Source organism: Sturnira hondurensis, unplaced genomic scaffold (genome assembly GCF_014824575.4).
Source record: "Sturnira hondurensis isolate 20B ecotype Veracruz unplaced genomic scaffold, ASM1482457v3 Scaffold0012927, whole genome shotgun sequence".
In the NCBI taxonomy this organism is placed as follows: domain Eukaryota; kingdom Metazoa; phylum Chordata; class Mammalia; order Chiroptera; family Phyllostomidae; genus Sturnira; species Sturnira hondurensis.
This window is the reverse complement of record NW_028085558.1, coordinates 1-113,310: the sequence shown is the minus strand read 5'-3', so window position 1 is coordinate 113,310 and position 113,310 is coordinate 1. Positions and strand designations below refer to the sequence as shown.

Below are 113,310 nucleotides of genomic sequence, written 5' to 3'. Positions count from 1 at the left end.
GTCCCCTACCCAGACCCATTTCCTTTGCACTTACCAGGCATACATAAGCAGCTGGCACCTCGTGTGGGTGTGCAGAGAATTTCCCAGCAATTGGGAAACCCTCTAGTCCAAATCCTGAGGGGTCAGCCTGCCATAGGCAGCTAGGGTCTCACCAGAGTTGCCACTACTGTTACTGTAACTGAACATCACGGGGTCCCACTGCCTACCACCCACAGGCAAACTCCAAAGGCAGAGAGAGGTCTGGTGAAAAAGGAAAGAGGTCATTTATTCAAGAAACCACACAGTTTTGGAAGAACGGCAGGCTTCTGTGTCAGAACAATTTCCTCTAAAACACCCAAAGAAAAACTGTACCACCTTTTACCAAATTAGTTCAAGGCTTCACTTGGAATTCCTTCTCCCATTTAAAAATACCATTGTTTGAGCCCTGGCTGGTGTGGTTCAGTGGATTGAATGCCAGCCTGCAAACCAAAGGCTCTCTGGCTCGATTCCCAGGCCGGGGTACATGCCTGGGTTGCAGGCCAGGTCCCCAGTAGGGGGAGTGCGAGAGGCAAACATACATTGATGTTTCTCTCCCTCTCTTTCTCCTTCTCTTCCCTTCTCTAAACTAAATAAAATCTTTAAAAGATAAAAAAAATAATAAAAAATACCATCCTAAAAGGAAACACAGGTGGCTACAGCATGACCATCCAGGTGGTTTAGACAGTTCTCAGTTGCAGGCTGGCTTCAGGCATCTTTCTGGAGTCTGTGTGCACCAGTGTCCTACTGGCTCCTACTCACTGAGTGCTGTCCTTTTTACTTCTTGCTACCCATTGGCCCACCACCTGTGTCCTATCCTTTGGGCCACTGGCTCACTAGTGCATCCATGTGCCCAGCTGAGTAGGACTGTGTAGTGTCAGTCACCTAAGCCCCTCTAGAACACTCAAAGAAAAATAACCCTGCCACACTCTGCCAGGCCAGACCAATCCTAGGCTGTGCTCAGAGTTCCTTTTCCCACATAAAATACTGTCTTTTTGGAAATGCAGGTGGCTACAGCATGATCATGTAGGAATCCTTGAGAAAGAGAGAGAGCCAGCCTCTGTCTGACTTTTGTTTAAATCTGGGTCATAATTCTATGCACACTGAGGCATTTAGCTCAGCCAGTTCTGTCCTAGACTGTTTATGATTGCTTCAGGCAACCTCCACCTGTGGCCTCTCCTGAGTCTTCCTCTGTAATCTGATCATATCTCTCTTTATCTTAATGATTCCAGAGCCTTGGTATGAGCATTGATAATCAGCTGGCCTCAGAGCACACCAAGTGCTTGGCCTGACTGTCACATTCTGTATTTTCTAAGAAACTTGGTAGAAAACCTTGATTTCCTAAGATTCCAGTTTTAATAGCAATGGGAAGTTATGGACAGGATCAAGATTAATCACAAATCAAATATCTCCCCTAAAATCCCAAGGATGCATTCCTTCCTTCCCCTCTGCAGCATGCTCATCATCTTCCCCTCTGCAGGATGACAGTTCCCCCTTCCCCAATTCACTCCTGCCATGGAGTACATGATAGACATCCCTCAGGGAGTGGCTGAGGAAGGGTAGGGGATGTGGGAGTGGGAAGCTGTGAGCTGTGGGCAAAAATAATGATTCCTATATTGCTTTGAAGTGTTCATAGGGTCTCAATGGAATTCCTGGGATCCCAGGAGCATCTGGCCTCTCAGGTTTAAAAGGTAAGGAGTATTTTCTTTTTTTAATGTGTTTTTCCAGCTCGAGGTGAATTTCTAGCAGTCCAGGGCTCTCCTGGGGCATAGTGTTAGGGGGAGACTCTGTGTTTAGGGGAAAGTGAGTTGATTTATGTTTCCCTTTTGGCCAAGCCCCCTTTGCAGTCTTTGTTCCTCAAAGACTGAAGCAAACAGTGGTTCAACTCCCCTGCCTTCCACATCAGCAGTAGAGGGGAACCTTGGCTCTGTATGGTCTCTTCCCCTGCTGAACCCAGCCCACTGAGTAGGAAAAATCGCCATCCCTGCTGTCATCATCGTTCCATTCTGGTGATGTTTTAGGGCCCTTTCCATTATCTTTTCTGCCCATACTAGGTCCTAGTAATGTATTTCCTAACAAAGATATATTACCTGTAGCAGCACATCCTGCCAATAGCTGGGTAGCACTTAAGCCTTTTGTTGGTGATTGGTCAAATGTTACCCAATAGGTAATTTTGCCAAAGAACTCCTCTGGCCATACTAAATCTAGAAACATTTTTGCCTTCAAAAAATCTCCTTGTGACAAAATGAGCTATATGTTCTCCTGACTGTTTGAACAATGTTTCGATATCCACAGGAGATCAAGGCCAGACACTTGGACTTCCTGGCAGACCAGGACCTAAGGGACAACCTGGGGAACCTGGCTTGCACACTAAGGTTCTACTTTTGGGGTCACTCAGAACAAGTTTATTTACTTTTCTTTTTTTAAATTTCTTTATTGTTGTTCAATTACAGTTGTCCTCATTTTTTGCCCATTTCTCTCCCTACTCACCCACTCTCCCACATTCAATCCTCCTCCACCAATGTCTTTCTCCATTGGTCCTTTATACATGTGCTTTGACTTGACACGTGCCTTTCTACTCCCTGTTATCAACACCCTCCTCCCCTCTGGTCACTGTTAGTTTGTTCTTTATTTCCATGTGTCTGGTTCTATTTTGCTCACTTGTTTGTTTCATAGATTGCGTTCCACTTATAGGTGAGATCATGTGGTGTTTGTCTTTCACTGCCTGACTTATTTCACTTAGCAATATACTCTTCAGTTCCATCCATGCTGTCACAAAGTGTAGGGGCTCCTTCTTTCTTTCTGCTGCATAGTATTCTATTGTGTAAATATACCATAGTTTTTTTTTTTATCCACTCATTTACTGATGGGCACTTAGGCTGTTTCCAGGATGTAGCTATTGTATATAATGCTGCTATGAACATAGGGATACATAAGTTCTCTTGAATTGTTGTTCCAGGATTCTTAGTGTATATTCCCAGCAGTGGAATTACTGGGTCAAAAGGCAGTTCCATTTTTAATTTTTTGAGGAATTTCCATACTGTTTTCCACAGTGGCTGTACCAATCTACATTCCCACCAACAGGGCACAAGTGTCCCCTTTTCTCCACGCCCTTGTCAGCAATTGCTGTTTGTTGCACTTGAAAAACAATAAAAATGTTAAAAATTATAACTATCTTAAAAAAAGATGGTCTTTCTGACTGACGTGAAGTGGTATCTCATTGTAGTTTTACTTTGCATCTCTCTGGTAGCTGGCGATGTTGAGCATTCCTTCATTTGTCTATGAGCCCTCTGTATGTCCTCCTTGGAGAAGTGTCTGTTCAGGTCCTTTGCCCATTATTTAGTTGGGTTGTTTGTCTTTCTGGTGTTGAGTCATATGTGTTCTTTATATATGTATTTTGGACATTAATCCTTTGTCTATGTATCATTGGCAAATACTTCTCCCGCACAGTCAATTCCCTTTTCATTTTGATGATGGTTTCTTTAGCCATGCAGAAACTTTTTAACTCAATGAAGTCCTGTTTGTTTATTTTCACTTTACTTCCCTTGCCCACGTACCAAAAATATTGCTACATGGAATATGTGAAATTTTTCTGCCTTTGTTTTCTGTTAGGACTTTTATGGTATCACAACTTACATTTAAGTATTTTATCCATTTTGAGTTTATTCTGATGAATGCTGTAAGTTGTTTGTCTAGTTGAAATTTTTTGCATGTACCTGTTCATTACTCCCATCACCATTTATTAAAAAAGATATTTGTACTCTATTGTATGCTTGCACCCCTTTGTGAAATATTGACTATAAAGACATGCATTCATTTCTGGGCTCTCTATTCTGTTTCAGTGATCTATGTGTCTGTTCTTATGCCAGCACCAGACTGTTTTGATTACAGTGGTCTAGTACTATGATTTAGTGTCAGGTATTGTGATCCTTCCAACTTTGTTCTTCTTTCTCAAGATTGCTGTGAATTTGTTTTTTTTTTCTTCTTCCATATAAATTTTTGAAGTATTTGTTCTAGATCTGTGAACTATGCTATTGGTATTTTAATAGGAATTGAGTTGAAGCTATAGATTGTTTTGGGTAGTATGGACATTTTAATAATGTTAATTCTTCCAACCCATTAACACGGTACATGCATCCATTTATTTGTATCTGCCTCAATTTGTTTCTTCATTGTTCTGTAGCTTTTTGAGTACAGGTTTTTTACATCCTTGGTGTGGCTTTTATGTGTTTTTTCATCAAAAGTTCTATCTATGTATTCAATGGGTGCACTAAAATAAATCTGTTAGCAGTTGAATTTTTTGCTTTGAACATATTATAATATAAATCATTCTACAAACAGAATACTTGTAAAGCAGTGTTAAAATCTGAGCAAACAAATATTCTGTGTCTACTCTAGTATATGACTATTCTCTTTGGCCAAAGAAGGGGGAGAGATTTAGTACGGAGAAATTTGTTCTCTGGCCTTAATTAAACATACATTCAGCTAATATCATGAATTACCTATGCACATATTTACCAGTTGTCCTAGAAGATCTAGAAGTTAGCTTTATAAGATATCAGGAGGCACAGTGCCCTGGGCACCTCCATTCTGACCCAGCATGTGTCTATTCTGACTAGTTGGAGACTCTGCCCCATTTCAATCTGTAACTTTTTCTGAACAACAACATCAGATATAACTGGCTAACTTAATGAAATTTGCAAAAGGAATAATAGATTTAAAAACACTTTAGGAAACTGCAATACCAGGTGCTTCAGTCATGCCTTTTTTTTCCTGATTAGGACAAAATCTAAAATACTTCCATTGCCAGGGAGATTGGGGAGCTAGAACTTTTCAAAGCTCTATCCCAATTAAATGCAGCACCTGCTAGGATGGGGGAGTCTTTGAACCCTGTCAGCTACTTCATCTGCTGGCTGCCAAAGAAGAATGAAGGGAGAAGAGCCCTCTGTTGGTGTCTGCTGGTCTGGCAACTCCCTAACCGATTCCGTTTTCTGCGTAAATGTCTGTTTTTCCTGAGAGAGCCTGGCCCTCTGCTGGGCACACAAAGTCCATGCAACTCTTTTTATTTGTTCTTCACAGGTTTTCCAGGTCTCCAGGGCCCTGCTGGTCCCCCTGGTGCCTCAGGCCTCTCTTTGCTGTCAGTCATAGAAGGACAGCCTGGAGACTCTGGGAGACCCGGCCTAGATGGAAAACAAGGTAAAGACAGGAAGCCCAAAAGGGAGCTGGCCCATACCTTTTGTCTGAAGTTTGGGGAGGTCCCATATACAGTCCAGCCCCATCTCTATGGTTGTAAATGCATGGGCCTGCTTGGCCTCACATCCCTCACCCAGCCAGGACATGGATGGGAACAGGCTTCATTTTGCTAAAAAAGGTTTGGGAAGGTCTGGGCACTGGGACCCCACAGAAGGCAAAATAACATTCTCTGCCATGGGGATGGGCTTTGGCTTCCTATCAATCCCAAGGCTTTCAACAGTGGCCACTTCCTGCTTACCTGCCCTTACTTATCTCTCTTCCCATCTCATCCCTAGACCATCCAGGGCCCCTAGGGCCCCCAGGTACCCCTGAGCCATCCTCTGATCAAGGTGACCCTGGAGAGCCTAGCTTCCCTGGAATTCCTGGCCCTAAAGGGCCCAAAGGACACCAAGGAATTCCAGTTTTCTCTGGCCTCCCTGGAGAGCTAGGACTAAAAGATATGACTTCTTGCTTGGCAGGCTTCTGGGCTCTTTCCCATTCTACAATCAGACATGACTCCTTCCTGTAGCCTTGTGACGAGAGGCCAGTTGATAGTGCTCTTCCCACCCTCATCTCAGCCTACTCTGTACTCTCCACCAGCAGCACCACCACACCAGGCCCTGACTTACTTTCCTTTGGAATTTGCCAGGCATGAGAGGTGAGCCTGGCTTCATGGGGACTCTAGGCAAGGTTGGGCCACCTGGAGACCCAGGATTACCTGGGATGAAGGGGAAGGCAGGCCCAAGAGATGAATTGAGAGCATGTGCTGGAATGGTTCAAGGGCGGGGTTTGGAGGGGGGTCACATTCCCTCAGGAGTCACTACACACCACTCCAAGAAAGTCTAGAGGCCTGAAACAGCTCAATTAAGCAACTCTAGGGATGCAGTTTAGGGACACTTCTGCCTCCATCAGCTCCTAGGACTGAAAACCACTGCTACTTTGCCACCATTCATCTCTCCACTGGTCTAGCCATTCTGCATCAGTGGGTATTGTATTTGTACTCAGTTCACTATTCACCCATTTGCTCAATCCAGAAATTAAGAACCGTCTTTCTCATCCTTTACCACCACCTCTGTTACTCACAAACATCCAGTCCATTAGCAAGCTCTGAGGATTGTATCTCCTAAATGTGCCTTGTATCCATTCATCTCTTATCACCTCCACCACTACTCCAGGTCTCCACCAGGAGACCAAGCCAGGTCTCCACCAGGACTCCACCAGGTCCAAGCCATCAATGTTCTCCAGATGAATCACTGCAGTGACCTGCTAACTGGTCTCCCTGCTTTTGTTGTGTACCTTTCCCAACAGTCACTTCTCCACACTGTGGTGACAGAGACCTTAGAAAAACTTAAATCATCTACTGGCTTTCCATGGCATACAAATTAACTATGTCCACAAACCCCTATCTAATGCTTCCCTCCCTTTTCAGGTCACTGTGCTGTTGCTACACTAGCCTGTTATCTAAAAACACCTGGCCACAGGGTCTTTGCACATGCTACTTCTACTTCCTGGATTACTCTTGCACCACCACCACTCCCAGCTCTTTTTAATGCTTCAATGGATACAACTTAAATGTTACTGCTTATAAGATGCTACTTATCACTCTCTCTAAAGCAAGTTCTCTACCTCATAACTCCCTGTCCTGCCTGCCATTGCCACTTCACTGTTTCTTTCATTTGTAGCACTTCTCACAATTTGCAGTAAAATTAGTATTTGTCAAGTTACACATTGTTCATTTTTACCACCATACCATAATGTCCATAAACATTTTACTCACTGCTCTATCCCCTAATCTTAAGCAGTAGGAACTTGAGAAATAGTTATTCAGTAAATTAGTAAGCAAATTGGCTTTAATAGTAAACCAGCTACCTAGGTGTGGGGTTCTAGGCTGTGATACCAACTGAACCTCTGGGATTGGAGGTGTCCCTTCACCCTCCTTCGCACTGTGCTCTTATCAGTGAGTGAGTAAACCAATCATCCTAGCCCCCAGCCAAGTCTCAGACTACCAAACTTACAACAAACATTTAGTGACTTGCCCACCATATACTAGGCCCTGAGAAAACAAGATAAATACAACTTAGGTCCTGCCCTCAAGGAGCTACCAGTCCACTGGGTAGGTTGATGGGTAAAGGGGACATTGGGTAGTATTCAGTTGGGGCTGTGAGGACAAAGAGGAAGGAGAGACAGCTGGTGATTATGAGGCAGAAAGGAAGGCTTCTAGGCACCAACCCTGGCTGCCTCCTTGGCATTTGCCTGACATTTTCACACACCCCCACCTGCCCAAAGGCTTTCTGGCCCCCAAGGTGCTCCTGGCCAAACATCAATTGCAGAGAACACTCTGACTCTTCCTGGACCCATGGGTCTACTGGGCATTGATGGCATCCCTGGTCTCATGGGAGATCCTGGAGTTCAAGGCCCTGTAGGCCTACAAGGTAAGGATGGTGCCTGAGAAAGGGAAGCTGAGATATCCTGGTTGAGAGGCTGAATAATCTGGCTGGGAAGTCCAGCTCCAAGGGAGTGCCTTCCTCAAGCACTCTCACAGAGCTCTCAAGCTTCCTGGCAGGAGGGCCAACAGAACCAGTGGTTGTTCTTGTTTTTAGAGAATGTATGGGCAGAGCATACCAGCTACTTTGGACTGCTTGACCCTTACTAACATGCTGCTGAGAGGAGGGAGTGTGGCAGAGGATGAAAAGCAATGGAGAAAGCACAAGGCTTAGAGAAAGGAAACCCAGCTTCTAATCCATTTCCCCCCCCAACTAGAGTAAATTAACAGTCTCTCTGGGCTTCCATGTCCTCATTTCTGACATGAGATGCCAGTAATGGCCTTGCATTCTTCCCAGAATTGCTGGGAGAATAAGAGGAAGGGATGAAGAAATAAATATGATTGTAAGAAAATGGTGGCAGAGTAGGACAGAGCGACTCCAGTTCTTGTACCCCTGGGAGAAAATCCTGGCAGATCTACTAAGGCACAGTGCAATCAATTCTCCACCAAGAATTCCCCAGCATTTATGAAAATAAGAGTCCAGAGATAGTGACGGACCAGACAGCTACAGGTAGGTGGGGTCTCAGGGACGTGAGTAAGGATGGAGGCGGCCGGGCCGGCAGCCCTTGGCCGGCACATAATGGCCCTGGAGCCCCGGCTGCCACAGTGGTCGGAACCCAGAGGCTTCCGTCTGTGCCCAGTGACAGGGGTGTCTGCCACAGAGGACTCATCGGGAGCCTGGCACCCGGCGGAGCCTTGGGCCCACTACGGGGTCCTTGGAAGAGGGCTGGCTTGCTCCCTCCCCATCTAGGCAGGGCTGGGCGGCACCAGACAGGGACCCATCTGCCTAGGTTTGCAGGGAGGGTGGCAAGGACAGGGGGCCATGTTCAGTTGCAGTCTCTGTGGTCACCAGCCCGCCAGCCGGGGAGATTAGAGAGGAGCATTGTCCTAACCAGTCGGGTTGGGGATTGGGCTGGACTCAGAGGCAGGCTTTCTGGAGAAGTTTTTATTGGAAAGTGGACTGAGGTGTTCTTCTGCGAAGGCAGCTTGACTTGCTTCTCACCCAGCCACAGGACTGGGAAGGACCAGTACCAGATCCCGTGGGACCCAGGAAGCCTGTCAGGTGGGCGGGCGCCCGCACCCCAGTCCTGTAGCCTGGCTGGTGCTTGGGTGTGTGCCTGCGCCTAAAGCCCAAGACACAGAAGGGTCCTGCTGAAACCAGAAAAACCAGATTGGACAGTTTGAAACCAACAAGGGAGGGTGTTTTTTTTTTTCTTAACATTTCTTAATTTTTTTTTCAGTAATCGTATATTTTTTCAATTTTATTATTGCTTTATCTTTTAACACTTTGCTCCTCTCCTTTCTTTTTTCCTGTTTTAGTCCCTCTTCCTTTCATCCCAAACTTATCGATTTTTCCTCCCTTCTCCTGCCCTCTTTATTTTTATGTCTGCTTGTTTGTTCGTTGCTTTCTATACCACTGTAAATACTTCACAACACATCTCTTGGGTCTTAGCCCACTTTACAAGCTTCTGAATTCTATTACGGTAGTGATTAACTCTATTTGCTCATACAAGACACCTATTTACTATCTTTTACTCTCACCTTACCTCAAAATCTGACCACCCGCAACCTCACTGCTTTCTAGATCCAACTAACAAGCCTTCCCTCCCCAACAAGAGACTTATCTTTGGTCCATCCTTTCTTAAAAGTGGCAAGTTGGGTTGAAGATTATGGTTACCATTATATATAGCCTAAAGATCGTCTATCCCTTCTCTACCAGCTGTGACTGTAAATATCATAAAGTACTCACCTGCTGTCATAACCCATTTTCCCTCCCCTTCCAAATGATCACCCACACACAAAGAAAGGACTAGGTGGAATCGGAGAATATCAAGACACCTGCAGGAGACTGCACTCGCCTGCTGTCATAACCTATTTTGCCTCCCCCTCGAACTGATCACACACACACAAAGAAAGAACTAGGTGGAAGTGGAGAACATCAAGATACCTGCAGGAGACTGCACCACTGAATTTCACAGGTATTCTACCACAGAAGTTCACACCATAAACCCAGGGAGTCAAAACAGATCAATTTAAGAAGCTGAGGCTAACAAGAAGAGTCTCAAAAAAAACAAAAAACTAAAAACAGGAAGACAAAGAAACAATCCCCAAATGAAAGAAAAGGTGGAAGTATTAGAAAGAATGTTAGATGAAATAGAGGCAAGTCAACTATCAGATATTGAATTCAAAGCACTGGTAATCAGGAAATTCAAAGAACTCATAATGAGCTACCAGAAACTAGAGGGGAGCTAAAATGATCTCTCTGAAAACTGTATCAACATGAAAAAGGAAATAGAAATTATCAGCAAAGGCCAAAAGGAAATGAAGAATACAATTTCTGAACTGAAGAACACAGTAGAAGGAATGAAAATCAGGATTGATGAGGCAGAAGACTGGATCAGTGAGTTGGAGGACAATGTAGAAAGAATCTCCCAGAAAGAGCAAGAAAAGGAAAAGAGGCTCAGAAAGAATGAGGAGGGATTAAGAGAAATGCAAGACAATATGAAACGTAATAATATCTGAATAATAGGAATACCAGAAGGAGAAGAAGAACAAGTGATAGAAAACATACTTGAAAGAGTAATGATGGAAAATTTTCCTAATTTGATGAGAGAAAAAGTCACAAAAATCACAGAGAGTCCCAATCATGAGGAATCCAAACAGGCCCACTTCAAGACACATCATCATTAAAATGGCAAAATTCCAAGACAAAGAGTGAATCTTAAAGGCAGCAAGGGAGAAAAAGGAAGTAACATACAAGGGAGCCCCAATAAGGTTAGCTACTGACTTCTCAATGGAAACATTCCAAGCAAGAAGAGAATGGCAAGAAATATTCCAAGTAATGAGAAACAGAGGCCTACAACCAAGGCTACTTTACCGAGCAAGGCTCTAAATCAAGATAGAAGGCCAAATAAAGAGCTTCCAAGACAAAAGAAGTCTAAAAGAATATGCCTCCACCAAACCAGCTTTACATGAAACACTAAAAGGACTTCTTTAAGGAAAGGAAGGAAAAGAGAGAAACAGAGAGGAACTCAGGTACAAAAATGGCAATGAATAAGTACTATCAATAATGATCTTAAACGTAAATGGATTAAATGCTCCAATCAAAAGACATAGAATAGCTGAATGGATAAGAAAGCATAACCCACACATATGCTGCCTATAGGAGATCTACCTTAGGAAAAAATACCATTACAGACTAAAAGTGAAAGGATAGAAACAAATTTTCCAAGCAAACAGACAAAAAAAAAAAAGCAGGAGTAGCAATACTCATATCAGACAAAATAAACTTCAAGAAAAGGGCCATAAAGAGATACCCAGAAGGTCACTTCATAATACTCAAGAGAAGAATCCGCCAGGAACACATTAACATTGTAAATATATATGCACCCAACATAGGAGCACCCAAATATATAAAGAAAATCTCAGAGGACTTCAAGAAAGATACTGACAGCAACACAATTATACCTGGGGATTTTAACACCCCACTGTCAAAAATGGACAGATATTCCAAACAAAATATCAACAAAGATATTGCAGCATTAAACAACACCCTAGATGAAATGGACTTGACTGATATATATAGAGCCCTTCATCCCAAAGAAGCTAAATTCACATTCTTTTCAAATGCACATGGAACATTTTCAAAGATAGACCACATCATAGGACACAAAACAAGCCTCAACAACCTCAAGAAAACTGAAATCATGCCAAGCATTTTCTCTGACCACAAGGGATTGAAATAAGAAACCAACCCCAAAGAAAAAAACCCAAAACACCAAAAAATCATGGAGACTGAATGGTATGCTATTAAACACTGAATGGGTCAAAAATGAAATTAGGAAGAACGAAACATCCAACCAGAAAGGAATGAAGAAATGAGAATTCAAAAAAATGAGGAGAGGCTTAGGAACCTCCAGGACATCTTTAAATGTTCCAACATCCGAATTATAGGGGTACCAGAAGGGGGAAAGAAACAGCCACGAGTGGAAATCTTATTTGAGAAATAATAAAGGAGAACTTCCCCAGTCTGGCAAAGGAAATAGACTTCCAGGAAATCCAGGAAGCTCAGAGAGTCCCAAAGAAGTTGGACCACAAAGGAACACAACAAGGCACATCATAATTACATTAGCTAAGATTAAAATGAAGGAGAGAATCCTAGAAGCAGCAAGAGATAAGGGGACAGTCACCTACAAAGGAGTATCCATCAGACTGTCAGAAGATTTCTCAAAAGAGACCTTACAGGCAAGAAGGGGCTGGAAAGAAGTATTCCAAGTCATGAAATCCAAAGACCTACAGCCAAGATTGCTTTATCCAGCAAAGCTTTCATTTAGAATGGAAGGACAGGTAAAGTGCTTCTCAGACAAGGTCAGATTAAAGAAGTTCATCATCACCAAGCCCTTATTATATGAAATGCTAAAGGGACTTATCTAAGAAAAAGAAGATGAAAAATATGAACAGTGAAAGCACAGCAAACTCACAGTTATTAACAACCACACCTAAAACAAAAGCAAACCAAGAGGACAGCTAGCTCAGGAGTGGAACCACAGAAATGAAGAACACATGGAAGGTTAGCAACAGGGGAGTGGGAGAAGGAGAAGGGAGGAGAAGGTACAGAAAATAGCATAGACAATAGGTAGAAAATAGATAGGGGGAGGGCAAGAATAGTATAGGAAATATAGGATCTAAAGAACTTGAGACATGTGGTAATAAACTAAAGGGGGGAGAATGGTGGGGTAGGAAGTTTGTGGGTAGAGGGGAATGAAGGGGGGAATAGAACAACTGTAATGGCATGACCAATAAAAAAATTAAAAAATGAAATTAGGGAAGACCCAAAAACTATATGGAAACAAATGAAAATGATCTCACAACAATCCAAAACTTATGGGGCACAGTGAAGGCAGTCCTGAGAGGGAAGTTCATAGCAATACAGTCTTACCTAATGAAGATAGAAACATTTCAAACAAACAACCAACACCTGCAAGAACTCAAGGAACAACAACAAAGACAGCCCAGAGTGAGTAGAAGGAAGGAAATAACCAAGATCAGAGCAGAATTAAATGACATAGAGACTAAAAGCACAATTCTAAGTATCAATGAACCCAGGAGATGGTTTTTTGAAAAGATAAACAAAATAGATAAGCCTTTAAGTAGGCTCATTAAGAAAAGAAGAGAGAGGACACAAATAAACACAGTAAGAAATGAAAGGAGAAATTACAACTGATATCACAGAAATAGAAGGGATTGTAGGAAATTACTATGCAGAACTGTATGCCAAGAAATTTGAAAACCTAGGTGAAATGGACAAATTTCGAGAAAAATATAATCTTCCAAAACTCAATGAAGAAGAACTAGAAAACCTGAACAGACCAATAACAGTAGATGAAATTGAAGCAGTAATCAAAAAACTCCCATTACACAAAGCCCTGGACCAGATGGTTTCACAGGAGAATTCTACAAAGCAATTAAGGAAGAGCTAACCCCTATTCTTCACAGACTATTCCAAAAAATCCAAAATGATGGGAAACTCCCAAACTCTTTTTAGGAAGCCAGCATCATCCTAATTCCAAAACCAGATAGAGACTCAACAAAGAAAGAAAACTACAGGCCAATATCGCTGATGAACATAGATGCTAAAATCCTCAACAAAATATTAGCAAATAGCATTCAACAATACATCAAAAAGATCATACACCACGACCAAGTGGGATTCATCCCAGGGATGCAAGGATGGTTCAATATCCCCAAATCAGTAAATGTAATACATCACATAAACAAAAGCAAAGACCAAAACCACATGATCATATCAATAGATGCAGAAAAAGCTTTGATAAGGTACTACACCCATTTATGATAAAGGCACTCAGCAAAGTGGTAATCGAGGGAACATTCCTCAATATAATAAAGGCCATATATGAAAGACCTCCAGCCAACATCATACTCAATGGGCAAAAACTAAAATCTTTTCTACTAAGATCAGGAACAAGATAAGGTTGTCCACTTTCACTTCTATTTAATAAAGTATTGGAGGTTTCAGCCTCAGTGATAAGGCAAGAAATGGAAATAAAAGGCATTCAAGTTGGAAAGGAGGAAACAAAACTGTCATTGTTTGCAGATGATATAATAGTGTACATGGAAAATCCTATAGCCTCTACGCAAAAACTGCTCAAACTAAAAAATGAATTTGGAAAAACAGTGGCTACAAAGTCAATATCCGGAAATCAAAGGCATTTTTGTATACCAACAATGAAACAGCAGAAGCAGAAATCATGAAAAAAATTCCATTTGCTATCGCAAAAATAAAAAATACAATACCTGGGATTAAACCTAACCAAGGAGGTAAGAGACCTATACACAGAAACCTACACAACACTGAAGAAAAAAATGAAGGAAGACACAAACAAATGGAAACATATACTATGTTCATGAATTGGAAGAATTAACATCATCTAAATATCCATACTACCTAAAGCAATTTACAGATTAAATGCAATATCTATTACAGTACCAATGGCCTATTTCACAGACATAGAACAAACACTTCAAAAATGTATATGGAGCCATAAACAACCCCAAATGGCAGCTGCAATGTTGAGAAAGAAGAACAAAGTAGGAGGGATCACAATACCTGATATCAAACTGTATTACCAGGCCACTGTAATCAAAACAGCCTGGTACTGTCATAAAAACAGGCACATAGGCCAATGGAACAGAACAGAGAGCCCAGAAATAAACCCAACTCTCTACAGTCAATTAATATTTGACAAAGGGGGAAGTAACCTAAAATGGGCTAAAGATAGCCTCTTTAACAAATGGTGTTGGGAGAACTGGACAGCTGCCTGCAAAAAAATGAAACCTGAGCACTAACTTACATCATACACCAAAATAAATTCAAGGTGAATAAATGACTTAAATATAAGCCATGACACCATTAAAGTCCTAGAGGAGAACACTGGCAGGAAAATATGAGATATTTCACACAGCAACATTTTTATTGATATGTCCCCTAGACCAAGGATTATAAAGAATAAACAAATAGGATCCCATGAAAACAAAAAGCTTCTGTGTGGCTAAAGAAAACAGTATTAAAATAAAAAGACAAGCAACTGTATGGGAAAACATATTTGCCAATGATACCTCAGATGAAGGTTTAATCTCCAAAATATACAAAGAACTCACACAAATTCACTCTAAGAAGACAACTAACCCAATTAAAAAATGGGTAAAGGACTTCAACACACTTTTCCAAGGAGGACATACACAGGATCCAGAGACACATGAAAAGATGCTCAATATCTCTAGCTATCAGAGAGTTGCAAATTAGAACCACAATGAGATAGCACTTTACACCGGTGAGAATGGCTATCATAAACAAAGCAATAAACAACAAATGTTGGAGAGGGTGTGGGGAAAAGGGGACTCTGGTCCACTGTTGGTGGGATTGCAGACTGGTACCATCATTACAGAAAACAGTATGGAATTTTCTCAGAAAACTAAAATTGGACCTGCCTTTTGACTGTATCCTAAGAACCCTAAAACACCAATCCCAAAGAATATATGCACCCCAATGTTCATAGCAGCACAATTTACAATAGCCAAGAGTTGGAAGCAACCTAGTTGCCCAGCAGTAAATGAATGGATCAACAACTATGGTACATTTACACAATGGAATTCTATGCAGCCGAAGGAAAGAAGGAGCTCCTACCTTTTGCAACAGCATGGATGGAACTGGAAAGCATTATGCTGAGTGAAATAAGCCAGGTGTTGAAGGACAAATACCATATGATCTCACCTTTAACAGGAAGCTAAACAACAAAACAAACAAGCAAGCCAAGTATAACCAAAGACACTGAAATAGAGAACAGGCTGACAGTGACCAGAGGGGAGAGGGGAGGTAATTTCAGGGGAAATAGGGGAGGGATTTAAAGGAACAAATATAAAGGATACGTGGACAACAAAAAAGAAGGGTGGAAATGGGAGGGAGGGGGGAGCACGGTGGTGGGTGGGTTGGGATGGGAGTAATAGAAAAGTGTACTTGAAAAATAATTAAATAAATTTTTAAAAAAGAAAGAAATATGAAGTGCATCAGAATGGCTAAATTTAGAGTGCAGTCCCAGGGCACAGATGCCCCATCCTGACCTAAGGAGTAGCTCAGGAAGCTCAGCCCTTAGCTTAGTGTGTGCTGCAACATGATGGCCTGTGCACTCTCTCCTGGTGAGTGTTGGGCATGATGTAGAAGTTCCCCTTTTCAGGAGGGCTCCTGCAGACCCTCCATATTCAGTACCACACACTGTGGGCCTTCCGTCTTTGTAGGCTCCAAAGGTTTACCTGGCATCCCTGGCAAAGATGGTCCAAGTGGGCTCCCTGGCCCACCTGGGGCTCTTGGTGTTCCCAGTCTTCCTGGACTGCAAGGCCCTCCAGGATAGGAAGGTCTGGCGATGTTGACACTAGGGGCAGAGGGCTTCTGTGAGGGTTTAGGGCTTGGTTGTGAATAAAAATATCAAATTTGAGAATTAGGAAATCTGGTGGTAAAGTTTGACACTGCCCAGAGGCTAGAAAACTGGGTTTTAATTAATTCCATCTGAGCCTGTGAAGGATTAGAGTCCTACATTCTTGAATACAAAGTCCTGTTCCAAATCCTTTTCTGGGTTGCCTTCCAGCTCTTAAGAGCCCTGACTCTATTGTATAGTATGGTCCCCTGCCCTGCATCTCCCCTTTTCTACCCAGGGGTTCTGATGTGGATGGGAGGGGGGTGGTTCAAGAGATAAGAAAGTTTGAGATCAGCCCTGGCTGGTGTGGCTCAGTGGATTGAGCGCCGGCCTGCGAACCACACGATCACGGTTCGATTCCCAGTCAGGGCACATGCCTGGGTTGCGGGCCAGTTCCCAGCGAGGGACTCATGAGAGGCAACCATACATTGATATTTCTCTCCTTCTCTCCTTCCCTTCCCCTCTAAAGATAAATAAATAAAATCTTTAAAAAAGAAAGAAAGTTTGAGATCAGATATATTGTTCTGCTACTTACTTCCCATCTTATATCAGAGATAGCAAATCTAAGTTTGGTTGTCCTGAGTAGAGAACAGTTCTGAGGCCGATGGGGAAATGGTATGATCATTTGCCATGGGCAGGAGAGGAAGGTGTGATTTTGCCCCACTACTTCCCCACTCTGCTTTTGTTGCCTCTGATTCAACTGGTAAAGGTGCTTACTTACCTCCTATGAGAGCCTTGGCCTGAGAAGTAAACCCCTCCACACCCTCTTAGAGAACCCAAAGCCAGGCAACTGTGGGATGGAAGATGGATAGTGTGCTTTTTAAAATGGGGATTCTGTAACTGGGTACAGTCATCCCCCATTACCTGCAGGGGATACATTCTGAGAATCCCAATGGATGCCTGAAACCACAAACAGTACTGAATTCTACATATAGTGTTTTTTTCCTATACATGCATACCAATGATAAAGTTGAATTTAGAAATTAGGCACAGTAAGAGATTAACAACAACAATAATAAAACAGAACAATGATAACAATATACTATAATTAAACTTATGTGAATGGATTTGGGGTCATTATTAGGCAAAATAGGGGTCACTTGAACACAAGTGACCTGGTAACTGAGATGGCTACTAAGTGACTAACAGGCAGGGAGCATATACAGTGTGTAGATGCTGGACAAAGGGATGATTCATGTCTTGGTCAGGACAGCACAGGATGGTGCAAGATTTCATCATGCTACTCAGAATGGCATGCAACTGCTTAAAACTTATGAAGTATTTATTTCTGAAATTTTCCATTTAATATTTTTGAACTGTGGTTGACCACAGGTAACTGTAACTGCAGAAAGCGAAACCCCAGATAAGGGGGGACTACTCTACATCTAAACTGGCATCCTAGCTCCACACTTGCTAGCTGTGGGACCTCTGATCCTCAGTTTCCTCACCTACAAAGTGAGGTGATGAAATTGTGCCTTTCTCAACACTCAGCATAAAGTGAGTAGCTGCTATTATGGTTTACCCCTTTTCTGCCCTTTGCCTCTCAGGACCTCCAGGAAAACAGGGCCCCTTTGGCAAGGCTGGATTGCCTGAACAGAGCATGAGAGTGGGCTACACCTTGGTGAAGCACAGCCAGTCAAAAGAGGTGCCCCTCTGCCCTCTGAGATGATCCAGCTGTGGGTCGGTTAAAGCTTGCTGTTTGTGGAGGGGCAGGAGAAAGCCCATAACCAGGACTTGGGTAGGTACTGATTCTCACAGCCAGTCCTGGCCATCTGTTCCCACAAGAACTAAGAGCCATGCTCTTCTCTCTGCCCAAGTCTTGATGGGCTCACTCTTGGGTAGTGGGTTACAAGCACCAGCTCTGGAATCAGGACTGTGTTCTAACACTAGCCATGTACCTGGAGACAAGTTATTCAACTTCTTAACTTTCTACTTTCTCCTGAATGGAACAAGACTAATTCTAGTACCTATCTCATGAGATGGTGTAAGGATTACATGAACCACCCAATGTAAAATGCTTAGAACAACATTTGGCACACACTAAGCACTGGAAAATGTTAGCAATTAGTAGTAGCAATAATAAGATGACCTGTGAGGCAAGGATAATTACCCAAGAATTAATTGTGTTGTCTACAGGTAGGCTAATTCTGAAAAGTAGACTCACTCTATTAAATGCTAGTTTTACAAAGCAAATTAATTAAGGAGACATTTTCAGTTTATAAAAATATTATTTTCAGCCCTGGCTGGTGTAGCTCAGTGGATTGAGTGTGGGCCTGAAAACCAGAGGATTGCGGTTCGATTCCCAGTCAGGGCACATGCCTGGGTTGCAGGCCAGTTCCCAGCAGGGGATACATGAGAGGCAACCATACATTGACATTTCTCTCCCTCTCTCCTTCCCTTCCTCTCTAAAGATAACTAAATAAAATCTTAGAAAAATTATGCATCTTTAATATATATATATATATAATTTTCATTATCAAAGTACTCTGGTGCATTAAAAATAGGATTTGACTAACAGGCTTCAGTGTGTGTAGTATTCCAGGATGGTAAGGAGAGGTGTCCCTGTCCTGGTACAAGTGGTTAGATGTAAAAGCAAACCACGATCCCACTAAATCCTAGTAGCCCTGGGCATAGTCCCAGCCATACTTCTGCCTACCTTATCTCTTTCCAGGGTTTGCTGGCTCCTGCCTGCTGCACTCCAGCACCATGCCCTTCATCTACTGCAACATCAATGAAGTGTGCAATTATGCCAGGTGCAATGATAAGTCCTACTGGCTCTCCACCACTGCCCCCATTCCCATGATGCCCATCAGCCAGATCAAGATCCCCCAGTACATCAGCCGCTGCTCTGTGTGTGAGGCACCCTCACAAGCCATTGCTGTGCTCAGCCAGGATATTATCATTCCACAGTGCCCCCTGGCCTGGCACAGCCTCTGAATTGGGTACTCCTTCCTCATGGTAAGGCCCCTGCTCCAAGTGTAGAGATGGAGGGCAGGGATCTCTGGGAGAGTCCCTCAGAGTTGACTTCCAGGCTCAAGGGACACCAGGCAGAAACCAGAGTTTGAAAGAAAGGAAAATGCTTGCTCTAGGCTTGCCTAAAGGCCAGTGAGCCCAGTTCTGCATGAATTACAGGTAATTATAGGTATGAGTAGAAAGGAACAGTTTGCACCCAGTGGTTCATGGGTGAGAATAGCTATGAATCACAGGCTGGCCAGTGAGGGACAGGGTGTCCCCACTTAGGGCTGGGACACACTCCCACTGGTCAGGCTGGGCATGGCCCTCCCTTCTCTTCTGCCCACTTTCCCTCTAGCCACTGCTACCTCCTCCCAAAAGGCCCAGATGAGGGCATGCTGTGTTTCCATGTCCTTGCTGGGGTTTCTGCTGCCTTGCCATTTCTGATAAGAAGGCAACGTCCAATCATGCTGTGAGGTTGCTTAGCTCAGACAATCTGTAAGCCCAAGGAAGCATAAGGTCCCTCAAATAACATTCCATAAATAACCGGGGACATTAAATGAATGAAAAGGCAAGTTTAGGGCCAGGATATCTCCCAGGGCAAACCAGTGTGCATCCACAGAAGTACCTCCTTCACCAGAGCTTCTTTGCTAAATCACCAGGGGTGAAATGGTGAGAGAGTGTCTTTGATACATTACCAAACTGCAGTCTTCCTCACATTAGTGTATCTACCAGGGGTGAGGTATTTCCATTCTTGCTTTATCTTTGTGAATTGGGCACTTTGTCCCAATTTAATGTAGAATCATTCACCTATCAGTCTATCCTGTCCACTGAGATTCTACAAGGAATCTACAAAAGTTATATAGGAAATCTCATGTACTTTGCTCATATGAGTGCTCTTAAACCCTTATTCAAAATCTTTTTTCACTGTACATATAATTCTAACATTCTCTATATATATATTCCTGAACACGTGGAAGGGTGGGAATTTGGACTGCCTAATAAGTCATCTTGAAGCAATCAGACATGCCTGCTGAAGGGATAAAAGAGGGAGAAAACAATTCAAAGGCCACTCACGAACTCTACAAGCTGTGTCTCTTGGTACAGGGTTCCTGCATCATCCTCCAAAGCAAAACCTGATATTCGCAGTGACAAGTGTGGGTCATATGCAAACTGTAAAATACAGTGTCTTCTGTCTGGTAAGGCAGGGTAATGTGTCATTCATGCTAGAAAGTTTTCTACCTTAGGAGCAAAATGAGAAAGTTTTATGCTTCATTTATTAGGAAACATCACTTTTATGGAGAGATACTTTGCCAAAGTTCTGCAAAGTAAGGTGTTACTGTGTGTTTGACTTAGGCATTTGTCCCAGTGGCCACTTGCTGACCTGGATGTGTATGAGGCCTCTCCCCCCATCTCCTGTGGTCCAGATAATAACCCAGCTGAGGTAAGGGGGAGGGGGAAGGAGTAGGGAGAGGTGGCTTCTGTCTACGGGTACAGTGACCAGAAATTATCAGCTTATGAGTGGCACTGATGGGGCAAACCTGGGAGTGCTGTAGGAGCTTCCTAAAGTGAGAGCCAGGATGTTAGGCCAAATCTGAGGCCAACATGCACACAGCAGGTAATAAACACTGTATGTCACCCTAGAACCTGTGGTAAAGATTGAAAATATCAGTTGTAATGAAGGTAAATTCAGAGTAAGAGCTAATAATAGATATGCTGGGAGAGGGCTGGGAGAAGACCAAAGGTTTAACCACTTTGTGAAATATTCTGTGCTCCTTCCCTTCTTGGTGTATACCACCAGGGTCCTGGAGTAGACAAAGTGCTCTAAGAACAACCACATTTTGAAACCTATTGATTTTTTCATAATTCAGCCTTTCTTATGCTTATGTATCCATGGAATTTGGAGGATGGAGAAATAGCGCACCTTCCTGGCCCCTCCCCCCGCTCTGAGGCACCAGCAGTTTGGGAAATGTTGGCTGAGATGTGGCTGTAGCCTATGCGCAGTGGGGTGGGGGGACACCAGGGATCTTGGAGGAGATGTTCTGGGTCCTGAGGCTACTACAAAGGATGATGAGAGGCCCAGGTCCTAAAATACAGCCTTTGGTCTTCTGGCTAGACACTGGGTTGAACAAAGGGGCCTGAGCTTAGGAATGAAGCACCTGTCCATCATCTCCCATGGGTCCAGCTCACATCTCACCATTGTTCATTTCAGCACACTGCCACCAGCGCTGAGGATGGAGGCCAGTCCCTGTTCTTACCTGGATCCTGCCTAGAGGATTTTCACACCATTCCTTCCATTGAGTGCAGTGGTGTCCGGGGCACCTGCCACTACTTTGCAAACAAATATAGTTTCTGGCTGACAACAGTGGAAGAGTGGTAGCAGTTCAAGGAGGAACCTGTGTCAGAAACATTGAAAGCCGGGCAGCACCACACCCAAGTCTGCTGCTGCCAGGTGTGTGTGGAAAGTGTATAGGGTGGCCCCTGCCACTCTGCCCCTTTCTCTCCCTTCCCCCACACAGTGGTCAGCTCACAAACCCAAATGATCTCAAAAAGGAAGGCCTATGTCCATCTGCCTATCTGCCAAGTTGTACACTGGAGGCTTGTTTGGGCTGGACTGACTACTGGACAGTAGTTATGCCAACCCTCAGACCCAATGGGTGAGCCCTCCCTGCTGAAATCTACTGTCCCATTTCTATCAACTTGGTGCTACTGTTTGATTCAAATGTTTGTGTGACTATTCACGGCTACCTCAGAAAGACCAGCTGGGCTGCCACTTTCTTAGACTGCTAGTTTTCCTCACCATCTTGATCACAAAGTGTTTCAATAGTAGCTGATATTTCTTTATGTCCAGAGGTCACCACACATTATTGAGCTTAAACCAGAACCCAGTGTTTCCACATGAAAAAAAATTATCTGGCTGAGCATTCATGGATGACTCAAGGGTGCACAGACAAGCCCTCATTTTTCAGGAAACCCACTGTGACTAGGCAGGCAGCAGAGCAAGAATGAGGAGCTAGCCAGTAGCCCAGGGTGGACTTTGACTCCTTCGAGAATGAGTATGACTGGGCCCCATATTACTTAGGGAAGTGTAAAGGCTAGCAACCAAAAAAGGCTCATTAACTTCATATTGTCCTAGACAAATCACAGCCTCCTTACTGTCTCCCTCCCCAGGCAGAGACCTATGACTTGGCCCTGTCCAGACTAGTGTAGAGGAGGCATCAAATGTGGTCAGGGTCATGCAGGGAAATGAAAACCACAGTCCCTTCTCCCAGGCCAGGCGTAGAAGATTGGGTGGGAAAGGAGGTATAAAGTTTACTTTTGACTCTAGGAACAAAAAGGTAAATCCTTTGTCCCAGTTTCTCAGAAGTCCCTGTTTAATTCAAATGCCATCCAGATATGTGTAATGTGGCAAACAGAAGCTCCATTTTGTTGGTTCTTTTGCATTTTGAGGCTTGTTAGAGGCTTTCCATTACAGTGACCTTCCCATTTTTCTTTTGTAAGTAGCCTGTTAAGCTATTGTAATACATTTTTAAAAATCTAAATCAAGCCTGAGTTGAGTGTAAAGTGTGTTGTATTCTGTCTGGGGAGATTTATTTTAATGATTTTCTTTAATTATCAGTTTCCCAGAATACTTAGCTATGTTGACATGAGATAATTTCTTCCAGATGATTCTGTTTTCTTAACTATTATGTAAACTGCGAAACACAAACAAAACATAATCAGTCTATTCTGAATTATTGTTACCTTCACCTCTTCTCTAAGTAATAAGCATGGTGTCAGCTTTGTATATTGCAAATAAAGCGAATTAAATATGAACATTTGACTCTTGATGTTCTTTGATGAAAACTTGTCTAAAGTCTGTCTCACTATAATTGAAGAGTCCCCCATGAGCCATGGGGGCTCCTGTTATAACAAAACACTGACGCAAGAAAAAAATACTATTAAAGTCAAAGGACAAAGGACTTTCAGATAAATCAACAGTAGAGAAATGTTAAAGTCATTAAAATCAAGTCTAAGATATATATATATATATATATGCATATATTTGTACAATATATGTATAAAATATATCCACTGGGAAGATAAAAATTAATAACATAATACATCAGGGAATGAAACTGACATGGGAGGAAGAGACATTTCACTGAATAACATTTTGAATCTTTTGAATTTTGAACCGCTGGAATATATTACCTACAGGGGAAAAAAGGAAAAATTGGAATCTAAGGAAACAAGTGCTATAATATTCCTACATATACAAAAAACCCACAAATAACCTTTATTTGGTGCTAGCTTTCAAATTGTAGGCCTTCCTCAGAACTTTGTTGAGGATGGAGGTGACGTATACACATTAAGAGGGTAAGAAAAAACTTGGAAGACACCACTGTGACTTGAGCTGTATCCACACAGGTGAGTGGGTGGCAAGGACACTGTGATGAATATGTGCTTTAAAATTTAATGTGTTGCTAATCCTTAAATGGTTTGGAATTGTATTTGATATGTAGAATAAATGTCACCGCATGAATAATTCTTTCTAATATGTCTGTCAACCAAAATAGAGTCTAATTCAATTATGATTTTTAATTTCTCAGACAAATATCAATATCTTAAGTCAGTGATTGGCAAACTACAGCCTGTGGGCTAAATCCACCATCCACCTGTTTTTGTAAACACTGTTTTATTGGCTTACAACCAGGCTCAGATTGTCTATGGCTGCTTTTGTACTTCCAACAACAGAGTTAAATAGCTATGACAGAGGCGGCATAGCCTACAAAGCCTGAAACATTTACTATCTGGTCCTTTACAGAAAAAGTTTGCTGACCCCTGATCTAGGCAATTGTCATTTTATTTAAGGACAGGGTGATGTCTGACAAAAGTGTCAGTAAAGAAGTGGGTGACCCATTAACTAGTAAGTTTCCCCCAAAGAGTCAGGAGATCAATAAATCCACATTTGATGTAATTTCCTTGACACACTTTCTGATATAAATTATAATGAAATATAATCAATCAAAATACATATTCAAATAACTTAACAAGAACTTTTTCTCCCTGATGTAATCACTTTATTATTAGAACAAAGGAATAGACTGCTTCTTAGTATTTAGCCCAAAAGAAGTCACACCTGAAAGGGTGAGGAAGCACAGTTAACCATATCTTATCTGCTGATGGTTGAAGCAAGATGGGAAATTCTGTCTATGTTCCAGACGTCTACCTCCTCATTTCAGTAGTGGCAGACTCCCTGTGCCTATGTAATAACACAAGCTGGGAAGCAAGGGATGACTCCTAATTTCTTTGCTCCTATATTTTACAATTTTTCTAGATCTTTCTGGGGAAAGGTTGTTAATTGTTTTTTTTCTGAGAAACAGTGATTGGCTCAGTCAGGATTGATTGCTATCACATTTGTATGCTGTTGGCATAACAGGCACTTGCTGACTAGAAAAGTTTTATGTACTGAATTCATGTTCTTCTAGTACCAGATCAAAGACACACCTCAGGTTGAGTTCCTACTATTCTTCTATACACTCAGAATCTCAAAATCTTCCTCCAGGTCAAACTCTTCTAGTTGTTCAGTAGAGTCAATGAATTCTGTCAGAATACAGAAATGAGAAAGAGTTGAAAAGCTTGATGCTTAGCATGACGTGGTCAATATATCACTGAGTAGGAAAGACTATGCACTTTTAATTTGTTTGCTAAAGTAAAGCTGTTGTGAAGGAAGCTTACAGATAGGACCACTGTCAAGTATTAGAAATTCTCTACAAAGAATCAAATTAATCAGACTTTTTACATATTCTTAACCACAGTGATGAGGATGAGGCTCTGTAACAACTTGGAGGCACCTTTTGACTCATTCATAGCTTTTGATTTGTTATTCCGAACCAGACCATGGAAAAAAATGTCTAGTCATTATGATTTTACATGAAAGTTTTACATTGAACTCATTTTCTGCTATTATCATTCTTTGAAATTGGTATCAGTTCATCAGAGGATTTGAATAATCACAAGCACCATTTCTTGATTAGTCTAGACAATTGCTTCTGTCTCATAAACCAATTGCTACATGTGGGTCTGCTAGTCGTAGAGCACCTGAATAACCACTTACCTGCCCCAGTGGTTGTTACTTCTGGTTTGGCTGGAGGTACAAAGGGAGGCCAATGTGATGGATGTTTCTGAACTAATTCAAACATCCTTAAGTTTTCTTTTAGAATTTCCTGAAGAGATACAGAAACAGCTATAAACACTGCAGAGTCATTATATTTCTGCCCAATTGGCAATCTACAACCCCAAGCCCTATGTGTTCTGGTTGTAGAAAGATGAAAGCAAAGGCCAAGCAAACACACCCATCCTCTACTTGACCCATCTAAAGGCCCAGCCCTTTCAATTCTAGAATTTCTCAGGAGGGAAGGCCACTGAAGGGAGTATCCAATTGAAGGCCAGTACTCACTGCCCAAACTCTATCATAAGGTTTGGGTCATATGCCAGTTGCATGGGCTCAATTCAATTTAGGGGAGAGGTGTTCCTGAAGTGTTGGCTCCAAAGAAATGTTGGTTAATCAAATAAAATATGCCCCAAGAGAAATACTGGTACATATTGGCATGGTTTCCATTTAGTCCAATACTTACAGTATATGTCCCAATTTACATGGCATAGTCCTATTGGAAATTTTTTCTTTTAACCTTAAATGTGATATAAATAATTTTGTTGCATTCTCAAATGGAAGTATTGCTTTTAGAAAAGTATTCTTCTTTATGTCTCAGCTAATTATTAACTGGGGTTTCATACTCAGCTAGGGACATTTGTGTTACTTGTTCATTTGTGAACAAAAATCTCCCCTCCTTAAACCTGCAAGAGGCTCTGGGCTCCCATCTCTCCAATCTCTTTGTTTTGAAGATAGAAGAACATTGTGTCACCTGCCACCCCATCCAGGGCTCTGTAAACTACTCCCTATGATCTCCCTTCATTTTTTTAATAAGCATTTATCAGTCTTCCACATATTTGGCATGTGTTAGAACAGGGGTGTCAAACTCATTTTCACCCGGGGCCACATCAGCCTCACAGTTGCCTTCAAAGGGCCAAATGTAATTTTAGGACTGTATAAATGTAACTGCTCCTTAACAGTTAAGCAAGAGCTCAGTGCTGCCAACAGGTAGAGACAAGGTGCCAAGTCGGATAATACGAGGTGGAGGGACAGATTCGGCCCACAGGCCTTGGTTTGCCAAGTGTGTGTTAGAAGCTGAGGATGACAGAGGCAGAAATAAAGATTGGTGATCCAGCAACACAATAAATGCTCTTTTACACAAAATGCAAAAAAAAAAAAAAAGGGAACAACTCACTTTAGGATTTACACAGATTTATGAAAACTGTATTCTCCTTTAACTAGCAACATGACTATATTTTATATAAATCAGACAGTTAATAGAAAGGTAAGTCCCCTAAACCATGAGGGTCCAATCTGTGGCCCATGGGGCCACAGGTGGCCCAGGATGGCTATGAATATGGCCCAACACAAAATCGTAAATTTACTTAAAACATTATGAGATTTGTTTGTGATTATTTGTTGTAATGTATTTAATGCATGGCCTAAGACGACTCTTCTTCCAGTGTGGCCCAGAGATGCCAAAAGGTTGGATACCCATGCTGGGCCTATACCATAATTGAATACATTAAAATATAAATGGACCACTGTATACATAGCAAAGTAGTTTAGTTTTTCAACCATCTTTGTCATGAACAGACTAAGGAAAAATTTAGGCGGAGCTATATGAAACTGTCATTTTAGGTTAAAATGGTAGAATATTAGTTTAATATTTCATGACTTAATGTAGCTAAAAATATTACTCACTTGACTTACTAAGCATATTTCTAACAAAAGATTTCCATTATTTCCCACAAAGTTATGCACAGTTCCCCACATCTTAGTTTCCTTTTCTTGCAGTGAGGTCATATCAGGCTAGGTTTATGTTACTATGAAAAACAATCTCAAAAAGGAATCACAATGGATAATGTTTGTTTTTCAACAAAAGCTATATATCCTTACCTTCTGAACAAGGCTACACCAGCTATCAAAATCTTTTTCTTCTTTGCAGAAAAATCCCTTGGGGAGAAGCAAAAGAACACAATTTAGGACTGGTCAGGGGTAGCCCTGGCCAGGTAGTTCAGTTGGTGAGAGTGTCATCCTGATATGTCAAGGTTGTCGGTTTGATCCCCAGTCAGGGCACATACAAGACTCAACCAATAAATACATAAATAAGCCATGGCTGGTATGGCTCAGTGGATTGAGTGCTGGCCTGCTATCCAAAGGGGCACAGGTCTGATTCCCAGTCAGCACATGCCTGGGTTGTGGGCCAGGTCCCCAGTGTGGGGTGCTCTAGAGCCAACCACACATTGATGTTTCTCTCTCTTTCTCCCTCCCTTCCCCTCTCTAAAAATAAATAAATTTTAAAAATCTTTAAAAAATAAGTAGAAAAACAAATTGACATTTCTCTCCCAAAAATCAACAAATAAAAAAAATTAAAGAACAGTTAAGGGACACCAATGAAGGCCCCCCTGTACTGTAAGATAGAGTCACTGGTCCAGAGTCACATGCAGGATGTGGGCCACTCTCCTTGGATGTGATTTCTTAACAATTAGGAAGAAGAATGGCTGGGCTTATCTCTCTCCTAGATCATTGACATAGTTGGACACAAGCATTTGCTCCCCCACCCATTCTTCCTCTCCCATCTCTTTTTCTCTGTCCCTCTCTCTCTAAGTCTGTATCTCCCTCTCCCTCTGTTTCTCCTGTGCCTCTGCTTCTCTCTCTTATTCTTCCCCTTTCCCTCCCTATCCCTCTCCCCTCATATTGTAAGATATAGTAACTTAAAGCCCAATCTTCAAAGTGTGGGATTAATTCCATTACATTCAGTTTACAAATATACACATCTATAAAAAAGAGTAAACCAGTAAACAAAAGCCAAATAGTACTTTCGGGTAGAGGCAACACTTAATAAGTTGGCTTTGACCTTAAGTAAATTATACCTATTATAATAAAGAGAATCATTGGCCCCCTTTGCCACCCTCAGAGCTATTGTAAAGTACTGAAAGAGTGGTCCAAAATATAAGAAAGACTCTTTGGACACTGGAGCTCCGAAAATTGGATTAAACTGGAAAAAGAGTATAGATAGACCTCAGAACCACTGGCTCCTTCACAGGCAGCTACCCCTTCAATGTATGTAAACAGCATTGATACTTCTGGGGAGGGGGAAACCCTGCAACTTTTTGGATTTGTGTGCCAGAGAAATGGGCATTATCTACCCAGGGGGCCATGCCCTCTTCTCCCTCCTTAGCTATGTCCCATATTATTCCCTTTGCCTGTGTGTAAATAATTAGAGAGTGAGAAGGAAAAGGGGGAAAGATGGTAAAATTAATAATAAATAACATTTATAGAATGTTTACAACCATATAATTTCACTTATATGTGAAATCTAATGAACAAAATGAACTAACAAGGAAAATAGAGACAGACTCATACACAGAGAGCTGGCTTATAGCTGCTGGGGGTTTAGGGGGCTGGGTGGGGTGTAGGGATTGAGCAAAAGAGAAAAAAGACTAAAGAACTCATAGATACAGGCAACATTATGGTGATTGCTGAGGGGAGGGGATGTGGGGAAAGGTAGAAGAGGTTATAGGTGGGATAAATGTTGATAGACAGAGACTTGACTTGGGATGGTGAACACACAGTACAGTGTACAGATGATGTGTTGTGGAACTGTGCACCTGAGACCTGTATAATTTTGTTAACCAGTGTCACCCCAAAAATTCCATTAAAAAGGGGGGAAAGAATATATACAACATTCTGGGCACTGTGCTAATTAAGTGTTTTATGCACAGCATTCTTCACACAACACTGCAAGAAAGAAATTTCCGTTTTATTCATTTTAGGGATGAGAAGACTGAGGCTCATAAAGGTAGGGGGACTCCCCCTAAGTCCATAGCTAGTAAGTGGCAGGGCCTGAATTCTAACCTGAGTAGTTCGGTTTCAGGGTTCATTAATTTTCCACTACTCTATGCTCTCCTGGGGATGGTAAGTGAATATATTCTGCCACCTTACCTAGCTACCTGGATAACCTGCAGGGAACCAATCTGTAATAGGGTGGCGGTGTATCTCTTGGCCTATCCAACCTTCAGATACCCACCAATGCCACGGAAGGATCCAAGTTCAGAATGCTCATTCGCTGTGGTGACTGCAGACAATGGAAAGTCTGGTCATCAACTGTTCCATTCTCTTCAGTGTCAACAAAGGTCTGGGTTGTGTGAGGATCCAAGAAAATGAGCTCATCACCTGTTGGAATAATACATGCTTAACCTTCAAAGAACCACTGGCCCTGGCCCCACTGTTGTCCTTGGGAGGAGGCACTCTGGTCTCCCTAACCCTTCCCTTGGTGACAATGAAAATGAGATGACAGAAAGCCCCAAGGAAGCCGCCTGTATCCACATCTATTCATTCAATGAGAACACTTGCCCTAGCATTCATATCTCCCCAAAGTCCAAGTCCACAAATGGAAAGCAATGGGTTTGGGAAGAGGTAGAAATGAAAGATCACAGATGACATGGCAGACTCTGTGAGCAGCAGCAAAGAGGTTGTAGGTAGAATCACCAGGCTGTGAGTTCAGGTGCCCTTAGGGGGCTTCCTGCCTCTTTCAACTTTGGAAAGCATCTTGTTCCAGACCATTGATTCTCAGACCCTATGGTCAGAGAGTACATCCGGTAAGGAGAAAGACCTTGGCCTCTAAAGGAAATGGGGCTGCTGACCTGCTGTGGATGAAATACCAGAGAGCTGACTTTGAGTACTGATTAGCTAGCAAGCTAGTCATTGTTATCCAGTTGGTAATCCCTGTTAGAAAACACTGCTTTGGTCACATTAATATCAGTACAGATATAGCTTGCTGGGGAAACTCACTTTGAGATGATCGATATTTATAAATAAGAGGAAAGTCATGCTTTATTAAATTGAAAAAGACTAGCCAAGTAATTACCTGGGAGGGCTTTAGGATAATAACATTTTGACTTTTATCTGATATTCAAAGGGCTGAGACTCCCTCTAGTGCTCACCAGCAGCATGCTGAGTAGGCAGAAAAACCTCATGGGGACACCCTAACCTCACTGTACAGGCCTGAGGATCATCTGGACTTCTGTGGTTTAGACTTAGTTAGGCAGAAAAACACAAAGAACTAAGCTTCTGTGGTTTAGACTGAGTTAGGCAGAAAGAAAGAAAACAACGTGTAGCACGAGGATGGGGTAGGAAGGGAGGCGCTAAAGACCTTCCCTGGAATGGCATCTAGGAGTGTGCTGGGCACATCCAAGTGCTTCCGTTGGAAAAGAATGTGTTTCTGATGCCTCATAAAAACTTGTCTATATATCACAGACCTAGAACAAGCCTCTTAAATCACTGTCTTAATTTTCCTGTTTTTAAACTGGGGTCATTAGGCCTATTCCAGTTACCTCACAGGGTATTATAAGAATGAGAAGAATTCACCTCTGTGGAATGCTAAAACACAATGCAAATACAAACAAGTCATAGAAGTATCTTGGTTAGACTCAAATGTATTTCCATACAAATAAATGTTGGAGAGTATATGGAAATTAATGCTGCCACATGACATGTTCCCCCAGACCATAGGTTGGTGAGATCAGTCAGAAACAACTAGGATGTTTACAGGGAAGTCTACGTGAGACCATAGAAAGGTAAGAGGAGATAGAAGTTGTACACAAGAAAATACAAAACCGAAGCAGGGTTGTAACCAACCATTCTGCTAGTGTGTTTCAAGTTAAAGTGCTGGGAATAATAGCGGCATCCTCTCTGCCTCTGGCCCTTTCATGTGTGTATGTGTGTAGTGGAGCCGTGCGGGCTGCCTTGTTTCTGAGACTGCTTAAAAGAGTCCTAGTAGAAAATCTAAAAAGTTATAGAAATGATGTGGGAAGTAAACCAAGGTCTCTAATGAGGCCTGAAGAAGAGAGGCAGGCTGGTCAACCAAATGCAGGCACAGGCTTCACGCTACATACAGATCTGCAGATGGCAGGCCCTACTGCCCCACAGAAGGCAAACATTTCCTCTGTATGCAGGAAAAATCTGACAGTCAGAGTCTCACTTTAGACACTTTCACAGCAAAGCTTCTCCCAGCTACCCACCAGACAGCAGGGCACTAGGGAAGCAATGTGGCACACTAGGCAGGAGTGACCAAACTGGGGTGCAATACCGGCTTTGCTACTTTCTAGCTGGGTGATCTTAAGGAAACAACCACTCTAAATCTTTGTTTCAACAGGTATAAATGGAAATAACAATCTCTACCTCAAAGGGATGTTATGCTAACTATATGCATCTATCTATCTATATATATACATGTATATCTATACATCTATATGTAATTATCTATATCTGTACATCCATATCTAACTATACATCTATATCTATATATCTATATTTATATATTTGTATATAACTCTATATCTATATACAACTATATATCTATTTCTAGACATCTATATATAACAATCTATCATCTATCTAAAGAGAGACAGAGAATACTTTGCAGAATCCCTGACACAGGACAGCTATTAAGAAAATGGCAGTTGTCATCTGTTTCCTCCCTTCAGACATTCTACCAATATGGACGCCCAAACCTAATACACTAAGGGGGTGAGTCGGGGGAATCAAGGGGACTTTGGAGCCTCAAGTGAAGATTAAACAGAGGATTTTTAGATGGTAATAGGCACTATGTAAAACTCTGTCTCTGGAACTAAGAATTGCCCACACCTCTTTCATGAGTAGTCAGACTTTATGAAGTCACCCTAACCCAGTGGCCTCAGGAAACAGAAGAACTTCATGGACTTGGTGAATTCCGTCTGGGAGGCTAGGGATCCCAAGGAGTTACATACACTATTTACTGAGATCCCTCCCATATTATTTTCCAGTCTGTTTCAACTTTGTCCTCAAGCACAAATAATAAGGAATAGATTTTTTTGAAACATTTTTTTGACAGGAACCTAAAAGCTTAGAAACAGAGGACACTGAAATGTATATAACTATGCTTTTGTACTTCAAAACCTCCCAATCTTCTACCAAGTTGTAGTTCTTAGGCTTTGACCAATAGATGGGAGCACTACAGACTGCTGAGGCAACTGTGTAGAAATAGCAGCCTTAAAGAGAGGAAGAAAAACAAAAGGAAAAAGGTGTTGAGGTCAGGCACAGTGGAGCCACTTTTTATTGAGTGTACACTCCATGCCTAGCTCTTTAATGAGTGCTCTCCTGAGTGACAACAGGGTGAGTGAGATGTTAGGCCTATTTTCCATAAGAAAAACCTAAGACTGAGAGTTGATACTCTTCCGATGGTCACAGTGCTAGCAAGTGGGAGGCCGGCATATGAGGCCAGGTATGTCTGTTTTCACTTTATCTCAACTCCCTGCATCTCCAAGGAGGCGATGGTGGAGGGTGACCGAGCCCACCTCACCCTGTCCTCTGCACATCCCTCATATCATTCCCCCAAACTGCTCTGGCTCTCCCTTGCCATTCTAAGGCTGTGCCTTGCAATCTTCTTCGAGGTCCACTCCACTCCTGCAAAAGGTGTCCTGTACCAAATTTCCCTAGCTGCTTCACTCCCTTCCTGGGGTTCTTCAGCACTAACCTGGTGTCTATGCCCTTGCTATTCAAAGTGTGATGTGTATACCAGCAGCGACAGCACTACCTAGTTAAAAAATGCACAATCTGAGGGCCTACCCCAGACCTACTGAACCTGCATCTTAAAAGGCTCTCAAGGTGATTCTTGTGCATAAAGTTTGAGAAGCACTGGACTAGCTCACCTTGTGTGTAAAGGGCTTTAAGTATCTCTGGTCACAGCTAGTAAATAAGGTGGTTGGTTTTCCAGAGGTGTCAGCCTAGGCAGTGAATGCCAGGCTGCTTGTTAGGAGGTTAGAGTTTTCAAGGCTCAGCCTCCACTATCAGGAAAGGCATAACTGTCTTTGCCTCCTCTTATTCTCAACCAGTCATGGTTCTGAACAATGAGCCAGCAGGCCCAGCTACGTGGACCTGGGAAACCAGAAGACAGCCCCTAGCCTAACTGCTAGAACCCTAGTAAGGCAGAGGTCAACAAGGCCAGGAGAGTGACACCCTGTCACCCTGGGCCTCTCAGGAAGGAGGAAGGTATGCTGAAGCAATGCTGTGAATGAGGGGCATTCCCATGGGAAAGCAGTGTGGAACCGTCTTATGAAGAGGCAAGAAATGGAGTCATTCACGGGGGATCTGCTCTACATCAGGCATACCACAGTGTTACTCTCCACAGATCAGTCCAGAGACAAAAGAAGATGACCAGAGATCATAGCATCTCCAGGCTGGACAAGGGCCCCCTAACTGGAATTGCCAGGTCTCCCATGCAAAACCTTCTGCCCTCCCTCCCCTAGCCCACATTGACTTACTTGTGATTCCTCTTTTCTTACCTAAGAATCCTATGAAATAATAGGCGTTATTTGGTTTTCCTCCTAATGCCCCTAAAGACTGTGGCATCTTAAAACACTCCTAGAGGGAAAGACAATGCAAGATTCTCAATTCACTTGTGGACTGCTGCTCACGGATCTCTGTGCTCGCATGGCGATGTGATGGGCAGGCAACAACGGGCTTGGAAAATGGAGTGACTTACTTTGAATGCATCAACATAGACAGGGTTGATTTGGTTTATGCCCAGGCGGAGGGGCACAATGAGCAGCAGGGGTTTCCAGGCTGGGCAGCAGGCAGAGGTGGCCGTATTGTGGTTTGGAGCATTCAGAGGGTCATGAAGGCTCTCACTGGGCATGTCAGCACTCAAGGGAAGGACACAACACATTTTTTCTAGAAACAGAAGACAAGAGAGCTGAGTAAATTAGGGGTATCCAGCCCTGGCAAATATGCCAAGGGCAAAACTAAGGGACACCTCATATGACACCCGCTGCCTGGAAGACCTTCTACTCCCCCAGTAGGAATCACCTCATCCCACCTCCCACAGGAAGCCCAAACCACTCTTCCAGCCTTTACTTCTTTTCCTTCTTGCAATTTCCTTTACCTCCTGTCAAATATTATGGGCTCTTTGAAAGAATCTCATTTCTCAACTAGAATGCAATGGCCTTTGGGACATGCACTGCATCTTTTGGTCTCTCTAACCCCATAGTGGGGAACATAAGGCTGAGCTAGGAGCAGCTTCCACAGAAGACTTGTTGGTGTTATAATTGATTATCCACACTTTGGGTGTCCTGCAGGGAAAAGGTCTGGTACTGCACTAAGGAGCAGCAAAGATCCTCTAATTGTTTTCTCCCTTTCAGAAAGTTGAAGGAGGAAAAGGGGTGCAGGGGATGATTATTAACCAGAGTCCTGTGCTCCCATAAGCTCTGTTCCCCTGGTGGAGCAGGCCAGAGAGTCAGGGTGCATGTGCATGTGTGCATGTGTGTGGTGTGTGTGTGTGTCTGTCTCTGTTTATCTATCTATCATCTACCTCTCATCCCCAATTTCAGAACAGTGAGGAAGGACCTCATCACCCTCCACCCAGAAAGTTAAACAGACTGGGGACTCACTGATATCTTCAATGACCACTGTGTTATCCATTGAAACATAAACAGCCAAGGAATTCCATTCATCAAATAAAGCAAGTTTTCTGTAAAGCAACACAATGAAGTCACAATTAGGGAAGTTGGGAATACCAGCAGGAAGCAACATAATCCATGCCCAGTGTTCCTGATGTCACTGGATACAGAGCCTTAGAAAAGTGGAGGTTCAGGTTATCTCCAGATCCTTTGAGCAAGCACTGGAACATTTTGTGTTCAGGGACCTTGAGAATACCACAAAGTAACAGTGTCTGAACCTTGAAAAGGAGACCCTGCTCTACGAAATGAAAAAGTATATCTCACAAGATGAGGCTACTTTTCTTGGGTGAAACAGAAAAGTTACAAAGCGTCTTGTTTTCTTTCCTTAAATAAAAGGTATTCTGATTTATTGCTTTTTTTTTTCAATAAATGCAAACTCATTAAAATGTGTATTTGTTTGGGACCATAGATAATATATAGAATAAGCACCAGGACAAAAGAGAGAGAGGGAGAGGTGATCTTTTCCATCCCTCCCACATTCTATGAGAACACTGTTGGAGGGACACTGGGCTGCAGATGGCCTTGGGTGTGCAGGTAAAGAGACAGAACATGCTGAGTTGCATGACCTAAGAGATTAGAAAGAAAACACTTTTCAGAGCGTATCTGAGGTCTGAACAAAGTATCATGATTGTTTCTCCTTTATTTTCTTCTCTTTTTGCCAGTTTGAAAGAAAACACATTTAACCTGGCTACTCTGGGATTCCTGGGTAAGGTCCAGCCTCACTGGACAAAAGAAAAAAAAACATACTCTCCCAAACCGAAGTAGCTCCCAGAAGGAGGATCATTACCATTATACTTTTATGTTACTTGTTTCAATGTACTATCTTTCCCCCAAAGAATAATGATAGTATGTACTGCTGTTACTGATAACAACTGAATCAGAACTCACTTAAATTCTTTTTAAAATGTATGTTTCCATTTGACATTTTTGTTGGGAACCTCAAAATTGAGAAGAAAGAAGCAAATTCTGATGAATATTTAAACACCAACTATTTTAAATTGGGATTTGGGCTCGGCACAGCTATTCTAATCTACACTTTCTATCCTGAGTACCCACAGTGGTTCCCAAAATACTGCCAAATCCTCACTCAGCAGAATCAATGGTGTCCCAAAAGGCACTATAGACTAAGGTAAAAGTGGTTTCAGACAGACTACACTGTGAGCAAAGAGTGAAGCCAAGATACAGGTTTCACTTGGGTCCACAGGAAATCTGGCCTACTCCCCTCACAAGCACACTTACAAAGCATTCTAGTTCTTTGAAGACTAATAATTGAATCAGCACCCCATCTATAGTTTGCATGGAGCGGGTCCCACTGTTATGCTCCAGAGAACCCAGAATTGAAGCATGCGCCTCCATCAAAGGAGGTCCAATGATTTCAGTCTTCTGATGCCTAAATTCAGTCCCAGATTATGGCTGGCATTTTCATTTAATTCATTGAATATTTAGTAAACACTTATGTGTGCTGCGCAGTTTTACGTACTAGTGTTCCAGCAGTGAACAATACCAAATACAACTACAAATCTGCCCTCATGGAGTTTTCATTTGGTGATATGTTGTGAGGAACTAGAGTGACAATAGGTGAGGTGGCCTGCAGGTGCAGACCCTGATGCCTCTCACCCCATTCACTTACAAAACATCAGTCCTGGCCTCTCCACCTTGCCCCTTGGTGTGGGAGGTGAATTCTGGGATTTAACAGAACAAGTGCAGAAGTATTGGGTTGGTGAAAAAGTCTGTATGGTTTTCCCCCATAAAGTAAAAGACATTTTTCCTTTTCACCAATAACTTTATTGATTTGGATATTTTGAGTATGTCAGCTATCTCCCACATGGTATATTGTTGATTGTCCTCAACACATTAATTTCAATTAATGTCTTGATTTGACCACTATCGACTTCAACCGGTCCACCTGGCTGTGGAGCATCATCCAGCAAGAAATCTCCAGCATGAAACTTCGCAAACCACCTCTGACACATCCAATCAGTCACAGCACCTTCTCCATACACGGCACAAATTGTTTTGCATTTCAGTTGCATTTTTACCTTTCTTGAAATAATAAAGCATAACATGCTGGAAATGTTGCATATTTTCTTCCATCTTCAATATTAAAATGGCTACATAAAAATTCACCCATTTTGAAAACTCTTTTGATGCACACTGATATGACATCTGTCACAATACAATCTAACAAAATTGTTTTGAATGAAGCTAAAGATAGCTAAGTGCTACTACAGCCATCTTGTGGAAAAAAAACAAACTTTTTGGCCAACCCAATATAATGCTTGGGTGCCTAAAGTCTGCTAAGAGACCACAGACTCTCTCCAAGATTCATTTGGGGTTTCTCTCCTCCAACGAGTCATGAGTTCCTCGAGGCAAGGACTGTGCCTAGTTCATTTCTGTACACCAAGCACTTAGTACAGTAAAGGCACCCAGTAAATGTTGAGTGAATAAATAGATGAATGAGGGGGTTTTAAATACTCTACAGGGTGGGATTCCATGTCTTGCCTAAGCTGGCTCAGCCTCCACCACTTAGTATGAATAATTTGGCTTCAAAGCGACCCTCATGCTAGTGGTCCCCCAGCACCCATGTGCAGGCTGTGTAGGAAATACTGAATGAGTCCTAATGTGCCTCCACATATACTTGTAGTAATGACTACAACTCTGATGTACCAAGATAAATGTGCCCTGTTGCAGATTTCAAAGAACTGTCCGAGCAACACGGTACAGAATTTTGGTGGCTTAGTGGGATGGCAAGAATAGTAAGACTGATGGAACATTCAGTTGGCAGAGGAGGGAGGCATAAGAGACAGTAAAATAAAGTGAATGCCAGACTCTTACTTACTTTAACACCTGTGCAACTGTATTTGGTCCAAACCATTCACCAATTGATTTCCCTTCTCCTACACCCATTTGTGCTGTTTTTAAGTGGGAAAAAAATAAACAAGTTAGCAAAAGGTCTTCCAGCATGCCACAAAATCCTAATTTTTGTCTAAGCAAGTAAACAGATGGACAGCTTAGTGGAGCCACATGCAAGGCAGGGAATTTGAGGAGCAGGTACAGTTATTGTCATGAAACCACTGATGTGACCTTACCCATTTGATGGATAGAATAGCAACAGTCTTTTCTATCTAAGAAGCACTGTAGGATTCGCTGGTATTCTTTGGGTTGTTCTTTTTGTTTCTCCCAGTTCCAGTCTTTTAGGGGAAAAAGATGAGTTAAGTCATTTTTATAATTGCTTATTACTTCTCTGAACTCTTGTTATAACTATGAGGTTAGAAGGACAACAAAAAGGGCTGTATCTGAAAGCCAGGAATGTCCAATTTAGAATGTTTCTAAATAACTTTAATTTTGATGACAAAGACATCTGGAAACTGATTACTTTCAAAGACTTGATGCGTGTAAAGTGAAAGCAAAACAAGAACTTGACCAAGAAATGGACTTAGCCCCAGGGCTTGAGCTGGATAAATATATGAAAACAGTCTCACAAAGGCCTTTCTGGTCAGCTACTCAGTGATCAGGCTGTCATACAAAACCAGGCAATATATCTGTATATCACCCAGACACCAGTGTCTCATCTTCACACAAACAGTAAGAGCTTTGTCCTTATATTCTGGCAGCACTGCCAGTAGAGTCTCGTGGGGGGCAAGTGCTATTCTGACACACAACAGTTCACAGGGGAATATACACAATTTCAAGTGAAGGAAGCTTTAAAGAATTGTCATGCTGCCATTTTTACACAACCTTTAAAAAGCCCACACTGAGCTTCTTTAAAGGAAAAACAAATCCCTTTGCTATCATCATTCAAGGTTTTCTTATGACCAAAACCCAAATAATCAAATCAAGAGGAATCCCACCCATGCCTTAGACACCATCCCCCAAGTCCTACAAAGGCTACTTATTGCTACTGAGGACAACTGCAAAAACGCAGTTGCCATAATCACTGCTGTGGATGGGATGCACTGCTCCCATTCCCTCAGCTCTAAGGACTCTGTCTACTGGGACAGAATTCTGAGTCTTTTTTTTTTTTAAAGATTTTATTTATTTATCTTTAGAGGGGAAGGGAAGGAGAGAGGGAGAGAAACATCAATGTATGGTTGCCTTTCATGCATCCCCTGCTGGGAGTTGGCCTGCAGGGAACTGGCCTGCAACCCAGGCATGTGCCCTGACTGAGAATCGAACCGCGATCGTCTGAGTCTCAGGCCCGCGCTCAATCCACTGAGCTACACCAGCCAGGGCAGAATTCTGAGTCTTAATTTGCTCACAAGACTGACTCTCCTGAGGTGTTAGAGAGACTTTGAATTCACAATTGAAATATTTTCGAAGCCAAAGGCCATTGTCTCAAGAGTCTTCCATTCTCTAGCCAGCCTACGGATACCCATGGGGAAACACACAATGTTCAATTTCTGAAACCAAAGTTTTGAACTTCATATTCAGCACCAACTTCAGAGGGCAAACTATACCTAGCTGTTTTTCATCGGCTACCAAATTGTCTAAGTCTGGAGAAATATTGATTAGCTGGTTGCCAAGTACCACTAAAAGGTTTCTGATGATGGTGATAAGTGAACACCTCACCTCCATAACCAAATAGAAGACACTCCAAAATACTTCTTTACAAAATTACATCTTCTAATTTATCTTTGCTACAAGACCTATTCCCCAATTCTTCCTGCTACTTGCTTTTACATTAAAACAATCGAAACAGCAGAATGGGGTTCTTTTTTCCATTTTGCTTTTCACAGAATTCACTTACAGAAGGGTCATCTCAAAGTGTTTTAAAAATGAGAAAAAGTTAAATAGTAAGAACAAATCTGCTCTAAGAAATATGTGTGCCACAGAGAAATCTCTGGTCAAGGAGACAGAAGATCTGCATTGTATTTCCAAATCTATGCTTTCTTGCTGTTGGACAGCAAGTCTCAGTTTCTTTATCTGTTAAACAGAAAGCAGGCACAGGATATCTTAAACCCTTAAAAACAGGTATTAGACCCTCAAACCACCCCAGACCCTCCCCCAATTGTCTGTGATAATAGCAGCAGAGTGTGTGAGGCTGTGCAGTGGGAAAAAGGAATGTTTCCATGCCTCTGAATCTCAATGAGTTCAGGAACCCAATCTCATTCAAGGTGTCCTTTCACTCCCTTCTCAAGTTCAACCAGACTTTCACCCAATTGCCTAAATTGGCATCTAGTCAGAGTCAGCCTACAGATACCCATAGGGAAACACACAGGTCTTAAGAAAGCAAGATTTAAGAGTTCCAAAAATGATGAGTGAAACACTCTTAAATATATATATACATGTATATGTATATATATGTATACGTATATATATACATGTATGTATGTATACATATATGCACACACACATGTATATATATGTATATTTAGAGAGAGGGGAAGGCAGGGAGAAAGAGAGGGACATAAACATTAATATATGGGCCCCCGACCAGGGACCTGGCCCTCAACCCAGGCATGTGCTCTAACTGGGAATTGAACCAGCAACCCTTTGGTTTAGAGGCCAGCACTCAATCCATTGAGCCACACCAACCAGGGCTAGTGAGACATTCTTAAAGAAGTGCCCTTTTGAGGAAGCTAATTTAAGGACCCCTAATCATCATCAAATGAACATCTCCAGTGAACCAAGAGCAAAATAGCACTAGCTCCCTCATTAGACACGTCCTTTATGTAAGTCGAACAGTAGCAAAGATGGAAACTAAATGATATACCTGCCTCAATGTTCAATTGTGTCCCAGGAAAAGAACTCTCTGGCTTGGTAAATTACAAGGAAATGTCACCTGTTTCCTTCTCATGGGAGACTTTGTCAACTTGTCAACCATACCACTTGAGCTTACAGGGAGCACTTTAGGAACTGCAGCTCTGTTAGTGAGTGTTTCTCAAGTTCACTACCAATGCGAAACCACTAGCAGTAAGCGCTACTGAAGAGGTCTCTGAGGCAGTATAGAGAGCAAACTTAACTCACCCCTTCCCAAGTGTCTGCAGATAAGAGCTTGAGCCAGCATCATCTGTCCACAGCGCAGCATACACCCCCAGCCAGCATCTGACGAAGGGCCTGTTCCCCCTGTTGGCAAAATGGAGGGCAATGAATATGAGCTCTTGAAATTGCCCTTCCACAAAACAATCAGCATACCTGGGGATCATACAAGACAGACAGACACACATATCCTAAAAACAGAGGCAAGAGATAGAGCCAGATATCAAACAGGGTGTGCTATAGGGTGGAACTTGCAAAGTTAATGCTGAGTTAACCAAAACAGATTTTATGGCCCAAAACAAAACAAACAAATGAACAAAATCTTCCCCTTATGTTTTCTACTAGGAGACTTCTAGGTATACATGCAATTTTGGTAGATGACTGCCATGTATGACTACCGACACTTAGTCCTTCCCATATGACCATCTGGCTGACAAAAACCTGGCTTGGTACAGCTCACCTCTGAGAGAAACTAGTCTTTTTTTTTAAAACTGAATTTATTGGGGTGACATTGGTTTACAAAAGTGTACAAGTTTCAAGTGTACAAATCAACAAAACATCATCTGCCCACTGTATCATGTGCTCATTGCCTCAAGCAAAGTTGCTTCTGTGCCCACTTTCTCTTCTACCCACCTGTACCTACCCCTACTCCCCCTTCCTTACGAGCATCAACACACTGGTGTCTTTGTGTCCATGTTACATGTGTGTCTATGTGTGTGTGTATTTTTTGCTTAATTCTTTCACCTTCTTTCATCAAGCCCTCAATCCTCATCCCCACTGACAGTTGTCAGTCTATTCCATGTAGCCATGTTTCTATTCTGTTTGTCAGTTTATTTTGTTCATTAGATTCAGAGAAACCAGTCTTACCTTAATTAACAAATAAATGCTACCGAAGGCAATCATCAAAATGGTCAAAGCGATCTGGAAGGCTCTTGACTGTTCTAAATGTACATTATAAAGATATGAACAGCAAGAAGGACGATGCAAAACAGGAGGGAGTCTTAAATTAGGCATCAGATCAGTCTCTAATTATGAAAATTATAGAATGTAAATCTCATCTATAGACTGGGGATAATAGCACACATCCTGCCTATCATCAGTGGGTATTCTAAGAATTAAATGACAAAGTATCTGTGGAAGTGTTCTACAACCCAGTCAGGATAATGTAAATATTTGGTGATATCAGAAAGGTCACAATTAAGAGTGCTATTAATAAATTAGAAATGTACTACATCTTTAAGTGGCATAAAACTAGTTAATAAATGAAATAAGAGAAAGAGTTCCATTTTAAGAAGACTTGATATATCGAAAATCCCACATATGTATGTGGCCAGGGTGAGCTCAATATCCTTTTTCATGGCACCAATGAAATCAGATAACTTGGATGGCAGAAGAGACATTGTGCTTTTATTTCTTTCCCAATATGGAAGAGAAAAAGTATGCTATAAGCATTATCACAAAGAATACTGTATTTTGCTGTGTTAATGCACACTTTTTTTGTCCAAAGTTTGAGGGAAAAACAAGGATGTGCATTATACGTAGGTAGTTCTAACTCTGTAGCTAAATAAATATTTTTAATTCTTTTATTTGTGCTTATGCATTAAAAGTGTAACTCCTGAAAGCAAGAATGTTATCTGTACGCAAAATAATACCCTGGAATATGATAATTGGTTTTGTTCCCAAATATAAATAAATAAAAACATTGAATTAAAAAATTAAAATGAAAGTTATTTTTCCTGAAAATTTGGGCCAAAACCATGGGTGCACATTATACATGGGAGGGAGTACATTATATATGGCAAAATATGGTAACTTTAAAGGGGGCCATCAAGCTTATAAGACAAGTGGGCCACAGTGGCTGCCCCTTTCCTTTTGTTATGGGGACTGAAGAAGATTTTGTATAGCAACAAAAAGAGGATTGAGCCTATTTGTGAGCTGGAAGGGCAGTTCTTTATCTTTTGCTCATGTTGGAATTATTGGCCAGATGAGTGTGGAAAAGATGCTATGAAGCCCGCATAAAAAAGGGAGCATCTATGGCTAAAACGTTGTCAGAGTTGAACTGTAAATGTTTTCAAGACTCACGAAAACCTCTTCACCCAGAGAAAGTTAACAATTTAGAATCACTGGGTACCAAAAATTGTTCTTTTGTTTGTTTTATGGCTCAGGGTACTTCCTGTGGAGGGCAAACAAATTTGTCTGTATGAACTCCATTTTTGGCACTTATCAGAAAGGTGGATCTGACACCAATTACTAGGTCCAGTACTGTACCAAAATTGGTCAGACAGGTTTCCTGTTAGGAGAATAGCTTCCACAATTTGGGTTTGGTAATCTTTTCATATAGGGACATGATACTAGGAATAGGTAGGTTACCCTACTTGCAAATATTTTACAAATTTTCTCTAGAGAGAGCCTGTTCATTTAGCTCATTAAACTGTCCTTTTTTCTAGACAGCAGCTGGTACTCTAATGGCCTAGTATTAGGTCCAAGTGGCCTAATTATCTCCTAGTGGTATGGTGTTTTCATTTCATAGAAAAAACAATCATAATAATAATTTGCTTTCCTTCAGGTACAATTGTCTCTAATAATCAAGAAGCTGCACAAAGCAGTAGATTATAATTTAATAAACATTGCCCAAATTAAAAGTGACGTTTTCCTTACTCTCAGAAGTAAAATGAGTAATACTATCCAGAGCCTGAACATTTAGAGGTGGGCTCAAAACCATACTGGCATTATACTTTCACACTACGGAGCTATCCATGACGAAGTACCCTGACAATGAATCTTTTGCACAAAGTGTAAGACTTAAATACTCCCCTAAATCAAATTCTTAACCATAATGAACTTAATTTGGAGGTTTCTATGAAGTCACTGATAACTTCAGGCAAGCTATCTACAAGGAAGAAAGCATAGTACAACAAATGATATACCTACCAATTGGTGAAAATTTCCTTCTGTATGTAAACCATAGACGAGCACTGATATCAGACAACAGCTTAGATTTTTCTGTAATTAAATGTGAAATTCAAATTAAATTACTATATCTCATCTAAAGATAATTGCCTTTGATTTCTGAGCCAGCAGCAAACTCATTTACAAATAACCAGTTAATTCCATTGTTTTGGGCCTAGGGAAATTCGTAGGAAACCCAATCTCATTTTAAACAAATAACTTCAGCATTTCTTCCTACCTATGTTTTGACTAGAGCCACTGAGTAGTATAATGATGCTGCGTGGTTCTTGTCTATTTTTCACTGAGCTCCATGGCTCTGGTGGGAACTAACACTGGGTCATGGCCAGAAGACAAGGAATATGAAAGCAAGGATCCTGGATAACTCGCTAACAATGCAATTTAGCCCCTGCCTGAATGATGACAGTTGGTTGGATCTGTCATTAATATTCATTGTCTGTTATCTAAAACTAGGTGTGGGTATGCAGGAGGGGTGGCACACATGTGTACATGTTTAACTAAAAAGGAAATGCCCCTGTTAAGCAAATTAAGCATGTAAGGAGTGTATCAATACCACTTAGAGCAGGGGTGTCAAACTCATTTTCACTGGGGGCCACATTAGCCTTGCCATTGCCTTCAAAGGGCCGAAATAGTTTTAGAACTGTATAAATGCAACTACATCTTAACTGTTAAGGAGTTGAAATTACATTTGGCCCTTTGAAGGCAACTGTGAGGCTGATGTGGCCCCTGGTGAAAATGAGTTTGACACCCCTGACCTATAGCAACTGGCATTTATAACCTAAATGGATGTATAACATCACAAAAAAACTTTATATCTTTTTTGAAAGCTTGCTTTCTTGTATTTTATGACAAATTTAATTTGCTGGTCACAAATATGGCATCCATATTCTCATCGGTACTTAGATATGGTTCCATCTTTCTTTATCTTCTCTCTCCCACTTTTCAACAACATAGCCATGCTTGTATTCTGTATAGAACTTATAGCCATTGCATTTTAAAAGAAAAACAAGGAAATTCAGTTTTAGCCTATAGTTTCTATTTTCTCTCCTGCCTTTCCTTTGAACTAATCATAAAATTGAACTGTCCAGATTTTCCCTCCCTTTCATGCCCGTAGTGTCTAGCACATTTTGGGAAGCAGATGTCTAAAGGTTAAGAGAAAGATTCTTAGAGTCCTCCTGGGTTTGAACACTGGCTCTGATACTTACCAATTGTGTAGCCTTGTCACTGAGATTCACTTTCCTCACCAGTAAAATGGGGAGGATAATAGTATCTACTCCATAGAGCTGTGAGCATTCAACAATACATGGAAAATGTTTAGATGCTACAATATGCAGTAAGCCTATGATAAATATTACCTACTATTATATATACTTCCTCTCAAAATGTTCAGATCGGTCACTCTTTCCTCTGACATTCTCTACACCTCTCAGTTTGCCTGTATATAAGGACGGCTGGGGAAGTTGTATGGACATATTAAAAATTTCACTTTAAAAGACTTTTCCTAACTGAACATTTGAATATGGGCACGTTTGACAACCTAGAGATTTCTGTTGTCAAGGAATGCAGAACTAGAAGAGATGATCTCCAAGGCCCTTACTGTATGTGCTAGGGAAGGGAGTTAAGCTCCAGAAAGAGCAAGCGACTTGTCTAAGGCAGGGGGAGAGACTGAACAGAAAGATCCTTCTAATTGCTAACCTTGAGCACTCTGCACTGTTTAGGATCTGCCTATCAAAATGCTGAAGCCAGACTCAGGAGGAGCTACACAATATCCAACTTCCGAACTTCCGGCCAAGATAGAGGCGTAGGTGGAAACACTGTGCCTCCTCGCACAACCAAGTTTAAAGACAACAAAGTTTTAGTTACAAAAATGCAACCAAAACACAGAAAATTGAAATTGTACATTAGTCGGACACAACAAACCATTCATCAAGACTGGTAAGAGGGGTGGAGTCAGCAGCTGGCGGAGCGGGGTGGCATAGGAAAAAGCGGCTGGACGAACAGGCGCACAGGCCGAGGTAGGCAGATCCCAGGCATGGGGTAGCAACAGGCAGACCCAGTGGGGGTGCTAGGTGGCTGGCTGACTGTGGTTACACATTCACACGCAGATAAACCAGGCAAAAAAAAAAAAAAGAGCAGTGAGACAGATTGCGCAAACCAGGGCCCCAGCACCAGGAATTAAAGCCTAAAAGCACCAATTGGCAATTTGGGGTCCAGAAGCTCCCAGGCTCATAGAGAGTTTGTTGGAGAGACCCACAGGGTCCTGGAGGGTGCACAGGCTCACACACCCAGGAACCAGCATGGAGAGGGGCGGTTTGCTTGCAGGAAGCAGCAGAGGGGACCGAAATCCAAGAGAGAGCAGAACAAATGCCATTGCCCCTCTCTGAACCCACCCCCACATCCAGCATCACAACCCAGCGACTGGGTCACCCCACCCTGGTGAACAACTAAGGCTCCACCCCTCATACATAACAGGTGCAAACAGACCAAAACATTATGGCTCAAGAAGAGCAGCTTAAAGCCCCAGAGTCAATAGTTCTAAGTGACCAAGAGATAGCTAACCTATCAGATGCACAGTTCAAAATACTGGTGATCAGGATGCTCACAGAGTTGGTTGATTTTTAGCCACAAATTAGAGGAACATATGAAGGCTAAACTGATTGAAATGAAGGGAAATGCACAGGAAACCAATACTGATGGAAAGGGAACTGGGACTCAAATCAAGGGAGTGGACCAGAAAGAAGAAAAAATGACCAAACAGAAAAGAATGAAGAAACAGGAATTCAAAAAATGAGGAGAGGCTTAGGAACCTCCAGGACATCTTTAAACATTACAACATCCGAATTATAGGAGTACCAGAAGGGGAAGAAGAACAGCCATGAGAGGAAAACTTATTTGAACAAATAATAAAGGAGAACTTTCCCAATCTGGCAAAGGAAATGGAGTTCCAGGAAATCCAGGAAGCTCAGAGAGTCCCAAGGAAGTTGGACCCAAGAAGGAACACACCAAGGCATATCATAATTACATTAGCCAAGATTGAAATGAAGGAGAGAATTCTAGAAGCAGCAAGAGATAAGGGGGCAGTCACCTACAAAGAAGTGCCCATCAGACTGTCAGCGGATTTCTCAAAAGAGACCTTACAGGCAAGAAGGAGCTGGAAAGAAGTATTCTAAGTCACGAAATCCAAAAACCTACATCGAAGATTGCTCTATCCAGCAAAGCTTTCATTTAGAATGGAAGGGCAGGTAAAATGCTTCTCAGATAAGGTCAAATTCAAGGAGTTCATCATCATCAAGCCCTTATTATAGGAAATGTTAAAGGGACTTATCTAAGAAAGAGAAGATAAAAAATACGAACAGTGAAAGGACAGCAAACTCACAGTTATTACCAACCACATCTAAAACAAAAGCAAACTAAGAGGACAGCTAGATCGGGAACAGAGCCATAGAAATGGAGATCACATGGAGGGTTAGCAACAGGGGAGTGGGAGGAGGAGAAGGGGGGAGAAGGTACAGAGAATAAGTAGCATAAATGGTAGGTAGAAAATAGACAGGGGGAGGGCAGGAATACTATGGGAAATACAGAATCTAAAGAACTTGTGACCCATGGACATCAACGAAAGGGGAAAAATGGGGGAGGGATGTGCAGGGTGGAGGGGAATGAAGGGGGGAATGGGACAACTGTAATGGCATAATCAATAAAATATATTTTAAAAAAGAAAAAAATATCCCACTTCCTCTCCTGCCTTTTGATCAGCTTCTCCCTGTTTTTCCCTCTATCCTGGGGCCTTTCCTCAAACAGACACAAAATCAGAGCTGCCTCTCAAAGCTCAGGCTTTATCTGAGTGCAAGGTACCAGTTTTAGGTTTAAAGGTCTTTCCCAATCTATGAGACTGTAACGGTAAATAAAGAAAAACTGAAGCCTCCTTTCCATCTATCTAGCTGCAATAGCTGTAAGTTCTATAAAAAATCAGGATAAATTAAGACAGAACTACAGTCAACAAAATATCTAAAACTACAAGACTTCTCAGTGTCTGATGTTGTTTCAGACAGCCATGGACTGCTTAGAAGTCCCCTGAGCGATAGCATTTTTAATCTAGACAGAAAAGGGCATGTGAGGAATTAAAAGTATGTAGCCCAATCAGCAAAGACCAGATACTAGTAAGTGATACCAGGAGTAGGTCCATACTTTTTTGGAACCTAAGGCTTATAGAATTTAGGGGTTCTTGTTTAAGGAAAAGAATACAAATATGTGATTTTTCACATTGTACAAACACTTAATGACCATGTGAACATGCAAAAATGGCCTCATAGGGTCTTGGAAGGGGCCTGTACAAGTGAAGGGCCTAAGGCTTAAACTCCTTTGGCTGCATAGGAAATCTGCCTAGGAATAGAATTAAAGGGTTTCAAGGTAATGTTTGCCAACTTAAGGAGGAAAAATGTTTAGGACCTTAACCTCAAGTACCCACCTCATCTGGGGGTCTCACAGACAAATGTTACTAAACCTTACCTGTTTTAAGGAGATGTTGTTTCCCCAAGATCCATACCAGCTCATCTGTGTCTGGAAATTCTTCTAGGTAGTCAGTGAAAATAGTAATCTGGTTTTCATACTTGGATAAAACTGAAAGAAAACAAACAAAAAAAACAGGCAAAATTTAACAGAGGGGGCTTGCTTGTGTGGTTTACTGATTATTACCTTTGTCCTAATGGTGAAAGGTCATGGGCTTCAATCTAATGGAAGCAAATTACTTTCTATTTTTTAGAAAAATTATTTTCTATTTTTAAAAAGATTTTATTATTTATTTTTAGAGATAGGGGAAGAGAAGGAGAAAGAGAGGGAGAGAAACATCAATGTGCAGTTGCCTCTCGTGCACCCACCCTGGGGACCTGGACTGCAACCCAGGCATGTGCCCTGGCTGGGAATTGAACTGGTGACCTTTTGGTTTGCAGGCTCAGTCAACTGAGCTACACCAGCCAGGACCAAAGCAAATTATTTTCTTTGAGGAACAAGGACACTCACAAGGCTGCAAAATCCTTCAGAAAAGTTATTTCCTCTTGACCACCTCTTTTGACCTGGTCCTATTTGACTTCACGTCTTAATACTTTTTTGGCCACAGTTATCTCAAAACCTCTTTTTTTCATGGGGCTTTCTTTGTAAATAGTCACTTATCTAGCTTTTCTGAAGGTGACTGTATCAAGGTAATACAATACTATCTGAATACCTAATTCCTGCTCATGTCACAGGGAATATTATTAGGTTTCTATGGCTAGTGGCTTGGAGGGTCAGCCTGAAATATTATACAACTGTGAAAATGTAGTATTTTAGCTGGAAGACTAATTTTTTAAAAAACATTTAATTTTACTTACGAATATGGACACAAAAATCCTCAACATAATAAAGTGTAATTAATCTAGCAGCATATTTTTTATTTAATTCTTATTCAAGTACAGTTTTCTGCTTTATATTCCCTGCCCTGCTCCCCCGTGCTCCCCACCTCCCTCCCATTTCTGCCCCCCACCCTAATCATTGTCCATGTGTCCTTTATATTTATTCATGTGAGTCCCTCCCCTTTTCCCCTATGATTCTCTCCCCTCTCCTCTCTGGACCCTGTCAGCCTGTTCCATCTTTGAGTAAGACTAATTATTTTTTAAGTTTAATAATATTTCTCACTTTTTATTATTTTTGACACTTATTACCAAAAAACTGTTGTATTTACTTAATGGATTTATAGCATGTTTACATGTCTGGACAGTTACTTAACAAATTTAATCATTAACAACAACAAAAAATCCTGATATTTGAAAGTATTATGATAATAAAGTTGTATTTTAAATGTTTTGATGGTACGTTTATTTGCCATTTTATTCACATATGACATCTTAAAAGAAAGATCTTATGATGATAATAAATACAGGGTGGGGAAAAAGTAACTTTACAGTTGTGAGTAGGCAGAACACAGAGTTTACTCTTATATTATTATTCATTAATTATTGTATTATTTTCCATACAAACAACTGTAAACTTATCTTTGTCCCATCCTGTATTACTTCTTGGGATTCACCAATGACTATGATAATCTCTCAAAATAAAGTAAAAATATATATATATATATATATATACATTTATGTATTTAATTTAATCTGAGAGTGTTGCTTGTGATCTTATGAGGTTTAATTAAATATTTAATTAAACCTCATAAGATCACAAGCAATACTCTCAGAACTTACAACCATGTAATGTAGGGGGAGTTAAAACTCACTTTTGTACCACTGTGGGGAAAGCGTCTACTAAAACAGCCAAGACTGACTTATGAAGGGGTTTTATCTCAAAAGATCTCTAAGTAATTTTATGAGGGAAATAATAGTGTAGGCAGTAAATAAGCTTCTAAGGCAACCCACAAAAACCTACTTAACCTATAACCAGAAAAATCAAATTGATAGTATATTTCATAGTTTATGGTGCTATTTCTATAAGACCTGTAATATACATCAAGTTCAATACTAAGACACCCAGCACATACCTTCTCCTCTCAGCTCTCAGAGTCTCTCTATCCCCTGTGGGTACCAGAACTCAGAGAGAGTAAGGGCCCTTCTGTGTAGCTACAAGTAGCTGCAGGGACTTTCCCAAAGTGATCCCTAAGAACCACATGTGAATGGTTTCCTATAAGAATGGCCTTGTGGGATATTTTAACTCACTTGAAAGAATAGGTTGTTTTCTAAGGCAGGAGCATACTGTTTTCATAGAAACAAATGTTTCTAAATATAAATGGGTCATATCTGGTCATGGAAACAGGTTCATCTCCTCAAAACACTTAGCTGGGGCTGAAGTTATACTTTACATAATTTATACAAGTTGTAGTTATAATTTGTTTGAAGTTATAACTTTAGAAACACAGCTACCCAGGTATACTGCTTTTGTTGAAAAATTACAGAAGTCCAATGTTTCAGGGATTTAATTAGCCATTCTCCTCAACATGTTTTCATTATTAAGGTTACAGTTTCAGCAGTATTTCAAGATAAAGAAGTTGGAAATGAGCCAGCCACTCTTTTCCCCAGTGAAAACTCATCACTGCCAAATATTCCAGGGAGCCAGTACTATCTTAGCCTTTCTGTCACTGGCCTCTGTCTCTGGTCCATGTCCAGGAAATACCAGGCTAAAAATTATTGCCCAGGTCAGGCCATCCCCAGGAGGTGGTGGACTCAGGCAGTGTAATATAACACTGTGTACCATCCACCCTACTCTCTACCCCTCACGGACCAGATGATTCAGGTTAAAATGAATATCCAGTGTATCCTAGAAAAAAAAGTCAGAAAATAAGTAGCTTGAGAGGAATGTGGGAAAGAGGTAGCCTCTCTGGCACTTCTCGGATTGGGCTGAGGAAGGGTGGTATTGGATGAATGTACAGAATTGATACAATATAGGCCTTGGGTCTCTCTTTAGTATTTGTTGAAAAAAAAACATATCTATCACCATCCCTGTCTCAATATCATTGCCTAGCTACTGTGTCAAATTAGTATTAGTGCTTAAAGCCTGTGGGAACTGTGCTGCTTCCTTTGGGGTGACTCTGACCAAAATGGTAGCCAAAGAACTTTCCTCTTCCTCTTCAGCTCCACTCAGGCCAGCAAGAAGGTCACTATTGTCATTATTCTACTTGATCCTTCTTTTCCTTAGACAATACATTCCCAGAATGAATTGTGTCAGACCAGGGCCATCTCAAGTGGAAGCTACGTGGTGAAAAAAATGAAAGCCAGAACCGGAGATGAGACTAACAGAAGCAAAGAGCAGTAACACAACAGAGTATATATAAGGAGGTCTGGGGAGGAAACAGAAATAGGTCTTCCACAAGGAGATCTCAGGGAGAGGCAAACTGGGACATGGTTGAGGTTTGGAAGTGAAGTTGAATTTCCAACAGACTCACTTCTGACTACAGTAGTATCTGTGGTTTTGCTTTCTGTGGGGTCAGTTATCCATGGTCAACAGTGGTTGGAAATACTAAATGAAAAATTTCAGAAATAAGCATTCATGAGTTTTAAATTGATACCATTCTGAGTAGCATGACAAACTCTAGCTCCATCCTACTCCATCTGATAACACAGGGATCTGGTGAGATTGCTAAGGAGAGGGAAGGGATCCTGAGGTGGGGTTCGAGAGCCTGTGTTCCCAAGGGTAAGGGTGAGGTCAGGAAATGCCAGAGGTGGCAGTACTGAAACATCAGAGTGTTGTGTGATAGATTCACATATCCCCAGGTAAATGATAAACAGGCCAGTGCACCAGCATTGCATTGACCCCGCAACTGAGCAGCACAGTGTGCGATACAGCAGGAAGGGAACCCTACATGGAGCAGGCACCATACTAGTGAAGTGTTTGAACAGAGGGAAAAAGCCCTCTTACTCACTTCCAGAGTGCATGGAATTTTCAGGCCAGAGATTTAAATAGAGGGCAGACACAGTCCCTGCCAAAGGGAGCAGAGCGCTCGCATACTAGCAGGCACTAGAAGCTGTAGGGCCAGTGGACAGGCCTGGCGGTCTCTCCCAGTGCAGAAAGTAGTGGCAGTGTAGGTGACTAGGGTGGCACATTCCTACTCAGCCAGGTGCATGAATGCTATAACCAGCCTATGGCCTGGAAGATGGGGGGCAGGAGGTGGGCCAGCAGGCAGCACCAAGCAGAAGTATGGGCAGTGAACAGCAAGTAGGGCACTGATGCACACAGATTCCAGAAATCTGAAGACTCCAGGAAGATGCCTGAAGCCAGCCTGCAACTGAGAACTATCTAAACCACCTGGATGGTCACCCTGTAGCCACCTGCGTTTCCTTTTAGGGTGGTATTTTTTATTATTTTTATCTTTTAAAGATTTTATTTAGTTTAGAGAAGGGAAGAGAAGGAGAAAGAGAGGGAGAGAAACATCAATGTGTGGTTGCCTCTCGCACTCCCCCTACTGGGGACCTGGCCTGCAACCCAGGCATGTACCCCAGCCTGGGAATCGAACCAGCGAGCCTTTGGTTTGCAGGCTGGCATTCAATCCACTGAACCACACCAGCCAGGGCTCAAACAATGGTATTTTTAAATGGGAGAAGGAATTCCAGGTGCAGCCTTGAACTAATTTGGCAAAAGGTGGTACAGTTTTTCTTCGGGTGTTTTAGAGGGAATTGTTCTGACACAGAAGCCTGCCGTTCTTCCAAAACTGTGTGGTTTTTGAATAAATGACCTCTTTTCCTTTTTCACCAGACCTCTCTCTGCCTTTGGAGTTTGCCTGTGGGTGGTAGGCAGTGGGACCCCGTGATGTTCAGTAACAGTAACAGTAGTGGCAACTCTGGTGAGACCCTAGCTGCCAATGGCAGGCTGACCCCTCAGGATTTGGACTAGAGGGTTTCCCAATTGCTGGGAAATTCTCTGCACACCCACACGAGGCGCCGGCTGCTTATGTATGCCTGGTAAGTGCAAAGGAAATGGGTCTGGGTAGGGGACAGAGTCTCAGAAGGGGTGAGGATCATCTGAGTTTTGGGTCTGTGAACCAAGGTCCTGGTGGGGACTGGCCAAGTTTTGGGAGGCCATTGTTTGGAGGCCACTGTTTGTGAGATTGGTTAGTAGACTTGCTTGTGAGTACTCAATTATTCCAACCGAGTAACTGGAATAATCAAGCTGTGGGTTCAAGTTCTGCGTATATGTTCCCAGTTTGCCTACATTCTTTTGGTCATAGCTTTTAGCCTGTACATCTAGGACAATAAGGGCTTTTCTGTGTTGGCTCCTGAAGGAAGCTCACTGGGTAGAATTTTAGCAGACTGAAGTATGTACAACCATTATCCAATGTCTAAGGAGGAACAGGTTCTTTACTATAATACTGTGAGGCCTATGTATATTTTAGACTGCAGGGGAAAATGACCCCTAAATGGTTCCTTAAATTACCACACCATCATTCAATCAGAAATATATTGCCAACAGTTAGACAAATGGGATGAAATCTGTTAGGTCAAGGCATTTATGTTGTTACATAACAGGGTTTCACCAGGGACAGAGAATTGTTTGATGGTAGAGGCGGGGAATTGCCTCAAAACACCTCCTGATAGTAGAATGCAAGAGGAAAAAGAAAATGAGGAAATAAGTCTCATCAGTGCCCTGAACTCAGGGGACACAGGATTAGTAGCAGGAAGACCTCCCCTGTTACTATTGCCACAGCTAGATACCCCGAAATGGGGTCCACAGAGCCAACAGCCCCAACCTTGTGTGATGAGGAAAGGATATCCTCCTCGAAGACCCATCAGGGCACCCAGTTTGGCCAGGCAGAATCTCTATCTGGAGCAGACAGTTCTGTTTGAGGCAACACCCTAGAGATCAGGGGTGTCAAACTCATTTTCACCAGGGGCCACATCAGCCTTGCAGTTGCCTTCAAAAGGTCAAATGGAATTTCAATCCCTTAACAGTTAAGGAGTAGTTACATTTATACATTCCTAAAGTTATTTCAGCCCTTTGAAAGGAACCACAAACCCGATGTGCCCCCTAGTGAAAAATGAGTTTGACATGCCTGCTATAGATGGTGTAACTCAGAAGGCCAGCCTACAGGCTACTGTTGGACCCATTCTCCATTCTCCACTTCAGACTTACTGAATTGGAAGAATTCCAACCCCTCATATAGGGAGGATCCTCAGAGAATGGAAGATCTTATTATCACCTCCATGTTTGCCACTCATCATCCAAACTGGGCAGATAGACAGGATCTCTATAACATCTTATTAAACACAGATGAGAAATGGCTGGTTATAAATAAAGCAAATGAAGAAGCCCAACATCTCCACCAAAAGAATTCCAGTGGGACCCCCAACACAGCTGGGGTTATATCCTTGAGCCTGGCTGGAACCCAAATGATGGGGGATTAGCCTTCCTGGAACATTACATACAGAAAGTGTATACTGGGAGGGTTGAAGAAAGAAATGTCTAAACAAAAGAGCCTGAATATGATACTGGTAATTCAACAAAGACCAGATGAGGATCCTTCTGAATTTTTATAAAGATTTTTAATTTACTTTTAGAGACGGGGGAAGGGAGGTAGAAAGAGAAGTAGAGAAACATTGATGTGAGAACAAAACATTGATCAGTTGCCTCTCACACTCACCTCAACCAGGGACCTGGCCCACAGCCCAAGCGTGTACCCTGACTGGGAATCAAACCTGTGGCTTTTTGCCTTGTGGAAAGATGATCAACGAACTGAGCCACATCAGTCTGAACTCCTGAATTTTTAGAAGGGATCTATCAGGCCTGTAGAGAGCACACTGATGCTGACCGAGAGGCACCAGAGATTGTGGGGGTAGTGAACATAATTTTCATTGGGCAAAGTGCCTCAGATATCAGAAAGAAACTCCAGTGTTTAGCTGGGACAATGCAAATGAATCCATTTCAGCTGGTGGACATAGCCTTAAAATTTATGATGCCCAGGAAGCAAGTAAGTTAGGACAGGCCATCACTTTCTTACAAACAATGTGGGGAGACCAGAAGGAGAAATGGAAGTCTAAATGAGGGAGGAAAGACCCATTAGGCACCAATTAATGTGCCCATTGCAAGGAGGGGGGGCACTGGAGACGGGAATTTCTGACACTCAAAAGGGAAAATAAAGAAGATGGAAGTCCTCACCAAGAAATGATGTCCTGTTGACAACACACTCTTCTCTAAAGCTAATGGGAATCTAGCCTTGAATCTACCACATACAGATAAAACAGGCATCACCTAAGGAGGACTTGAATCTTGCTGCTGTGTTTGATGCTAAAAGGGAATGCTGGACCTGCACTCTGAAAGGAGATTTGAATTTTCTCTTTCAAAAGAGGACAGCGAACCCCAATGCAAAGTAACAATGTTCCTTTTACTGTATTTATGTGTTTGGAAAGCTAGGGACTTTAATCTTCCAGACACTGAGTTTGAGTATGGTCCTTCCCAGTTTTGAAAAAGACACACAAAGAGTGAAAGTGAGTATGGTTATTTCTGAATGAGTACAAGGTACATAGGAGGTTGTGAAAGTTTTAAACTTGGAAGGAAAGGAAACCTCAGCTCTTGGATACAGTAGTCTTTGCTTTATTCTGTTTGCTTGGTTTCTTTGCATGATTTGAACTTTGCTGTTTTGTGTGCACCTGGAATCCTCTGTCTCTACCATGAGACTGGTAAGCAAGAGAATATGTATGCCATTGGGACCTAGGAAAAGTCATTTGCTGATGCTTAGAGTCTGGCTGGGATGAGAGAGCATGTCTCTGCCATGAGACTGGTTGTTGAGAGATCATATCTCTGCCAGGAGACCAGTGAATACACTAGTAGGAGGGAGAATGTCTCTATCATTGGGGCTTGGGAACATTTGTGATCTTGAAAGGTTGTCTATGTGACTGGCTAGTGGGACTAGTTGGTGTGAGATGAGATTCTAAGACTAGTCCTAGTCCCCCCTCTATTTTGGAGCTCTGTTTTTGGTTTAAACTTCACTTTGTTTCCATTCTGAAAGGAAATTTAGATTTCCCAGGGAGAGTTAAAATTTCATATCAAGTGGGAAAGTAAGTAATAGAAGGTATAAGGCATGAAGGTACAATTTTATGAATATTCAAAGAAGGATTTCCCTTTTTGCTTTGTATTTTTCTCCCTTACCTGATCCCTCATGAATTTGGCATTCTTAATGAGTGAGTAATGGCATAAAGGGTTTTTTTTTTTTGCATAAAACCAATAAGACCACTTTTCAATTGTGGTTTAAATAAGCAAGACTTTGTCTGCAATGTCATGCCTGAAGGAGGCATGCCTGGACTCTGATTCTTACCAGAAAGACTTGAAGAACTGAGATTGACTTTGAAGCTAACAAAAGCCCACTGGAGAATGGTCTGGTACCTTGTTTGGTCACATGGTTCATGGCAGCCTTTCTGAGGAAGGAATGAATGTTGTTTTCCTGAAAGATGGCAAGGAGGAACCTTAAGACTCGATGGGAACCTCAATGACTTAAGGAATACAAATATTTCAGGCAAAGCAATGTGGCAGTTGTGTGGCTTGGCTTCTGTGCTCCGAAGGGCTGACTAAAGCTCAATCTAAAGGTTCTTTGCATGAGTTCCAGCAAAGCACACTTAAAAATCCTATGTGATCAGTGGTTGCTCTTGTTGTGTTTATGAAAATAAACAGGCAAAAAAATTAAAATTGGACTTAATAAAGTCCCTTTAGTGACAGTGAGGGTGATCTTAAGGAGAAAAAATGTATGAAAGGGAAATAACAATGCCACGTGGTGAACATTAGATTCTAGAGCAGTTAACAGTCTTCAAAGTTTTGTTTTCACTTGAAAGTTGAACTAAGTTTGTGACATTACCAGAGATGTTCAATTGGACAAGAAGGATTTGTAAAATTGTCATTGTTTGATGTCATACAGTGAAGGCCTTACAAGTGGATGTCTTGTCAAAAGACAGTCTCATGGACTCAGAGACTGGTTTGTGATTTGTTGTGTGAATTAACCTGTGTGCTCTCACTTTTGTTCTCATAGGTTGTATACCTTATGATCTCACTTATCTAGGGGATTATTTATACAATATAGGCCTGACTGAAGAAGCCCTTCTGCATCTCCACCTCCTAAAACTCAATTGTTTGGCTGAACTAAGTAATTGAGTTGTTGAAGTATGGAGGAGACTGTCAGCTTTGCTTAAAACTGTTTCCTTTTCTACTTTATCAGCTTAGAAAAAAAAGAGCCCAAAAGTATGAAAAGGGGGAATCCTATTATTTTCCCTCAGCCCAAGTTTAGTGTGCAAAAGGCCTTAGGACAGGCGTGACACACCTTGCACACCTTCCTCCAAGGAAGCCACTCTTTCTTAATGTAGGACATTGTACCAGTACCTACTTTTGTCATTTCGCTATTATGGTTCTGACTGTGCCTTCTAACCCTCTTACCAAATTTGTCACTTCCAGAAATCACCAATGATGCCACCTTGTCTATCAGTGCCATCCTTTGGACATTATGCACATTGCTTACCAGGGACAGCCAACTGACCTGGACTCTGAAAGATCCTTCTCCCTCATGTGAAGGCCTCCCTCCACTCCAGATACGCTTTTATTAGGTTTCTGTGGACCAGGGAATAGGTAGGACCATACTTTTACTAGCAGGAAGTAGCTACAGAAGAATGAGACCCTCACCCATTTGCCTTTGTAAGGTTACAATATCCAATAAGAGAAATAAGTGTTAAAGGGGGATATTGGTAGAGAGAGGTCTGATCATATTATGGAGGAGGAGAAGGGAGGGGCTGTAGGAGGAGGTTGCCTGAGGCAATGGGAAACCATCTAGGATGGGATTGGCTGAATTGAACACCTCCAGTGTACATAGAATTATGGGCTGGAAGATTTAAAGAAAAGGAATACAGAGACTGGTTCTCTTTATCTCTTCCTCAGGGATGCCTGAATGATTGTGCTATAGCCAGCTGTGTTTCCTAAAGGATAGTATTTTAAATGGGAGAGAGAACTCAAGGTACAGCCTAGGATTGGTCTGGCCTGGCAGAGGGTGGCAGGATTATTTGGTTTTGAGTGTTCTAGAGAGGACTAACTCTGAGGCTGAAGCCTGCTATTCTTCTGAAACTGTGTAGCTTTTGTATCTCATGTTGTTTTAGTTCACAAACCAATCTTATAGAAATAAGGTAATTAAAAAGTAGCAAGGAGAATGATAGGGGAGTGTCAGTTAAGATTTTAGCCTCAGTTGATGGGCTTAAGTGATTAAAGCTAGAACTTAAGAGTTAAACATATTTTCAGCCTTAGATTGAGGTGTAGGTAAACACAGCTTGCCTCCTCACACAACCACAGCAAAAGTTTCAACTAAACTACAAGACAACTATCACCCAGATTCATCAGAAAAATTAGCTGTATGGAAGTTTAACAACCAAGGAATTAAAGAAGTCACATTCACCCAGGTGGGTAGGAAGGGTACATATGCACAGAGAGGCAGAAAAAAAGCAGAATGGGTAGTCCCATACTCATGTGTGATGAATAAAAACCCGGAGGGATACATTGGGAGTGTGAGATCTCACCCCACACCAGACCTCCCAGCCCATGGGTCCAGTGTCAGGGAGGTAAGTCCCCATAACTTCTGACTGTAAAAACCAGTAGAGTTGGTGTGGTGGAAGAAACTGTGGGATTCTCAGGTGTCTCCTCTTGAGGGGCCTACAGTGGACTTAGGACTTACACAGACTCACTCCCTCTGGGCTCCAGCATCAGGGACACAGCTGAAAGGGCACCAGTGGCATACAGGAAGAAATTGAAGTGTCTGGCATCAGGGTGAGTGCCAGGGGACAGATTTCTCCCAGACAGCACTCTAGAGGCAAGGCTGCATCATTGTGCCCTTTCTGAGCCCTCCCCCACACAGAGCCATAGAGCAGTGACACCATATTGGAGACTACATCAACCTGGTTCACATGAGTTGCTCTGCCCAGGCAATTACCTAAGGCTTCACCCCATTCAACTTACTAGGGTGCTTTTGTACAACAGGCCACACTACTAAGACAGGGAGTCAAAGAAGCTCTAACTAATACATAGAGACAAACACAAGGAGGTTGCCTAAATGAAGAGACGAAGAAGGGCCTAAATGAAAGAACAGAACAAAACTCCACAAAAAGTAGTAAACAAAATGAAGATAAGCCATCTATCAGATATATAGTTGAAAGTGCTGGTTATTAGTATGCTCAAGGAACCCATTGGTTATTCAACAGCATTAAAAAAAGACAAACACACAAATGAAGGTTACACTAAGTGAAATACAAAAAAATACAGGAAACCAACAGTAGGGTATATGAAGATAAGAATCAAATCAATGATTTGGAACATAAGGAAGAAAAAATAATTCAACCAGAACAGCAAGAAGAAAAAAATCCAAAAAAACAAGGATAGGCTAAGGAGCTTCTGAGACAACTTCAAATGAACCAACATTCAATTCATAGGAGTGCCAGAAAAAGAAGAGAAAGAGCAAGAAATTGAAAACTCATTTGAAAAAATAATGAAAGAAAATTTCCCTAATTTGGTGAAGTAATTAGACATATAAGTCCAAGAAGAATAGAGACTCCCAAACAATCTGGACACAAAGAGAACCACATGAAGACACATCATAATTAAAATGTTGAAGGTTGAAGATAAAGAAAATATCTAAGAGCAGCAAGAGAAAAGTAGATAGTTACCTACAAAGGAGTTCACATAAGACTGTCAGCTGGTTTCTTAAAAGAAACTTTACAGGGTAGAGAGACTATCAAAAAGTATTCAAAGTGATGAAAGGCAAGGACCTACAACCTAGATTGCCCTATCCAGTAAAGCTATCATTTAGAATATAAGGGTAGATAAAGTGCTTCCTAGACAAGTTAAAGTCTAAGGATTTCATCATCACCAAGCCATTATTACATGAAATGTTAAAGGGACTTATTTAAGAGAAGGAAGATCTAAACTATGAACATTAAAATGGCAATAAATCCATAATGATCAACAATCTAATCTAAAACAAACTAAGTAAACAAGCAGAACAGAAACAGTATCATGGATGTGAACATCATTTGGAAGGTTGTATCAGCTGGAATGGGGAAGGGGGGGAGCAAGAAAAGGTGCAGAAATTAAGAACTACAAATGGTAGGTACAAAATAGACAGGGGGATGTGTTAAGAACAGTATAGGAAATGTAGAAGCCAAAGGAATTATATGCACAACCCATTGACATGAACTAAGGGGGGGTTGCTGGGGGAATGGGGCATACTGGGTTGAGGGGGGCAAAGGGGGAAAATTGGGACAACTGTAATAGCATAATCAATAAAATACAATTTAAAAATAAAATAAAAAGATTTCAGCTTTAGTTGGTAGGCTTAAGTCAGTAACAGCTTATGTGGAAAGCTGTTATTCCAAAATTGTGTAGCTTTTGAATAAAGACTCTTTTCCATTTTCACCAAACCTCTGCCTCCAGAATTTTTCCTAGTGGGTGGTGGTGGGCAGGAGGACCCCACTTGCTGTTCAGTAACAATTATGCACAGGAAAAAGTATAGCTACAACAGGTGGGGCTAGCCCTCTGCCACAAGTTCAGCAGGGAACACAATATCTTTCTGCCACCAGGTATCAAGCTGTATATGTGCAGGTATGAGTCTCAATTTGGGCCAGTGTTACACTTCTATAGGAAAAACTGCTTCAGTGGCTAATGTCCAACACACTCTGAATCTGGGAAGTGGGTATGTCAGCTACCACCAATATAGTACTTCCCCGGGTATCTGGTATGGTTTTGATTCATTTTGAGATGAACTTAGTAAAGACATACACTCCCTAGTATCTTGGGTACAGTCTGAGTTCTAGACTGGGTCACTGTGCTCACTAGACTACTACCCAGGTCACCCCTGCATTGACGTGGCTTTTTCTGCACATTGCCATGTCTACTAATTCTACCCATTTCTTATGCTTGGACTCCTCCCAGAATTCTTTCCCACTTTGATTCCATTCCTCCCAGTATGTTAGTAGTAAAGGCCATTCAGAGAACTATTTCTTTTGCAATTGCTTCAGTGATGTGTGTGTGTGAGCTCTCTTTAACAGATGGACTGACACTTTTAAAGGATAGGGACTTTGCCTGCAGGGAGCATAGTTATTCTCTGATTCACTTCATTTAGTGCCTTCAATACTACTCCTATAATTACTACTATTTATTTAGAGACCGTCATGTGCCAGATGTAATTTTAAGTGCTTTACATGTATCATCTCAATCTTTACTTTTGTCTGAAGCAGGTTCTTACAGATGAGAAAAGTGAGGCTTGGACAAGTTAAGCAATATGCACAAAATCACAGAGCTAATGAGTGATGGAGCTGAGATTCAAACCCAAGTGTCATTCAATGCTGAGCCTACTCTACCATCCCATATTTTAAGAACCCAGAGAAGCTGGATTTGATTATTTGCCAGTTGTTGTCTCTTATACAGGCAACAAAGACCTTTCTGAAATAAAAACATCAAGAAGTCTGTACTATATACAAAGGAGGGTAGGATCAAGGGTTGGAGGTGGGGTGGGGGAGAGTGGTGGGGAGAATATGGAGACAACTCTACTTGAAAAAGTATAAAAAAACACCCAAGTGCTTTACATTAAAAAAAAGAAGTCTTTACCAAGTTCTCATGATGTGCCAAACTCAGTGTGGGATGCTGACTGCAGAATACAGATAAAATACACACAAGGCAATTCTTGTTCTCACGTTCTAACCATGTCGTTGAGGAAATCAGACCCACACAGAACCAATTAGGATGGATATAAGTAGTGAGAAGGATAGTGTGCCAGTACATTGGAAGTTCGAGGGCTTCTGGAGGAGTGGTACCTGTATTGGGACCTGGAAGATAGACAGGCATTAGCCAATTGCAGAATAGGAAGTCTGCCACATGGGGGAGACAACAAGAACAAAGGCCCAGAGGAGGAGGTATTCAGAAAAAGAAGGAAAGACCTGTCAGACTCAAGGAAAGGGATGTGTCTGGGGTAAGCTAGGGAAGGGGCTGGGATCAAAATGGTGGGCAGTCAGGACATATCCTTTTGCTATAGAGGACCTTTCCTAGTGGGAAGATGAAGATTTGTGCACACATACACTTTCTCCTGCAATTCCTGGGAATCCCAAAATTCCACGGGAGCCTTTCAGGCTGGGTAAACCTCGTAGTCCTGTGGAATCAGGGGAGCCAGGTCTCCCACTAAGTCCCTTGATGGTACTGGGGAATCCAGGAACTCCAGGTAAGCCTGGTGATCCAGGGAGGCCAGCTTCTCCTTTGTCACCTGGGAAAGAGGCAAATGACTTGGAAAAAGATTCTGGGCAAGAGAAAATCTGCTCCCCAAAGTGCAGGTGCCCTGGGTTGCAGGCAGGCAAATTGTCTCTGGGGGACAGTTAGCTCAGAGGTGGTGGTGGGGGTTGGGATGGTGCCTTCAGCCTTACTGGGTACCAGTCAGGGCCCTCTCTGCTCCAGCACTGGGAAAACTGCTCAGTGCCCATGCTCCACCATCTGCCAGACTCCTCTGGGAGTACAATAGTCTGGTTAAAAAATTCAGTTAAACAGAGACAATGAAAACCAGCAGTCTCAAAGTCCAGGTGCTCCTTGGGCTCAGGGAAGACATCCTCTCTGGATCCCCTGCCACCACCCACACTGACACTCTGGAGCGCCTTGTAGTGTGGAGCATTTTCTCAAGAAGGAAATCGAGTTTGCTTCTAAAACCTTTCTTGGGCATTTCTTGTGCCCATTCCCTACCCCAGCACCTCAGGATCCAGGAGACCTTTTTCTCCTTTGAACTGGAGGTTCAGCATTGGAAGTCTTAGACTGGGAATTCCAACTGGCCCCAGGTCACCCCTGTCTCCTGTGTGGATGGAAATCATGAGATCTGTGTGAGAGTGAGCTTAGATGTGGGGTCAGGAATGAGCTGACCTCTCATATCAGCTCTTTCCTGCACGACCCCCAGGTCCCCTTTATGGGCCCATCCAGATTCTTCTGCCCACCCATTTTCCCAACTTGGCATTTATGTGTATGCTCTATCATTCGATAAACCCAAACTCCACAAGCAACTTTATACCATACTCAAAACCATCCTCTGTTGAGCATCTGGTAATGTATGACAAGCCCTCTAACATACAGTGGTAACAGAAGAAATTAGGTCTTTTGGGTTGAAAGGACTTCATTCAGGAGCCTCAAATCTTATTATCTGATGCAGGATTGGTACAAGCCCAATGAATGACAAAATTGACAAAACAAAATGTGTCTTGGGAAGCCCAGATGACAATTCCAAAATTCAATCCCCCAGCTTACTTTTTTGACCAGGGCTACCAGCCCATCTAGATGGTCCCACTTTTCCATCTAACCTAGGAATTCCCTTTAATCCACTTGCACCAGGAATACCAGGGAGACCTGGCATCCTTTGAAAACCTATCAGTCCAACAGACCCCTTCTCACCTGTTGAGAAACAGGAACTTCTATAACTATCCCTGTTTTATATACAAGGAAATGGGGACTTAGAGAGGTTAATGAACCTACCTAAAGTCACACCGCTAGGAAGTTGCAAAGAAGGGATTCAAATCCAGGTTTCTCTAACTCCAAAGCCCAAGTTCCTAGTCATTACACATTATACTATCTCCCTGAACAGGGACATGACACTAACAAGAAGGAAAGAAGAGGTAGACACCTGTTTCATGATTTGTCAAAATAGAGCTCCTGTGCGGCACACACACACACAAAAAGCCCAGGGCCAGGATGTAACAGGGTGCAGCCAAGAGGGGGCCCCCCAAAATCCAAATCCAAAAGGGATTTGGAATGGGGTCCAGAACTCAAGTGTCCAGGAAATATTAGAAAGAGATATATGATGTCCTTATCCCTTAACCCCACACCCCACCCCCAACAGGTGTTAGTTGGGGGAAGGGACAAATGGAGCAGAGCCATTGAGAATTGTTTTGCATAGCAACAGTTTTGCAGATAACCTCTAGAATGGTCATTTAACACATTTATAACCTTTAACTGGTTTCATAGATATGTTAAATAGCTGTGGGCATATTTTGAGCCAGGGAGAAGGGAGTGACTTCCACCCAGGATGTAAGTGGGAGGCAACACCCCCTAGTTACAACGCCTGCGTGAGAGCTTGAGGATTGGCTCCATGCAATTGGGCCATGCCTGCCCAGACTCACTATGGCAGCCCAGTAAAGCTGGGAGGATATGGAAGTCCTGGCAGGTGTAGCTGATTGTGGGAGGAGTCGGAAATGGGGCTGCAAAGGAGGACTGGCACGGGGATTTAAATGTAGATACAGCAGCCATTGAAGAGAGAGTAACACAGTTTTGGCAGAGTGAGGACCTCCTCTTGGCCATGTGAGAAAGAGCACCATGGGGCTTTGCCAAAGTGGGGACCCCTGCAGCCAGGAGGAAAACCACGCACTTTTGGTGGAGTAAAAGACCCCTGCAGCTTTGGTATAGGAGGCCCACGTGGCTTTGGGGTTCTCCCTTTGGCCGCATGGCCTGGGAAGCAGGAGAGACTTTGCCTGGAAGAAGGGTGAAAGAACTCTTGCCAGTGGACCATGAGAAGGTGCCACATGACTTTGGATTAATTAGAAATCCTATCTGGACGGTGACATAGCTGACAGTGCCAGTGGCCTGGAAACATGGATGTGTGCTCTTTTTCTGAGTTACAGTACCCCGAATTAGGGTAGGGGAAGAAGGAAGTGCTGTGGGCATCTGTGGTTATCCTAAAGGACTTTGATATATTAATGGGGACATTGGGTCACTACTTTAAGTCTGTACAGCTTTAAATAAACATTTCCTTTCCTTTTCACAAACCTCTGGCATTGAGGGATGTCTTTTCTCTGGTAGCGGAGAGATGAGCCCAGTAGGTATTAGTATTAGTAGGTATTAGTAAACCGTCCTTGGGAGCGGCCCCTGTTGTTCCGTAACAGCTTTTGGCTGTTGTTCCGTAACAGTTTTTGGCATCCCTGGGTGGCCCGAATATTGTCCCCCTCTTGGACCTCTGTTCTGTAACAAGGAGGCAGAGAGATGAGCTCTAGTCTGGCACTGTTACTAACCAGTTGTATGACCTTAGACCAGTCACTTCTCCCTGTATAAAATGATAATGCTTCCTGCCCAATCTCTGGTATCCAGCAGGAAAATCACAGAAAGTGAGATCTGTCAGGCTTTGTGGTAGGAGTGGCACAAATGAATAAACCCAGTGAGGCTACTACTGTCTTGGGGTTTACTGACCATGTTTTTCAGCCCAGTGTTCCACCCAGCAGGCAGTAAGGGTGACTTAGCTTGTGTGGAGTCCTCTTGATCTTTGTGCAAGTATTTTGTCACAAAAAGCACTGCCAACCTCCTTCTTTGTTCCCCTTTCCTAGGCAGAGGGGAAGGGACAAGCTGGGACAGTGTGGATGGCCCTTTCTGGCAACCCCTGGTGCCTTCCTGATCACTGCACTTATCATTCAGGCCTGGCAGGCCTGGCAGCCCAGTGCCTCCTGGCAAGCCTGCATTCCCCTGGAAGCCAATTAACCCTGGAGTTCCAGGAAGGCCTTTCAGCCCAGGCAGACCTCTCTTTCTAGTTGATGCAGGCGAACCTGCCTCATCCTTTGGACCTCTCTTTCCAGGATGTGCCAAATCACAAAAGAAAGAACACAGGACAGCTGTGAAGTGAGACTCCATCCAGATTTGGGCCACTGCCCATTGCCATGACTTCTGGTTGTTTTTTCAAAATGGCCTTTCAACAGTGGCCTATGCATGCTGCAAATAGGCAGAGTTCTTAGTTGGCTGAAACATTAGCACCTACCAGCCAGAGTGCTACACCGATGGTTATTACTTCCAGCATGGCATAGTAGCTGCTAGAGCACACAAACCCCTTCTGATTATAATTTCTCCCCACTTTATGAAAGTGGCTCAAACTTTAGCCTCTGATTGGAGATCTGGAAAGCCAGGGTGGCAACTAGACTCTAATTTCCTGGAACTTCCCATCTGTATCACACCATAATGGCTGTTTCCTAAACTAGTCGGTGAAGTAAAGGTTAAAGCTGAGCCATTGTTTCAGCTTCCCCAGGGAACCATGGATACAGGGCTGCCCTTTTAATCCCTCATGCAAGCAGTTAAGTCAGCCAGTTCCTTGACATTAAGGTTGAAAGACCCCCTAGTGCCAAGTACTGTAGAAATCCTCAAGGCCCATTTGGTCTCCTAGGTATTCAGAGACTTCTTTCACCATGCTTTAAGTTGGTCAATGGGATTAACCTCCTGAGCTGCTGCCAAAGTGGAATGTTCAGGTACAAAGAAAGGAAATTAAAAAACCAAAGGATTAAATCAGTGACTACAGAGATATTTGGGCCACTGAGGGCCTAAATGAATGGCTGACTTGACTTTCTATGGATTGAAAAGCATCAACTAGCTGAATCCCCAGGATTAAAATGGGAGGTTGTGAAGGGGATTCCACAACAAGAGAAGGAAATTCAATGGGGGCCAATCCCACAGCATGAGTTCAGGGGCCCCTGGCTTTGCCAGGTTATAGTGTACAGTAAGATAATTCCCTGAGAGGCAAAGCCAGTGGGAGTGTTAGTCTGTGAGCTTGTGTACCAGTTTCTTATCTGGACAGGTTATGTGAAGACCCCAGAAATACAGAAGGACAAAGGGAGTAAAAAGAATATCAGTTGCTCTATAAATAACTATTTAGGCACGTGGACAGGAGTAGAGAGAGATGATATAGTCACTGAGGCAGGATGGGGAGGATGGTAAAAGAAGAAGAAATTCTGCAAACACTACTCTGGAACTAGTAGTGTCAGGCCCACTGCCCAATGAGAGACACCAGCCATGGTCCTCAGAGACATGTACCCTTGAAAGGCAGGCCACCAGAGAGTCACACTCTGCTCGAGCTTCTCCCCTGACCCAATGACTCCACATGGCCCAGTGAAGTCAATGGACACAGCTAGACCCCGCCCCCTCCATGGCAGGGGGGATTCTCTAACTAGGGAAGGCAGGAGGGAGGCTGAAGCATGAAAAGGGAGAGGAAGGTTGTGGGGGAGGGCACAGGGTGGGATTTGTGGTAATATTTTCAAGCTAAACTGCAGAGATCTATTCTACTTGGCACTCCAAGGGTGACTAGATTTAAAACTTGAGAGATTAGGAAAGTGGAGTTTCTTTCTCAACTCTGGCCACGTCACACTGCTGCTAACATCCTTTGGGGCACCAGGGCCCAAAGCCAGCTTAGGTCTGGCAAGTTGGGGCTCCATCTCCAAAGGACCTACCTGAAGTGCCTGGAAAGCCTGGTGCACAATTGAAGGAGAACCCCACCTGCCCAGTAGCTGCCTCAGATCCACTTAATATGTACCTCAGGATTTTCCAATTTCTTCCCTCTTCCCTCATCTCTTCCATTTTGCCTTACCATGTGTTTGCTCATGCCTTGTACAGAAAGCACTGAGGGTATATAATTGTGACAATCCCCGTGGGTGTACCTGTGGCCTACAAGTGTGAGTATGCTCCTGGAGACAATGGGTGAAATGTATAAAGCTGGGGCTAAGCCAAAAAAAATCAGATATTTGGTCACTGCGGGGGGCAAGAGAAAGAAAGTGAGGAATAAATCTGTCAAGTTGGCCACTTGTCAGCAGTTCCTATGAAGATTTAGGCTCCTGTGAAAAGGAAACAAATACTTAAAGGGAACATTTTAGATTCCCTAGAGATTTGCATCCTCAGCACTGCCTTGTGTGAATAATTGAAAGCTTATGTGAGGGCTTTGGATTTGAGAAGTGTGTTTCCTCTGAAAAGCTCTGAATCTCTCACACCTTTTCTGTCATAAACACATGAGGTAGTTATAAATGTTCCCATTAAGCAGGTAGAGATGTTAGGAGTGATGGATTTACATGATTTGGCAAGGGTTAGATATCAAATCTATGCCAAAGTGGGCTGAGAACTCTGGTATTTTTTATTCCCACCCTCTGAAAACACACTGCACTATACAAAGGGAGGTATTGTCCAGCTTGGATATATTTATAATCAACAGGGGTTTCTAATTTTTAGCCTACATTGCAAAACACTGGAAATGCTGAGCTTGAAATGATATTGCAATCTATCACCTTGCATTGTTGTCAGCCAGTCTTTCTTTCTTTTACAGAACAAAAAGGAACATGGTGAAATAGTAGCAGGAGGAATCTTTTGAGGTAGACCCCGGAAGGGAATGGGAGGGGGAAGGGAGAGTGAACTAGTGAAACCAGTAAACACCAGGGACCATAAAACCTACCACCATAATGAGGAAAACTAACTGGACTGTAGGGGGCAGTGTAGTAAGGGGGGAAACCTCTGAATTGGCTAGAATTGAAGAAAGCGGAATTTCTTATTTATTTATTTATTTATTTATTTATTTATTTATTTATTTACTTTTAGAGATGGGCAAGGGAGAGAGAAAGGGGGAGGGAAACATCAGTCTGTGGCTGCACCCTACACTGGGGACCTGGCCTGCAACCAGGCATGTGCCCTGACTGGGAATCAAACCAGTGACCCCTGGGTTCACAGTCTGTGCTCAATCCATTGAGCTACACCAGCCAGGGCAAAGCTGAATTTCTTTCTCAGCTCTGCTAATAACTTGCTCTGTGACTCTGTACAGTCTTGTTCATTCATTCAGGCCATGGTTTCTTCATCAGTACAAGGAGATAAGCCCAGCCCACCTTGCTTACTCAAGAGCATCATATGAGGTGACTAGAATCTATGTGAAATGCTCACCAAAAAAGTTGTAAACCATCTTTCCCAGCACACATGCAAAGTACTTTGCATGTGTGCTGTACAATAGAAATATAATGTGAGGTACTATGTTATTTTACATGTTCTAGTAGCCACTTTAAAAAAGTAAAATAAATAAGTGAGATTAATTTTAGTAACATTTATCTAACCAAATATATGGTAAATATTATCATTTCAACATTGAAGTAAAAATTGTTAATGAGATATTTTAGACTTTTCTCATTCCTAATTATTAAAGTCTGCTGTGTATTTTACACTTATAGCACGTTTAATTTCAGACTAGCCACATTTCAAGGGCTCAGTACCATATGTGGTAAGTGGTTATCATTTTGGACAGCACAGCTTTATACTTTGCAAAGAAAGTTTACATACATTGAGGGTTGGGCCTCCAAACAACAGATATGTCCACTGCTATATTACAGATATACGGAGAGGTTCAGAGACTTCAAAAAGTCCCAGAACTAGAGCTGGGTCAGAAGTGCAGGTGTCCTGTCCCCAGCAGCAGGGTTCTCTTCCTTTCTCGTTCATTAGATACAGAGTAACAGGGATCATCATGGAAGCAACCTGTGCCAGTGGCTCTACTGGCTCTGTCTTCTGGCCATCCAGAGAGACAGTGTTTCAAAGAAATGTAGAGAAGGACTAGAGTCATCCATCTCCACTTTGCCAGCAAGTAGGAGTAGGCTCATTCATTTTTTAATCATCCATTTCCCTCCCTATGCCTACACCCAATCCATGAAAATCTTATAAGCTCCTTCTTCAAAATACATCTTACAATTCAAGAGACACATCAACCAGATGTAACATGTGGGTCTTGTTTAGATCTTAATTCCAATATGGCAATTACAAAATATTCTCTCACATGCACATATGGCAACTATAAGTCTGAATCCTGACTTATTATCTGATACCAAGTAATTACTAATAATTAACTACTAATAATTAATTACTAGTGATGGTATTGTTACTATGTTTTTTGCAAACCCCTTATCTCTTAGAAATGCTGAGGTATTTGTGATGAAATGGTATGGTTGTTATTTGCTTCAGATTGGTAATTATTGCTATGAGTTGGTAATTATTAATGTTTGTATCATTATGTCATTCTCTCCACTCTGTATATGTTTAAAATGTTCAATAATAAAAAATAAACTTTTTATATTTTGAATCCATGCACTTCTCTTCATTTCCATTGTTATGACCCTAGTCTAAGCCACTACCATTTCTCTCCTGGTCTGTTGCAGTCTCATACCCCTTCTTTCTCCACTCCCCTGTGTGCTGCCCACAAGAGTAATCTTAAAAATATAAGTCAGAGCCTTCTAATGGCTTCTTGCTACATTTAACATAAAAGCCACATCTGACTTATAAAAGTCTCCATGATCTAGTTCCTCTCTGCCTGGTTCTCAGCCTTCTTCACTCCGCTCCCATCCACTTAACTTCCTGTTGTTCCTCAAAAGTTCTGAGTTTTTTTCCAACATTAAGGAGTTCATACTTATAGCTCCCTTAGATAAAAACAATCTTCCTGATTTCATGTGACTTGTTCACTTATAATTTTTACTTTCTCAAAGAGGTCCTTTTTGACGATAGTCCAAAGTCGCCCAACACATTCCCCATCTGTGCTCCATCACTGTACTCTTTTATCTTCTATATCCTTTACCACTATATGAACTTGTTCTTGATTCACTTGTTTCCTTGTTTATTGTCTGTATCCTCCCTCACTTCTCCATTACAATGCACTCCCCTCAAGGACAGGGACTTTTACTTATTAAATTCTTATTACTCTTGCAACCTGAGAGTCCAGCAGAATGCCTACCTAGCACATAGGGGCCCACAGAAGGTTTCGCAAGTGAGAGAAGTTAAGATCAAAGGCAGACGGAAAAGTGAAGATAGGACTACTAAAATTAACTCCCATTTACTGAACAATTGATAAATGTCAGGCATGTGCAAAGTCCTTTTCTTTAAGTTATGAAACTTCTCCAAGGTCACACAACTAGAAACTGGTGAAACCACAAGTTAAGCCTAGGTCTGTTTTAATTCTAGAGCTTGAATTACTAACCTCTAAGATACATAGTCTCATGAAGAACCATGATAATGTTCCATGTGTTCAAGAAACAAGAACATTTCAAATGCCTTCTAATAATGAAGATGGTGGGATTCTGTATAATAATAATAGAAAGAAGTCTTCCTGTTAGCCTTCTATTGCTATAACTTTTGTCCAGTCAAATACTGTATACATGTAGACCACATAGAAAGACTTACTGGGAGACCTGGAGGGCCACTTGTTTCTGGGAAACCGAGAAGCCCTGGTTCCCCCTGTAAAAACAAAGAAAGCTTAGTGAGTAGCAGTAGGAAGCAGTGAACATAAAGGAGAGGAGATGGCTCTCTTGAGAAAGTTGGGCTGAGCAGTGGGGAACCAATGAGATACCAGGATTGAAGCACCAAAGGGTGGTACAGACTTCCCAGGCTCTGGAACAAGTAACTGTGCCAAGATATCATAATTTAGGAAGCTTTTGTGGTATTGGAACAACCAAGGCCCATGGCAGAAAAAGAAAATCTAAAATAAAAGCTCAAATGCCCACATAGGTCGGGGGACAGAAACACTCATCATCTCTTTTCTTTCTAGTGGAAGAAGCTGTGCAGTGTGATTTCCTATAGCAAATTACAGGCTGCAAAAAAGTAATGGTTTTGGGAAAGGTTAACAATTACAGTTTGGATAGGGACATATAACATTTTAATCCATATTTCCCTGATATGTTAATTTCATATGTGCCCTGCAAGGGCTCTCTAAAGTTTGGGCATGATCAAGGATACAGACAATCTTTCATATGCTCACAAACTGTTTCCAATCAATGGATACTTCCTGTAAACCTGGAGGGGTCCTGGAGCTATTGCTTGCACAAATACAAATTAAAGAAATGGAAATAAACATCTCCCCCTGCCTGTATGTCTTGACCACAAGTGGAGGATCATAAAACTTAAGTAAACCCCAGGAAAAAGGGGAATACAGGTTACTGAAAGATATCTGCACACCTTAACAGCATACAGTCATTCAAATATATCCATATACATACTCACTTACATCAAAATACAGTTTTTAAAATATTTTGTTTAAACAGGTCTGCAGCTTCAGGCTTTGGTATTCAGATCAGGTAAATTAGGGCATCTACTGCCACTTGATGACAGTATATCCTTCTTGCAGGGTCAAGTTTTAAGGGCAAACAACTTTTTAAAAATGATAACTCAAAAAGCAACCATTTATATCCTATGTGTTCTGTCACAGTGCTTTGAGAACAACATAAGCATTGAGAAACTTTGGAGTTAGGAGGAAAATACCCAACTATTTAATAGTTGTTTAAAGTTATTTAGCATCTTGATAATAGATCTGTAAAAGTGAAATGCACAAAAAATTATCACTTAAGTGAATATTCAAAACCTAGGCATGCTCATATGCACATACCAAAAAAATAAAAAACAGCTCACTTTTTAGAAAGCTTGTAATGAGAGACAAAACAAAGACTGCTTTACCTCATTTCCAAACAAAAATCCATTGTCCAGAATCCTATATCTTTCCAGTGTAGTCTGGTTACTTGATTGAACTTTGATATTAACAGGAAAATGCTTATTAACTATTCCTGTTCTTAAATGTTCACTACCTTAGATCCTTTTTTCCCTTTGGGAAATCCCATAAATTCCAGTTCTCCGGTAGATGGTGGGGGTCCTGCTGGTCCAGGGAGGCCAACATCTCCCTGTAAGATCAAAGGGAACATTAAGCAAAGCAGAAACCACACAGATCATTTCTCTAGAGGGTGTGTTTGTCCTCTGGATGTAATTCACAAATACACTGTCCATCAATTTTACCTCTTCACTCTCACCCTTGTGCCCAAAAGGAAACAAAACTGTTAGTGCCAAAGGGTGAAGGAAACTGCAGGTTCATGGTTGCCATGGCCATGCATGAAAGGTGTTTAGAAACAAGCAAAAAGGGTTTTGAGCAAGGAGAATGGCCACCTTTTGGCAATCGTGATTAAACTCTAACTGGTCTAATCCTTGCCAAGAGCACAAGCAGAGGCAGTGAAGCCCACATTAAAACATTGGAGGCACCCTGGCTGGTGTAGCTCAATGGATTGAATGCAGGCTGTGAGCCAAAGGATTACCGGTTCGATTCCCTGTCAGAACACATGCCTGGCTTGAGAGCCAGGTCTCTAGTGGGTGTCATGTGAGAGGCAAACACACATTGATGTTTCTCTTCTTCCCTTTCTCCCTCCCTTCCCCTCTCTCTAAAAATAAATAAATAAATTCTTTAAAAATATAAAACACTGGAGGCTGGATTCACTTCTTGAAGGCTGGATTCACTTCTTGAATGCAGTGCAATCTGTACAAGGCAGCCACGAAGGGAAAGAAGTACAAAATGTGAGTCTCTCTTGAAGCTCCCAAATTACCATACAGTTTGTACAAATATAAATGGGAGAATGAAGAAGAAAACATAAAAAGAGGATGGATAAATCATGCTTAAAGGGGTGATAGAGAGAAGAGGAGAAGGGGAGCAAGAGGAAGAAGAGGGAAGAAGAAGAAAAGAAGAAAAAGGAAAGAGAAATAACAGGAAAAGCAGAGAAAAGTGACACAGTATACAAATAGGTGGGAAAAAAAGGAAATATATTTGAAGAAAGTACATTTGTAAGACATACACACTTCACAGGTAGGAAGCAGGAAGACTACAGTATTTTAAAGGAGAATCACCACAATAGCCTATGTGTGGCATGTACACATGCAGCCCTCAAGGGACTCCATCGAGTATCAATGTAGGGTAGAAAATGCTCATTTCCAAAGGCAAAGAGTCATGTACTATAGGATATGGGCTCTGCTCAAAGAGCCTTTCCTCTCCCCACCCCTGGCTGCTGCAGATGAGAATAAGTCTACCAACACATGTTCTGCTTGGGGAGGAAAGGTGGCCAATCTCTCAGAGGAAAAGGGCCTTGAGCCTGTTCCTCGATGGGCTTTATTGCATTTAATTTGCACAGAAAAACAGGTAAAGCTTGTCAATCAATATCAGGCAGTAATGATCATACAATAGATAACATTCAAAGAACAATGAGGATTTATTCTGAGTCAGGGTGAATTAGCTAAAGGGCTATAAAACTTTGGGAAACAAATTCATTTCATGCTTGGACCCTTATCAGAAAATTGACATTCTTAGCAAAGCAGGTTTCACAGAATTTTATGCAAGCTTTCTTAAGTCTCATTTCCCCCCGGGGAACGACACATTCCTGCCCAGGGCTGCACCACCCTCTGGCATTGTTTCAGGCTTAATCAGGGTAAGTAAGGTAGCCAAGAGATTAGGAAACTTCTTACAGACAGAATGAAGACTCAGGCTATGTCAAAGCTGAGGGGTGAGGGTCTATCACCCCTTTTCTATAGTCCCCTAAGTCCTTCCCTGATGGCCCCTTCATGGCCATGCCTGTCTTAGGTCATCTCTCCCTTGAGAAATCTTACCCCTCATTAGCTAACCAGTCATCTACCCGGGGCCAAACAGAGTGAAGTAAAGGGGGCAGAGGCTGTGCCCCTGCTGGGAGGATAAGCTTTGTCTCCTTAGTGGCTCATGGTCCCAAGGTCTTTTTATTCAGCCTTAGCCATGGTGGGTTACAGCTTCTGAAAACAGGCAGGGCAGTTCCCAACAAAGTATGGTACACACGCAGGCACATTGGTGTATCCTGACACATTTCTCAGAGCATATGGAATGCAGATTGTATTTTGCAACAACCTATTTACCTTGTCTCCTTCATCTCCTTGGAAACCTAACCCTATATTCCTCTGGGGAATGAGGTACAGGGAGGAAAAACAAATTCATTTAGTAAATGAGCTCCAAAGACTTCAATTGGAATGCAGAGTTTTGTTTTGTTTTTGTTTTTTTAAATCAGAAAGTGCACTTAATTAAAGCAGATTATCTCTGGAGAAACAAGAATACTTACCGGTATGAGGCCAAATGCCCCACAACAGAGTACATTTATGTCAAGACCCGGGGAGACCAGGGGGACCTGGAGGACCCTACATTAAAAATTAAAAGAAAGCATTAGCTCTTTTTAGCTTCAGCCAAAAAGAATGTGGGAATGTTGACAGTCACTGGGAATAGGTCCTCACCATCTTGGTGCAGAAAATTCTAGCTTCCTCTCCCAGAGTTCTTTTTTTTTTAATCTTCCTTGAAACCTCTGAGATTGACTCAAAAACCACATTCATGTTAAACTACTGAAGATTTTGATCAGAAGAGAACATGACAACTGAGTAGGAGGGTGCAAATTCCACTTCCCCCTACACACAGGAGAAAAGCCTGGCTGATCTATAGAGGAACAGAGCAAACAGCCAACAGTATCCCAGCATATACAAAAATAAGAGACAAAAAATTGTAGCAGACACTGAAAAACCAGACAGACGGTAAGGAGACTGCTGCAGGACAACAAGGTCCCAGGGACCAGCATGGGAACAGGGGCAACTGTAGCCTCTGGCCTGGCATCTGGCACCCGGTACTGGGTCTACCATAAACCACATGGGAGCAGCGGGCCTGCCACAGAATCCTTGGGAAAGAGCCAGATCAACTGCTCCCTCCCTCCACGGCCAAGCAGGGTTTGAGCAACACCAGAAGAGACCTGGTTGCTTGAAGTTGCAGAGAGAGGAATAAGGACAAAGAAGGAAACACACAGGGGCTGATCACCCACAGAGTCTGTGATCACTGGCTTGGGAGAGTTGAGAGTCCTGCAGTAACGCACATTGGCCCTGATAGTCACCAGTCTGGCTGGAGAATTGGGCTATACTGAGCAGCAGGCTTGAGTAGGAGGAATTTCTCAAAAAGTGAAACTGTTTGGGAAATGCTCCTGCAACAGCTGCTCAGCCTACTCCCCACCCAGCCTGGCGGCAGCAATCCAACATTAGACGAAAGGCCCTGGTTTCCCCCATAGCACTGAGAAGGGTTCTCACCAAAACCTGCAGGACTGAGGCAGCCTGGCTCAGATTGCCCACAACACAGCCCGCAGCATAACCCCTGGGGGAAAGAGCGCCCTGAAGAAGACCTGGATGCCCTATGTAAGCCACTTGGGAGAGGCACCAGACTAGCTCATGGGAGAGTGCTTCCAGACTGGCTGAGTACACATCATGAAGGAAGAAAGGCCACACCAATCGCCCACAGCCTACTGCTGCCAGAAAGACCAGAAAAGCTTCTTTGTACAGTGTGACACCAACAAGGGGTGTTTTTTTAAGTAATCTTTTATTTTTTTTTATTTTTATTATTGTTTATGTATTATGTACATATTATGTATTGGTAATTTACTGCCCTTCACGTCACTTGTGTTCCTTTAGCACACTAGTCAAAGTTCTACACCCCCTATTCATGTTATCCAGATCACATAGATTCTGTCCTATGATTGTTGCTCTAATATTGTTGTAAATAATAGCTGTTCCATACAATTGTAAATACTTCACAACATCCCTCCCAGATCTTAGCCCACTTCACAATTTCCTGAACTCTATAACTATATTGGTTAACTCTGTTGTCTCACACACTACACCTATTTACGATCCTTTACTCTCACCTTACCTCAGAATCTCACCTCCCACAACCTCACTGCTTTCTAAATCCAACTCACAATCCTTCCCTCGCAAACAAGAGTCTTATATCTTTCCCATCCTTTCTTAAAAGTGGCTAGTTTGGTTAAAGATCATGGTTAACGCTATACATAGCCAAAGGATCTCCTATCTCTTCTCTACTGACTGCTACTGTAAATATCATAGAATACTCTCCTGCTGTCATAAACCATTTTGCCTTTCCCTCCAAATGATCACAAAAAAGAGTAGGTGAAAGTGGTGAACACCAGGATACCCACTGGAAGAGGAAACCCAACAACAAAGGAACCAACAGAAGAAGGTGAAGGAGGGAGTGGAGACCACACAAACCTCAATCCAGGACCTACCTGGAAATACAACCAAATAGTAGAGAAACTACCTAGTACAAGCAACTGAACAAGAGCAAAAGAGAATCCTCAAAACCTTGTACACATGGAAGAACTAGCTTCAACAAAACCTGCCTTCAACACCACACAAATTACAAGAGGTGGTGGACAGTGACCACCAGTTAACCAGCTGGTGGGAAGGACCCACAAAAGAAAGACCCCCCCCAAACAACCAAAACCCAAAGACAAACACAAAAACAACTTGAAGGAGAGCCCACGACCACTGAGCTTGAAAGATCAAGGAGACTACACCACTGAATCTCACAGGTATTCTACCACAGAAGTTCACACTATAAGCCCAGGGAACCACAACATATCAACTTAAGAAGCTGAAGCTTACAAGAAGAATCTCAAAAACAATGGGAAGACAAAGAAACAGCCCCCAAATGAAAGGTAAGGAGGAAACTTCAGAAAAAATGCTAGATGAAATAGAGGCAAGTCACCTTTCAAATATTGAATTCAAAGCACTGGTTATCAGGAAGTTCAAAGAGCTCACAATGAGCTACCAGAAACTACAGGGAAACTACAATGAACTCACTACAAACTATATCAACATGAAAAAGGAAATAGAAACTATCAGCAAGGGCCAAGAGGAAATGAAGAATACAATTTCTGAACTGAAGAACACAGTAGAAAGAATCGAAAGCAGGATCAGTGAAACAGAAGATCTGATCAGTGAGTTGGAGGACAAAGTAGGAAAGATAACACCCAGAAAGAGCAAGAAAAGGAAAGAGGGCTCAGAAAGAATGAAGAGGGATTAAGAGAAATGCAAGATAATACGAAACATAATAATATCCGAATAATAGAAATACCAGAAGGAGAAGAAGAAGAGCAAGGAATAGAAAACTTGTTTAAAAAGGTAATGATGGAAAACTTCCCTAATTTGATAAGAGAAAAAGTCACAAAAATCCAGGAAACACAGAGAGTCCCAATCAAGAGGAACCCAAAGAGGCCCACTTCAAGACACATCATAAAATTGCAAAATTCTGAGACAAATAGAGAATCTTAAAGGTAACAAGAGAAAACAGGAAGTAATATACAAGGGAGCCCCAATAAGGTTACCTGCTGACTTCTCAATGAAAATGCTCCAGGCAAGAAGAGAATAGTAAGAAATATTCCAAGTAATGAGAACTGGAGGGCTACAACCAAAGCTACTTTACCCGGCAAGGCTCTCAATCAAGACAGAAGGCCAAATAAGGAGGTACCCAGACAAGAGAAGTCTAAAAGAATACACCGCCACCAAACCAGCTCTGCAAGAGATGCTAAAGGGACTGCTCTAAGGAAAGAAAGAAAAAGAGAGAGACAGAGAGGAAGACAGGTACAAAAATGGCAATGAATAAGTACCTATCAATAATAGCCTTAAACATAAATAGGTTAAATGCTGCAATCAAAAGACATAGAATAGCTCAATGGATAAGAAAGCATGACCCACACGTATGCTGCCTACAAGAGACCCACCTCAGGACAAAAGATCTACACAGACTGAAAGTGAAGAGCTGCAAACAAATTTTTGAAGCAAATGAACTGGAAAAAATAAAAGCCAGGGTAGCAATATCAGACAAGATATCAGACTTATCAGACTTATATCAGACAAGACGAACTTCAAAAAAAAAAGGGCCATAAAGAGAGACCCATAAAAGTCACTCCATAATGCTCAAGGGGAAAATCCATCAAGAAATAAACATTGTAAATATATATACACCCAACATAGGAGCACCCAAATATATAAAGAAAATCTTAGAGGACTTCAAGAAAGATATTGACAGCAACAATATTACAGGAGGGGATTTTAACACCCCACTGTCAAAAATGGGCAGATCTTCCAAACAAAATATCATCAAAGATATCATGGAATACAACAATGTCCAAGAAAAAAATGGACATAAATTATATGTATAAAGCCCTTCATCCCAAAGAAGCTACATACACATTCTTTTCAAATGCACATGGAACATTTTTAAAGACAGACTACATGATAGGACACAAAGCAAGCCTCAAAAAACTCAAGAAAATTGGAATTATACCAAAAATTTTCTCTGACCACAAGAAACTGAAACTAGAGACCAACCCTAAAAGAAAAAAAACCAAACACTCAAAATCATTGAGATTGAATAGCATGCTATTAAACAACCAATGGGTCAAGAATGAAATTAGGGAAATAATCAAAAAGTTTCTGGAAACAAATGAAAATGAACTCATAACAAACCAAAACTTATGGGACACAAGGAAGGCAGTCCTGAGAGGGAAGTTCATAGCAATATGGGCTTACCTAAAGAAGATGGAAACATTTCAAACAAACAACCTAACCCTACACCTAAAAGAACTCAAAGAACAATAACAAAGACAGCTCAGAGCAAGCAGAAGGAAGCAAATAATCAAGATCAGAGCTGAATTAAATGACAGAGAGACTAAAAGTACAATTCTAAGGATCAATGAATCCAGGATCTGGTTCTTTGAAAAGATACACAAAATCGACAAACCTTTAAGCAGGCTCATCAAGAAAAAAAGAGAGAGGGGTCAAACACACACAATCAGAAATGAAAGAGGAGAGATTACAACTGACACCACAGAAATAGAAGGGATTGTAAGAAATTACTATGAGGAACTGTATGCCAAGGAATTTGAAAACCTTGGTGAAATGGACAAATTTATAGAAAAATATAATCTTCCAAAATTCAATGAAGAAGAAGCAGAAAGCTTGAACAGACCAATAACAGCAGATGGAACTGAAGCAGTAATAAAAAAATTACTGACTGACACACAAAAGCCTTGGAACACATGGTTTCACAGGAGAATGCTAAAAAGCATTTAAGGAAGAGCTAACCCCTATCCTTCACAGACTATTCAAAAAAATCTAAAATGATGGAAGGCTCCTAATTTTTTTTTTTTATGAAGACAGCATCATCCTAATTCCAAAACCAGATAAAGATACAACAAATAAACTTGAGGCCAATATCACTGATGAACCTAGACACTAAAATCCTCAACAAAATATTGGGAAACTGCATCCAACAATACATTTAAAAGTTCATACACCATGACCAAGTGGGATTTATCCCAGGGATGCAAGGATGGTTCAATAGTCGCAAATCAGTAAATATAATACATCACATAAACAAAAGCAAAAAAATCACATGATCTTCTCAATACATGTGGAAAAGGCTTTTGATAAGGTACAACACCCATTTATGATAAAAACACTCAGAAAAGTGGGAGTAGAGGGAGCATTCTTCAATGTAATAAAGGACAGATATGAGAGACATACAGCCAACATCATACTCAATGGGCAAAAACTAAAAGCTTTTCCACTAAGTTCAGGAACAGGACAAGGTTGTCCACTTTCACCACTTCTATTCAATATAATATTGGAAGTTTTAGCCACAGTGATCAGACAAGAAAAGGAAATAAAAGGCATCCAAATTGGAAAGGAGGAAACAAAACCGTCACTGTTTGCAGATGACATGATAGTGTACATGGAAAATCCTATAGACTCTACCAAAAAAACTGCTCAAACTAATAAATGAATTTGGAAAAACAGCAGGATACCCAGGCAATATCTAGAAATCAAAGGCATTTTTGTATACCAACAATGAAACAGCAGAGCAGAAATCAAGAAATAAATCCCAGCCCTGGCTGGTGTAGCTTGGTGGATTGAGCACGGGCCTGCGAACCAGAGGATCGCGGTTCGATTCCCAGTCAGGGCACATGCCTGGGTTGTAGTCCAGTTCCCTGCAGGCCAACTCCCAGCAGGGGACGCACAAAAGGCATTGATGTTTCTCTCCCTCTCTCCTTCCCCTCTAAAGATAAATAAATAAAATAAAATCTTTACAAAATAATTTAAAAAAAGAAAGAAATCCCATTTGATACAGCAAAAATAATTAAATGAAATACATAGGAATAAACCTAACCAAGAAAGTAAAAGACCTGTATGCAGAAAACTACACAACACTGAAGAAAGAAATCAAAGAAGACACAAAGAAATAAAAACATATACCATGTTCATGCATTGGAAGAATTAACACCATCAAAATGTCCATACTACCCATAGCAATTCACAGATTCAATGCAATACCTATTAAAGTACCAATGGCATAATTCACAGACATAGAACAAACACTTCAAAAACTTTTATGGAACCATAAGCAACCCTGAATAGCAGCTGCAATTTTGAGAAAGAAGAAGAAAGTAGGATGGATCACAATACCTGATACCAAACTGCATTATAAGGCCACTGTAATCAAAACAGCCTGGTACTGGCATAAAAACAGGCACATAGACCAATAGAATGGAACAGAGAGCCCAGAAATAGACCCAACTCTCTATGGGCAATTAATATTCGACAAAGGGGGCAGTAACATAAAATGGACTTAAAATAGCCCCTTCAACAAATGGTGTTGGGAGAACTGGACAGCTACGTGCAAAAAAAATGAAACCCAAGGACAAACTTGCACCATACACCAAAATAAACTCAAGATGGATAAAATACTTAAAGATAAGCCATGACTCCATGAAAGTCCTAGAGGAGAACATTGTCTGGAAAAATCTCAGATATTTTACATAGCAACATTTTCACTGATATGTCTCCTAGAGCCAGGGACATTAAGGAAAGAATAAACAAATGGTATCTCATCAAAATTTAAACCTTTTTCACAGCTAAAGAAAACAGTATTAAAATAAAAAGAGAACCAAATGTATGGGAAAACATTTTCCAATGATACCTCAGACAAGGGTTTCATCTCCAAAATATACAAAGAACTTAGACAACTTCAGTCTAAGAAGACAAGCAACCCAATTAAAAAAAATGGGCAAAGGACTTGAACAGACACTTCTCCAAGGAGGACATACAGAGGATCCAGAGACACATGAAAAGATGCTCAATATCTCTAGCTATCAGAGAGACGCAAATTAAAACCACAATGAGATACCACTTTACACCGGTCAGAATGGCTGTCATAAACAAAGCAACAAACAACAAATGTTGGAGAGGTCGTGGGGAAAAGGGGACCCCAGTTCACTGTTGGTGGGATTGCAGACTGGCACAACCACTATGGAATACAGTATGGAATTTTCTCAGAAAACTACAAATGAATCTGCCTTTTGACCCAGCAATTCCACTACTAGGATTATATCCTAAGAACCCTGAAACACCAATCCAAAAGAACCTATGCACCCCAATGTTCATAGCAGCTCAATTTACAATAGCCAAGAGTTGGAAGCAGCCTAGGTGCCCATCAGTAAATGAATGGATTCAAAAACTATGGTACATTTTCAGAATGGAGTTCTGTGCAGCAGAAAGAAAGAAGGAGCTCCTATCCTTTGCAACAGCATGGATGGAACTGGAAAGCATTATGCCGAGTGAAATAAGCCAAGCGGTGAAAGAGAAATGACATATGATATCCCCTTTAACAGGAACAAAAACAACAAAACAAACAAGCAAGCAAAATGTAACCAAAGACACTGAAATAAAGAGCAGACTGAGAGTAGCCAGAGAGGAGAGGGGAGGGAATTTCAGGGTGAAAGGGGTAGGATTTATAGGAACACGTATAAAGTATACATGAACAAAAACTTAGGGGAGTGGAAATGGGTGGGAGGTGGGGAGCACTTGGGGGGGGCTGGGGTGTGAGTAAAAGACAGAAAACTGTACTTGAACAACAATTAAAATAAATAAATTTAAATTAAAACAGATGAGTAAGGAATATAATCAATAATATTTTAATAACTATGTATGGTGTCAGATGGGTACAAGGTTTATTGGGATGTTCATTTAATAAGTTATATAACATCTAATCGCTGGTGTGTACACCCAAAATTAATATAATATTGTATGTCAACAGTAATTGAAAAATACCTGCCCTGGCTGGTATAGCTCAGTGGATTGAGCACAGGCCTGCAAACCAGAGGATCGCAGTTCAATTCCCAGTCAGGCCACATGCCTGGGTTGCAGGCAGATTCCCTGCAGGCCAACTCCCAGCAGGGGATGCATGAAAGGCAACCATACATTGATGTTTCTCTCCCTCTCTCCTTCCCCTCTAAAGATAAATAAATAAATAAAATCTTTTAAAACAGAAAAGAAAAATACCAAATGATTTTTAAATACAGTATTTAGAACTTGCTGTTATCACTTTTTAGTTATGTTCTTTGGCACCTCTCTGTATGTTTAATCTTTAGCCTGGGCTGTTCATCTATAACAGTGATTTTCAATCTCATGAAGGAGAAAAAGCAAATCTTGTGCTGAAGCCTCAGATTTAATAGCTTCTTGTGTGACACTACATAATCATCTAATATAAGGTTAGCGGGTTCAAATCTCTTTGTGCCAATCTATAGGTATTTCTTGAACACCTGCTACATGTGCCATCACTCTATTATGGGGATACAGAAAAAGTATATGGGTCCACCCTCAAAGATATAATCATTGGATCCATGTTTTCTCCACATCCAGAATACATTTGTGGATTTGGAGAACAAAAGACTCACTTACCTTGTATTTGTTAGATGTATCAACAAATTGGCCATCAGATTTCTTCATTTTATTTAAGTGCAGACTCTGCAAAATGCCCAGAAATGGACCACTGGGAAAATTATTTAAAGGGATTGGCCATCCTTTTATGATGCTCCTGGCATCTTATCATGGCTGTGTTCCTATGGCCACCTTATGCAGTCTCTACTCAGAATGTGTATCTTCTAGAGGCTGGTGCATAAAGGAAACAAAGTGGAGGCTACCTCTTCCATTCCATAGGCTACCCTATGGAACTGGCTTCACCAGAGATGAGTGGGGGGATTTAGAGTTTTCAGAAGTACTATCCATTCCTTCCTGTAGTCTCTCTTTAATGGGGTCTGGGAAGAAGTGAATCCTATGGTACAGAGGCTGATTCTAATTCTGTCCAAAAAATAAGCTGGACACTTCTAACTCTAACTAATAACTCAGAGAACACTAGAGCTTGTAGGAATTAATCACTTCTCTTTGGGGCTTCATTTATTGGAAGAATGAGTTGTAGGCGTGTAGATTCCTTAAATAAGCATGTTGTTCCCAGTAGAAGTCCCCACTGCCTTGAACCTTCACTTGACCCTTCCCTTGACCAAAGGTTGTATATGTTTACTTTTGACTTTCGATTGCTTTAACAAGAGGCTCCAAGCCTCACTTATTCCATGAAATTATTCTCCCTTATTTCTCCTCTCCAGCTATTTATAATGTATTTATTAAGCACCTTATGTTTACTGCTTACCTCTCCATTTCATCTTTAATATTCCAAGAGTCCTTGATGTCTGTCCCATACCTTATGGCTCCTTATTACATATGGCCCACACTATTTATTGTTTGTCTTGTGTTATTGTCTTATCTATCTCATTAAAAGCACAAAATATGTATTTTTCTACTCTCCGAGGCCTCAGAGACCCCAGGGCTGAATTCATTATACACTAGGAACTAAAAAAAAATATTTAGCAGGCTGATTACAACCTCCAGTACCTAGAAAAGCAACAGTTCCCAGACTGGCAGGACTCCCTCAGACAGAAGAACACAACAGATACTCTTGATCCAGTCAGACTAATTATTTTGGTCAACATTCAGCAGCAGTTATTAAGCAATTTGGCTAAAACCCACAGCTTCCCCATCACATCTTGCTGAACTGGATCACTACACAGATCTGATATCACTGTTAGTATTAGCTGATCACTAACACATGTGCCATTTGTTTTGCCCTCAAAACTCCATTTTTGCTGTCATGTAGACAATTTCAATAAGCACAGGCAAGTAGTGATTTCATAATCATCTAATTCTATACTCTAACGGGGGACATCAACCAGTTGGGAGAGGAATAAACAAGCAATCATCAAGATATTCAACAGTAAAACAACAGAGTAGAGGTAGTAAGGTTGTGGCTTTTTTAAATTAAGATTTTACTGATTTTTCTTTAGAGGGGAAGGGAAGGAGAGAAGGAGAGAAATATCAATGTATGGTTGCCTCTCATGAGTCCCCTGCTGGGAACAGACCTGCAACCCAGGCATGTGCCCTGACTGGGAATCAAACTGCGATCATGTGGTTCATAGGCCCACACTCAATCCACTGGCTTTTAATATCATGGCTGTGATTTGGGGCTGTTGGCACCCATAAGAAATGTATGTTCAACAAATGTTTTCAGTTCAGATAAGTTGAAAGAAGTCTTCAAGTTGTCCTTTGCAATTTATATTAGCTTTTTCCATGGAGTCAATCTCAAATATTTTCTTGCCTAGAGGTGCATAAATGAACACACCAGATTCATATCTTCAAAGAGAGTGCATACCACTCACCAAACAGAAACTATTCCTTTGAAATAGGGTTTCTGAGGAACATTGCTCTTCTGGAATAGAGCAGATCCTCATATTCTCCTATGTGTTCAGACATTTGTGGTTATATAGAACTATGGTTTTCTCCATCAAATAGGTACATTCTCTGGAAGGGTTAGCACACAAATATGTAAAACCATTAGTAATAACCCAAAACAAACAAACAAACCACAATGTGCCAGAAATGCTGTGTTATTCGGAGCTGAGAGAAGACAGATCTCAGCTGTGTGTGGCTTATCTTTGCTGACTTGCTTAAGAGAAGAAGGCTTATCATTTATTGAGCTCCTGTGTAGTAAATCTAGCCTCATATAATTTTAACCATAAATTTTAATTTTTATTTTGATGTTAACAACAACCCCATGAGGTAGTATTATTCATCACCATTTTACAGATGAGGAAACTGAGGCTCAATTTGGGAAGTAGCAAAGCTGGGATTGGAACACAATTCTGAGTGGCTCAAAAAATGCTTGATCCACCATCCCATGGTGCTACAGGGAAGGACTGACAGGTCTGTCAGAGGTCAGGTGTTAATCCTCAAAAATTTAGATAAGATAGGAAAAAGTGAACAGGTGTCCTTGTAATCCTGCAGATAGGCGATATCAGGAGTTCAGGCAAGAAAACTACAGAAGGATTGGGGCTTAAGAAAAAAAATGTGTATACCAGCACCCACTAGACCATCTGTTGCACTGCTGCCACTGGCATGAAGTCTGTGCAGTTCAACAAAGGGTCCCTCATATGGATTTTTGGCTTAGGTCAAGAACCAGCTCCTGTCCAGATATGACCCTCAGAAGGAGGCAGGACTCTGCAGCTGGATCGAGAGGCTCGTGGACCTGTCTATTGGTCCTGACTTCTAGAAGGGTCTGAAGGATGGAATTATCCTGTGCACAATCATGAATAATCTGCAACTCGGCTTGGTCCCCCAAACCAACTGCTCCATGCAAAACTGGCACCAGCTAGAAAACCTCTCCACCTTCATCAAGGCCATGGTCAGCTAGGTCATGAACTCTGTGGATCTGTTCAAGGCCAATGACCTGTTTGAGAGTGGAAACATGACACAGGTGCAAGTGTCTCTTTTGGCTCTGGCAGGGAGGGCCAAGACAAAGCAGCTGCAAAGTGGTGTGGACATTGGCATCAAGAACTCAGAAAAGCAGGAGCAGAACTTTGATGACACTACCATGAAGGCAGGTTGGTGCATCATAAGGCTCCAGATAGGCACCAAAAAGTGTGCCAGCCAATCAGGCATGATTGCATATGACACAAGAAGGCACCTGTTCAACCCCAAGAACCATATCCTGCCACCCGTGAACCACTCAACAACCAGCCTCCAAAAGGGTACCAACAAGGGTATCAGCCAGGTGGGATGGTTCCTGGTACTCAGCGGCACATCTACGACACCAAGTTGGAACTGACAAGTATCACAACTCCTTCAGGTTTCTACAGATGGGCTGCATGCATGGAGTCTATGAAAGCATTCAGGTCTTTGGCTTGGGCTGGCAGATATATGACATCAAGTACTAGCCACAGGGTCTAGTGGCCAAAAGGGCTTCTAGATCGGCAGGTGACCACCCCACTCCCCTACTACCAAGAGAAGGCAGTCAGGCTACTGAGGCACCACCTTCTGGGTTGTCTCCCCATATCATCAGCCAACCTGGGATTTTAGGGTTTTCTGTGTTTTTATCTTGTTCTTCTATGTCTTCAAGTGCTTCGAGCCGAGAGTCTGTGAAAGCCAGATCCGGATGCATGTTGGGTGAGGGTCCATACCAGGGCACATCCAGATAGCAAATCTCCTAGCAGGCTTTGGGCCAAGCTGCAGGGTGGAAGAAGAAATCTTCAGAGAGGGAAAATGACCCCAGATGGCTTCTGGATGCTTCTGCCCCTCTTCCCTTTTCTCTGCTGATCAGTTTGGGGTTCCTGTACCCACAGAAGTTTCAGGCAGTTTTAGCAAAACCAAAGTAATTTTTTAGGGGGAAATGGGATGTGGATGGTGGAGGGGGGTGCTGGAAATAAAGTTGTTTGGGGGAGGGCCAGGCCATAGTCCCCAGATATTTAGGCATCATGAGGGATTGGATTTCCCCAGGACCTGCCCAGGGGCTCAGTGAGGAAACTGAGGCCCAGACAGGACAATGGAGTTATGAGTGATTAAAGCAAAGCCAGACTCCTGTTCCATATTAGTCTCCTCTTCCCCATCAAGTACTGAACAGGGACCTCCACCAGCAAGCCCTCCCTGGGACCACCCCCACCTAGAATCTCTGGGACCAAAATATAATGTGATATACCAACTGTGGACCAAAGGCAATAAAAACCTTTTTTTTTAAGAAAAAGAATTTGAATACCAATGAGTAAGAATCCAAGCAAAGGTTTTGGTGTTAAACAGAATCAAGTTCCCTGGGTGTAAGAAAGATCCCTAGTATTGAGCCAGCCTGTTGTCTTGCCTTATCTCTTGTTTGTTACTCAACTAAGAGATAACCTCTAGCAAGCTTCACTGGGACATTTCAAAGTGATTATCAGGATTCCAGGAAGAAGTAGATACTATAATTGAAAGTGTTAACAGGAGAGTTGAGTGAATGGTACATGTGAAGGACGTAGGCAGGATTTAATGGAAATAACAATGGATGGTGAAGCAACTAACACAAAAGTGTTATCAAAGGGAAAAGAAAGAATGGTAATATTGGAACCCTGTAAGACCTGGAGCCATGGAATAGCGGTTTCCCAACAGAAACTAAGATGGTAGAGAAATGTGGCCATTGCCAAATATACAGCCAAGGTAGGAGGGCATGAGAGAAATAAATAGCCTGTGTTTTTTATCCTCCTGCTCTTCTATGTCTTGCCTATACCTAGAAGCGGCCAAATACAACTAGAAGACAAAGAGAAAGGAAGCTTAGACAGTGCTGTCCATAAAGGTTAGACTCCCAAGGCAGAGAGATCTGGTGAAGGTAGTGTATAGATCTTCAGGGCAAACAAGAATAGCCATCTCATTTCATAATAACATGTTGATGACTCTAATAACCTGTCTCAATTTCCCCAGATCAAGAAAAATCATCACCTGAATCTGGAAAGGCAGAAATTGCAGCACATTTTTTGAAAGGATAAGTGTTTTTCTACTCTTCTAGACTTAGCATTCTATGAGTCTAGCAGTGTAGACCCATACTTTTGTATTAACAGGCTTCATAACAATGAAAATGAAATAATTCTGTAGAACATTTGCTCAGTAAAATTTGATAAAACTTTGTTTACTCTAATAATTTGAAAAGTTGACTTCTGAACATGACATATTTTCTGAAATAATTAAATATATATACATACTTGAATTTAAAAAGTCTGTGCAAGAGGTTGGGAATCTACCTTTTACTGACCCATCTAAATTTCTGGTCTTTCTTGTCATCTCTTTGCTACTTATCCAACATTCAACCTGCTTCTGACACATTAAAAAAGAGATATTCCCTATAAAAAGTATACTTCATGCACAAAGAAAGCTCAAATCTGGAAAATTATTGAATTCATACCAATTGTATGTAAATGATTATTAATACTCCAGTAAAACAACTGTCTCAGTAGTGAGTATGAGGAAGAGAAGATACAGTTCCCTAACTGAAGCAATAACATGACATGTGATAATGACAAAACAGAATTAAGACTGTATGACCTGCTTATTTTTGACCATGCTGCTTTCAGGAAACGTGGTGCTGAGGAAACTGCTCTGCTCTCTTGACCAAAATTCAGTATCATTTCTCATTCAAAGCTTTCAATACAGAAAGCCATGCCAGGCTTCCCAGGTTCTAGTTTGCTCTGAAAAATCCTAAGGCCTGGCATGATTCCATATTGTGAGTGGTTCAGCTGCCAGACAACTAAGCCTCATCATGGTAAATTTCAGTACTCAGGAAAGGTAGAGTTGCAACATCCCCCATCTCTTCATGCTTGATCGCTTTGGTTTCAGCTTGCATCCATTAAAGCACTGATCCTTTTGAGAGGGATAATACTGAACTGTCATCAGCAACATATACCTGAGTATAAAGGAAATCTATGAGAGCATTGCTGATGGGGCTAAGAGGATGAACAAAGAGCCAGACTTTGGCAGCATGTTTGGCTTCTCTCTCTGTGGAGTTTATCAAACAGTAGCTGAGAGTAATGTGCCTGACTCTATCCCTTCTTTTCTTTTTGAACAGGGCCACCCTGGAAAAAAAGGGGGCCCACATGGCCTGAATGGCTATAATGGAACTCAAGGAGCTGTTGGATTTCCAGGCCCTGATGGCTATCCTGGGGTTCCCGGACCACCTGTATGCTGCCAGATCTTTGTACATTATTTCAAATGGTTTTGTTTCTCTCTAAGTGTGTCATTAGTATGCTCTCTGGATATCTCATTAAGCATCTAATTTAGGAGTCTATACTGGCAGAACCATAACACTAAAAGTCTAAAGAATAATATAGAATAATAACATGTGTAATGCAGAAGGGTATACACATGTTATACTAGTTAGGGTTATTTTTAATGATATTTTAGAGTTGGCAAGATTATTAAAACACTAGTAAATTTCAGAGCAAAGTATATACTTGTGCTATTTGATATGTTCACACATCAGACAATATTGGGAAATGCAGTATTACATACTGCATTTAATTCCATTTTTATTTAATTAATTCTACTTTTATTTAATTCTATTTATCCAGTTTGGAATCAAATGTTTGTATCTAGGGACTTCTAATAGGTTTCATGTCCTTGTAAGGCTGTTTTTGTAAGTGGTTGGAAAGACAAAAATAACACATTTCAAAGTCATTCTCAACTTCACTTAAAATAATCTAAGCTAAGAGGGGTACTTATGTAATATATTAAGCTATAAATCACACTATTAGATCCAAAGCTATGCTAATTGACCGGCGTTTTACTGAAAGATCAATACCATCATCTTCAGTAATCAAGTTGTGAGTATGGGTATATATGTCAGAAAGTGAGATATACATATGAAGCACAAGCCCCAAATTGTCATAAAGGACCTTGACATCTAAAAACCAAACCAATATGCAGCAGGCAGCTGTTTGAGTAACAAAGGCCTTTAAACACCATGATGGCAACGGGATAGGAGAGCAAATCACATATGAGTTAGGAAAGTGAATATCCAGGAAATAAAGGAAATGCTACCCCCAACATGAAGAAATCTTGAGGTAATGAATATCTGAGTCAAAGGACAAGGGTAAAAGTTAATCCTGCCCCTTAACCTCCCCCTAAGCCTAAAGGGGAACTTGGACGTGTATTTTACTAACTGGAACCTTACTAACCCTGCTGAATCCTGAGTGGATAGTATCTGACACTTCTTTGATGAAAGTCGTGGCCATAAGAATAAGGAGAAATGGAAAGTATTGGGAGAGAAACAGGTTTGTGCTTCTGGGGTCACATTGTTCTTTTAATATATCTATAATTTTTTAGCTCAAAAAATTAATTCTTTAATCAATGCTTCAGTCCCCAAAGTTTAGCTTTACTTCCCCTTAAGTATAGGGACATTGACTTTCCCCCAAGAGGACAACATCTAGCTGATATTAGCTGGCATCTGCCACTAACAGAGTAAAATTCTGCTTGGTAGATGGGTTGGGCATACTTTGTACTGCTTTCTCTGTTAGTAACACACCCTGGACTCTTAGGTGTGGAAGATGTCTACTAGCAGCACAAGATGAAAATAGTTTTGTAGATATCTCTTAGATCAGGAGTTGGCACAGTGACTCATGTGACCCTTGACCTGTAGCTTGTTTTTACATTTTTAAAGATTATTTTAAAAGAAGAGATAAAGATTATGGGACAGAGCCTACATATGGCCTGCACAGCCTAAATTATTTACAATCTGGCTCTTTATAGAAAAAGCTCACTGCTCTGAATAGATTAAAATCTCCTCCTTTCTAATCTCTTTACAGACTTCTGACTGGAAGGAGTGGTCACACAACTTTGCAACACAGCACCCATTCAGGGAAGTGTTTGGCCCTTCGCACAAGTTCTGCCATAGAATAAGCCACATAATTTCAGCCTTTTGCTGTTTTATCCTCTATTTGATCAGATCATAGCATTAACAAAACTCTGTGTGTGTGTATTTGTTCACAATTTTTTTTATTTTACTCAGGGGCTTCCTGGTGAGAAAGGATGTAAAGGTGAACCTGTCCTTACCCAAGGTCATTTCAAAGGAATGAAGGTAAGAGCCTCTAAGGCAGAGAGTTAAAATCCCCTGGATTGGGCCCTACCTCCAGTAAAAACACTTCTAGAACTAACAACTGCATCTCTACTTAAGGAGCAGACCAAATTGGATTTAAAGAATCCAGAGTTTTCTGTGGTGGAAATATTGACAGAAATGTTTAAAATCATATTGTCAAAGAAATTTGAGTTGTAGAATCTAGACCAAAAATAGGAGACAAATCAGCAAACAAACAGTTTACATGGGTATCATTTCCTTTGACAAGCTGAGACATTTCCTGGAGGCAGGTATCTTTTGTTTGTTCTAGAATCCTTGCTATCTACATACCTTGATTTGAAGCCATGAATGTCTCTGCCTATCTTAGTATTGATTCTGTATTAGTATTGTCACCACCCCATGATTCTGGCACTGCCCTTTTCTGTTCCTGCACACTAGCCCATGACCCTTGGCTGGGCCCCAAGCTGTCTGCAAAAATTGCCCATCAACTTTGTAGCTGGTTGGAAACTTTCATCTCTTCATAGAATTAAGAAAGACCTTTTCTATTCTTGTGACTGTACTCTTGGTTTATACTCCTGGCATCCTATGGGCCCTCAATACTCTGTTGCCAAGTTATTGACCCTAGTTCCCTTGCAGAGTGGGAAGAAAGCCCATCATCTCCCTGCTAGCAAATCAGAATCTATGTACCCAAAATAAGGGGGATATGTACCCAAGCTCATCCAGCTGAGGATGGTACCTTTCTGTTTTCCATCCATGCACAGAGCCCGAAATACTGGAAGTCACTTTGGAGGGGAGGGATGGAGGTGGGTGGATAAGAACTGAGGAAGGTATGGAATTTGAACTCTTTACCATAGATGCCATAGCAGAAGATAGAATATTAGACTTGGAAAAGACCTCATCATTGTTGGATTTATGTTGCCCATTGTACAGATAGAAAAACTGAGATATACTGAGGCTATGTGACTTGCTCAGAGTCACACAGCCAATTTAACAAAGAGCTAAAAACCCAAGTAGTGCTCTTTTCATACTGCAGAGAGCTGATTTTTGACTAAACCAAGTGCAGTATGGCTAACAGATGTAATCATTTACAATAATATTAGAGCAACAATCATATGACAGAATCTATGTGATCTGGACAACATGAATAGGGGGTATAGAACTTTGAGTAGTGTGCTAAAGGAACACAAGTGACATGAGGTGTGGGGGCGACTTTTCCATCAAGTTTCCCTGTCCACCACGGATGAAAGTAAACACTACCAAGACATGATCTACTTGGGGAGGAGAGGTGTCTGATCCCTCAAAAGGGAAGGGCCTTGAGCAGTCACCAGTTTCTCCAGGGAAAAAGGCCTCGAGCCCTCTCCTCCAGAGGCTTTTATTGGGTTGTAATACACAGGAATACAGGGTGGCAAGGATCAAACAGTAGATAACATTTCAATTAAATCTGAGGGCTTAGTCTGAGTCAGAGTCTGTCAGGAAGGGAGTTTTGCAAAAACTTTAGGGTTTCTTGCTCAGATCTTTAACATATGAATGAATGCACTCTTAGCAGAGCAGGTTTCACAGTTTTTTTAGGAATTCTTTGTGATGCCAGATTTTTTTCCCCAGGATCCACTCTGGCAAGGCAAGGAGCTGCACCCCTCCTTATCAGGTATTCAGGCTTAAGTGGATTAGAGCCAGGAAGTGCTTTTTCCAGAGTACATGTGGACTCTGGCCATGTCACATAGCTGGGGGGCAAGGGTCAATTGCTTGCTCTTTGTTGCAGCTCCTGAAGTCCTTCCACGGTGGCCTCCAAGTGATCGAGTGTGGCTTAGTTTGTCCCTCCTCTGAGGGGTTTTACCCATCTCTGACCTCTGACCATGCTTGGGGCAGGGAGGAAACTGAGGCAGCATTCGATACCAGAGACAAGCTTTGTCTCCTGTGGCCTGCATTCTGGAGTTCACTCGCTCATCCTTAGCCATGGGGGATAGAGTTACAATTCCTGAAACCAGGTAGAGTGGTCCACAACAGTGAAGGATAGTAAATTAGCAATATACTGTGGAAGGGAGTACAGGGGAAATCTGTCAAATGATACAATGTAACCAGTCAAGCAAAGAAGACTATACAGAAAGAAGAGAGCTCTGGCTGATGTAGCTCAGTGGATTGGGCACGGGCCTTCGAACCACATGATCACAGTTCAATTCCCTGTCAGGGCACATGCCTGGGTTGTAGGCCAGTTCCCAGCATGGGACTCAGGAGAAGCAACTATACATTGATATTTCTCTCCTTCTCTCCTTCCCTTCCTCTCTAAAGATAAATAAATAAAATTTTTTTAAAATAAAAAAGAAGAGGAATACACAAATACTATTGAAATAAAAGATGTAAGAATAATGAAAAATAATAATACAAATATGCAATAACTTGTAGTTTCTTTGCAATAGAAAAGTGAAAATTGTCTCACTGTCTCAACTGTTGGGATGCCTCCTCTTTGAGTCCAACTCTGGTCCTTTCACAGTTCCAAGTTTTTTTCTCACTTGTAGGTGTTTAAAAAAAGGTAGGAGAAGAGATAAGACTGGAAAGAGAGGAAGGAGGAATAAAACAAGAAAGAAGGAAAGAGAGGAAAAAGGTATTGAAAGATAAAATAATAATAAAAATAAAATTACTTAAAAAATACCTCTTGTTGATGTCAAACTGGCCAAATCAGTTTTTCTGGTCTTGTTGGCTGCAGCAGGCTGAGGGGTGATTGGTGTGGCCTTTCTCCCTTCCCAATGTGTGCTCAGCCAGTCTGGGAGCACTCTCCCAAGAGGTAGCCTGGTGCCTCTCTCAAGCGGCTTACATAGGGCATCCAGGTCTTCTTCAGGGTGCTCTTTCCCCGGGGGTCATCGCCTTGTGCTGGCCAGGCTGCCTGGTTTCCGCAGGTTTGGGTGAGAAACCTTCCCAGTGCTGTGAGGAAATGCAAGGTCTTCCACCCGAGCAAAGGATTGCTGCCGCCAGGCTGGGTGGGGAGTAGGCTGAGTGGCTGTTGCAGGAGAATTACCAGAATGGTTTACTTTTTGAGAAATTCCTCCCACTCAAGCCTCCTACTTACAGCCCAATTCTTCAGCAAGACCAGTGACTGTCGGTCGGGGTCAGTGCACATCACTGTGCAACTCTCTCTCCCAAGCCTGCAACCACAGACTCTGTGGGTGATCACAGCCCCTATGCATTTGCCTCTTTGTCCTTATTTCCCTCTCTGCAACTTCAAGCAACCAGATCTCTCACAGTGCTGCTCAACCTTTTTTCACTGGGGAGGGAGGGATCAGTTGACCCAGCTCTCTCCCAAGGACTCTGTGGCAGGCCCGCTCCTCCCAAGGAGTCTGCGGTAGTCCCAGCACCAGCACTGGGTGCTGGGCCTGAGGCTACAGCCACCACTGTTCCTGTGCTGGTCCCTGGGACTTTATTGTCCTGCAGCAGTCTCCTTACTGTCTAGTTTTTCAGTGTCTGCTACAATTCCTGGTCTCTTATTTTCATATACGCTGGGGAACTGTTGAGTGTTTGCTCTGTTCCTCCGCAGATCAGCCAGGTTTTTCTCCCGTGTGTAGCAGGAAATAGAATCTGCTCCCTCCTACTCTCTCACCATCTTCCAGTCCCTATATTACTTACTCTTTACTTTACATTCCTATGACTATTCTGTAACAATACGTATTTTAAAGGCTGACAAAATATTACCATTGGACTTCCACTCATGGGATAAGTACAGATATAAAGTGAAAATGGATAAGCTAAGGGATTGGGTTGGATGGACTAGGAGAAGATGTCTGAAAACTCCAAACTCTCCAGTTATCTCCAGCAAAGCCAGGTCCTCAGGATGAATTGAATAGGCTGCCTCCAAATGAGCTCTGGAGTAGTCGTTTTGTAAAAACTAAAGGGAAATTTACTCTGAAATGATATGAGGCTGAAGAGAACAAATTACTAGAATGGAATGTATCAAAATATCAGGATATTTTTCTACCTAATTTCATGTACCTTCTTTTTTTATTGTTGTTTTACTACAGTTGTCCCAATTTTTCACCATTTCTTTCCCCTACCTTGCTCATCCCCATGCTCCCACAGTCAATCCCCACCCTGTCATCCATGTACGTGGGTCATTCATACATGTTCTTTAACTAGGCCCTTCCCCTTTATTATAATGAGTATGTATGTGTTGAAATATGGCACTAACTCCTCCACATTTCAGAGCCAGTTCCTCATCCCCAATTAAAGCTCCCCTCAACAAACAAGACCTAACTTATTTTGACTAAGATATCGATGGTTTATTATGCTTGCACATGTCCCTGCACCCCTAATCATTTTATTTGCTGCTGCCTGTAACTGAATCCCAGGGAAATAGTGGGACCACTGCCCTTCAAATCTTAACACACATACCTTAACATTTGATCCTGAGCATGCTTGCGTAAGACAGGATGTTGTTAAGGCCAGCATGCTTGAGCTGTGAGTCAGAACCTAACGGTGATATTTTAAAATGCCTCTGTGGACACACTCGCCAGAATCCCATTGATGCCAAGAAAGCCAAGAACTCCCATGGGATCCTAAAAAAAGAGTAGGAAGAGGAATGTAATTAAGAAATAATACAATTGATTTCCATTTGATTCAGTGAGTTTGTTCATGTGATTTGTTACCTAAGTTGTTAAGAAGCATTTTGTACCTTGTTTTCTACATTGTATCACCTGTTCCCTACCCCACTCCAAAGTAATTACCTGCCTCTACCTAAGGTCTCCAACAAGTGTGTTATGAGACCAGTTCTTATCTTAGTCAATGTATTGTAATACCTAAAATTAAGGCTCAATATTATATGCTGCCTTGACCTCTGGGCAAACCAGGAGGGCCTTAAATGGTCTAACTACAAGTCTCCCTCTCCACTCTGCTCTGTAGATAAGGTCTCCTAGGCCAATGACACTCCTAATCAAACAGATCAGATGCAGTCCTGCTTACCCTTAAGTAGTGGGTTTGAGTTCTTTGCTAGCCCTCTGAATTACCCAAACAATCCAATCACACTCTCTTTCAAGAACCAAGGGGCATCTTACCTCCTCAACACTACAAAGTCTGCCTCCCATAGCTTCTTCTGGTTTATTTTGATCCCAAATACAGCTCCTGTGTGGCCCTACACAGTGTGTGGTGTTCTCCTCCCTTGTGCTGGGAGTGTATGTGATTAATAAATCTGTTGTCCATGTCTTCTGTTCAGTGTCATGTGTCATAACTTTGGCCACCCCCAGAACCCTAGAGTGGGAAACCCTCTTTCACCAGTGAGGTAAAGAAGAGGTGACTAAAATCAGCAGGGAACATAAACTAAGCTGCCAAGCTCAGTCAGTCAGCCACCATGACATGACAGATCTCCTTTCTTGCATCTTTTCCTCTGTATTATGGCCTACATTTCTTCTAAGCATTTTCAGTCCTTGCTTCCCAGCTGCCTTGCCTTGTATTCCTAACTTCTGACTCATGTCCAGTGCAGACTCACATGACTTTCCAGAACAGTGTGTCCACTTGTCTAGCAAGTAGCTAATACTTACACTTTACAGTTTGCTTGACCTGGGAGTCTCTCCAGAAATGGGATGATCCATTAGTAGCATATGATTAAGCTTGTCCCTTGTTAAAATATGTAGCCTGACACCACAATTTTCAGGGTTAGTGTTATTTCCACAACAGAACTGAGATTTAGAATCTTTCACCTTCATACTTGTGACCCACGAGTCAAAAGAAAATCAAGGTTTAGTTTTCTTTCCTTATCTCCTTTTGGTCCATATGGTCCCAGAGGGCCTAGGGAACCCCTTTCTCCTTTTAACCTTGATAAACCACTAGGGCCAGCAAATACTTGAGGACCTGTTGGACCTTGAATTCCAATTTGTCTTGGTTGCCCCTAAAATGGAGAAAAAGATTACAATTAGTTAACAGAAGATTTAACATCAACTCTTCTCATTTTTCCATGCACAGAGAACACTGTCACCCCTTCATTAAGTGATTTTCGCTTAGAGATCTGTCAGGCATGCCAAAGTTCCAGACACAAATCAGAAAAGACTATTTTAGAGGCTGCTAAACTTATGTGGATAGAATCTATTTTATAAGCACATTTAATAAGATTGATGTACACCAAGTTCCTTCAACTTTGTACTTCTTAGGAGATTAGCTATTCAGGCTAGATAATATTGTCCTCTTCCTAGTTAGTGCGAGCTCATCCATCAGACTGCCAAAATAGCTAAAGAACAGAATGCTAGAAAGCATCATTACATTTTATAACTCATGTCCAAATGGCTAACCACATGCTTGCTGTGAAGTCCAGAAATGATTGTACCTAAAGAACACTGTCTCTGGGATCCATAGAGGAGAGAACCAAGAAACTCATGGGCTGGCCAATATGTAAGAGCTTGTCTTTGTTTGGCAGAATTTAGGTCCCCATCACTGCAACTGGAAACAGATGCTCACAGGGAAGACACACACACACACACAAATTGTTTATTTTCTCCCTCCCTATCTCTCTCTCCTTCTCTTTACTCCTGCCAACTGCACCATGTTGAAGGTGTAAAATCCAAGGAGCCTGAGAATATCTATTAAGTATCAGTTATGATAGCAAGAGGGAGCAGCCTGAAGATGTTGCATGCCCTGGTTATAAAATGTCTGTAGCAATTAATTCTGAGAGTTCAAGCTGACATTTTAAAGCTGACCGAGATAGAGAATTAACCCCAGTGGGTGCCACACATGTGGGTTAGTCTATCATTTAGAACAAATGCCAGCAGGGACTGAATTTTCTTGGCAAAAAATTAAAACCATTAGTAACATTCATTACCTTTCAGACAACATAATACCATACTAGCTAGAGAGCCAATTTTCATAAACATTTCCCATTTCCACCTATCTGCCCCTTTACTGCCTGCAATTTCTTAAAGATCTATGGAAAACTCTAATTTAAAAAACATTAAACATGCCCTTTAATATTCACCTTCAGGTTTTACTTTTTAGAAGGCTTAAAATAGGACAGATGTATTATGTGGTGGTTAGAATCAGGTCCTGAAGATACAAGTGGTAACTGGCTGTATAGAGCTTTTGCAGTACAATTTCCAGCAACAATCAGGCCCATGAAGGTTTATAAGTCTTTAAAAAAGTAAAAGATACTCTTCCTATGGAGATGCAATTCTCTGGGGATTCCACCTACCACTCTACCTTCCCTGATACCCAGCATGTTTGCAGCCTACAAAGGATGCTAGGTTGCAGACTGTTTAATGGGCTTATTTCTGGGAATCATGGGATGGGAGTTGAGCTTTCACTTTTTGTGCTCTTTACCTTCTATTGGACTTTTGTTTATAATGATTCTTTTATTTATTGCTCTTGTGAATTTTTACACATACATACATAAATACATACACACAAGGTCTGTCAAGAAGGTATCCAGCCATATAATCTGAATAATAAAGACATTTATTGACAAAGATACAATATACAAGTGACATTGTACATAGGACAATGACACCTCAGTCCCCTTCAAAGTAGGCACCTTGGGACCTCACACCGTTCTCCCAATCGCCATCAGCTGCCCTATCGTATTTTCCTGAATTTCATTGATGGTCTGAAATCTCTTCCCTTTCAAAGGTGACTTTAGTTTTGGGAAAAGCCAGAAATCACAGGGTGCCAAACCTGGGCTATAATAGGGTGGAGTCACCTGAGTGATCTGATGTTTTGCCAAAAAACTCTGCATAAGACATGATGCATAAGCAGACACGTTGTTGTGATGAGGCTGCCAAATACTAGTTGCACATAGCTGTGGCCTTCTGAATCATCCTGATAGTTTCCATAGAGGAATGTTCAAGCTTAAGGCAAAATGTGGTACAGATTCATTGCTCTACTTGCTCAGTCATTTTGAATGTGACAGCCTCACAGCTCACATTTTCACTGAACAGCATCTACCACCACCACTGACTAGTACAGTGAAGTCATCATTGTTCATGTATGTACATTCCAGTCCATTCTCCTTGGCTGCCAAGTTACATCGATGTTGCACAAACCATTCTCATTATATTAACAATGGCTGGACAGTTTCCAGACAGATCTTGAAAAAAACTGGAATTATCTTCTGGAGGGCAGTGCCCTTGTAGTACAGGCAACTCCCACTAGGTGAGTGCTCTAAGAACCCATATGTATCAGTGTACCAGCTGGCATTGCTGTGAGAGGCTGTGTGAATTTTTTCAGTGAATTTTTCTGAAGACTTGTTCAGTGCATTTGCCCATTTCACGATGGGTTATTTTATAAGTGCACTTGCCCACACTGGGCTGAGTGTTCAGCAGTTTTTGACCAATAAAACCCAGCATGAGCCCTGTGCCCCACCCTCCCTATTCACCCAGTCCTGATCCAAGTGACTTTTTTATTTTTTGTTTTCCTGGGTGAAAAAAGGTCCTCAAAGGGAAATGTTTTGCCTGTGTGGAAGAGGTGAAACAAAAAATGCAGAAACACTAAAAAGACATCAAAATTGATGAGTCCAAAAATTGTTTTGAGCAGTGGAATAAACGTCTTGATAGGTGTGTTGCATGAAATGGAGAGTACATTGAAGGTGACTAAAGTTTAAACATGTAAGAATAAATACACAATTTTTTATAAAAAATCACTTTGGGAGGGGTTTCCCCTAGTACATATACACATGAAACTAAACAAAAAATACTTAAAAAATAGTGCAGGTCACTGACTGGTGTGGCTCAATGGGTTGGTTATCATCCTGCAAAGCAAAAGGTTGCAGGTTTGATTACCAGTCAGGGCACATGCCTGGATTGTGGGCCAGATTACCAGTTGCAGTATGTGCAAGAGGCAACCAACTGATGCTTTTTCTCTCACATTGATGTTTCTCTCTCTCTTTCTCCCTCCTTTCCCCTCTGTCTAAAAATAAATAAGTAAAACTTTAAAAAATAAAATAAAAATAGCATGAGGGTATTGTTGAGAATTAACAAAGAAATTTAAAATGTGGGCCTAGATTTAAAACTAGTGTACACAAAAACTGTAGCAAACAGTGCAAGTCCAGAACAGAGCATAAAGCATAAGTTGCATAAGAATACAAAGGAAGGGTTAGTGGGAGAGAATTTGTGGAATGCTTACCTTCTGTCCATGGCTGGGGTGGGGGAGTCATGGGCCACACTAGAAAGGTTGAGTGGGACCCAGCTGAAGTGGGCCCAAAAAGCAAGGCAGGAAAGTTGAAGAACTGACATGGTAGGAAATAAAGATCCCTTAGAAGTTTGGGGACAGGGAAGAATGAAAGAAAGGCAGTGTGTTACAGGGCTGAAACAAATCAACAAGAATGTGTTGAGCATGAGAACGTGTTGAGTATGTCAGCATGAGACCAGGGCAATCTGCCTGAAGCTGGATCAAGGGAAACAGATAAGAACCAGCTGTTAGGAGAAGAGGATGCTGTTTGGTGGGAGGATGGAGGGCAGGACAAGCTTGCCAAAGCCATGTTATTACTAGCAGAGAGGATGAAGTCAGAGCACTGAATGCTTAACCCAAATCACAGCCTGCTTGAAGCTTTCCTGCATCAAGGAGGGGAGGTGGACAGCATGATAAACCATTGAACAGCTATTGAGAGAGCAAATTGTGGTAGGCCCAATTACCACCTTGCTCACATCACTAGAGCCTGTGCAGTGCCTGGCATAGACACATGGGCTGGCACACCCCAGCTCTGGTTTCTTGTCTGTGTGAGCACAGGAGCAGCAAAAATAAGCAAGGAAACTTAGGAATGAAGCAATTCTTAGGGCTGGACTTAACAGGAAATTTGACTCTGTCAGAAAAGTCAGGGTTCCATAGCCCACCCCCTTTCTCTTGGCAGGGTGGCCTCGCTGAATTTGCCACAGTTGCTCAATTAGACTCCTCTGTTCTAGTAAGAGAACTTAAAGAAAATCTCTTGAAGAACTCAGGGGAAAAGGCAGACAACTGTACTTGAACAATAATAAAATTAAGAAATGAAAAAAATAAAGAAATGAAAAAATTAACATATTGAAATTTGTCATTTTTACTGAGGCTTGTGCATTTAATAAAATTGCATTCCAACTAAAAAAAAAGAACTCATGGGTTCTTTGAATTCTAGTTCTTTTTTGAAAAAGGCATTTGAAATGGCACCCCTCAAAATAACATGCAGTTCTGGACTGGCCCTAACTAGAAACCTCGCAGACTGACCTAAGGGCCAGAAGCGGGGCCTGTGGCATGTCTCGAGGCCTCTGAGTCACTGTCAGAACTGCCTCTTCAATGTGGTTTCAGGCCCTTCTGGAGCAGGCAGTCATAAGATGTGAGACAAAGAGCCTCCTCACACACTGAGACCCTTTCATTCAGTGGTACAGAGCAATGCAAACAAATGAAGATGGCAAAGATAAGTAAGAAAACTGTCTTTTGTGTGTTGCTTTGTCACTCACCTCTAGATATACATACTTTGTGCCTATAGCTGTATGCTCTTTTTTCCTCATCTCTAACACACAGGGTTACTGTTGCAGTGCCTGTTGTACTACTGAAACTCAATACTGAATCAATCAGTGATAAACTGCTTTTGGGGGGTATTCCTCCAAAGAAGCTATCAGTATCACTTCTCAAAATGGACAGCAGAGGTCAGTGTAAGAACATAGTGGCTGTACGTAATCAAGTGGGTGGGTGGGCCTCACTACAGAGAAATAGAAATCAAACTAGTGTCACAGAAGTCACAGACTACTCATGTAGGAATGGCTCTTTGAGGCCATTCCATCCAGCCTCTATTTTATACATGAGAGGAAAAAAAGAAGCTAAGAGAAGAGAAAGTACTTGTTTAGGTCACACAGCTACTGAGGAACAGCGTGGGGCTCCAGCCACACCTCCTGTTGCCAGTATGTGGCTCTTTCCCTGTTTGCCAGTGGCAGATGTCCTAGGGGTTCCTTGGGCCTAGCCCCCAACCCCAGGTTTTCCCCTGGGACTGTCCCCATCAGTAGGCTACAGCAGCCAGATGTTCACACATCATTTCTCCCTTCCTAACTCTGATCGTTGTATGGAAACGATCTAAAACACCATCACCATTTGGGCTGCTAGCAGAATTTCAGTACACTTGGACCAATACTTTACCCTGATATATGTCATTTATTTTGGCAAATAGACTCAGAGAAGGCATAAGGACTCCTCCAAGTCTTTCCGACAAGCTCTCCTCCCTCCATCTGCTCAGGATTTTACACACACACACACACGTGTGTGTGTGTGTATGTGTGTGTATACATACACATATATACATACATACATACATACATACATACACATCAGGGTCTAAACCTCAAGAGAATGAGCTGGGACTTAAAGCCAGAAATTGCAGGTTCACAACTGCAGCCCAGGCTAGCTGCTTTCTGCTGACTACGGTGGATTTGGGTTAGTATACATTTGAAGGTATTAGATCAGACCACACAGACACAAAGCCCCAGCCCCACATAACTGGGGCGACAGGCCCAGAAAAAGGTCTGCATATGAAGTACTACAGATGTGCAGAAATAGCATTTAAGAATCTGAAAATCACTTGCCTCAAACAAGGTAGGACTGTGAAACTGATAGGAAGCTGAGTTTTCATTGTAAGGCCCTTCTTACCTTTTTTCCCTCCCTCAAGTTTCCAGTGTCCTTCTACTGTAAAATTAAAATTTATTCCTAAGGAAGAATTTGAAACTTATTCCCACTGAGACATAAATGACTGACAGGGGGATTTGCGTTTAATGGAGAGAAAAGCATTGAGCTAGGGAATGCAAATTATATTTATGAAGAATAAAAGGGACAAGGGGTGTGCCCAGGCTTTCCTAAGGATCCAGCTATGTTACAGGAGGTGGTACAGTACTCTTAGGTGGCATCATGGTGCCTGCTCTGGAATCAGACAGATCTGGAGTCCAACCTCCTTACTGCCATTTAACAGCTATGTGACCTAAGGCAAGTAACTTAACTATTCCAAGTCTCTAAGGCTCTGAACAACAATAGCTTTGACTTAGGGTTATTGTGAGCATCTAAGTGAGTTAATGAATTAAAAACACCTAGCAGATAGCATGAAAGTATCAGTTCTCTTTCTTCTTTAGGTATAATTTATGATAAAATGGGGAAGTTATGATTGGGTACTTAATGCTCCTTTTCTTAAGCGGAAGATGCACAGACTGTATTGAGAAACTTTCTTTGAGGCAGAGTTGTGTGACTAGGAATAATAGGTATCTGTGAGAGCATTTTTATCCTTACTTAGTGCTGGTGTTTTGGCTCTTTGGGGCACTTGGCTCTTCAGTGTCTGCTCATTCTCCTAAAGGTGCATCATGTACATGTTAATGACTACCAAATCTGAACCTCCAGCCCAGATTTCTTTTCTTAGCATTCTAGATCTTACAACCAATGGCTTACAAGATCTCTCCATCTAGATATTCTAACTCAAACTCAAAATGACCAAAGCTGAACTCACCATCTCCCCCCCATTCCCCAATTCTTTCCTCCTTAGTTAACAGAACTCAGCACATGACAATCCACCCATAAAGTTAATTAAGTCAGAAACCCAGTGTCCTCCATGACCTCATCTTTCCCTCATCTTCCACATCCAATCTATAAGCAAGAACTATCAATTCCACCTCAAAAATATAACTCAAGCCTGTCCATTTCTCTCTATCCCTATGATCTTAGTTTATGGTCTTCCTCATCTGTCCCTTGAGAGTGTTGCCACAGCCTCTCATTTGGTCTGTCATCCTCCAGTCTTGCTTTACTCTCTCCTAGCATCCTGGCCCAGGGCTTTTGTACATGCATGCTTCTGCTCTCCTGGATAGCTTCTATTTATCATTCAGGCTCCAATCAAGATACCAGCTCCTTCAGGGAGCCTTGAATAATTACCTCCACCCACAGTATGTGCTAGGTTAACTGTTTGCATCCATACACACAAAACGTTGAGCTTCTTGAAGACAAGGCCCATGTAATACTCCCTACTGAATCACCTGTGCTACATACAATGTTTAGTACACAGTGGGTGATCAGTAACTGTTTGCTGAATTAATAGAGAAATGAATGCTAGAAAATACACACTGAGAAGACAGTGGCCCAGGCATAGCAACATCTTCTTTGCAAGTCCAGATAGCTAGCTGTACAAGAGTGCAATCAAAAACATTCTGATCATACAACCACAGGAAATAGAGATACACAAGACAAGATGTCATCCAATTCAGGATGGAGAAGCTGAAGTCTCAAAAGGGAAAGAGATTTATACAAGTTTATACAGTATCAGCTTTAGATATATCGCAAGATGAAGGGAGTAGATGGGATAGCAAGACCAGACACAGGGAGCCCAGTGAGAAAGGCTGTGATCTCTGGGAGAGAGATAACAATGGCCTAGATTAGATTCATGGTAGTGAACACAGGGAGAAGATTGATTTGAGAGATATCTCAGAAGCTAAAAATGACAAGACTTGGTTCTACATTGGAATTGGTCAGAAAAATAGAGGGAGGTGTGAAGGATGACTCCTAGGTTTCTTGATTGGGAAACTGAGTGGATCTGTTGACTGATACAAGAAAGCCTAGGGGAAGAAGAGTTTCGGGTGGAAGATGAGGGGTTCACCTTTGAAGAGATGGGGGCTAAAATGCGTAGGGACCATTTAGGGAGATGTTCAGCATCTGTTTCTCCCACTAGACTGGGAAGTCCAAGAGGGCAGGGATCTCAGTTGACTTTGTTCACCACAGTATCACTGGAGCTGCAATGTCTGGTGTATGTTAGACAGTCAAAACATAATTGTGGGGTAAAAGCATGACTGTGGAATGAATGAAAACACAAAATTAAATGTATACTAGGGCATCTTTGACAAGGACACTTCCAACTCTTGTTAGCTAGGGGCAACATGAGATTAAAAGACTTTGTTGCTACTCTGGCTAGGTGGCTCAGTTGCCTGGAGCATCATACACCAAAAGGCTGTGGTTTCAATTTCCAGTTAAGACACATACCTAGGTTGCAAGTTCAATCCCTGTTTGAGGTGCATATGGAAGGCAACTGATTGATGTTTCTCTCTCCCTCTCTCTCTCTCTCTCTTTCCCTCCCTCCCTCTCCACCCTTCTCCTCCCTAAAATGTATAAACATGTCCTCAGGCAAGGATTAAGAAAGTGCTTTGTTGCTATCCTGAAAAAAACTTTTTGTGGTTTGTGGGGAAAGTGGAATAGAGATCCCTGACCTCCAGCCTAGGAAATGAGTAGCTTAAATTCTACAATTGGTCCTTAGTTTCTAAATGGGATTCCCATCTTAGCTATGGGGCCACAGTGGAAGGAATACAAGAGCTTAACAGACTCTGGCCTAAGCAGCTATAGTCCCTGTCTTAGCCACAAAATTTATGGTAAGAAATAAAGTGATAATACTCCCAAGGGCATAACACCTAAGAAACTTAAACACCCTTTTTCTTTTGTTATTCCTTTAGAGCACCATATATACTTAAGGGCACCAAGCTGCAAAACAGTTAGTAAATAGAGCTTGAAAATGTCACACAGTTGATTAGTGTCATAGTTGGTATCAGGGCTTCACAATCAACTCTGTGTTCCAACATCTGTTGGAACAAATGGAGACATCCATTCATAGAACTCTACTACCCACTCTCTCAGTAATGGTACTTAAGGGCTGAAATTGCAGAAGTAAATAAGGGAGAATAAATATTAGTAGTTGAAGAATATGTCTATAGTATGTCAGATAAAGATTCATATCAAGAGTTCGGCCAAGTTGGAGGCATATGTAGAAACCCTTCACTTCCTTGCAAAACCAAAAGGAGGATAATAACCAATCTAAAATCAATAAACAACCAGAAGTTCCAGAAAATCAAACTGCATGGAACACTGACAACCACAGAATTAAAAGAAAAACAGTCGAACAAAACAACCAGACCTGTACGGTGGCAGATGGAGAGAACCTGAGGTGAGGCAATGGACCATCCAGGTGGGGTCAGCTGCACTGAGGCAGTGGGCTGCGCTGGAAGGGCTGACCTGAAAGGAAACTGAGACTTAGAGCTGGCTGTGGACTATGGCACTTGTCACAGTGGGAGAAACTCCCAGTCTCACACAAGAGGCCCTTAGAAAGTGGGCTAGAGATGAGCAGGGTAGCTTCATTGTTCCCTCTCTGGCCCCTCCCCCACAAGCAGCACAGCAAGGAGGGTTACCCTGCTCTGGTGAATACCTAAGGCTCCACCCCCTTACAACTTAACAGGTGCCCCAAACAAACAAACAAAAAAGGCCAAAATGAAACACCAGAGCAAAACTGCAGAAAGAGAGCTAAGCAATGAGGCTAAGCCAGCCTATCTGATGGAGAATTTAAAGCCCTGCTAATCAATATGCTCACAGAACTGATTGAGCTTTGTCAAAAAATGGCAGAATAAATGAAAGATACCCAGAATGAAATAAAGCACAATATTCATGGAACCAACAGTGATGGGAAGGAAACCAGGACTCAAAGCAATGATTTGGAACAAAAGAAAAAAATAAACATCCAACTGGAACAGAATGAAGAAATAAGAATTCAAAAAAATGAAGACAGACTTTTGAACCTCTGGGACAACTTGAAATGTTCCAATACCCAAATTATAGGGCTGCCAGAGGAGAAGAACAACAGCAAAACCTTGAAATCAAATCTTATTTGAACAAATAATGAAGGAAAACTTCCCCAATCTGGTGAAGAAAATAGACTTCCAGGAAGTCCAGGAAGCCCAGAGAGTCTCAAAGACATTGGACCCAAAGAGGAACACACCAAAGCTAATCATCATTAAGTTACCCAAGATTAAAGATAAGAAAAGAATCTAAAAAGCAGCAAGAGAAAAGGAGACAGTTACCTACAAAGGAGTTCCCATAAGGCTATCAGCTGATTTCTCAAAAGAAATCTTGTAGGCAAGAAGGAGCTGGAAAGAAGGATTCAAAGTCATGAAAGGCAAGGACCTACATCCAAGATTACTTTATCCAGCAAAGCTATCATTTAGAATGAAATGGCAGATAAAGTGCTTTCCAGATAAGGTCAAGTTAAAGGAGTTCATCATCACTAAGCCCTTCTTATATGAAATATTAAAGGGACTTATCTAAGAAAAAGAAGATAAAAAATATGAACAGTAAAATCACAACAAACTCACAACTATCAACAACTGAACCTAAAAAAAAAAAAAACTGAAGTGAACAACTAGAACAGAAAAAGGATCACAGAAATGGACATCATATGGAGGCTTTTCAATGGGGAGGGGGGAAGGAAGGAATAAGGGGGGAAAGGTACAGGGAAGAAGAAGCATAATTGGTAGGCATTAAATAGATGGGGAGAGGTCAAAAATGGCATAAGAAACAGAGAACTCAAAGAACTTATATGTATCACCCATGGATATGAACTAAGGGGGGAGAATGCTGGAGGAATGGGGGATGCAGGGTGGAGGGTGGATAAAGGGGAAAATTGGGAAAACTTTAACAGCATAAGCAATAAAATATACTTAAAAAAGACTCATATCATACTGATGTACAGATCCATTTTGTAACCCAGGAAGACTGGTTCAATTTGATAATGTAGCACCATATACAACTTGACTTTTCCCATCTACCAATGAAAAAATGGATCAGTGTCTAGCAAAGAGTGAACCCCCTAAATTCTCAGTGTCTGCCATAGCTAAGAAGCCATATCAAAAACTTGCCCTCAACACCCAAATGAAAACACATATATTTTCTTGTTCTTAAGCCATAATCAGTATTTGCAGCAGTCAGCCTAGGCATGAAAACATGCATGTACATGTTTTGTTTTCACACACACACACACACACACATTCCACTGGCTACTGTCAGCATGTTGAAATTTTTGGAAAGATATCTCCCAGAGTGATAAAATTAAATCTTGCTAGGAAATACTCTTCATCCCTCCTACCTGTTTATTCACATTTCTGTTCTGAAATATAATAATGACCTCTTTACCAAGCACTTCTTAAGTGCCATCTATTTTAATATATCTCCTTTAATCCTCTAACCACCCCAATGGGTGGATATTAGTTTCATTTTATAAATGAGAAAACTGAAATAGAGAGAGAGTAAGGAACTTGCCTGAGGTCACATGGTAAGCAATTGGTGAGACTAATTTTGGTGATATCAAAGTCTCTGCGTTTTCCACCAAGCTACATTGCCTCTCTGCGTTGAATAATGCTTAGAATGTAGAAACACAATCCCAGATGATAAGGGGCAGTAAGAGCTATTTTTGGCAGAATATATTGTTATTTTCATTGGTAACAGAAAAATTATCTCAATTTTCCCAATCTTTTCATTGGGACAGGTACTATTAATAGAAATTCATTTAATGGAATTGAAAAATTACCATATTTTGCTGGGTATAATGCAAACTTTGTAGCCCAAATTTTTTAGGGAAAAATAAAGATGTGCATTATACATGTGCAGTACTAATTCTGTATCTATCTATATAAATGATTTTTAAGATTGTATTTATTTATTTATTTATTATTTTAATATATATATTTTATTGATTATACCATTACAGTTGTTCTATTCCCCCCTTCATTCCCCTCCACCCTGCACACCCCTCCCCCACCATTCTCCCCCCCTTAGTTTATAACCAAGTGTCTCAAGTTCTTTAGCTTCTATATTTCCCCCACTATTCTTGCCCTCCCCCTATCTACTTTCTACCTACTGTCTATGCTATTTTCTGTACCTTCTCCCCCCTTCTACTCCTCCCCTGTTGCTAACCTTCCATGTGTTCTTCATTTCTATGGTTCCACTCCTGATCTAGCTGTCCTCTTGGTTTGCTTTTGTTTTAGGTGTGGTTGTTAATAACTGTGAGTTTGCTGTCCTTTCGCTGTTAATATTTTTCATCTTCTTTTTTATATAAGTCTCTTTAGCATTTCATATAATAAGGGCTTGGTGATGATGAACTCCTTGAACTTGACCTTATCTGAGAAGCACTTTATCTGTCCTTCCATTCTAAATGAAAACTTTGCTGGATAAAGCAATCTTGGCTGTAGGTCTTTGGATTTCATGACTTGGAATACTTCTTTCCAGCCCCTTCTTGCCTGGAAGATCTCTTTTGAGAAATCCGCTGACAGTCTGATGGGTACTCCTTTGTAGGTGACTGTCCCCTTATCTCTTGCTGCTTCTGGGATTCTCTCCTTCATTTTAATCTTGGCTAGTGTAATTATGATGTGCCTTGGTGTGTTCCTTCTTGGGTCCAACTTCTTTGGGACTCTCTGAGCTTCCTGCATTTCCTAGAAGTCTATGTCCTTTGCCAGACTGGGGAAGTTCTCCTTTATTATTTGTTCAAATAAGCTTTCCACCTGTGGCTGTTTCTTTCCCCCTTCTGGTACCCCTATAATCCGGATGTTGGAACGTTTAAAGATGTCCTGGAGGTTCCTAAGCCTCTCCTCATTGTTTTGAATTCTCATTTCTTCATTCTTTTCTGGTTGGATGTTTCGTTCTTCCTTCTGGTCCATTCCATTGATTTGAGTCCCAGTTTCCTTTCCATCACTATTGGTTTCCTATGCATTTCCCTTCATTTCAATCAGTTTAGCCTTCGTATGTTCCTCTAATTTGTGGCTAAAATCAACCAGTTCTGTGAGCATCCTGATGACCAGTGTTTTGAACTCTGCATCTGAGAGGCTGGCTATTTCCTGGTGGCTTAGAATTATAGGCTCTGGGGCTTTGAGTTCTTCTTGAGCCATCGTTTGGGCTGTTCATGCCTGTTACATATCAGGATCGGAGCCCTAGGTGTTCACCAGAGCAGGGCGACTCAGTCGCTGGGTTGTGATGCTGTACTTGGGGGCGGAGTCAAAAAGGAGGAATGGCATCCCATTGGCCACCTCCTGCTGCTGTGGCCACAGCTGCCACTGTCACCAGGGCCCGCACGTTTCGTCCCACTGCACACGAATGTGCCACTGCCATCACCCCTCCACCACTGGGTTCGCCCACTGGGGCCTGCACGGTCCATCTCACTGTGTGTGAATGAGCGACCTCGGTCAGTGTGTCCCGTACCCTGACTGGGTCCGTGCCTGGGTCGGGGGATCTTTCCTGCCGGACCCTGCTCCACTGCTGGCTCCACCCCTCTTATCAGTCCCGGTTGAAAGGTTCATTGTTGTCGGACTTCCATATAATTCAATTTTCTGTTCTTTGGCTGTGTCTTTGTTCTCCAAACCTTTGTTGTATTCAAACTTGGTTGTGGGAGAAGGCGCAGTGTTTTCACCTATGCCTCCATCTTCGCGGAAGTCTCTGTATTTATTTATTATTTAGAGGGAGGGTAAGGGAGGGAGAAAGACGGGAGAGAAATATGAATGTGTGGTTGCCTCTCATGCACCCTCCATTGAGGACCTGGCCCACAATCCAGGTATGTGTGCTAACTAGGAATCGAACTTGTGGCCCTTTGGTTTATAGGCTGGCACTCAATCCACTGCGCAACACCAGCCAGGGCTAAATGTTTTTAATTCCTTTATTTATGCTTATACATAAAAAATGTAACTCTAGAAAGCAATAACAATATACATATGCAAAATAATACCCTAGAATGTGATGATCAGTTTTGTTCCTAAATATAAATAAATAATTGAATTAAGAAATTAAAATGAAAATAAAACAGAAAAACAAAACATCTGTAATCATTAAAAATGTTTCAATGAGGCCGCATACCCCTTTTAATGTGCATGCAGTCTATATAGCGAGTGCCAATGTACTACAAACTCTGTACTGAGTTTACAGAAGGAGAAAATAAGTACTGGTCTACTTGAAATATATTTAACCTAAAACGAATATGTGAGATGAAAAAACTTGAAATACTTAATTTGCCATAATTTTGTTTTCTTTTTTATAATTTGGAATGTCAATGTGTATGTGACTTGATGGCACAGGCTTCTTATAGTAAAATTGGACCGATGTTGCCTTTGCCTCTCAAAATTCTCCTGTTTAAGGGGAAATCATAAGATTTATGTCCCATTTCTTGCTATCACTTTCTAACTGTATGATCTTGAGACAGTCAATTACTGTCTGGGCCTTAGTTTTCTCATCAGCAAAAGGAGGATATTACTTGCCTCCCTAAGTCCTGAATTGCCTTGAGTATCAACTGAGAAATTTATGTGAAAAGGGGCTAAGGGGTCCCTATTGACAGAGCTTTGCCTTTGGGGGGAAAATCCTACTAACCAAACTCCCAATTTTCAAAATCCCCCCCAAAAAACTCTGTTTTCTGAGCTCATAAGGCAGTAAGCCCTTAAACTAGGAAGAAGTTTCAGTAGAAAAAAAGTGAATGAAAAGGGGAGCAGAATTTAAAACTGTAGAAGGTGGAGGCACATTGTCTAACACAGGATTCTCATTATAGTTTAAAAATGAGTAAACCTACACTATTATTTTATTATTGTTTTTAAAACGTGTGGTTTATTTTATTTTATTTAAAGATTTTATTTATTTATACTTAGAGGGGAAAGGAAGGAGAGAAGGAGAGAAATATCAATGTATGGTTGCTTCTCATGAGTCCCCTGTTGGGAACTGGCCTGCAACCCAGGCATGTTCCCTGACTGGGAACCAAACCGCAATTGTGTGGTTAAAATGTGTGGTTTGTTTTAAAATACATGGTTTAATTATAACATTAAATTTTTTCTTATCACTCTTAAGCAAAATATAGCCATGTTTGCATAATAAAAATCAAAATGAAAGAAGAAATTCTGGAAATTTACTTCACAAAAATTTTTGCTGTACTGTATTTATTCCATTAGACAAAAAATGCTTGTGGCATTTTTCTCTGGCATAATACATTACCCATCATTTATATACTGCACAACCTTTGGTCCAGTACTGAACTGGTATGAACATATTGCATCTGGATCAATATTGGCTTCCCTGAGTCCCTGGTGAGAAGTCGTCAAGTTTTGAGAGTGGGAGGTAACATGGAATAACCAACCACTGCTTCTTGAGCAGGAGAAAAAGAAGGATAAAATTAAAAAACTTTCCTGTCAGGACTCCTCCACCAAAGAACTCAAGGAGCTCTGAAAGGGGAGGAGAAGGCCAGAAAGGGAGGGGAACAACTTATTTAGTCTCAGTGCTGTTCTTGTGCAAGCTCATACTCCTGTATTCTTTTAGAACCAGAGGAGTACTTATATCCACACCCATTCAGATAAAGAGATATACATTCCAACCCAAATTCATGTGCCCACAGACATAGAAGTCTGCTAAAATGGTAGGGCCTGCTAGTACCCTAGCATAGCCCACCATATACCTCCTAGCCAACCATGAAATTGAATTCCAGAAGATGGGGTACTTTACAGTTTCCCTCATCAAATATATGCAGTGATCCCTATGGATAAGTAAAGTAATCTGCACAGATAGAGGAAGGCTGAGAAGGACCCAAGAAAGAGGTCTGGAGAGTGAGGTTGCAGATAGAGAGTGAAGATAGTTGAGGTTGAAGACATCTGGAAAGGGCCAGCATGAGATGCTGTGGGAAACATCTCTGGGAGCAACAGGAAAGATGGACTGCAGTGGTGAGAATAGTTATGGTATACTTGAAAATGGAAGCTGCATAGCTATTAGTGACACCAAGAAGAGCTACAAGCTTGTAGTGGAGAAGTGCTTCATATTTTAAAGTGTTTGCATATCCATAACTCTATCTAATGTTCATAATAACACTGCTATATTTTTAAAAGTATATTTTATTGATTATGCATTACAGTTGTCCCAATATGTTTCCTTCTTCCAGGTAACCCACTGTCCTCCAACAATTTCCCCTTAGTTCATGTCTAGGGGTCCTTATGATTATTATTTATGACATAGTATACTTACTATAAATAAACAATCAAGAGAAAGGTATGATTCTGGGTAATGACATTATTTGACTGCTAGGTACATCTGTTTCTCAATATTCAGTGTCTCTATTTAGAAAATGTGTTCAT

The 113,310-nt window shown here is 41.6% G+C and overlaps 1 protein-coding gene and 1 pseudogene across 1 annotated transcript; one reads left to right on the top strand and one right to left on the bottom strand.

Moving 5' to 3' along the window:
- Nucleotides 1-24,270: 24,270 nt before the first annotated feature.
- On the bottom strand, nt 24,271-54,527 carry ATG4A (autophagy related 4A cysteine peptidase). The gene is made up of 13 exons (XM_037060852.1): nt 54,409-54,527; nt 48,319-48,429; nt 43,777-43,848; nt 40,834-40,932; nt 37,956-38,057; nt 37,706-37,778; nt 34,798-34,877; nt 33,894-34,081; nt 33,694-33,772; nt 29,400-29,545; nt 27,266-27,322; nt 25,331-25,439; nt 24,271-24,816 (listed from the first exon to the last, which is right to left on the bottom strand). The coding sequence occupies exons 4-13, from the start codon at nt 40,892-40,894 to the stop codon at nt 24,746-24,748; spliced, it is 966 nt and encodes a 321-aa protein (XP_036916747.1). The 5' UTR covers nt 40,895-40,932; nt 43,777-43,848; nt 48,319-48,429; nt 54,409-54,527; the 3' UTR covers nt 24,271-24,745.
- A 653-nt stretch (nt 54,528-55,180) lies between these two features.
- LOC118997263 (calponin-2-like) lies at nt 55,181-87,080 on the top strand (annotated as a pseudogene).
- Nucleotides 87,081-113,310: the final 26,230 nt, after the last annotated feature.

Coding starts and splice junctions, on each gene's coding strand:
- ATG4A (XM_037060852.1), bottom strand. CDS start 40,894: ATGCTGCGCTGTGGACAGATGATGCTGGCTCAAGCTCTTATCTGCAGA. Junction 37,779..37,955: donor CTATTCTATCCATCAAATGG/GTAAGGTCACAT, acceptor ACTTAAAAACAG/CACAAATGGGTGTAGGAGAA. Junction 27,323..29,399: donor TGGATCCTTCCGTGGCATTG/GTGGGTATCTGA, acceptor CTTCTCCCCAAG/GGATTTTTCTGCAAAGAAGA.